Here is a 144,179-nt window from a genome sequence, read left to right as displayed (position 1 = left end):
AGCCTAGCCTGTAACACAAACCGAGCTCCTCTGCTTTTAAAACTGCTCTTCTTGGGAAGTATCTAGTCCGCATCTGGAAATCCTTGGGCTTCTCTTGAAGGCCTTGTCCTCTCAAAGACAGGATTCTGAAGCTTCATGCAATATTGGTTTATTTATTTTGTGGTCTTAGAACTATGATACCATAGATAGGGCATAAATGGGACCAAGTTCTTCTTCATTTTGTATAAGCAGGGTGACTTTTCTAAGACTCAACTTCCTAATCTATGAAATGGAAATAACAATGTACGTAGCATAGAAATGTTTTGATGGTTAAAATAGCACTTGAGAGTTCCATGCTTTACCTGTGTATGCTCCAGTTTATAACTTCAGTATCCTCTGAAGTCTCATATATCACAATTTTACAAACTGCATACTGTGTTCCATAAAGCTGGTTGAGTTGGGAACTTTCTAACATTATCTGAGAATATTGAGGATCCCCTTTGCACCTTTTCTACTCCAGGCTCTGAGTAGTTATTGGCACTTAACCTTGTCTTTTATTGATGAACATCTACCTGCATTTAGAAAATATCTCTTCTGGTTTGGGTTGGGAATATCCCCCCAAATCTCATGTGCTTGCTCAGAGGCAGGGCTTTGGGGAATTATCTGATCATGAGTGCTCTTACCTTATCAGTGGATTAATTCATTAATTGCTAGTTGTCTTCACCTGGACAGACATCTCTCTCTTTCTCCAATTTCCCTGTGTCTGACTCTGAGCTTATTGAAAACACAAGGATGAGTAAGACTATGACCCAGCCTTGCAAAATATACAAAAGGAGAAATACAACCAATGGTTCCATCAGGATCTTTGTCTATGATAAAAAGAAGTATATTAGGGGACCTCAATTCACCTCTACCAGGAAGGAAGGGAGTCCTTCCTGAGGAGAAGGCCCTGGGATGCCCACGTTGATGCACAAAAGATTTTCGGACACAGTGAGCTGGACTCAGGATGTAATGAACTTGACTCAGGAGCAAGACTGAAGTCTGTGAAGGGAGATAGAGGATTGAAGCAGTGAATGTCTACATGTCAAAACATCCTGTCCTGTCCTACCGACACGCACAGATTCAGTTGTTCGCCTGCCAGCTTGGAATAGAACTCATGTGCTACTTGTGTGCAGTTTCACAATTATTTACTTCTCCAAGTCTAGCTTCCTAGCTGTAAAAATGTTATAAAAAATACTTCCTGCCTCAAGCACTATGGCGAGGGTGAACTGCAAAATACCCAGTGTACTGGTAGGCACAGCATAAGCGCTCCACTAGCCATTATCATTTACAGTCATCACTAATCATTCACAACCATGCTAATAATAGCCAATAAAATAAAGTGCTTACTACGTGTCAGCTACTGTTCTGAGTGCTTTATACAGTTCATTTATTTAGTCCTCTCTAGAACAGTATGGAATTTGCCTTACAGTCATCCACACTGTTACAGATGAATAAGTTATTTTACAAGTCACACAAGTAATAACAGGAAAGCCATAATATGATCTGAGAAAGTTGGACTCCAGTATCTATATCTTTATACTCTAAGGTATAAAATGCAAAATAAGAAAGAAGTATTTCACTAAAAATTATGTAAGTAGTTTAGGAAGACACCGACATGGCCCTGATTCAGCCTCTTGCTTATAGAAGGGCCACAGGGGGAATAGGAGTGCTTGGAAGAGGGGTGAGGAGAAATCACTCTGCCAAGCACCCTCACACTATGTGGGGCCATACTCAAAAAATTAAAATTGTCAAAATGGCCATACCACCAAAAGCACTTTACAGATTTATTGCAATTCCTATGGAAATTCTAATGACATTCTTCACAGAAATAGAAAAAGCAGTCTTGAAATTCATTTGGAAAAATAAGAGACCTAGAATAGCCAAAGCAATCCTTCACAAGAAAAGTGATGCAGGGGGCCTCAAAATACCAGACCTCAAGTTATACTACAGAGCGATAGTAACAAAAATGGCATGGCATTGGCACAAAAACAAACATGAAGACCAGTGGAACAGAATAGAAAACACAGAGACATATCCACATAATTACAGTTATCTCTTACTAGACAAAGGTGCCATAAACATACATTGTAGAAAAGATAGCCTATTCAACAAATGGTGCTGGGAAAACTTGAAATCCATATGTATCAAAATGAAATTGAACCCCATCTCTCAGCTGCACAAAACTCAAAGTAGATCAATGATCTATGCATTAGACCAGATACCCTGCACCTACTGGAAGAAAATGTAGGCCCAATTTTCCATGATGTTATCTTAGGAACTTACTTTCTCAGCAAGATTCCTAAAGCACAAAACGAAAAATCAAGAATCAATAATTGGGATGGTATCAAACTAAAAAGCTTCTTCACAGCAAAGGAACAATCCAGAATGTAAAGAGCCTACAAAATTGGAGAAAATCTTTACCATCTGCATCTGAGATAGAGCATTAATCTCCGAAATTTAAAAAGCTAACACCCAACAACCCAAATAACACAGTCAGTACATGTGCAAAACTGAGCAGGCACTTCACAGAAGAATAAATATGAATGGTCGATAAATGTATAAAAAATGTTCAATACCTCTAGGAATTAGATAAATGCAAATTAAAAGTACACTGAGATTCCATCTCATTCCAGTCAGAATGGAAATTATAAAGAATATAAGAAAAAATAAATGTTGGTAAGGATATGGGGCAAAGGGTTCATTTATATATTGCTGGTGGGACTGCAAATTGGTGTAACCACTCTGGAAAACTGTATGGAGACTCCTCAGAAAACTCGGAATGTAACCACCATTTGACCCAGTTATCCCACTCCTCTGCTTATATCCAAAGGACTTAAAATCAGCATACTACAGTGACAAAACCTTATCAACATTTATAGCAGCTGAATTCACAATAGCCACACTATGTAACCAATCTAGGTGTCTTTCAACAGATGAATGGATAAAGAAAATGTGATATATATGCATAATGGAATATTGCTCAGATATAAAGAAAAATGAAATTATGGCACTTGCTGGTAAATAGAAGGAACTAGAGACTGTCAGCCTAAGTGAAATAAGTCAGTTCCAAGAAAATTAAAGGGTAAATATTCTCTTTGATATGTAGATGGTAACCCACAGCAAGGGAGGGTGGGGAGTGGAAAAATAGAACAGATTAGAATATTAGAATAGAATAGAACAGTGGAAGAATAGATTAAACAATCCTCCTTATATGAGACAAAGGGGAATAAAGGGAAGCCAGGGGGGACTGGAATAGGAAAGACAGTAGAATGAATTGGACATAACTTTTCTATCCTAATATATGAATACATGACCAGTAAAACTTCACATTATGTACAACCACAAGGATGGGATCCTAATTGGAATAAGTTATACTCCACGTGTGTATAATCTGTCAAAATACACTCAACTGTCATGCATATATAAAAAGAACAAAGAAAAAATACAGAAATACAGCAGTGGTTAGCTAGATAACAACTACTAAATAATACATCAGGGTTGTGTTTGTCAGTTTTCTGTTATTGTAACAATTTGCCTGAGATAATCAACTTATAAAGAGGAGAAGTTTATTGGCTCACAGTTTTGAAGGTTGTGTCCATGACTCTTTGGCCTCATTGTTTCTGGACCTGGGGTGAGGTAGTATAGTGTGGTAGCATTGCATATGGTACAAAGTTACCAACATCATTACAGGAAAGAAGAAAAAAAAAAAAAGAGAGAGAGAGAGAGAGGAAGGGAAAGAGACCAAGTTCCCATTATCTCTTTCACTAGGAACTCCTGAAGTTTCTATCACCTCGGTAGCACCAAGCTGGGAATTAACCTTTAATGCTTAGGCTTTTTGAGAACATTTAAGATCAGATCTATAGTTTGACTAAAGTTTAGAAGTTTTCAAAAATACTACTAAGGGTTATGATGAATACAACAGACACTAGTATGGCAATATGTAAATCAATGGATGTGCAACTGATGTGATTCTGCAATCTGTATACGGGGTAAAAATGGGAGTTCATATCCCACTTGAATCAAAGTGTGAAATATGATATATCAAGAACTATGTAATGTTTTGAACAACCAACAATATAAATTAATTAAAGAAAAAAAAAGAGAGACTCTACGTCAGCATGTTAGGATAAACATTCATGGCACCCACATATACCAGTACTCCTTATACTGTAGACACCCTCTTGACTTGTCATTCATTCTCTCCTGGATGGATTCTCTGAAAGAACGCACTTTGAGTAGATCCTTCCACGAGCAATCTCTTGTCTGACTACATTCAGCCCTAACTGTAAGTGCTATTCATTACACACACACACACACACACACACACACACACACACACACACATATTGTTGTCATTGTTGGTACTGGGGATTGAACACCAGAGTGCTTAAACACTGTGCCACACCCCTAGTCACTGAGCCACAGACCTAGCCCTATTTTTATAAGACAGGGTCTTGGTGAGTTGCTTAAGGTCTTACTAAATTGCTGAGGCTGGCTTTGAAATTGCAAACCTCCTGCCTCTGCCTCCCAAGCCACTGGGATTATAGGTGTGTGCCACCACACCGGGCCATGAAGTAAATTTTAAATTAAGTTATATTAAAAAAGAAACAAAGAAAAGTCTAAGTTTATAACTATGAAATGCTCATAATAACTGGCCATCAGATTCTATGGGGCCCTTATTTGCTCTCTTGAAAAGCTGTCATGGAATATTATTTGTAATTTGCTTCCAAAATAACCTTTGCAGTTTGGAAATGGCTTGAGTCAACTTGCAATGTATGAGCAGTTTGAAATTAATGTTCATCTTTCAGTCTTTTATTAAGTTGGCTTACAACCAATCCCCAAAATAAAATAATGCCTTCCTCCTTATAAAGCAGCGAGAAATGATGAAATCACTGGATCTCTTTGGAAGTGGAAAAAGCCAGTGCTGGCCCTTTCAGCTTAGAGACAAATGGAAGTAACATCTCTATTTTGGAAAGGATTTGGTGCCTAAACATCTTTGCTCCCGCTAAATTCCCTCTGATTTATGATGTGGTTTCGGCAAGGAAAACAATCTGGTGCAGGAAGGAGCTGTACCCTGCTGATGAATTTAGAATGTTACCTTCCTTTAGAATGTTACCTCAGCACTTTAAAGGAGGGTGACCTTGTACAGGTCAGCCAAGGAGAACTTCCCATGTTCCTACTGTGTGTAGCTACTATGTTCCGCATACTGTGAATATGGCTGTGTACAAAGCCAGGTGACCTGGATCCTGTCCTCATGGAATTCACAGTGTAGCAGAGTACAAGTAAGTCAGTGATCTCTCTAAAACTTGTCTTTCCCTTTATAGGGTAATGAGTGTGACTCAACTCTACCCAGCTTGTGTAAGGACCTAGCATACTCTACATTGCGCTATATGTGATCTCTGTTTCAGTCTTCCTTCCCCAGTCACATTCTTCCACTCATTCAGCATTGTGTTTGGAAGCTTGCTTTTTCTTTCAACAGTGCACTAGGTTCTGAATTATCTCCATAATTAAAGCATCTCAGACATAGAGACTGAATTTAAATCCATTCTTGGAGCTATGTTTCTCCTGAACTTGGTTTCTCCCTGGTGCCTGCCACCCCTCAGTGGCCCAGTCTGTTCATATTCCTTTGTTCTGATTCAACTTGGGCTTCTGACTTTAAAGACAAGAAAAGCCCCAGCAGCTATTTTCATCTTAGACTCATACTTTCCCTGGGTGCCTGTCCCCATCGACATCCTGCAACAAGACCTGTGAGCCTTTGCCTCCTCCTCTTGTTTGAAGCTGGAATCTCTTGAACCTTAGATATGCAATATTTTCGCTTTATTCTAAAGAGAACCTGATTCCTCAAGAAGCTTGACTCTGAAGTTTTCAGCTCATGGATATGAGAAGCACCTATAGATGTTAAGTATTCAGTCCTGAATCATGAATGATGGGAATCCTAGGAAGCAGTTAAACGGTTAGTTAGGAAAACCACTCTGAAGCTATTTGGAGCTGGGAAATTGCCCAGAAAATTTCAGAACATAAAGAATTCCAGACTAAATGAAATTCAGTGGTGCTTAATGGCATGTAACCAAGTCAGGCTCTCCAAGTCCAAAGCCCTCTTTGCAGGAAATGGGGAGCGCTTTGGTTTCTGCGTTCTAAGAGGGAGGTCACTTGCTTCCCCTCTCACTGTGTTTCCTTATTCATTCATATGTTGTCAGCAAATATTCATTCATTTTCTACTCTTGTTGCTGTGGCCTGTCATAAATTATAGATAGAACTGGTCAGTCAGGCCTAGTCCTGGCCCTCATGTAGCTTAAATCCCAAATAAATCATATCCACAAAAAAAAAGAGTCATGCACAAGCATGGAGCTATGGATTGGATCCAGGATTTGGATCAGAAAGTCCTGGGCTCCCCTGCTGACACTGCAGCTCACTTTCTAGTGGCCTCTGAGAGTCCCTCTCCCCCCAGGCCTTAGTGTCAGGAGAATGGAGATGCCGTTAAGGACTCAAATGTTCTGGACTTAGTAAAATGTAATAATCAATATATCAGGGCTGTTGGTATCTCTTCTATCTTCTTTAGGTGTTTTGGCTCCTGTTAAGACTAGTATAAAAGTGTTTCCTGAGCCAGGGCAGGAGCCGAAGGAAATGTTACAGAACACAGGAAACTGTGTGTTGAATTTTGATGACCTTAATTCCATTCTAAGAATTCAGTTGACTCCCCAGAAGGGCCCTTGCTGAGGAGAGGTAGCCCAGCTGGCAAGGAGAGTGTTCTGTGTTTGATAAACAGACAGAGCGCTCATGAATGGTCAACATTTCTAAGCTAGTCTTGGATGTTAAGTGCCTTTAGTACTCTTAGACATGATCTGATACTTTGCTTTACAAATGCTTTTAGCTATGGAGCCTTGCCTGCATGAACCATTACTTGGAAGAACCACATGTCCAAGACAGACTGAGACAAAGGGGTGGGGTGTGCCAATCAGATGGAGGAAGAAATAAAATCTAGCTAGTTTGTGGGTTAAGTCAAAGGCTAAGCATGGGCTACGAGCTTCTGTGTCAGGGAGAATTCTGATGCATCCATCCATGGCCTCCCACGGGCTTCCAATGTGTGATATTTTTATCTCAGAGGTGAGTAATCATCACTAAGACAGTTTTGCAAGTTGCAAACACTACCACCATCGTCTCCACAGAGGGTTGGTAGATCAGATCTGATCAACTTAATTTCATTCTAAGAATTCAGTTGACTCTCCAGAAGGGCTCTTGCTGAGGAGGATTCTTTTCACACATCTCACCCAATGTGAGATAGCCACTATACCTCAGTTTGGGTTAGTAGAAGCTCCTCTCCATCTCCTGAGGAGACCTCCAGGTCTACAAATACCGCTGCCATTCTTCAAAGCCCTTGAGCTTAGTGAAAAGGGGAAGAATAACCAACTGGATTTCTTCTACACACCCTACCTGTCCTCAGCCACTTTCCTCTCTTAGATATCCATCTGGTAGCCCAGAGGTATTCTCAGTAAAGCACTGAAACATTGCTAGAGCCCATCACCCACAAGTGTTTCCTCTCTCCTGAATTCTGAGTGCTGTTACAAAATGCTTGCTAAATAAGTGTGAATATGATAATTGCCTACTCCCATTTGTGAAAAGGTTTGATGGCAGGTGGAGTTAGTAAGGCAGAGCACTCAGGTTCAATAATAACTTTGTAAATATTGTTTTCTCCTGTTTGGATGGAATAACAAATACTTCCCAGTTTTCAGATAAATGCTATCAAGAGAATGTTAATTGGCATGAAAGTGTCTTATCATTTATTATCCTGATAGCAAATATTTAAAACAGCCTATTTGAGCAAGATTCTTTTCAAATTGATAGGAATTCATTCATATTGCTAAAAAATTTTAAAAGATCATACATATGTGCTTTTACACATGTATATATATATATATATACACACATAGATACACTTGTCTGTCTTTCATTGTTTAATCTACAGATATAACACCTCAGTGATGAAAATTCAAGCACATGTTCTTTTAGAGATAAAGTACTATAATTACATATAATCTGAACTCCTTCAGATTGGTTAACAGTAGGTTTTTTATTTGTCTCATTTCGTTTACAGTATATATGATTTTTACAAAATCTCTTAGCAATATGAATGGTATAAGATGCACTAATAGAAAGTCCATCTTAATTTTTCCAGAATATCTTCCTCAAACTTGTCTTCTACTAAATTCTAAAAAAAAAAAAACCTCACATCTCTGTATATACTCTCATAAGAGATTAGTCTTGATAAACAACAATTTTTACAGCGAAAATTCACTATTATTTCTTATTTTAATGATAAATTTTCTTTGATAAATTTAGCAGCTTATTTGCAATAAAAAAGACCTAATCATATCAAAGCTTGGTCAAGTGAGGATAAAAAACACCAATTCAGCCAACATGACCTAAGCACTTATCATAGTATGCCCTAGGCATTAGAGATAGATATTCCAACTAGCTCACCAGGTATAAAATGTTTAACTACATGAGTTATTGTACTTTCCAAGGGTTAAGAATTAGAATTCCTTTTTTCCCCTTGTATTCAGGAAATACAATTGCCAAAACTAATGTTTAGGGAAAAATTATTCTGTTTTACTTGACTTTCAAGACATTAAAAATTCTCACTACATATGTGCTCGTTCAATAAATTCACACTAAGCAGACACACACAAAAAGATAGAAATCCTGCCCAGGATGTCATTCTGAATTTGGAGGTTCCAGGGACAGAGATGTGGGCCAGACACAGATGAGGTAAGACATTGCTTTTCTGAAGATAAAGATGCTCTCTGATCCTTATCTAATGTGCCTCCTTCTCAGAGCACAATGGCATGTCCATGTCACCCTTCTAACTGTGCTTCAGCAGAGACTGTCAGCTGTAGGTAATTCAAAGATGTGCCAGAGGCGAGGGTGGGCTGCTGAACTGGTTATGCAATTGAAGAACTGTGCAATTTCTATCTTTTAAATTTTGGGTCTTTGTTAAAGTAGAAGCTTGGAATAATTTTCTGCATCCTTCTTTTAAGTCTTTCATCCTTGATCTCTGAGTTTCATCTATATTTCAGAGTCTCATAATGTCACAACTAAATTTAATTCATCTCCTATGAAACATGGGAAAAACTGAGGCCAATCTCAGGTCAGTGTCTGGTCCCTGGTTAAATATCAAGTTAATAGGGCTAGAATAAAAGCCCCTCTTTCTGGTGCTCTTTAGCAGGACTGCACCTCACCCTGACTCTAGGAAATGTGGCTTCCCTGCACTTTCTCTGCACTCTGCAGTGCCCATCAGTCCACTCCTTATTCTCTAGCTTAAATCAGAGAATTGAGTCTTGTGGTAAAGCTGGATTCCAGGTTCATTTCTCAGATATTCCAAAATAAAGACTAATGAGAAAGGAGAAGATCCTACAAACAGTTCATAGTAATTTCTTTAGAAAATTATTCTACTATTTTTTAGCATTACAGTTTTCAGAAACAAAATGTGTACATAGTTCCTTATCAAGTAAATTATTTAGAAACAATGGTAAGTTCCTCTTTCTAAAGTATTGAATGTCTCACATTACCCCTTTACTAAAAAGATATACTACTATTATTCTTACTCTTCCCCAGATTAGAAGTGCAGTCTTTCTTTTTTCTCCTGCATAGTTGATCTGTGGGTTAAATCTTTTCTTTTTCTGCTTGTTTTATTTTCTAGTCCCAGAAATATATAAGTGCCCAATTAATATGTGTGGAATCAATCAATGACACATGTGGAAACATTTGCAACGTGCATGAACGTGAAGTAGAAAAATAGTAGAAGAGGAGAGGAGAATTGATGGAGGTTGGAAGGGGGATAGGGGAATAGACATACTTTTGGTAGGAGGCAGAGTGGCTGGCAATCTCCCTTAGTTCCAAGTGCCAGAGGTGCCGGTGCTTCAGGAGCTCGGCCTCTCGTCTGGTGCACAATGTGATCCAAGGGAGAACTTTACAGAGGGCCCAGCACACATCCTGAAACCCTTGGTCCTTGTCAGATGAAAGACCTTTGCCAAAGTATGTGCTCTGTTCTTAGCCTGTTTTCCTTTTTGGTCTTGGGAAGTTGGAATAAAATAATTTTGGTGTCTGTTCATTGTTTTTTTCCTGAATTAATTTACTCAACAAATACCTACATAGTATCAACTATTTACAAGATGTTGTTGGTGTGCCATCTCTTTCGGCTGAAGCCAGCATAATGGGATGGATTCTTTTCTCACATTTCACAAGTTAGGCAATGAGTCCCGAGAGGGAATTGACATGGTGTCAAAACTGGCTTGACCCTGTGATAGGCCACCTGCCCCCTCCCCGGGGCCTGTGTCTTGTCTACTATGCAGAGATGATCAGCAATGGTCTGTTCCACCCGGCCTCCAGGAATTACAGGACCCGTGCAGACTGGTTCGAGTGAAATCATTCTTGGAAGCATGAGCCGCAGCACAGATTCTGTGGGATGACCGGGGCTAGACACACACTTTTGTGACTTTGCCCTCTTTAAGTTTTGTCTATTTGGAGCCCTTCTAGGCTCAGATCTGAGTCATTTACAACCCTGAGTAATTAATCAGTAATCGATTAATTACTATCCACTAAATTTGGCATTCATTTACCACTGCATGACTTCAGCCTTGCTGTGGCATGGGCTTTTGGGTGAGCTACACTATTAGGGCATCTGACTTTTATATAAACACAGTTTTACTTTCCTACTGAATCAAAAATACTACATGCTTAGGAAAGAAAGAGGCAAGTCTGAGAACAATGACCTCCTTTAATTCATCTTTTCTAAGTATATTATTATTTTTCTTTCCTGAGTTTAGAGCTACATTGGACATTGCTGTCACCTAATTTTGGTTACCTCAGGGATTACTTCATAAGAGATAATTTAGATTCATTTTCTTAAAATTTTTTTATTTGTTTTAATTAGTTATACATGACAATAGAATGCACTTTGATACATCAAATATAATGGAGCATAATTTCTTGTTCTTCTGTTTATACGTGATATAGAATCACTAGGGTGATGTAGTTATATATGTGCATAGGGTAATAATGTCTGCTGATTCATTCTACTATCCTTCCTACCCCCATTCTCTTCCCTTCCCTTCACTCCCCTCTACCTAATCTAAAGTAACTCTATTCTTCCCTAGCCCTCCACCATAGTGAATTAGCATCTTCATGTCAGATAAAACATTAAGCCTTTGGTTTTGGGGGATTGGTTTATTTTGCTTTGTAATATTCTCCAGCTCCATCCATTTAATGGCAAATGTCATCATTTCATTCATTTTAAGGCTGAAAAATATTCTATTGTGTATTTATAACACATTTTTTAACCCATTAATTTGTTAGAGGCCACCTAGGTTGGATCCATAGTTTAGCTATTGTGGGTTGAGCTGCTATAAACATTGATGTGGCTGTGTCTTCACTGTAGTATGCTGCTTTTAAGTCCTTTGGGTATAAACTGAGGAATGGGAGATAGCTGGTTCAAATGGTGGTTCCATTCCAAGTTTTCTGAGAAATCTCCAGGTGAGTGTGTGTGTCAGGGAGTGGGACACAAAGAAAGAAGAAGAGGCAGAGGGAGTAGAGGGAGAGGCGGACGGAGGGGCTCTGAGAGCCTCGCAGGGCCTCCTGCCTCTGACTGCTTCTATACTACTCTAAGCTTCTGAGTGCTTTTCTCTAAAAATGCAAAAGTGAGTAGTTCTATTGCTCCCTTGCTTTGCAGTTCTCCACTGCCTGCTGGTAAAAGTTTAAATGTCTGTATGTGACAAGTAGGAGCTTTGCAAACCTGACACCTCTAGGAGGTGCTCAGCCCTTGTGCCCCACCTCTGACCCTTCCCCTCTGACCCATCTCTGACCCTTCCTCTCACCATGCCAAATGAAAGGATTCCTTCAGAGGCCAGGACTAAGCACCTGGAGGGCTCCCTCATCCCTAGCCGCCTGGTGAGCCCTGACACGGCCTTCATGCTTCACTACCACTTCAGACTTCAGAGAGTCCTGTGGTTCCGATTTTAGCCTTCTTCCTGTACCAAATCTTTGCACCATAGGCTTTGTCATTCAGGCAAAAATCTTCCTGTGATGTCACCTTTGTCTGTCTTGCCTTCTGTTTCCCCCTTGAGACTGTGAACTACAGAAAGAGGGCCCATGTTTCTATCTATCTATGGAGCACATGCAGCCTTAGTGTCTTCTCAGCACCTCCTTTTTTGTTGTTGTTTTGTTTCTACAGTGCTGGCAACCAACCCCAGGCCCTGCATGTGCTAGGCAGGAGCTCTATCTCAGAGCCACATCCATAGCAGCCCTCATATCTAGAAAAGCTTCCAGTAATTATCCAAGAAGCACACAAGAGAGGGAGGAAACAAGAAAGGAAGGAAGGAAGGAGGCTGGAAGGAACGTAGACAAGCAGTGAGTGAGAACCAGGCTTTCTGTGTGTCAGGACTCTGGTAGGAGATTAGAGGTGCTCTTCTCCAGGGCTCACAGCAACCCTGCTAGGGGGCTGTTAATATTTCCCATCTCAGGTGAAGAAATGGGTGCTCATGGAAGTGCAGCATTTTGTCTGTAGCTGCCACTCAAAACTTCAGAGTTGGACCTGGGTGCACATCTGGGTGGGCCTAGGAGTTACCTGGTTCCCTCCACCCAGCTGGCCTCTCAGGTGCTGTCTCCCTTCCTGAGTCTTACCTTCCACCCCTGCTTGAACAGAGCTGTTCTCCTGAAACCCTCAAACCAACAAAATCACCCTCTCATAGGACTATCAACACCTCACTTGAATGGTTAGGAGTGAAATCATAGTATTAGAAAGAACAGGCTGCACTTCCTTCTTTATCTGCGGAATAAGGGCCACAATAAAAGCTAGTAATGACGGCACACTGTGATGCTTAATTTTACATGTCAACATGGCTGGGACATGATAACCAGATATTTGGTCAAACATCATCACAATTTTCTGTGAAGGTGTTTCTTACATGAGATTATCAATTAAATGAGTGAAATTTGAATAAAGCAGATGACCCTCTATAACACTGGTGGGGACCACCCAGGCACTTGAATGCCTAAATAGAACAAAGACTAGTATTTCCCAAGCAAGAAGCAATTCTGCCAGCAGACTGCCTTTGGACCTAGACCTCACATCACCCATGGCTCTCTAGTCTCCAGATAGCCAGGAAACCGGTAGATTTAGGGTTTGTCCTTCCATGATCTATACATTCATGGGAGTCGATTCTTTAAACTCTCTCTTTCTCCCTCTGTCTGCATATATATACAGGATCCAGGATGAATTGATTCCTGAACCCCCTATGGATATCATCTCTGCAGATGCTCAGATTCCATATAGAAAATGTCATAATATTTGCAAATAATCTATGTACGCTTCTATAGAACTGAGATGGGAAGAGTACCTACCCCATCATCGCTGGTCCTGGGGCTGTCATGAGGATAAAATGCTAGGGTATATTTAAAGGCCTCAGAATGATGCCTGACACATTGCACACACACAATCAATCAAACCTGTAGTTACTTTCTATTGTAGTTGTCCTTAAAGTAACCCTGTGGTTCTCAATAAGAATTGGAGTATAAGGGAGTATGATGTTGTTTCCCAGAGGATATCTGGCAATGTTTAGACATGTTTTTGTTGTTGTCACTACTGGAGAAGAAAAAATGCTAATGGCATCCAGTGGTAGATGTGAGGGATGTTGCCATGTATCCCATAATTCACAGAAGAATCCCCGCAGCCCAGATTTTTCTGACCCCAAATATCAATAGTGCCAATGCTAAAAACCCTGAAGTAATCCTACAAATTACGTATTATCATTCCTAGCTTCCGACGAAGGCACATAGACCAAGGAATATAGACAAGTGCACTCAGTAACACAAAATCATTGTATGTGAGAACATGGCTCCAAGGATATCATTTTTCCCTTAGAAGACTGTGAATGACAGCAGCACCCCGTGTCTTTGTGCAGTTGAACTACCTCTCTAACTTCTCAGGCTATAAATAAACCTTGGGTCAGTGTTTTGTTTTTTGTTTTGAATTTTAATTGAAGTGGAGTCCCAGATAATGCCATTCATTGGTGAACTATTTTTCCTAGAAACAGTAGAGTCACACTCCAGTCATGAAACTCAAATTTCTTCAGACGAAGCCAGGGAGATTGTCATTTCTGAGAAAATGAAAATCTATGTGGACTTCAAAGCACATTTCAAGCCTTGCACAAATGAACACTGGGGCTTATCATTATTTTTCCTAATCATAAGACACTACACATAACACCCTCTGCACCCCACTTCTCATTTTTCTGTTGATTCTATGGAGATTTCTAAACCATCAATATCCCTTTAGAAACTGCCACCTGGTTGGAAAATAGAGATAAAAACCAAAACTTTTGGTAGTATGACCATTTGACAATTCTGCCTATCCCAAGGACACGGGAGGTCTTTCCATATTCTAAAGATTTTGTATCCTGCTACTTTGCTGAATTCATTTATGAGTTTTATAAGTTTTCTGATGGAGTGTTTTGAGTCTTTTAAATATAGGATCATATCATCAGCAAGTAAAGATAGTTTGTGTTCTTCTTTTCCAATTCACAGCTCATTAATTTCTTTCCTTTGCCTGATTGCTCAGGCTAGACTTTGAGATTGAAGTTGAATACAAGTGGTGAACACGGGTATCCCTGTCTTGTTGCAATTTTTAGAGGGAATGCTTTCAGTTTTTCTCCATTTAGAATGATGTCGGCCTTAGGATTGATAGATATACAATGTGGAGGTATGTTCCTACTATTCTTATTTGTTTTACTGTTTTAAACATGAATGGAAGCTGTATTTTTTCATATGCTTTTTATGCATCTATTCAGATAATTATGTGATTCTTGTGTTTAAGTCTATTTATATGGTGAATTACATTTATTGATTTCCATAAGTTGAACCCATCTTAATGTTGTCAAAATGGCCATAATACAAAATGAATACCCACTAATCAATTGCGTTCCTATATACCAATGATAAATCAGCTGAAAGAGAGATTGGGAAATCTACCCCATTCACAACAGCCCCCCTCAAAAAATTTGGAATAAATTTAACAAAAGAGGGGAAAGACCTCTATGATGAAAGCTACAGAACACTAAAGAAAGAAATTGCAAAAAGCCTTAGAAGACAGAAAGATCTCCCATGATCTTGGACAGGCAGAATTAATATACTCAAAATGGCCATACCACCAAAAGCACTATAAAGACTTAATGTGATTCCTATTAAAATTCCAATGATGTTCACCATAGAAATAGAGCAGTCATGAAATTCAATGGGAAAAATAAGAGGCCCACAAGAGCTGAAGCAATCCTTAGCAAGAAATGTGAAGCAGGAGGCATCAATACCAGACCTTAGATTATATAACCTCAGATTATATAACCAAGGAATTTCAAATCAGCATACTACAATGACATAACCATATCAATGTTTATAGCATCACAATTAACAAAATCTAATCTATGGAATCAAGCTAGGTTCCCATCGAGAGATGAATTGATAAAAATGTTATTTATATACATGATGGAATATTACTCAGCCATAAAGAAGAATGACTTTATGAACTTTTGCTGGTAAATGAATGGATCTGGAGACTATCATGCTAAGTGAAATAAGCTGATCCCCCCAAAAAGACAGGTTGCATGTTCTCTCTGGTATGTAGACACTGACATATAACATGGGTTAGGGGAGGGAAAAAATGGAAGTTTAGTGAATTATAGACAAAGAGGAATAAAGGCAAGGGAGGAAATATAGGAATAGGAAAGGCAGTGGAATGAATCTGGCATTAATTTTCTATGTATATAAATGAATACACCAGAGTAAATAGCACCATCATGTATATTCACAAGACTAGGATGCTAATTAAAATAAGTATACTCCATGTTTGTATAAATATATCAAATAGACTCACTGTTGAGTATAACTAAAAATAAAAAATAGAAATCAAAAAAGAAAATGAAACTTTTCAGATTATGAATGTTGACTAGTCAATTCAAATTAAGTAGGCAACCAAGCAAGTAAATAAACCTAAAAATAAAAAAACAATCTTTAATAAAATAAAACTGAAAATTTGTTAGCATGATGATAGAAGTTTTATTATTATTATTATTATTATTATTATTAAGGCAGGGCTGTCTTACCACAAAGGGACCATGTGACTTCCTTTCCAAAACTAAGCATCACTTTATGTAAAATGTGCGTGCTGGAATTGCCATGGGAAACTGTTGGGGAAGGGATCAAAGGAGATACGGATGTGACAGTTGTTTTCTACCTAGACTGGAATACCTGACATCTAGATACATTCCCCTCGAGGGGCCAGGGGAGTTCCTGTGCATTACAGTGAAAGAAAAGTCTCCAGGCACAGGAAGCCAGCATTGCTGGTTTCTGAAGACTGGGTGTTTTAGTCACCTTTTTCACTGCTGTGACTAAAAGAACCCAACCAGAACAGCTGTAGAGGAGGGAAGGTTTAATTAAGGGCTCACGGTTTCAGAGGTCTTAATCCATTGAAGGCTGGCTCCAATCCTTGGGGCTCAAGGTAATGCTGAACATCATGGAAGAAGAGTGTGGCAGAGGGAAGCAGCTCACATCATGACCAGAAGGCCAAGAGAGAGTTCTGCACTTGCCAGATACAAATACGTCCCCCAAAGCCATACCACAATTACCACCTTCTCCAGTCACATCCTACCATTTTAGTTACCACACAATTAATCCCTACAGGGGATTAATCCACTGATTGGGTCAAGACTCTGATAATCCAATCATCTCTCCTCTGAACCTTCTTGTACTGTCTCACACATGAGCTTTCCTGGGACGTCTCTCATCCAAACCATAACACTGGGACTAAGGGGGATAGAGGCAGAACGGGATCGCCTAGTCAGAATGGGAAAAGGAAATCACAGAATAGCACAAGCCAGGTGGCAGCTTTGTACCTCCAGAAGCAAATGAGTCATTCCTCAAAGGGACCTAAGTCATTTATTAGGTAACTTTAAACTCAGAAAGATGATACCAGAAATCTTTTAAAGAATGCCGGATGCAAGTTCCAAGTCACAGCTGACATCTGGGGATTCCGTGAGCTATCATGGCTCCTCACAACAGCAGGGGCATCATTGGGTGAAGTAATAAGCGAATCCTCTGCAGGGTTATGTCACGGTGGGTCCACTATGTGGTGCAGTTGTTGATATGGTGCTTTCTAAATGCCAATGTAGTTAAAGGACCTAATCTAAATATTGCTTAATTGTCCTGTCAATGACTAAGAAAGGGGTGCTTAAAAACTCCCATAATGATGGTTGATTTGTTCATGTCCTCCTTTAGTTATAAGTTTTTATGTCATGCATTTTAAAGTTCTGTTATTATGTGCATTTATGTTTGATATTTTAAAACTACAGATTTTTATCATTTTATGTTTTCCTGGTATATTGACCTTTTTAACGTTAACATTATGCAGTGTTTCTTGTCTCTAATGAAAGCCTTTGACTTGCAGTCTGCTCTCCCTGATTGTGATCTGGGCACTGTGGCTCTCCTATGCTCACTGTTGGCACAATATATCTTTTTCTGCTCTTCCACTTCCAGTCTATTTTTGCCTTTGTATTTAAAGCCTGTCTGATATAGATATGGAATAGTTGGTTTTTGTTTTTTTTTTTTAAAAATACATTGGTTCTTTTTAGTTAAACATGACAGCAGAAGCCATTTTTTAATAATTACACAAGCATGGGACGTATCTTATTCTAGTTGGGATCCCATTCTTGTGGATGCACTGGATGGTGAGATTCACTGTGTTGTATTCGTATATGTACACAGGAAAGTGATGTCCAATTCACTCCATTGTCTTTCCTTTTCCTATCCCCACCCCTTCCCTCCATTTCCCATTGTCTTATCTACTGGACTGCTCTTCTTCCCCTCACCTCCACCCCCATATTGTCGGTAAGCTTCCACATATCAGAGAGAACATTTGGCCTTTGGTTTGGGGGGACTGACTTATTTCTCTTAGTATGATAGTCTCCAGATCCATTCATTTTCTGGCAAATGTTATGAAGTCATTCTTCTTTATGGGTGAATAATACTCCATTGTGTATATATATACCACATTTTCTTTATTCATTCATCTGTTGAAGGGCACCTAAATTGGTTCCATAGCTTAGCTGTTGTGAATTGAGCTGCTATAAACATTGATGTGGTTGCATCACTGTAATACACTAATTTTAAGTCCTTTGTGTATAGACCAAGGAATGGGATAACTGGGTAAAATGGTGGTTCCATTCCAAGTGTTCTGAGGAATCTCCATAATACTTTCCAGAGTGGTTGCAACAATTTGCAGTCCCATCAGCAATGTATAAGTGTACCTTTTGCCCCACAACCTTGCTTTTAAATCCCATCTGACTCTTTCTTTTAACTGGAGTGTTTAATTATTTTCTGACAATGCAATTTTAATATGTTGTATTTGGCTTGCCATTGCTCTTTTCTTTTTTCTATTTTTTGTCTTGTTTCTCTATTCTTTTAATATAAGTAAATATTTTAGTATTCCTCTAGCTGTTCTATGTCCCTTATGTCTCTATCTCTTTCATATTTTTACTGCTTACTCTAGGGATTATATAGGAATCTTAAGCCAATCTAATGAGTTTATATTTAATGTCCAGGTGAAATATAAGGACCTTTCATGAGTGTATTTCCTTTAACTTCTCCATTCTTAATGCTATTGTTATTTTTTAAAAAGTCATATACATGTTAAAGAAGTCACAGCAGTAAGATGGGTAGTGGCAGCAGCATGCGTTGCAAGCCCAGTCCTGGGCACAAGCTGAGAGTTGTGACCATAGCCCAGCGTATCCTCAGGCCAGCTTGGATTCTTCTACCCTGTGCTCTAGTAATACTTCATCATTAAAATATCTTTCTAGTCCTATTTCATGCTCATATTCACTCTCAAGAATGCTTCTAATGCTCAACCATATCACACCAAGAAACTACACTGGGTTAGTGTGTCACAGTGGACAACCCAGGGAACTGAGAGAGGTGAAGTGACTTACATAGTGTCCCAGATAGTATGCAGTGGAGCCAGAACTTAAACTTAGGACTGCTGCTCCAACCAGTGTCATTGAGGATGAGCCAGTAAGTGTCATGGTAATAAATGCAACACTACAAGATGTGTATAGATAGAAAATCTTCTATTTTTGGTTAATTCTGCTATTCCACAGAAGTAAAACTTATTAGTTATTCAGTAAATATTCACTGGATTTGAATTTGGATTATCTTCCATAGTATTGTATTAGAGCTATATCATGATATCCATTGCTGCATTTGGTAACTTCGGTAGGGGTCCATGATGAAATGATGTCACGTACACACTTGGCATAAGATCCAACTCTAACATCTTGTTTTATAGGACTCTAGAATTTTGCATTTTTAATATTCTTTAAGGTAGAAATAGTAAATCCTAAGATCCAGAGGGGTATGACACAAAAGTGTATAAGTGTGATAGGATGCCATTTAGCTTCCTTTCATTCTTTTCCAAACACTTTTCTAGCAGCACCTAACCATGCACAGAACGGCCACGTGCAGCTGTGTAGGTTGCACACACAGGACTCCAGCAGACGACATTTACAGGGTAGTTTCTATAAATACTGACCCTTGAAGTTGTTCAGGGAACACCATGGATGGCTTTATATGGCAGTCTGAATCTAGCACAGTAACTACAGCACAATGAGACCACGGTGACTAGCTTTCAAGTGAACCATTCCTCATTCAATGATCAACTCAAAACTGAACAAGATGTATCTATTTTACTCTAAAATCTGGCCTATTCCAGAAACCAATTTTAAATAAAACATCTTTTAATTAAGAGCCAATTCAACAAGTCCACAATCAGATACATGTCCTACCCTTCTCAAGGCTTCAGACAAAGAGGAAAAGATGGTTCACATTCACCACTTCATGGAAACTTCTTTTTGTGCTGCCCACCAGGGACTGCCAAGTCCCCACATCTATTAGCCACTTCTCTGTTCTGGTCTTACTCACTGAATAGCTTTTCTTTAGTGAAGCTGATATTTTTCTTTTGAATTCTATGTTTTCTCCTGTTCAAAGGTGCCTCTTTCTCTGTCCTCTTTGCTGGCTAATCCTTCTCTGATAGATTCAGAATCCTGGGAGTGGCCCATGGCTCAGTCCTGGAATCTTTGATATCTGCCCTTTCTTCCTAAATCAGTGGCTCACAATCCTGGTGGGATATTACAAAGATGCAAGAAGCTCTTAATACTACAGATGGTCAGGCTGCACCTGAGACCAATTATGAACAAATCTCCAAGGACAGGACAGAAACAGGATCTTTTAAAGGCTCCCCAGGTGGTTCCCTATGTGCATCCAAGACTGAGCTCCACTGCCTGGGTGATCCCATTTATTCCACAACTTGAAACACTCTCCATATGCTGTTGATGCCCAAATTTATGGTTGAAGCCCTAGAATCCCAAGCTCTGACTCCAGCCCTCTCCTTTATCCCTGATTCACCCCACACACCTTGGCTTTAGTCTTTACGGGCCCCCACAGGTAATCATCATCGATGAGCTGGAGTAACTTCTCATTGCCACCCACTGGCCACAAGTTCACCCTTGACTCACCAGAGGGACATCCAGATGGGCTGTTTAGCTGCAGGAGGGACTCTCTTATATGACATATCTGCCATGTGACAGGTGCTGTGCTTGGGATTCTGTATATTTTATCTCATCTAACCTTTATGACAATGCTTTGAGGAAAGTATTATACACAAACTTACCAGTGAGATAAACAAGCCCTAAAAGGGTGCCTGAAGTTATCCAACATTAAATGACCAGTAACTGGATGGACAAGGACAGAAAGGCCAGGAGAGTTTTTAAGTTCACACATCGTCATTAAACACACTGCTGCTGACCCCTTGACTTTCAGACAAACGAACCTCATGCCCCTTTGAGAATGTACTCTTGTTTTTAACCACAATGTGACATAAAAATCTTTGGAATTCCAGGAAGTTAGGTTGGGATGGGGACATAGAATTCTCAGAATTCAATTCTTTCATTTCACATTATTAGGGTGCCAAAGTCCTGAGAGGGAAAGTCATTCCCCTGAGGGTCAAGCAACTGACCTTGGCTGGGCAAAGATTTAAAACGAGGTCTCCTAGGAATCAAATGCTCTTCTCAGAACATAATGTCTCCTCCCATTAAAATGGAGTGTTTCTAATAATTTATTTTTCTCTTCAAATTGGTCAAGAGCCCTTCATAAAACAGACTATGTGTTGTTCAGCAGCATAAAATAATTATTCATTGTATTTGTCGCACTCTTTTTACCTTTAATTTCAGTCAATTCAAATAGCCACTGCTCGCCAAACTGCTTTAACGGGAGCCCTTATGAGGTTTATTTGTCACTGAAGTCTTATTTTCTGAGGTAAATTAATGATGTGTTATTCCCAGAGACTTTATGGTGCTTATCACTATATTAACTCACATCAAAAAAATCATGGGGAGCTATTTTTCAAATCCTGACAAAAACAGCCTAGAGAAATCCTAGTCAATTGGAGGCTTTGAAATATAAATGCACATGTGGATTGCACATTTCTCATAAAAATATTTTCATTTCACATTAGGTAAAAGCTCTCTTTTAAAAGTTGTCATTTAGCACAGGAAAAGAGTCATTCCTTTTCTGCCTGGGTTCTAAGACCAGAGGGAGGGGGCAGCTCCTTTGCAAACAAGAATCATGAATCGTAGGCCACACAAGGTGTGAAGTTCAGGGAGACCCTGGTTTGATTTTCTGTCCCCCCACCGATGACTAGCTGTGCACCCTTAAGTATATGACTTAAAGTTCCATGGCTCAGTTATACATCTGTAAAATGGGGGTGGAGATATGACATAAAGAGAATTAAGTGACATAACATAATTCAGTGCAGTGTTCCTGGACCATCATGGAAGTTAAATAAACGCCATTTCTCTTCCCCGAGAAGATTTCATTTGTTCCTATAATAGCTTAAAAGATCCTCAGTCATTTTCCAAGTTACTAGGGAGAAGTTCCACACCATTCATTTAATCTCTTCAAACACTTCATTGGGTGGCATCTACGCCAAGCACAGGACAGAAACCCAGTGTCCCACCTCCTTCTAGGAATCTGAGCCTTGGTGAAGGCAGAGGAGGAAACGGGATTGCATAGAGTTCACTGAGAGCTCTGATGGGTAAAGACCAGGCACTGGACAGCCCAAGGGCAGCTCTAACTTGGTCTTCTTACAAAGATTTCCTGGAGGAGGGAAGATTCAGGCTGAGCATCCACTAACACTTCTCTAGTCTGAGGCACTGACCTCCCTACCCCACTGGTTCCTCTGGGGCTAAAGAGGTGGACAGAGTATTCACATTGAAACCAAAGATAATGATTAAGTATTTTTTATATAAGACACCAAATTATATGTGTTTGAGAAAGGGTCATCTCTCTTCCTCATGGGGTAGCATGTGGGGAGGGGAATGAAGACTGAAGGCTTTTATTTGACAGCCACAGTGTTTGAGGTACTTGCCTGGCACTGCTCTCTCTCTCTCTCTCTCTCTCTCTCTCTCTCTCTCTCTCTCTCTCCAGTCATCATCATGAATTATGAGGCCTGTTTTATCTTCATATTTTTTTCCAAAGGGAAAACTAAGTCCCATAAAATTCATTTTATCTTGCCCAAGGCCACATCCTTATAAGTGGGTAGGGTGGGGACTTGGATTCACTCAGGTGTGTTCTATGCAGTTGTCCCTCTGGATCAGGGTCTCAGCTAAGCAGGCTGGGTTCAGAGCAGCAGGTCACAGAGCCCAGAACTGTGATGGGGAAGATTCTGTTGCACGAGGCAGGGGTACATAAAGTAATAATTTGAAAAGCATGCACCACAAATCATTTGAGTAGCAAGACTAACTCAGAACCCTGTTTTCAGCACTGTGGTAGGCTCTTCACAAGGGGTCAAGCAGGATATTACTGGCTCAAGAAATGGTGGGCCCCTGGGTAGGTGGACAGACTCTGTTCCTTGTGGGGATGCAGCAGAACCCCTGCAGGGCCTGCTCTCACATCCCAGAGTCCATTAGGCAATGGACCTTACTCAAATTGGCAGCAAATCATCAGTAGCAAAGGGGACTAAAAGGGTTGTACTTTATGTAAAAAGGGAGGATAAATTTGCTGAGATATGCTGTGGATAATGAGAACAGTGGCTAGAAAAGAAAAAAGTGGAGTTGGGATGGAGAAGGTGGTGAGCTGCTGAATCAGCTCTCTGGCAGAAAATAGAATGAAAGGGATTTCTTTCTCTTTCTGACAAAATGGATGTTGGGGCTTTCTTTCTTTATTCTTTTTTTTTTCTTATTCATCTAAAAGTTTCTATATAGAAGCACAATGAAGTAAAAATGCAAACCAGGAAAACCTGACAAAAACTCTTTGACAAGAGTTGAGAGGTTGCAGGGAGGGACGACCACTGATCCTGAACCAGGTCTGGAGAGATGAAAAGTGTCCTCATTCCACTAAGAAGAAGTGGGTATCTCCTATCTCCTGAGCCAAGTCTGAACCTAACATGTCTTCCTTCCTCCTGTAAAATGAAGAAGGAGAGGAAAAGGAAGAAACATTAATATTCACTGAGCAATAACCACTGGGCAGCCAGGCCGTTGATTATATACCACCTTATGTCATTAAATCCCTATAAAAACCCTGTTGGACGCTGGGCATTGTTCCCATGTCACAGAGAAGCCGTGTCAAGTGAAGAGAGGGTTGTCCAGGGTCACCCAGCTAATAGGTACTGGACCTGGGGTACAGAACCAGGACAGTCCAGCTGCGAAGTTAAGGTTTCTGTCACTGTCTCACCAGCAGGAGGATGCCCTCCCACTACCCTACCCAGAGCACTGCTGTCAGATGAACATTAGGAGTAGGCGGCCCTCAGGAGTCTATCTGCTTAGTTTCTCTCCTTAATTATAAAGAAGAAATTTGAGGGCTGGGGTTGTGGCTCAGCGGTAGAGCTCTCACCTAGCATGTGTGATGCCCTGGGTTCGATCCTCAGCACCACATAAAAATAAATAAATAAAATAAAGGTACTGTGTCCAACTACAACTAAGAAATAAATATTTTTTTTTAAAAAGAAGAAATTTGGTTCCTTTTAACAGTATATAGTGTCCTTCTTTATCCCTTTTGATTAACTTAGGTTTGAAGTTGATTTTATTCGATATGAGTATGGCCACTCCTGCTTGCTTCCGAGGACCATATGAATGGTATGATTTTTCCCAACCTTTCACCTTCAGCCTGTGTATGTCTTTTCCTGTCAGATGAGTCTCCTGAAGGCAGCATATTGTTGGGTCTGTTTTTTTTAATCCAAGTTACTAGCCTATGTCGCTTGATTGGTGAGTTTAAGCCATTAATGTTTAGGGTTACTATTGATATATGGTTTGTACTTCCAGTCATGTTTATTTATTTATTTATTTTATTTATTTTAATTTGGCTTGATTTTCCTCTTTGGTTATTTCCCACCGCTTTACTGAGATATCTCCCACTGTTAGTTTTCGGTGCTGTTTTTCATTTACTCTTCTTGTAGTGTTTTGCTCAAAATGCTTTGCAGTGCTGGTTTTCTGGCTGCGAATTCTTTTAACTTTTGTTTATCGTGAAATATTTTAATTTCATTGTCAAACCTGAAGCTTAATTTTGCTGGATACAATATTCTTGGTTGGAATCCATTATTTTTCAGTGTTTGAAATACGTTGTTCCAGGATCTTCTCACTTTCAACTTCTGTGATGAAAAATCAGCTGTCAACCTAATTGGTTTACCCCTGAATGTAATCTGCCTCCTTTCTCTTGTAGCTTTTAATATTCTCTCCTTGTTCTGTATGTTGGATATCTTCATAATAATGTGTCTTGGAGTTGGTCTATTACGGTTTTGTATGTTTGGGGTCCTGTAGGCTTCCAGGATTTGGCAGTCCATTCCATCTTTCATTTCTGCAAAGTTTTCTAAGATTATTTCATTCAATAGGTTGTTCATTCCTTTGGTTTGGACCTCTATACCTTCTTCTATCCCAATGACTCTTAAGTTTTTTTTTATGACATCAATTATCAATTTGTATGCACCAAATAATGGTGCTGCAACATTCATAAAACAAACTCTCCTCAAGATCAAGAACCAAATAGACCACAACACAATAATTATGGGTGACTTCAACACACTGCTCTCACCATTGGACAGATCCTCCAAACAAAAGCTGAATAAAGAAACTATAGAACTCAATAACACAATCCATAATCTAGACTTAACTGACATATAGAATATATCAACCATCATCAAGAGGGTATACGTTCTTCTCAGCAGCACATGGATCCTTCTCAAAGATAGACCATATATTATGCCATAGGGCAACTCTTAGTAAATATAAAGGTGTGGAGTTAATACCATGCATCTTATCTGATCATAATGGAATGAAACTGGAAATCAATGATAAAAGAAGGAAGGAAAAATCCTGCATCACCTGGAAAATGAACAATATGTTACTGAATGATCAATGGGTTACAGAAGACATAAAGGAGAAAATCAAAAAATTCTTAGAGATAAATGAAAATACAGACACAACATATCAGAATCTATGGGACACAATGAAAGCAGTTTTAAGAGGGAAAGTAATTGCCTGGAATTCATTCCTCAAAAAAAAGAAAAAAACCAACAAATAAATGAGCTCACACTTCATCTCAAAACCCTAGAAAAGGAAGAGCAAAACAGCAGCAAAGGTAGCAGAAGGCAAGAAATAATTAAAATTAGAGCAGAAATCAACAAAATTGAAACAAAAGACACCATGGAAAAAATTGACAAAACTAAAAATTGGTTCTTCAAAAAAATAAATAAGATCGAAAGACCCTTAGCCATGATAACTAAGAGAAGAAGAGAGAGAACTCAAATTACTAACATACAGGATGAAAAAGGCAATATCACAACAGACACTACAGAAATATAGAAGATAATTAGAAGTTATTTTGAAACCCTATATTCCAATAAAATAGAAGATAGTGAAGATATCGATAAATTTCTTAAGTCATATGATTTGCCCAGATTGAGTCAGGAAGATACACACAATTTAAACAGACCAATAACAAAGGAGGAAATAGAAGAAGCCATCAAAAGACTTCCAACCAAGAAAAGCCCGGGACCAGAGAGGTATACAGCGGAGTTTTACAAAACTTTTAAAGTAGAGTTAATACCAATATTTTTCAAGTTATTTCAGGAAATAGAAAAAGAAGAAGCTCTTCAAAATTCATTCTATGAGGCCAACATCACCCTGATCCTGAAACCAGTCAAAGACACTTCAAAGAAAGAAAACTACAGACCAATATCTCTAATGAACCTAGATGCAAAAATCTTCAATAAAATTCTGGCGAATCAGATACAAAAGCATATCAAAAAAACTGTACACCATGATCAAGTAGGATTCATCTCTGGGATGCAAGGCTGGTTCAATATACGGAAATCAATAAATGTTATTCACCACATCAATAGACTTAAAGATAAGAATCATATGATCATCTCCATAGATGCAGAAAAAGCATTTGACAAAGTACAGCATCCCTTTATGTTCAAAACACTAGAAAAACTAGGGATAACAGGAACTTACCTCAACATTGTAAAAGCTATCTATGCTAAGCCTCAGGCTAGCATCATTCTAAATGGAGAAAAACTGAAGGCATTCCCTCTAAAATCTGGAACAAGACAGAAATGCCCTCTCTCACCACTTCTATTCAATATAGTTCTCAAAATACTAGCCAGAGCAATTAGACAGACAAAAGAAATTAAAGGCATAAAGATAGGAAAAGAAGAACTTAAATTATCACTATTTGCGAATGACATGATTCTATACCTAGCAGACCCAAAAGGGTCTACAAAGAAACTACTAGAGCTAATAAATGAATTCAGCAAACTGGCAGGATATAAAATCAACATGCATAAATCAAAGGCATTCCTGTATATCAGCAACAAATCTTCTGAAATGGAAATGAGGAAAACCACCCCATTCACAATATCCTCAAAAAAAAAAATAAAATACTTGGGAATCAACCTAACAAAAGAGGTGAAAGAGTATACAAAGAACTCAAAAAATTAAACAATAAGAAAACAAATTACCCAATAAACAAATGGGCCAAGGACCTGAACAGACACTTCTCAGAGGAGGACATACAATCAACCAACAAGTACATGAAAAAATGCTCACCATCTCTAGCAGTCAGAGAAATGCAAATCAAAACCACCCTAAGATACCATCTCACTCCAGTAAGATTGGCAGCCATTATGAAGTCAAACAACAACAAGTGCTGGCGAGGATGTGGGGAAAAGTGTACACTTGTACATTGCTGGTGGGACTGCAAATTGGTGCAGCCAATTTGGAAAGCAGTATGAGATTCCTGGGAAAGCTGTGAATGGAACCACCATTTGACCCAGCTATTGCTCTTCTTGGACTATTCCCTGAAGACCTTAAAAGAGTGTACTATACGGATACTGCTACAACAATGTTCATAGCAGCACAATTCACAATAGCTAGACTGTGGAACCAACCTAAATGCCCTTCAATAGAAGAATGGATTAAAACAAATGTGACATTTATACACAATGGAGTATTACTCAGCACTAAAAAATGACAAAATCATGGCATTTGCAGGGAAATGAATGGCATTAGAGCAGATTATGCTAAGTGAAGCTAGCCAATCCCTAAAAAACAAATGCCAAATGTCTTCTTTGATATAAGGAGAGCAACTAAGAACAGAGCAGAGAGGAAGAGCATGAGAAAAAGATTAACATTGAACAGGGATGAGAGGTGGGAGGGAAAGGGAGAGAGAAGTGAAATTGCATGGAAATGGAAGGAGACCCTCATTGTTATACAAAATTATATACAAGAGGATGTGAGGTAAAAGGAAAAAAAACAAAACAAGGGAGAGAAATGAATTACAGTAGATGGGGTAGAGAGAGAAGATGGAAGGGGAGTGGAGGGGAGGGGGATAGTAGAGGATAGGAAAGATAGCAGAATACAACAGTCACTAGTATGGCAATATGTAAAAAGGTGGATGTGTAACTGATGTGATTCTGCAAACTGTATATAGGGTAAAAATGGGAGTTCATAATCTGCTTGAATCAAATGTATGAAATATGATATGTCAAGAGCTTTGTAATGTTTTGAAGAACCAATAAAAAATATTGACACCAAAAAAATAATAATACTATCAATAAGTGGGCCAAAGAACTGAACAGAAAAAAAAAAAAAGAAGAAATTTGAAGAATAGTCCTGAAATGGATTCCTGACTATTATTAACTAAGCTCCTTAGGTTTGAAAATGACTGTTTCTGGAATCAAAAATCTTTGTATTTCTCCCTCAACCCAGATCTGAAGATAATGGGTCCTTCCCCATCCATTCACTTATCCATTCAGCCCTCTATCTATCTGAGAAATATTAAGTACTTGCGACGTGACTGCCCTCATCCTAAGTAATAGGCAGATGCCCCTTCCTTTTCTTGGGGAACCTCCCTGTAAAGCAGAAGGAATAAAGCGGCATCCCACAGGGTAAAGGAGAGTAGAGTGATGACCTGTGTAATGGAAAATTATAAAGGAGCTGTCTGAATCCAAAGCATGAAGTGACCCACACACCCCGGCGTTGTGATGTGACACAGGGAAGCTTTCCCAGACTGACATTGGATTAAAGCCAAAAGGATGACATGGAGCTGACCAGGCAGAAAAACAGACCAGTGGAATTAGTGGAGACTGAAGCAAAGACAAAGAGATGTAGCCTGTTATGAGATCCATGAGTGGATGGTGTGGTGAGCCCCGAGGTTGAAAGGTAAGTATCAGTATGGACAAAAACAGGAGAGTTCAGGGTGGATATGTCAGGGAAGACCCCGCCTTGGTAAGGAAACTGAACTATTCTATTGCCAATAAGGGTCCACTGAGGAATCCTGTTTAGGGTATGACCTGATTAGATTTGTATTTTGAAATTCTTACCAGTACTATGTGAGATGAAAGACTCAAGAATGAGTAAAGTCCAGACTTTTAATAAAAATTCTAAGTGGCATTTCACATCTTCATTTCTTTATTTTATTCTTTATTTATTAGATATTTATGGTCAAATACTGAACTGGTTTTGGGAAATAGGTAGGTGAGTACCATAGACATGATTCTTGACTACATACAACACTGAGTCCAGTTGAAAAACCAAAACTTATGTGAATAATCACAAAAATAATACTGCAGCTATAAGAAGAGATTTGGATGAAGACAGACGATATCATAAGGGCCTGATTGAGATGTTTATTTGACCTGGTCAAGTGATACATGATCTGAGATTTGCAGAAACAGTGATTATGAGCTAGGAATTGTGAACAGAGAACTGTTTCAGACAGATTGATAGTTGTGCTAGGCTCTGTTTGGGTGGGAATGTAGAGATGGCAATAGTTTCTAGAAAGAAGGAAATAAATAAGTCAGGGAGTTACACAAGGAAGGAGGCCAGGAACAGATGCTGAGCTTTTATCTCTGGGCCTGGGCTTCAGAGGATGGTCCACATGGGGCAACACCCTCCGGCCATATGAGCCAAGGCCATTCTATATTATCTCACAGTCAGATAAATCCAAGATACGTGAGTGATTTTAGCTGAGATCAGATGAACTGTACAGTCAAACACATCCTTAGCTGAGATCAGATGAACTGTACAGTCAAACACATCCTTAAATCAACCATCTTCTGACTCAGGTAAAAATAATTGGTTTTCTTCTTAAGTCATTTGAGTTTTAGGGTTTGCAATGTGTTCGTGTATGATGGAGGTGGGAGAATAGAGAGGGGTCAAGAATGATTTGAAGCTCCTGGTTTGTACATCCCAACAAGTGTTGGATCCATGCTGAAATGAGTCAAGATTTAAATTGTTCAGTAAGATGTACCTGAAAGGAGTCTGAGAAGTTGTTTAATCATGGCTAGGCAAACTAGAAGGGCACTGTGTTATCAGGATAAACAACATATTCTAAAGCACCCATTCAACCAATTTAGATGATACATGCTTCTTGGATAACTCTTTTAATCTTGAGTGTAATGGATAAGTTAAAAAAATTAACTCTGTGTGTGTGTGTGTGTGTGTGTGTGTGTGTGTCTAGTAGCAAGTCAATTAGTTTTCCTCCATTTAATCTGGGAAATAAAAACAATAACCTTGATTCACAAAGTTTTAGTAAGGATTTCATGAATGAACTTTAAAAGCATGGACCACATTGCTTCTTCTTTATTGAATACCCAAGGCACAGTTGCTATTTTAATTATACAAATATTTGTTCAGGATGCTCTTCATTTGCTGAATAGTCTTTTTTCCTCTCAAAGTTCCTATTTATACTTTAAAGTTGGACCTATATTCACCAAATTCTTGAAGTCCTTTTAAACTACTATTATTCCATTGCCTCTCACTTTTCTCAATTTCTGGGACTTGATGTTTTTGTATACATTCACTGATCAGACATCTTTTGCTAATTACAAAGGAAACAATTTTTTTTCCTCACAGTGTTTATTCATAGGTGACAAATACCCCTTTGTCTCATATTTTCATATGTACTTTCCAGATTACAAAGAGTTTGATACACACAATTTCCTGTGATGTTCACAAAGCCCTGTGGAATGGCAGGCCAAGAGTTAGTAGCCAATTTGTCATCATGGGTGGCTCTAACTCTTTGTGTCATGCTCTTCACATCCTGGTCACTTGATAAGTCATTTCACTATAGACCTTAGCTGATTCTATTCATTCCATAATGTGTTTGTCTTTCCCAGTCATATGGTGCCATTTGAGCTTGAGAACGATGGTTTCCTTATACATCCAGCCCCCAGCTAAATGACTGACTGTGAATGGCTTGTGCACTTGTGAAGAGTTTGAGAGATGTGCTCCAAATCACATGATTAATCAACAGCAGATGAGGTTAGAATGAAGTTTTCCTTTCTCTCAATTTAGTGCTCTATTACAACAAGTTGTCTTCTCTTAATTTCATGTTTCTGTGGCTGAATTTATAAAGCAGATTAAAAATATCTTGGGATAGGGAGGGGGAGCATGGGAGGAATAGATGAACTCTAGATAGAGCAGACGGGTTGGAGGGGAAGAAAGGGGGCATGGGGTTATAAGTACATGTATGAAGACATGAATTGGTGTGACTATACTTTGTATACAACCAGAGATATGAAAAATTGTATTGTAATAAGAATTGTAATGCATTCTGCTGTCATATATAAATAAAAATTAAAAATTGATTTTCTCTCTCTCTCTCTCTCTCACACACACACACACACACACACATACACACACACTCAGACACACACACACACACAAAAAAAAGGCTTAAAGAGCTTTAAGATAGGACAATATACTAAGGTGATAGGAAGGGTGTTAAGATTCTCCAGAGAAACAGAACTAATAGGACATTCATGTATGTATGTGTGTATACACATGTAACACACACACATGCATGATAAGTATCATATGTATATATATATATAGAGAGAGAGAAAGGTTTATTTAAAGTAATTGGTTTTCCCAAGTGCAGAAGCTGAGGAGTTCCACAGTCAGCTGCCTGTACACTGGAGAACAGGAGAGCAGGTGGCATTACTCCACTTGAGTCTGAAGGCCTAAGAACTAGAGTTGGGAAATAGGGGAGGGGCAGTAGTATAGTCTCAGGTCAAAGGTCAGAGGATCACTGTCCTAGCTACAACAAAGGGGGCAGATTCGTCCTTCTCCTGTCTATTCTGGTCCTAAGCAGAAGGGACAATGCACAGCCACATCTTCTTTATTCATTCTACTGAGCCAAATGTTAGTCTTTTCCAGAAGGACCTTCACAGACACATCTAGAAATAAAGATTTACCAGCTATCTGGGAATCCCTTTGCCCAGTCAAGTTGGCATATAAAATTTATCATTACAGTGAGACTCTATTAAAAAAAATCTCCTAATGAATGAAAGGAGACAGGGGCCAATGAAGTAACAATTTTGAGCATTTACTGTTCATATAAAATATGTTTTCTTATTTAATATTTGCAGCAACTTTATTAGGTTAGGGATTACAATTGTTCATGGATAGAAAATCTAAAGTTCTCTGAGATAGAGTTACTTGCATAGGTAAGTTGTGGACCTGGCATTATTATTCAAATTGGTGTAAATTCAGTGCCTATTCAATTTTTGTTAAGTCCTACACAAAAGTAGAGACTTGGACAAACTGATGAACGTGTGAAAAGATGAACACTACATTTATTTGCCATTCAGTTGAAGAAATGAGGAGTGCAAATAGGGCAGCTTCTGAAATTTAGAGACAAAGCCCCCTAATGTTCAGACTGTAATGTTCACTCTTGTGGATTTGTAAACAATGTTTCGGGTTTTTTCTTTTCTTTTCCTTTTTTTTTTTTTTGGTCATTTCATAAATGAATCTGATTAGGAAGACATAGATCATTTCCTAAGACTGTTTTATAAGAAATGCCCAAAGCCAGTTAGCGTCCCCTGTTGGTGCTTATTTCCATGTTTTGATAAAATATAATTGTCCTAAGTCCCTCAGGAATGATTAGATGGAATGTTAAAAAGGAAAGCTGTCTTATTACTGACCCTGCATCCTTTAGCTAATAAGTTTTTTTTTTCTAATTTTACTTCAAAGATGAAAGTTTCTTAATTAACCATCAGAGGTTCTCTGAAGCAAAGTATATTAAAATCATATTATGCCTTCCTGAAGCGCTCCTAAGATTTTTTATTAAGTAAAGCTATTGGAAGTAAAGATATGAGGGTAATCACATCTATATATAATGCAGAAAGATATACTTATGAGTTTTCTACTCTAATCAACATCACTGCCACACTGAAAAGTCAATTATTTTGTAATATTTAAGAATGCTAATAAAAATGAATGTTATTTAGCCAAATCTTGTTAGCTCTGGAAATGAGAAGGAAGAATAACAAGGTAGAAAAAAAATCACAGCTTAATTCCTAATACAATTTAGCAAATGTGTGTCAAAGCAACTCAATTTATTTGCATAGTGAGAAACTGATCACCTGCAAGATACCAAATAATCTTCCTAGATTCTGATTGGTATAAAAATTAAGCCTTTGACTCTGCCCTCAGTAAGTTCACAATTTCATAGAGGAGATTAATTCTTGTAAAGCAGATGAACTAGGATATGTTCTCTCTCTCTCTCTCTCTCTCTCTCTCTCTCTCTCTATATATATATATATATATATATATATATATATATATATATATATATATATATACTGCAATGATGTGGTGGGAAACTGGATCTTCAGGGGAATAAAACCCTGATTTGTTAATTTCCATGGTGTGAATATCTGTGGTATGAATATCTGCAGCACCGTTAATTTCAAATTCCCAATTTAAAATCTCACAATAAACTCAACTTCCAAACTTCCTGACTATTTAACAATAGGCTCTTACAAGTGGGTATTAGCCAGTTTAAACACTCTGCTAGAACTGTGGTAAAAGAATAAGTGAAGGCCTAGAGAATTCTGCCTGGAATGGGGTTGGGAAAGGACTAAGAGATAAGGAAATTTGAGGTGAGCCCTAGGGTTGAGCAGGCTAGTGGGCCAAAGAAGAGAGAAGAAGAGTGTTCCATGGAGAGGGGATATTATATTCAAATCTAAGAAAACTGAGAATTCCTGGTATGTTGGCATGTGCATGATCACAGAATGCTGCAGGTGAGGTTCTAAAAGCTGAACCAGCTAGATCCGGATTGGTACAAATCTTGAATGTTGCATTAGGAATTATGATTCCTTTCTGCAGAAAATGAGAGTCTCTGAAAGGGGTCTCCAAAATCTATGTGAATAACAGCTACTGAAAAAGCCCAGCTAAGGTGCATCCTCCAAAACAAAAGGCATTCTATAAATATGATCATTTTTGAAACAAGCAATCTATTGGCTGAACAATACTATTTTCCAAAAAAATTTAGGCTTATTTAGAAGCATGGACATAGAAAGCAGAAGAAAGTGAACGGAAGAAAGATGGAGGTTAAAACATTGAAATACAACTGTATTATGACTGAAGGAGGGACATTTCATAGACAGGAAGCAGGACATGCAAAGGCAGGTAGACCTTGACATGTTATATACGCATTTATCATGAAAAGCATTGTGTATCATCCCAAAAGAAAATTCTAGCTCTACATTTGAACCTAAGCAATCTAAGGGTAGCAAGATGTATGCTATAGACAAAAACCTGGAGAGTACTGTGGAAGGTAGATTATCAAGTGAAAAGAACTGACAGGAAAACCAGAAATACTGTCAGAGAAAAAAATATGGTGAACAAGATAAAGGCAATGGTGATGAGGGTAGCAGATGAGATAGGCATGTGAGGCGTTTCAGAGGTACAAATGGAGAGAGTCTGGTGACTAGTTAGGTGTGAGGATGGTGAGGGGACTAGTGGAGGCCTGATTTCTGGATGGAATGGAGATATTCAAAAGAGACAAAAGAGAAACAAGTGACCCAAATTTTTGCATTGGATTAATGCTTTTGAGATGCTGTGAGATACCCAAGTGAGGATGTGCAGTAGCAATAGCTTCTGCTGCTATATATGGTAGAAGACTATTGGGAGAGTGTGGCTCATGAGACAGTAAAAGGTTAACATTTTTTAATGTCCCAGTTTTTTTTTTTTTTTTTTATCATGATCACAGCTTGTGTCTTCTACCATGTACAAACCAGAGGCTAAAGGACTTTGCAGCTTCACTGCTGGAATCCCTGGCTTTTCTTATCTGCAGCAGAGACCCGTAGAGTATCTGGAGTAACTGCTGAGAACTCAGTGTATGACATCTCCTAATTAAAGATCACTACCAAGTTAGGGATCACTGGAAGCAGGCAAGAGGTAAAGTGCATTTATTATCAAACAGAAATCCACACCAGTTCTAGTAGTGATTCTGATTGAAGTGGCAGCATTTGTCATGATTTGCTTTCATTTTCTTTTGGAGAACTGTATTTTGCAGGAAAATATCAGGAGTTGTCTGTTTAGTTTAAATGTTCAGATGAAAAAAAATTATATGTATATCCATTGGCTCATTCAACCAATTTTCATTGAATGTCCATTATTTAAGATTAATTTTTTTTTTTAATTTGGGAAACTGTAGATCAGATTTAGTGCCAAATAAGACACATTCCTGGCCTCTCCGGAAACACAATTATTGTCTTTGTTCATTTTAATTGCTGTAACTACCATGATTATCATTAATTAATAAAAATAATGATTATACTTTGTTTTGGGTTTTGGTGAGGAAAATCTTGGTCTCTTTAATTCCCAGGTGAAGGACATACATTTAGAGACTAAATTATCTTGTTTGGGGTTTTATTTAGCCAAGTGGAAGTGCAATGTGATACAAGTTATTCTTCTGACCATACTATGACCATGCATGGAGACTTCTCTCTATATACATAGTTCTAAATTTTTTTTATTCATTAGGTCTGGGGTGTTAAAATAGGAAACTTTTCATTTTTACAAGCATGGAAATTCTTAAATACATGGTTTATCAGGTGCACTTTAAGAAGCCTGGTGTGTTAGACACAACAAGGGCTATGATGTGTAGCTGATCAGAATGCCAATTCCAACAGTATCTGTGGCAAGTAGTGTGACCTTAGTGGGTTTTTCTAAAAACCACATGAGCTTCAGATTATCCACCTCAGAAAAACAAGTCTTTGGAACATTTTTGTAAGACTAAATGAAATTTTGTAAGTAAAATATTTAATATTTAATTGATTCTTAATTTTAGGTTTTCTTTCTCCTGTTCTCTTTTTATACCCCAATTAGTACTTCACTTTGTGTTCCGATCTATCACTTCTTTTAGAGCTAAGAGGTTTGGGCCCACTTTATTTCTTTATTCTCAAATCTTGCACATAGCAGGTATTATGGTTTGGATCTATGTATTCCTGAAAGCTCATGTGTGAGACAATGCAGGAATGTTCAGAGACAAAGCAATTAGATTATGACAGTTGTAACATAATGGGTGTATTAATCCATTTGATCTATTAATGATTTGAAAGAGTTACTGTATTGGGTGGTAACTGTAGCAGGTAGTGCGTGGTGGCTAGACACAGTAAGTCACTGGTAGCATGCCTTTGAGGTTTCTGTTTTGTCCCGGCAGCTTGCTCTATCTCTGCTTCCTGGCTTCCACGGGGTGAGCAGCATTCCTCTGAAGTGCCCCCTCTGCCATGATGGCCCTCTGGCCTCTTCTCTTGGGCCAAATCAATAAAGCCAGCTGACCATGGACTAAACCTCTGAAACCATGAGCCCAAGTAAACATTTCCTCCTCTAAGTTGTTCTTCTCAGTTATATTGATCACAAAATATTTTTAAAACTGATTAAAATAGCAGGTGTACACTAAAGTGCCTTCCTACAAAGGTATCCTTTTTCCTTGACATCTACCTTTATTTTATGCTTTTATACACTAACGGTCATTAATTTGTTGTCAAGATATACACTTCTAAAACTCACTATTTATTTTTTACTTTTTATAATGTAGTACATTTGGCAAGAAGTGGGATTACACTTTTTTCAATTCCATGATCGAGAGGAAATGCCTGATATAAATCAAAGAATGATAGAATTAAATTCTTGCTTTGAGCATTCACAGAGACTCATGCACATGTTGACCAAAGAATGACTCGGTGGCTTGGATGGCAGTCTACAAGTTGGCAGATTCTTTGTGTCTAAATCTGCTCCTCAGCTCAGTGAAGACAATTGGCCTCATGCTGTGTGCCAGGTACAGTGTCAGGAGTGGAGGGATGTGATGAACAAGTAGGCCTCGTTTTCAAGGGGCTCATGGGTTTGTAATGATGACAAATCCATAACTTCAACACAATGGGGTACATGCTGCAGTAGAGGAGAGCATGGGATGTTTGGGACTCGATCTATTATAAAAGGAAGAGAGAATCTTTCCTGAAGTTGATCCTACTCAATATGAAGATTGAAAGAGTAAACAGTGGTGCTATACTTATATGTTTTTGTTTCTCAAAATTCAAATGTTAAAATCCTAGCCCTCAGAGTGGTAGTATTAGAAGGCAGGCTTTGAGTGGTGATTACGGTGGATCCCTCTTCAGTGGAATTAGAGTCTTCTAAAAGAAGCTTCTAACCCCCTGCCATGTGGGGACACAATGGGAAGATATTATCTATAAGCCAGAAAAAAGTATAATTCTATACCTATAGGATCAAAAAAAGATCCACCAGAAAACTTCTGGAACTAATGAATTCAGCAAAGTAGCAGGATATAAAATCAACACCATAAATCAAAGGCATTTCTGTACATCAATGACAAATCCTCTGAAAGACAAACTAGGAAAACAACCCCATTTATAATAGCCTCAAAAAAAAAAAAAAAAACTTGGGAATTAGCGTAATAAAAGAGTGAAAGACCTCTATAATTAAAACTACAAAATGCTAAAGAAAGAAGTTAAAGACCTTAGAAGATGGAAAGATCTCCCTTGTTGTTGGATAGGCAGAATTAATATTGTCAAAATGACCCTACTATCAAAAGCACTATACAGATTTAATGAAATTCTAATGAAAATTCCAATGACATTCCTCATAGAAATAGAAAAAGCAATTGTGAAATTCATCTGGAAAAATAAGAGACTCAGAATAGCTAAAGCAATCATTAGCAAGAACAGGAAAGCAGGTGGCATCACAAAACCAGATCTTAAACTATACTACAGAGCAACAGTAACAAAAGCAGCATGGTATTGGCACCAAATTAGACTTGTAGACCAATGATACAGAATAGAAGACACAGAGACAAACCCACATAAATACAGTTATCTCATAATAGACAAAGGCACCAAAAACATATATTGGAGAAAAGATAGCCTCTTCAACAAATGTGGGGAAAATTGTAAATCCATATGCAACAAAATGAAATTAAGCCCCTATCTCTAACCATGAACAAAACTCAACTCAAAGTGGATCAAGGACCTAGGAATTAAACCAGAGACCTTGTGCCTAAAAAATAGAAGAAAAAGTAAGACCAAATCTTCATCATGTCTCATTAGGCCCCAACATCCTTAATAAGACTCCTGTAGCGCAAGAAATAAAATGAAAAATCAATAAATGTGATGGATTCAAACTAAAAAGCTTTTTCTCAGCAGAGAGAAACAATTAGTGAGGTGAATAGAGAGCCTATAAAATGGGAGCAATTTTTTTAACCACACATACACATCAGATAGAGCATTAATCTCTAGGATATGTAAAGAACTTAAAAAAAAAAAAAAAAAACTTCACACCAAAAAAACAACCAAATCAATAAATGAGCTAAAGAACTGAATGATGCTTCTCAGAATATGATATATAATCAATCAACTAGCATATGAAAAAATGGTCATCATCTCTAGCAATTAGAGAAATGCAAATCAAAAGTACTCTAAGGTTTCATCTCACTCCAGTCAGAATGGCAGCTATTATGCAAACAATAATAAGTGTTGGTGAGGATGTGGGGAAAAAGGTACACTCATACACCACTGGTGGGACTCCAAATTGGTGCAACCCATCTGGAAAGCAGTATAGAAATTCCTTGGAAAACTGGAAATGGAACCACCATTTGACCCAGCTGTCCCTCTTCTCAGTCTATAACCAAAAGACTTAAAAACAGCATACTACAGGGACACAGCCACATCAATGTTTATAGCAGCACAATTCACAATAGCTAAACTTTGGAACCAGCCTAGATGCCCTTCAGTAGATGAATGTATAATGAAACTGTGGTATATATGCACAATGGGATGTTACTCAGCATTAACAGAGAATAAAATCATGGCATTTGCAGGTAAATGGATGGAGTTGGGGAATATTACTCTAAGTGAAGTAAGCCCATCCCAAAAAAAACAAAGGCTGAATGTGTTCTTTGATATGTGGATGCTGATCCATAATGCGAATGGGGTGGGAAGCATGGAAGAAATAGAGGAACTTTAGATACAGCAAATAGTAGAGACATGAAAATGTGTTGTCTATATGTGTACTATGAATTGAAAGGCATTCTGCTGTCATGTATAACAAATTAGAATAAATAAATATATTTTTTTTAAAAATTGCCTTATGGACACCAAATTTGTTGGCACTACCATGAACACTGTGATTCAATGTGTACTCAAGGTTATAAACATTTGCTTGTGAACATGTCCTCACTTATTTACCATGTTGGCAATAAGCCTTCTTTTTCTGGTCTGCATATTTAAAAAGGCCTAAGGCAAGGGTCTGGAGGCTGGGAGCTGTTGCCACCTGTGAATAAAGCATGTCTACTATCCCAACTGTGCCTCACATCTTCTTGCGCATGCCAGGATCCCAAATCTGTTTCCTGGGTTCCAGCCCCACCCTAACAATTTGTGCAGTCAGCAGGATTTACACAGGTGAGAGGTGCCTCAACCACAGCAGTTAGGGGGATCTATAACCACTGAGCAGCAGCACTTGGTTGCCAAGGTTCTAGTAGCATGGACTCCTGTGGACAGATGGGATATAGTAGATGGGTTCCCTATGAGCATACATAGGACTATAAAAGTAGTGAGCCCCCATCTATGAGATGGTACCACTCAGAAGGCAACAGGACAAGTGGGTTGAATTTTTCTGATTGAGCTGCATTAAACATGGACCCAGTGAAGTTGAATGTGAATGGGCAGCAGAGCCCAGTTGGTGGACCATGCATGGCCAAGGAGAATGCTGTCAGCAGCAGTGAAGAATGGATGGAGGAACAGTCTAAGGATGCATGCACCTGGTTGCTAGGACCATGGAATGGGTGTTTCTTACAGGTCTGAGAGAAGGAACTGATGCAGCTTTATGAGAGCCTGCCAAGATGAGGGAGTTGCAAGATAAAGGAGCAGCCTTGGAAGCCAGAGTACCATCACTGGAGGAGGATCTTTCTGCCTTGAAAATACCCCTCAGTCTCCCCCAAAATGCTAATTGAATCAAAAGAAAAGAAGGTGTTTTAGTCAGGTTTTTCACTGCTGTGATAAAAGACCCAATTGGTATATTGTAGAGGAGGAAGAGTTTATTGGAGGACTCACAGTTTCAGAGATCTTAGTCCACAGACAGTCAGCTGTACTTCTTGGGGCTTGAGGTGAGGCAGAACATCATGGCAGAAAAGTGTTTTATAGGGAAGCAGCTCACATGATAATTGGGAAGCAGATAAACTCCACTTGCCAGATGCAAATACATATCATAAAGCCACACCCCTAATGCCCCACTTCCAATTCCCACTCAATTAATCCCATCAGGTGATTAATTCACTGATTGAGTTAAAGTTCTCATGACTCAATTATTTTTTTTTCTCTGTACCTTCTTGCATTGATTTTTGGGGAGACACCTCACATCCAAACCATAAAGGTATGGATTAATATCTGCAAGCCTGGCCAGTAGTAATGCAGAAAATGAAACAGCAGCAGCCAGTGGCTCCGCAAATAACTGGCAGGGCCACCCCAAATAATCAAGTTCACCACACTTCACCTGTCAAGCAGAGTTGGTGGACCTGGGAAAACAATTTAGACAGAGGCCAGGAGCCCCTGGCCACTTTGGTGTTATGCCTGAGTTTAGGGATGAATGCTTTTATATGTAGTGCTCTAAAAGTAGAAAGGTTAACACTTCACCTTACAGCACAGGTTGCAAAACAGTCAATGACATGAATGCATTTAGAGGGTCCAAGAGAGCCCAGATATGCCAGAAGCTCACAGGCACAAAAGAGCCCAGATATACCAGGAACCAGCAGGAATAAGAGACTTCAGGAGATTCTAGAGCCTGTTACATATGTAAGTGAAAGAAAAACATGTCCATATCTTAGAAGTGAAGCACCCATACTGCGCAGTGGCAGGTACATTGATGGCTCCAGTCATGAACAACCACCTGTTTGAATGGTGGTGGCCGTGGAGTCAGACACGAACAGTTTCTGGTTTGAGATGGGTATAAGACAAAATAGCCCATAAGCTGAGTTAAATGGAGGTAGCAAATGAAGTATCCCCCACGGTGATATGTAATGACAATTGTGCTGTATATCATGGACAAATTCAGCAGCAAGAGATCTGGGAGCTAGGCCATCAAGAACAGTTAACTTTCAGGCATGTTATTAGCCATGCACCCCTGACTAGCCCAGGGAGTTATGAAGCAGATGCTTTGGCTAGGGTTCAGTGGTTGGAATGGGTACCTCCCACTGGCCTGGCAGCTTGGTTACACTGTCACCTACAGCATGCATATGTGAAAAACTATGTGGAATGCCGTCAAAACACTGGGCCAGCCTTTAACATAGAGCACCATGGTAGGTCTTGCCAGGCATGTGGTTTGTGCTCAGGAGCATCCACACTCAATGCCTTGGAGCCACAGACGGCCAGGTAACATGTGAATATTTCCCCTTTAATTGATGGTAGGTTGACTACATCAGCCCTTTATCAAAGTCAGAGGAGGCCATGTTTTCCTTGATAGCAGTTGATACAACTATAGGCTTCTAGTTTGTCTGGCCCAGTGGTCAAGTGAATTGGCATAATACAACTTGTACCCTGACAGCATTAGTAGTCTTGTATAGCTGGATCCTCACATAGAAAGTGATCCAGGCACCCATTTCATGGATCAGAATGCAGCAATGGGCAACTGACTTAATTACAGATTCAATGGAAGCCACACATCCACATGCTGCAGGCAGGACAGAAAGACAGAAAGGCCTGCTGAAGCAAGGACTTAGAACTGCAGTCAACCCTCCTATGAGGGTAGGCACATTATCTGTGGATAGTTTTGTGAGCTCTGAATGAGTATCCCTGAAGAGGGAGACCAGCTCCTGTGGAGGAATTGCTGCACAAGACAGCAGACCCAATACTGATCCAGGTGACAATAAAGGATGCTAGACTTAAGACTGGGTTTGGAAAACAAAGGAATTTTTTTTTTTTTTTTTTTTTTTTTTTGCCTACTCCAACTGGATAGAATTTGAGGCAATTTGTGGATTGGACATGGCCCTGCACAATAAAAGCCCTCACCATCATTGGATAGCCCTGTTACCTACATAGGAAAACTATTTGGAGTTTGATCTCCTTATAATACCATGGGAGGTGAGTGAATGACCTCTCCATTGCCCCTGGGCACATGTGACTTGGCCAGGTCTGACCTGGATTTTAAAGGGCATGTTTGTTATTTCCCTTTGGTCAATTTTGAGTTCCCTGGTGCTGATATACATAGAACCAGCTGAAGTTCAGGACAAAACTCTATGAGTGTGTTATCACCACAGAGTGTGATGCCACAGGTGGCCACTATGCTTTCCTGAGAACTCAAAGCTGGCATGCATTTTCCCAGATGGACATGATTTACCTGTATTAGTAACGATAACTACTTTGTCCTTTGCTCTGTAGGTGTGTCCTCACTAAAACCTACCCCAAAATAGCAAACACCTCTGCCTACTAGGTAAGCACCTATGTGCCTGTGAATTCTGCTGCCAGACTACCTTAGCAAATCCAGCCTACGTCCCTTGACAATTGGACATGGCTGGGAAGAACTTTCATTGCCAGTTCAACATGGGATGAAACTGGCCATGGGTTTTAGTAATCCTAGGTGATGAGATTTGTATTTTGACTGTATGTTGTTGTAGCTTGTTTTGTTGTTGTGGTCTTTGGATTCAGGGCTCTACCCTACACATTAAGAGATCTTTGTGGAAGACTTCAAACATGAAGACTGTATAGCAAGGGATCTTAAAAGGTTGGATTGTAAGGCAGGCCCAAGGTAGATACAGATAGGTTCCCTCACCAAGGCTTCCAGTAGGCTCTGTTTTTAGTATGTAGTCAAATTTATGAAAACCCTGATTCCATATGCAGTGAAGGTGATAATTATTTGTTGTGAGCATTCACTCACGAAACCTGTTGGCCCTGAGCCTTCTTTGTCTGTTCTGCAAATAACAAAGGTTTATGTAAGAGGCTAAGGTCAGAAGGCTGGGGGCAGCTGTCACCTCTTAATAAAGCATGTCTACTATCCCAACTGTGCCTTGCATCTTCTTCCACCTGCTGGGATACCTAATCTGATGGCTCTGAACCCCATGGACAGCTATCTACCAAGTTTATGGTATTTTGTTACACCATTCCACATGGACTAAGCAAAACAAGAGAATGGAAATGTTCTCTTGTGCAAAAACTAGACAAGAGTGGACACTTTGTGGTCATGATAAATAAGCAGTTCATTTGTGAGAAGAGATAGGAGTGACAGGTATGGAAACATGTCATGATGATGCTTATTTTCCCAGGCTAAGTGGTTAAGCTTTCTCATGAATGTGAAGAAAAGTCATTACAAAGTTTTAAATATAAATGTAATGTCATCATAATTGTAATTCTAAATTCATGTTTGCTACCTACCATAAATTTCACTTTTAAGTAAATTTTTTTTAAAGATTCATTAAAGGCATTTATAAATTTCCAAAGAAACCCAAGTTTAATTTTCACCATCACTTGTGAGTTAACTCTCTTAGAGTTAGTAATATTCAATAACTGAATATAATACAACTGTGACCTCAGAGTTGAGGGATTTATTTATTTTTTTAAAAATAGCAAATTATTTTTAAGATCATTTTAGGAACTTCTAGTGTCAAATGGCTTCTATCTGGTATTTTCTCACTCATCCAATCCTAACTGCCCAATTTATTAGTTAGAATAGGCTAGGTTATGCTGCAGTAATAAACAATGGCAATTCTTAATGACTTTAAGAACTCCAATGGGAGTTCTATACATCTTTGGAGGGAAAAAAAAGCAAACTGGGTGGCTTTCAGTCTAAGGTTTATGAAACTGAGTAATCTCACCTACAGAAAGTCATATAAGATTTCTCCATCATCTCCAAACTGTCTTTCCTTTGACACATATCTGTAGGGACTAAAGCAAATTAAAACTCAGTGATCATCTGTCTATCTCAAGAGCACTTCTTGTTGAAGTGTCTAGAGTACTCTTCACTCCCACATTCCCAATTTTTCAATATATAATTAGAAGCTGCAATCACTACTAGGAAAGAACAGGGCAAAGGCTGTTTTGCTGAGTGAAGTAAAAATCTTTAATTCTTTTGACTTCAGTCTTTCTCTGACAAAATCAAATAACTAGTAGCATTCCCTGGACTCTTAACTCCTTTGTCATGTCCTGAAATGTAAAGGATAAAGACAAAGCTGTGGCCTTGTGGTTTCTGACCCTTCTCACACGGACAATTTATTCTAGCCAGTAAAACTGAAGAGGACCTTGAAGTAGAGTTACTAGAAGGCTGTAGGTACAAACAAGCTTTCATTTAAATGAAAATTCTACCAATCACTAGATGTGTGAACTTGGAAAAGTTAACGTCTAGTGAGTCTGTTCCTTATCTTCTCAAGTGCAAATAGCAACAGACCCATATAGTGAGGTTGCTATGATAAGATGATAAATGCAAAACATATAGAATATAGCTGTCTAGAATAATCAATAGTATTATTATAGTTCACAAACAGCCAGACAGTGGATTTCCAGATATGTGGCCAATTTATATACAAATTTTGGGTAAAAACCAAAACTCTTCCTCTATGACTTCTATGGAGGGCACATGTGCCAGCCCTGATGATTCTGCACAGATATTTGTTATTGCCCCTATTTCATTCCATTAAAAGTTATTTCCAGCTTCTGCTTCAATGATCAGCAGCTCAAAGTAGTAAAACAATAAAGTGTATATCATATATTTGTTTTGTTTCTTAAGACTCACCCACAGGCTCAGAAAAGTAATTGTCAATGAGCATACATTACATTCCATGTACATTTGAGACTTTTCCCCTGCTAGACTGCAAATTTCAGAAATGCAAATATCATATCCATCTTGTATAGTCAGGAATTAAAAGCAAGAAAGGCATGTAATAGGTGCATAATAAGTATATTTGAATAAATGTCTTATTGAGTCATCCAGTTCCATGCTGGGTACATGGTAGAAATAGGTACTGAAATAGGTGGGAATACTACATTTTCTGAACTTCAGATTCCTAAACTGTCAAGTGAAAGAGTCAGTTTTAGGATCTGCAAACTGAATTTCTTTGAGTGGCCTAGTAAGATTATAAAAGTATGTAAAGGCAGCTGACGTCATGCAGGAGGGAGTGATGGAAACTGGTTAATTTGAGAGGTGCCTCAAGAGATTTATATACAGTTTTTTTTTCTTTGTTCCTCACTATGCATAGCAAAGACTATCCACCACCTAAAGAATTAAACCAAACCAGCCTGCAGGCAACTTGTGTGTGACCCCTGGCAGTGATAACGTAAGTCTTTTCCTGCACAAACATTCTGTGGTTTTCTGAACCCAGGTGTTTTAGAGTATTGTTGCCTGTCCACAACTTGACTGCTGGCAGAATTAAAGCCTAATTTATCTATATATTTCAAAATGTTTGCACGTAATTAGAGATGACTTTGTTGCCTTATTTATCAAGGATGCCTGTCTCACTAGTAACTGAGTTTACAGTCCAGATAATGCCATTGATGTCCAATTCTGAACCTTAGGTCAAATGGCTCAACTGTTGCTCATTCACTTATGCCCCACACATGAGGTATCACTGGATCCAGAAATGAATTAGCTCTGGTGGAGTCTCCTTGACACATGGCTCCAGTAACTCATCATTGAGATGTCATTTATTCCGCGCCCTGACCCTGATGTCTCACAGATTTCCTGACGGCAATTAGGGGAACTACAATCCTCATAATCACAATCACACCTGCCTTCCTTATTGTCTCAATGCAATTTACTTCTCTCAGCTTTTCTGTCACATAGAAAATCTGGGTGTTGCTTTTCCAGACTTCAATTATAGACATTCAATCTGACAGCTTTCCTGAAGTCATTACTCCGTCTTCTATTTTCTGATAGTGACCCCAAATATTTTGATTAAAAAAAACAACAACAACCAAACAAACAAATATGAGATCAGTCATTCAGATATTTGGAAGCATCCAAATATGGTGTGTGCACAGACTTGTCTCCCAGTGATGACTGTGATTCTGTAAGGTTTGAGGTTACATTGTATCAAAATAGAAAATTTCTACTACTTGCCTTGCATCCTGCATCTCAAACTCATTAATGTCTGTGCTAACAGGTGTATCTTCACTCGAGACACACTTTAGCCACTTATAAGATATGGCAGGTTTGAAATTCCAGGCTTCTTTCTTTCTTCCCAACAATCTCTTGAAAGAGCACTTAATAGTTTTGATATTTATTTTCCTTTTCAAAGGTAAGAACAACAACCATCAATTTTATTTGAAACAATAATTTTCTTTCCCTATATAACAACATCTATTCCCACCAGCACTAATTTATGACTATCTAGAATGTCTTAAGCACATAGTTAGCAACTATAGATATCTAATCTTTAAGAAATAAATAAAATTAGCATGCTGATCTTGCAACTTGCAGTCCCACCAGCAATGTGTGAGGATACTTTTTCTCCCACATTCTTGCCAACATTTCTTGTTACTTGTATTCTTGATAATTGCCATTCTGACTGAAGTAAAATGAAATCTCAGTGCGGTTTTCATTTTCATTTTGCTAATTGCTAGAGATAGTGAACATTTTTCATAAATTTGTTGGTCATTTGTATTTTACCTTCTGTGAAGTGCTTGTTCAGTTCCTTTGTACATTTATGGATTGGGTTATTTGTTTTCTTGGTGTTAATATTTTTGAGTTATTTATATATTCTAGAGATTAATGATCTATCTGGGGTTCCAGTGGCAAAGGTTATCTCCCTTTCTGTAGGCTCTCTCTTCATGCTCTTGGTTGTTTCTTTTGCTGCAAAGAAGCTTTTTTAGTTTGATATCATCCCATTTATTAATTCTTGATTTTACTTCTTGTGCTTTAGGAATCTTGCTGAGGAAGCTGGTTCCTAAGCGAACATGACGAAAAGTTGGGCCTACATTTTCTTATAGTAGGTGCAGGGTATCTGATCTAATGCCTAGGTCATTGATCTATTTTGAGTTGAGTTTTGTGCAGAGTAAGAGATGGGGTTCAATCTCCTTTGATACATATGGATTTCCAGTTTTCCCAGCACCATTTGTTGAATAGGCTATTTTTTCCTCCAATGTATGTCTATGGCACCTTTGTCTCGTATGAGATAACTGTATTTATGTGGATATGTCTCTATGTTTTCTATTCTGTTCCATTGGTCTTCATGTCTGTTGCAAATTGGTGCAACCACTCTGCAAAGTAGTATGGAGATTCCTCAGAATTGGAATGGAACCACCATTTGATCCACTTATGTCACTCTGTGGTATAACCTAAAGGACTTAAAATCAGCCAACTATAGTGACACAGCTACATCAATGTTTCTAGCAGCTCAACTCACAATAGCTAGAGCTATAGAACCAACCTTGATGCCTTTCAACACATAAAATGTGGCATATATATACACAATGGAATAATACTCAACCATATAAAGAATGACTTTTGCCAGTAAATGGATGGATCTGGAGACTATTATGCTAAGTAAAATAAGTCACCCCCCATCCCACCAAAAAAAAAAAAAAAAGGCCAAATGTTCTCTCAGATATGTGGATGCTAACACACCAGAGAGTGGGAGAGAGGAATAGCAATTGATTAGACAAAGGAGAATGAAGGGAAAGGAGGGAAGATGGGAATAGGACAGTCAATAGTATGAAACAGACATAACTTTCCTATGTTCATATACGAATACACCACCAGTGAAACTCCACATCATGTACAACCACAAGAAAGAGATCCTAATTAGAATGAGCTATACTCTATATATGTATAATATGTCAAAATATACTTTATTATCATCTAAAAAGAACAAAAAAGATGCTGATCTTTTGTTCCCATTTTGTGCATTAAAAAGGACAACCTGTATCAAAGCTCATATGTGAATGGCATATGCAGATTTCAAATGAAGTTCTGTCAGATTCCAAATAAAAATATTAACAATAGTAGGTGTATGTTACTTTCTTACATGATATTTTACCTTTGGAAAAACCTGTGATTTATGCATCATTCTCCTTACTTTGTGGTTGAACTAGTTATTATTCACCTACTTTTAATTTGAGTTCCTTCTAAGTCTGTCTCTGAGTTTTGCTCAATTGCCATACTTCTTTCTTAAGAATAAGAAATGGCTGGCATTTAATTCATGTTTGTTCCTCTTTATTTCCCCTCTCTTCCTTTTTTCCTCTATTGCATTCCATACATGATGCTTGGGATACAGTAAGTGTTCCACAAAACTTGACTAAATAATTAAAATAAATAAATTTAGAAACTGTGGCCTCTCTGTTATTTAATACTTATAATAATTCTGTGACATGGGGGTTTTATTTCCATTTTATTAATGAAGAAACTATCGCTAGTTAATGAGAACCCCACCATGACACAGCTGACGATTTCCAGAGCTGAAGCTTTAGATTTGGGCCCCCTGTCTCATTTAAAACCCCCTGATATTTGCAACATCTAAATATGATTCTTCACTAATAACATACCCTCAATGGTTCTATTTTTATTTAGATTTGCTATTTTATCATAAACTTTAGTTTTCATTTAATTAAAATTATTATTTTAAAATAGAATTTGTCTTGATTACTGCATATTTTGTACCTCCTTAAGTTTGGTGTATGATGGTGGTCCTGGCCTCTTGCCTCATTTCTTTTGCTAATTGTCAAGTATCATATCTTCACACATGGTTTCATTTGTTTCTTCATGATTTGGAAACTGTACACAAATCCATGTTTCTGTGGGCTGATGGTCTCCTTGTAACCTGTTATAAATAAATCTTCAGTGTGATTGAGCCTGGGGCAGGTTCAGGAACCCACACTCGAATATTAATGAGTGAGAAATGGATGATTTTATGATTCCTGACCTTTCCGCTTTAATCCATTAGGGAGTATAGATTGGTTAGTAGTTAGCACAACTGGGCAAAAGCTGTCTAAGTGGAAAATTGATCCCAGTAAGTGCATGCCTGGTGGTTCCACCCGTTAATGCTTCCCATTTTAGCAGGTTGAACTTTTGCTAGAAGATATCTCAAGTTCATGCCCCAGTGTGCCAAGATGAAGGTGCAAGAGATTTGGCATGAGCTGACAGAGTTGTCAACTTTTTACATGTTAATTAAGAGGATGAGTTAAAAGAAACGAAACAAACCCCAACAGACCAGCAGTAGGCTCTAGAAAGGAGCTTCTGGGGCTTCCTCATCTCCAGATCAATTGGCCTCCTCACCTCAGAGGGTTTTGCAGATACTTTCAAGTATCAATGCAGGTTCCATTTTCTTTGACTCCACCCAGGCCTGGCTGCCTTCACTTCTCTGTGTAGTCTAATTCAGCCAAAGAACACAGTGCCCTGTGATGGAAATAAACTGAATTCTTGACTTAATTCTATCTCTTTCATTACCCTTTTCTGGGCTGTGTTTTCCCAAGTTGAAAACTGAAGAGGTTGAATTGGGCGATTTTTGACCTTATAACTCTGTGGTACCCTAAGTGCCCAGTCCAGCACGTATCTATCTTCAGGGCTGCTTTTTCACAAGATAAGGGTAACAGATAGGTTTCCTTTCAAGTACTATATTCAAGTAATTAGTAGTATATGATTTGAACTCTGTGTTAAGGGATGTCTAAACCTATATTTGGCCCCAGAAATGCCAGTTCCATGTAATATCTGAGGAGAGGAGTGGAATGGCAGACAGCAGATAATATTATGATGGTTCCTTGTATGGACTTTCAATCTCCTTCTTTGTACTAGATTGGGAATTCATTGAAGTGGATTCTGTACTTCCACATTTAAACCCCTGCCATCTATCTCAGACCCTTTAAAATAAAGATATTGGGTGAAGAAATGAAAGAATGCACTCATTTAACTCCAATACTTTGTGTGTCTTGAGGACATGGAGTCTCTATTTTGGGGCCTGCATTTCCTAGGTTACGGTTCTCAGTAACAGTAGGATGAATGTTTATTGAATGCATGGATTCAATAAGGAGTACAAAGAAGGTGTAATGTCCTTCTGTTTTTATCCAAACCCCATTGTTTGCTAAGTGTAATACTTGGGTGGGCTGCTTCACCTTACTAAGCTACAATTTCATCATCTGTAAGATGAGGATGCTAATGGTATCTAAATCACTGGTGGTTAAAAGGACTGACTGAGGTAGAAGTCCACAGTTAAGTGCCTTGCACATACCAAGTGCTCAGTATGTAATAGTTATTAGCATAATCATTAGTTAGCACTGGACTATGAAAATGTATTTATTACATACTATGCTGGATCCAAGGCCATTTCATGTTTTCATAGTACTTCTTAGAAAATCAAGGCCATTTTGAGGAAGAAGAGAAAAACATATTCTTATCCTTTGGGAGCTTATAAAATGTTAAGGGAGGTAGGGGCAGAGAAATGGGAGTTAAAACCCCATAGCCTTCTGATCATCTTCACATGTTTCCCAAAGCTCTTCATCCCCAAGCCTTAGAGATCTGTGCACAGCCCCTATTCACAACTCAGTGCAAGGTAAGAGACACTAAAGGATTCCTTAGCTTAGTCTTAGACCCAGGCTGGATCTCTCCTCAATGATCGATACCAATGTTCTTGTATAAATGATTGTTTCCTTAAATCTTTTGTCCAAATTTTTAAAAGACCCTGCAGAAGGAAATCACCAAAGACACTGGATAATGTGGCATTACTTTTTCCCTTATGTGATCGTTGTCCATGTGTATGAGGTGGCATACATGACAGATACACAGGGCACAGGAAGGGAGGTGTACAGAAGGGTGCACTCACGCATGGGAATGACTAACACCACAAGGAAAGGAAAAGATCATGATTTAGGTCCTAGACTTGATCAGCTGGTTCTCACAATGGCTAGTGGATTCTAAAACATCTCAGATGGTGGTATGTTGCTCATTTCCTTTAATCCTGTATCTTACAACTACTGTCAACACTCAAGAGTACCCTTGGTGGCTATACTTGATTCCAGAAATTATTCTTACAACTTCCTTTAGAACCTTCATTTTCAATCCCTTTAATTGCTAGGAATGAATTTTCTCTCTGCTTTGCTGACAAACGAAGCACAGTCAACACTGAGTCCATTTTGTGCTTCCCTAACACAGAACCACAGACTGTGTGATTGACAATGAGGAGAACCTTATTTTTCACACTTTGGGAGGACGCCAAGTCAAAACTCAAGATGTCTGTACGTAGAAAAGGTCTTGAAGAATGTGTCAGAAGTTACCACAAGGTGAAAGGGCGCAGAGAAGGTGAGAAAAAATTGCATGAATTCACTGCTTTAAAGGGAACCCTCTCCAGTGACAGCTGCATTAATCCATTTATGAGGACAGACCCCCCATGACCTAGTCACCTCCTAAAGGTCCTATCTCCCAATGCTGGCATGATGGCAAAGAAATTTCAACATGAATTTTGGAATGGAAAGCTTTCAATCCATAGTACACACATATCAATGGAATATATTCTACATGCCAGGTACTTAGTAAGGACAACAAAGCACACAGAATGAACCAGATATTGCTCCTATTTCCATGGATTTTAGAATTTAATTAGTCTAGTGTAGAAATAGGGGTTAAGATAAACCTGGATCTCTATAACTCAGACTTAGAAATTTGGACATGATAAGATGGATGAGGAAATGAGAAAAAAAGGAGAGAAAAAAAGAGAAAATGGGTATATTTAATAATAACTACATACCAGGCACTGTTGTAGATAGTTGTTGTGGACTAAACTATGCTTGTACCTATTTATAGGTCTAACTTATACATAGGACTACATCTGTATAAATTAAATATATATATATATATATATATATATATATATATATATATGTATATGTGTGTGTGTGTGCGTGTGTGTGTATGTGTGTATAAACTCTATATCATTAAATGCATATGCATCAGCAAGTCATTATTGTCACCATCTCTCAAATGAGAAAACAGATGGCCAAAGAAGTTAAGCAGCACATAAAAAGGTATTCTTAGGAAAGTGGGGGAAATGACAGTAAAATTGTTTCCATGACTCATCTCTTCTTTGCTTCCCTAGTCTTCATCTGTATCGCTTTCCAGAATAATAACTTTCATTTATTAAAAGTCAGGTCTCTGAGAAACTCTTTGTACATATTACTTAATGATAATCAGAACACAATAAAATGGTTGTGATTGTACTCCCACATAATGTAAATGAGAAAATGAAGAATCAGTGAATTACATAGGAGGAATTTCAAAGTAGGAGTTCAAATTGAGATAATCTCTGTCACATTGTGTTTCCATTACATAATCTAATATATATATATATATATATATATATATATAAAAATATATCAGCACATATATGTGTACATATGTAAGCATACATGTATACATACATAGTACACACATAAGAATAATAATATTAGTATCTAACATGGTTTGAGCTTTCATTATATATTAAGAAGTCAAGAACTTCCCATTTTTGATAAAATTTTATCTACTTGAAAACCCCATTTCTAAATTGTATTGTACCGATGAGAAAACAAACTTTAGAGAAGTTAGAAATTTTACTAATTGTCACATAGTAACCATATGCCTGAGAAGGGGGAATTCAGTCTTCACTTCAAAGTAGTTGAAAGCAAAGGTCATAAATGGAGTTAGGCATTGTAATCAGGAATGTTCTTCTGCAGAAGTAGAAGTTGGAACTGAAAATTTCATGAGAAACTTGACTTTGTTCTATTGTTAATCCCTTCAAGCTCTAGATATAATGGTAGGTATATGAGAAACTTACACTTATGTATAGGTCTAACTTTTATACATAGGACTATATCTGTATAAATTAAACATGTGTGTGTGTGTGTGTGTGTACATATATATGTATGCATATGTACATATATGTGTGCTAATTTGTATAATATATACATACATTATATATATTAGATTATGTAATGGAAACACAATGAAACAGAGGGTATCTCAATTTGAAGTCCTATTTTGAAATTCCTCCTATGTAAGTTCCCTGATTCTTGAGTTTGCTGTTAAGTGATATAATGCCTTCTTTGAATCTCTTACCAGATTTTGTTTTCTCAGGTTCATATTCATGTGAAGCCAGAAGGATATCCCAGTCTTCCACCAGCATGATTAGCCTTGCTGACAGATGAATAACACATGTCTGAGGGTGACAATGTCATTCTGTTTGTCTTGTGTAAAGCCCCATCACTTTTTTCTATTTAGAAAGGCTCTTCAAAGTATTGAGAGCCCTAATCAGGAAAATCGACTCTAGTGTGGATAAGGCCAGAGTATTTGGGAAAAAATAGTTTCTGCCTGGAAATAAGGTTGAAGTCTCCATTGATGAGTCTTGTGGGTGAGGAGAGAGAAAACTCTGGCTATAAACAGTAAGTATGAGGTTTGGAGCCATAGATTGAGTTTGGGTCAAATCTCTGTTCTGTATTTTATTAATAAAGTGCCCTTAAATTTTTGAGCCTTAGTTTTCTGAACTATAAAGTTATGATCTTATTATAAATCTTCAATTAGACAATTAATTCACAGAAAGTACCTAGCCCATCTCCTGAGTGAGAACAGGTGCTAAAATATGATGGATGTAGCAGTTCTCAGAGTCATAATCACTGTTATAGTTTAGATAGGAGGTGTCCCTCAAAAGCTCATGTATGAGATAATACAAGAATTTTCAGAGACAAAATGATTAGATTGTGAGGAGTGTAAACTAGGCAGTGGATTAATTGACTAAGATGGATTAACTGGGTAGTAACTATAGGCATTAGGGTGTGGCTGGTGGAAGTCAGTCACTGGGGATGTGCCCTTGGGGATTATATTTTGTCTCACTCTTTGTATTCAAGATCTCTGTGCTTCCTGGTTGTCATGAAATGAGCAATTTTCCTCTGCCACATCCATCTATTATGATGTTATGCCTCACCTTGGGCCCAGAGCTATGGAGTTGGTCAACTGTGGACCAATCTTCAGAAACTATGAGGCCAAATAAACTTTTCCTCATTTAAATTGTTCTAATAAGGTTTTTTGGTCACAGAGACAAAAAAGCTGATTAAATCAACCATCATCTTTATCCTCCTCCTCCTCCCAATTGGTAGCATAGGTTATAAACCAGTACTCTGATGTGCCCCTTCAGAATATCAGAATCCACCACTTGTGGATAATTTGTTCAAAGACTTGTGGGTTGCAAGTTTAAATATTTGCTTATCCTAGAGGAAAAAAGGAAAGCTTGCTTTAGAGATTAACATGAGATCCAATTTCAAAATTTCCATATTGGAAGTAGGGATTCTAAATAATGACCTGGAGATTTGAATATCAACATTCCCTAGAGAAGAAGTAGCCAAATGGCTTTCTCTCTTGCTTTCAGCAAATTCAATTAGGAGAAAGCTCAATTTACAATGAATCATGGGAGAGGTTCCCGAAAAGAACACTGACTGGGAGTAAAAGGAGCTATGATGCAGTTCAAATAACACTCAGAATTAATATTTGACTGTTGAGTGTATTTTAAAACATTTTTCATAATAATGACATTTACAACAACCCTATGGGTGTGTGCTATTATTTTTTTCACGGAATCTAATGCCTCACTCTCTTGTTGGCTACATGCTTTAATTACATCTAGATTCCAACTCTTCCTAGTCCTAGTACAGTCCTAGATCAGGCTCCATCACCTCTAAACTAAAGTGTTTCCAAACCAGCCTCCTCATTGGTCTTTCCTTAGGGTCCATGCACTGCATTCATCTTTTATCCTATGCCACAGGGATCTTCCTAACTCACAGCCATGATCATTTCACTCCTCTGTATAAAACCTTTCAAATTCTATGCTTCCACGTTAATATTGTGTGTCCTCCATCCATGCCCCTCTCCCTCCTTCTTCCTACTGTTGTTGGGCAAATTCTGTCTCAGGAGTTCAGAGCTTTGGCACAGAGCTGATCTGTTGCATTTGGCAAGCGCTGAGGGGAGGTTGAATGGAGAATGACCAACACACCTATTTTCTAACTTACCTTTTGTTCATATAGAACCTTTTGTAGTTACCTGAATAAAATATGCATGCTCACATGTCAAACCTTTGCACAAGTTGGATTGTTTTTTCAACACAGAATCACAAATATTATGTCCCTGTGTAATCTCTCTGACTTCCTGCCCTTCTATTAAGCTCTTTTATCTTGTACAAGGTTTTTGTGGACTTCTTTATGCTTGAATCTATAATACCACATATCACAACATACTGAAATCACATTTTAATGTCTGCTTCTCCTTTAGGTTTTAAGAGCAAGAGCATGTCTTATTCATCTCTTGACAATTTTCACAACTATCATCACACAGTAGGTATTTAATAAATATTTGTGGAACTGAATGTGAGGCTTTATTTTGCAAATAAACCTTCTAGTGGCACACAAACACTGAATAAATGGTATGGCCAAGGCTACAACATGTAGGGTGAGAGTCTTTGCTTTTCAAAGACCTTTGATAGATGAGAACTGAATTAACAAATGGCTTTTCTCAAGACACAGTGATTGCATTATGAGAAGTACACTATCACTCTACCAATAAAGTGGACTGACTAAATTTCAGGTTCCAAACTAATTTTGGAAGCTGAATGAAATGAGATGATATGTACGAGGGGAGGAAGAAAAGGAAGAGAAGGAACCTAAGTGTGGGACACAGGGCACTCTGGGTCTGTAAGCTGTTCCATCAGTAATATGAGCTTTTGACCAAGAAAATCAATGCATAAGAGCTGAGAGCAGATAGTGGGCAATCACCACAGAACAGCATGGTTTCCAGATTGGGTCAAGATGGAGTATAATCAATAAATCAGAATAGTATCATATTTAAAAAAAAAAAAGACAGAGAACCAAAATTAACCTAGATGTAATTATTTCCTTAATCATGGAAATATAAAGAAAAAAATGACAATCCCCAAGGGGAAAGCCACTGAAACCAGAAAGTGTGGCTATTCCAGAGAGTAGAAAAGCATTCCATCTTCAGGGAGACAAAAGCTCCATTGGAACTAATCTTAGATTGAATGAAAAAAAAATATTTATAATAATCTTCATTTCTTCCTTTAGTTTCTTTTCCCCTCTTTTTAAATTCATTTATGGAAAATATATGTGCAAATAGTCATTACAAACATATGCATGGGTGTCAGAAAGACCCAAGTTCATGTCCTAGTATTGTCCCTGACTAAAAATGGAATCCTGAGTGTGTAAGTGGCAGCTGCTGTCTCCTCGCATTGCCTTAGGCTTTCCTGTTGGAGCATACCACACCTGCCTTCCTGCAGCCTCGGGGCTTCTCCCATGGCTGGCACTGCCCACATGTGCACCATAGGCCAGAAGAGCTGGAGAGTAATGATCCTGAAACCCACCCTCAGAGACCCAAACTAATGGCTGATGGAGGTTTGAATAATGACCCCAACTCCCTTGTGCCTCTGATAGGATGGCTCTCAGGTGAGTGTTCTGTGCTGATGTGTGGGGAGTCAGAGACTTCCCAGTGGGATTAAGTTTCATTTGCCCACAGCAGTTGGTCTCTGGCCATATAATGCATTTATTGCCAGCTGTCCTTGTCCCACTTCTCCACTCCTCCATGAATGTTTCCTGAGATCCTCTTCCAAATAAACTACTTGCAGCTGAATCCTATCCTCAGGGTATGTTTCTCAGAAATCCAAATTTTTTGAAAAAAAAAAAACACAAAAACAACAACAACAACAACAACAAAAGACTTACTCAATCTGTGTGGTCATATTCCTTTCCTCAAAATGCTACAATAGTCCACAAGTGTCATTTTACTTGAAATAATAGGTGCAAAGCTTAGCACAATGCCTGGGCCATTTGAATGCCTAAAACATGTTAGATATAAATTGTGTTACTCTTGGTAAGAGACCAATAGGTGCAATGTAGTCCAGATTCTTTGTTAGGTGCTGTGGATAGGATGGTAAACAGCATGCTGCCTATCTCTACCCACATGGCATGTACAGTCTCATGGAAATGGAAGTTAACTGTAGTGCCACAGAATGTGGGATAGAGGGGAGTGATATGTGTGCTGTGGGAGCACACCACAGAACTTCGCCCCATTGGGGCCTCAGAGAATACTCCATTGGAAGCTGATATTTAAGATATAATAGGAGCTAGCCAGATAAAGTCTGTGTGTATGAGCATGTGTGTGTGTGCATGCCTCTATGTGTGTATGCAGGTATGCAAAAACTGTCCTAGAGGAGGAGAAAAGTGCATGTTGAAAAACCTTTAAATGGCTAAACGTTCTCTCTGTCATGCAGATGCTAATACACAACAAGAGATGGGGAGGGAAAATTAGAAGTTCAGTGGATTAGACAAAAGGGAATGAAGGGAAGGGAGTGGGGGATGAACATAGGAAAGGCAGTAGAATGAATCTGACATAACTTTCCTATGTTTATATATGAATGCAGACCATTGAAACTCCACATCACGCATAACCACAAGAATAAGATCCTAATTAGAATAAGTTATACTCCATGTGTGTACAATATGTCAAAATACATTCTATTGTCATGTATATCTAAAAAGAACACATTTAAAAAAGAAAGACTGTTAAATATGAGAAAGAAAAATCCAGATAGGAAGAAAGTAGGGAGGAAGAGAGAAAGAACCTATAATTGTCTGTAAAAAAAAAATGCCTTCAATCTGATTCCATGTTCATTACTTCTTCAGTTCCTACATTTTTTGGTGTTTGGTTTTATGGATACTGGGAAATTAAACAGATGTCTGTTGAGCAAATAGTGCCATTTAGTCATGGAAAAAAATATTCCCACTTTCAAAGTGCAATTGATAGATATTCTTGTTTTGTTCAAATTTGCATTGTAGGTTGAGGAAAACCGAGGTAGGTTACAATCAGGCAAGTCCCCAGTTATGCCAGCTCTGGACCACTAACCAGATGGGAGTTTATGGAGCAGCAAGGTTAAGAGTACCACCTAGAGGCCAGGCCTATTCACAGGACATGGCCTCCCAGGAATCCTCTTGGTGGGCTCTCTTCTGGGGACAGCACATCCTGATTCCATGCCAACACCCAACATCTACCGCTTCCCTTAATTTGATATTTCAACCCTTTCTCTTGTAATGCTATAACATATATATTCTCAGCAACTTACACAGCCAGGACCATGGCTGGAAGCCTGAGTAGTATTCCTTACTTGACTCTGGGGCCCTGGAGAAGTTATAAATCAGATGACTGTGGTAGAGGGGAGTTAATTATCACACGGAATTAATTATCACACTGCTGAAGAAAGACTCTTGAACCCTTAAAAGGTAAAGTACTCAATAAATACATGTGGTCATTATTGCTTCTGGCTGTAGACACTGGGGTAGCTGATACCTTTTCTTTTTTTGTGTTTTATCTGTTATTAATTATTTGTGTGTGTGTGTGTGTGTGTGTGTGTGTGTGTGTTTGTAATGGAACTTAGCTGCTTGCAGTTGTGCCCTGGTAGTCTATCTCAGCTTTAATGTTGAATAACTTCAAGAGCCAACCAGCATTGGAACTGCCACAGCCCAGACACCATCAAGAAGACATATGCTCTGCTCTTAATTGGGTGGTATGGATTAGTTTTCTTTTCAGTATTACGGGAAAGGGGCATGAGTTGATTTTCCAGAATGGTGCAATAAAAATAAAATCTGATTGATTAACTCAATAGCAAGGAAGCATATCTTGTGCCACAGCAGAGAGGAAATACATAAAGCCCTACAGGTACAGGCTACATAGCACACACTGCTGAAGAAGGACTCTTGAGCCAGATGCTAGAGAATAGCTTACTCCTGGATGTTCACGTCTGGCGGAAGGGCTTATTTTTCTCATAAGTTTCATTTAGTGATATAGAACTTTGGGATGCTAGGGAATAGATGGCAAGTCATTTTTGCAAAACTGTTTAATAGATTCTTGTTCATTTTTTCAATGTGCTGCTGTGTTTTTGATTTTCCCAGAAAACATGTTCTTGCCTGCGTTTTGGTAGAATTCAGAGGGTCCTAGTCCTCAAGAAGAGCCTTTTGAAGCTGTCTGTGGTCCATTTTGATTGGCAGGAAATTTTAATTTAGAAGTCATGGTATTGAAGTGGCATACAAATTCTGCATATGTACACTGTTCTATGGAAAAGAGCTATACCAGCTTCTGGAAGATGTTCCTGAGTTTCCAAGATCTAAGAAACTCTAAAGTGAGGAAAATGCACATGGATAGGTAACACTGAGGCATATATTATATTTTCAATATAATATGTGAGTCTAAAATAATTATTTAATCTTAGATGCCATTCCCCCACCTGAAAGATACATATGTTATGACCAGATTTCAAAAAGGTCATAAATTTACATATTTTAAAGGAAATCTACATGAACTAATTGAGGGTGGTATGAACTCTACTTATATTTCAGGTCTCATTTCAAATGCAATTTCTTTTTCTGGTCTCCTATAATACTATAAACACACACATATAAGGCCAGGTTTCTGATTAATGCTAGACCTGCTTGGAAGCAGAGAGTCTTTCAACATTACACACTCAGGCCATAGTTTTAGGTATACTCTTGACAAATGCATATGGATACATAAGCAGAAAGGGCTCCAGGGCTCCCTGGGTGATGAAAACTGCATCAGCAAGGATCTAGGGAGCCAAGTGCAGACTTCCATGCAACTTAGGCAGCTTTCAATGTCCAGTGGCAACAACCTTATTTGCTTAAGACAAACAGGGAAATTTACTATTTATATTCACAATAATAGAAAAGGAAGAATCAGGTCTGACTTCAGGAATGGTTGGACCAGGTACTTAAAAAGTATCAAAACCTTGTTATAATCTGTCTTCCCTGCTTCTCTCTCTCTGTATTGGTTCAACATGTGTTTACTACACAGGGATTTTCCTCCCTGTCCTGGTGACCATGGTGTACTGCCTTATTCGGTATTTCACTTTCTTTAAATACCTAACAACTTTTCTGAATAAACATAATAATGTGCTCATTTTTCATATTATAAATAAAGAAAAAAATTCAGAGGGTCAATTAATTGGAATAATGTCCATAGCTACAAAGCAGAGGAATAAAAAATGTAACTTTTTAAGTGTATATATGAATATGGGAAGGCCTGAGTTTTTGTATTACTTACAACTCTCATTTAAATAACACCTTTCTAAGCTTTAGTTTTCTTAGCTGATAAAGGAGCATAATCACCCCTTAAGATTTGATTTTACACACACGCACACACGCACACACACACACAAAATAACATGTACAATATAAACACACACACACATAAATACTTTGCATATATTCATGTACATTGAATGAATATGTGTAAAGTATTTGTATACATACAAAATTATGTATATGCATGTGTACACATACAAATACATATATATATACACATACAAAATGATGTGTTTGAGAATGTTTGGCACATAGTAGGCCATCAGTCAATACTAAAAAAGTTAAATATATAAGACATCTAACAAGTGTGCAAAACATGGTTATGAATGAACTTCATGGAAAATTCCTCTTATTGGCTCAAGTTTCATTTGCCAACATCTCTTTTGTATCCACCCTAACACTCTCATCTACTTATTTTGTTGTACTGCTTATTTTGCTTTGTGTTTGCTATTCTATTGCAATTACAAACATCCATCCTTAGATCTTCACATTTTTTGTTCATTCCAAAGTATTTGTTGAGCATCTGCTATGTTCCCAACATTGTTCCCATCCCTGGAGGATACGACAGTAAATAAGTAGATCAAGGGCCTGTCCTCATGGAGTTTGCATGGTATAGGAGAGCCAAGTTACACAATAACAAAATAAATAACCTATAGTAAAACTTCAGGATAAAAAAATATGCACCATGAAGGAGAGCAGCAAAGGCAATCAAAATGAGGAGAATGCAGAGTTTTGGATAGGGTCATCAGAACAATCTTAGCTCTAAGAAGTTTCTATTTGAGTAAAACCTGGAAGAAAAGAATGGTATGGGCCATGGGATGATGTTAGAAGAATATTCTGGGAGAGGACACAGTAAGTACAAAGTGTTTGGCGCAAGAGTTAGCGTGACTTTCTTTACGATCCACAGGAAACAAGAACATTAAGGGAAGGTGACAGGAAATGACCTTGAAAGGTAGCTAGGAACATGTCTTGGGGTGGCACTTTAGGTCACAATAAGGAGTACAGGAACTCTCTAAAGTGCACTGGTAAGCTGGGGGATTGAGGTCAACATCTTGACCTTATCATCTGGGCCATGGACATGTGATGGGAAAAAAGACGCCAGTGTTGGAAAGAGGATCACGACTTGACAAGGAGTTATGGAGGTAGTGAGAATTGGCCAAATTTAGAATATACCCTGAAGGTAAACCTAAAGCTTTTGGTGATAGAAAAGAGGAGTGTATAAGGGTTATTTAAGCTTTTAAGAAAAATAAATATTTTCAAGTATGTTCTTAACAGTAGCCAGCACTTACTGAGCACCGCAGGCCATGCCCACTACGGAGTGATTTAGACTTACTGTATCATTTAATTGCCTATCTCACTTACAATGTTTTGATTTTTTAAAAAATGCCAAATCTTTGTATATGTAGATATTTACCTCCTTGGTTTGACCCTCCTTTCTTTCCCTGGGTTCATTATTTAAACTGAAGGGCAAATGGAAAATTAAAAAATTTTAATCCCCTTTGTTCCCCCCACCCCCCCACCCCCCGGGATGAGGGGGCAGTGGCGGGGGCTTCCTGACACTGGTTCTGTACTCTCTCGTATCCTTCAGCTAATCACTCTGCCCTTCTGAGCCTTGGCTTGCCTTACTGTGCCAGCTCACACCCCTGGGACTGGAGATCAGCACCTCTATTCCTGGCATTCCTGTTCTTTAGCATTGTGAATGTAATTATTTTGTATATATTCGTTATGCATGAAGGAACAGGCAAAGTGATTTGCACTGCACAGAAAAAAAAAATGAAAAACAAAAGTTCTTTAATCAGGTCTCAAGTGGATGCTATGAAAATAATGGAAGTTTCATTAAATCCAGCTCTTGAAGCAAAGATCAGATGGACTCACTGAATGGTTTCCTAAACCTGGCCATTCATGTAGTAAAGGGTCTACCTTATTGTGTTTTTTTGAGACAGGCGAGGTTAGGAATCAGAAGGCACATTCACTTTGGCCATGAACTGGTACCACGGTTGGTCTATAGAATGGCAGGCATTGGACATCCACTACAACATAAAAGTCTCCTTCAAAACCTACCAGAGTGATCTTTACCTAGGTACAATGCCGCTCTCCTTAAAGTAAAGCACTACTGTTTGATGATTGATAATTTTCTTATGAACAATTAAATCAATAAGTAACACCCTCAACTGGGTTTCAAGGAAAGCTACATCACGCCTAAGAGCAGACACACATTGAGGGAAAAATTAAGGGTCACCCATTATGCTTGGGACTTGATCTTGATCTTCCTTCTATACTCTTCTTGAACCAAAGAAATGTATTGATTTGATGATATATCCCTGGAGACCAGAGCTGAAAGGCTGGCAGTCACATCCACTAAGCTGCTGGACCCTGTCATGGACTGTGCACCAAACCAGTGGGGCAAAATGGTTGGGAATCCAGGGAAGTTTTAAGTTCAGCAAGAAAGAGAAACACATATGTAATGCCACAGCTATGCTTATTTTGAAATGTCATTCCCTTATCTGGGTGTAGCTTCTTTTTGCTCCTGTTGGGGTAATTTACATAAACTATTTTACTAGGCCTTAGTTTCCCCAATTCTAGAAACCATACCAGGTGAATTCTCATGTTTTTTGAGGTGTGATTTTTCTGGAAATAAAAGAATACTTAAAAACATAATTTTAAAGATAGCTTGGTGAAAAAATACATTGATGAACATTTGGGTCCAAATTAAATGTCTTACAGTGAAGTCCTAAATTTAAAAAGAAAATATAATTAATAGAGCAAATATAAACCCTCATAAACTCAGTAATACAAAAACATATGCTTTCATAGCTGGGCAGGGAAAAATCATTTCCTCCTTCAACGTTTCATCTTCCCAATCTAATAAAAGATAATCAAGTTTCAAAAGTTATAGAAGAAATAGAAAACCAGAATAGACCAGTAATGGAGGAAGAACCATAGAAATGTTCTTAAAAGCTGCCTGCCAGAAAGATGTTAGCTCCTTAGAGATTTAGTTCAAACGTTTAAGAAATAATACATAAATACATTCATTATAATGTGTTCTGGAGAGAAGAGATGGAAAAACTATCCAATTCGTTCCACAAGGAAGGTTTGATTTAAATCCCCAAAGGTGGTAAAATATAATGCCAAAACAAACAAACAAACAAGAAAATAATTTAATGTATGAATCTATATTCAAAACCTTACATTAGCCACTTTGAAAAAGAGATTAACAGTCTAATATTACCGATTCAATAATCTGATAGGAAAACCCCCAGTTTCAAGATAACTAGGAAATTGAATAATGCAATAGAAGTTTTTCAATAGCCTAATAACAATAAAAAAGTAGACTATTATGTTCATATCCCCTAAATGCATTTGATAAAATTTAATAATGTTTTCATTTTGGAATAAAATAAGTCTTTCTTAATATAATGAATATTTTACTTTAAACTCCAAACCAAGCGATTGTTTATTACAGGGCACCAAACACAGATATCTAAATTAGAGATAAAGCAAGTTTGTCTACTTTGTGATCATTTCATATTATGTAAGTGAGTCTGGCTGGTTCAATAAGTCAGATAAAAAATAAAACTAATATGTATTAGAAATAAAAGGTATCATAAACCCATAAGCCTTGTTAGCAATTCTGAAATCCAAAATACTCTGAAAGCTGAATGTTGTACCTCATTCATTTGATATGAAAACTAATCTGAGCTGATGTAAAGCTACTTAGTCTGTTTATACTGCTGTGGAAATATTAATATGTTTGATTATAAGCTTTTTACCTAGACCCTGCTGAGAATGTTATGTAATATTTGGAATATGCACCATATTACTATTCAAAATTCTGCATTGCAAGAAATAGCCCCAGGATTTTAAACAAAATGTTGTGAATCTCCATTATGTGCAGATAGCGTGATTATACACTACAGGCATTTTATAAATCAGATAATATTTGTTAGAATTAATAAAAAATGTTTAATATAAACGACTGTAGTCAACAAAGTAAGTGTTAAAATTATCTGTGTATAAAATTGTATGTATCTTTGTACCCCCTACGTTGGTAAGGTACTTGAGGGTAAAGGTTTGTTTTGCTCATTTCTCTATCCTTTGTGCCTGGCACATTGCTTGGCATAGAAAAAGTAAACAGAAATACCATTTAAACACTGAGAGATGAACAAACAAAGGAGAAAATTATGATTATTAAATTTTCCAATTTTTTATTTGAATCCATACATTTTACACAATTTCAATCAATATCCCAACAGGAATTTTAAGTTTTGTTTTGCTTTGTCTTAGATTTAAAACTCAGGAAGAGGTTGCTGAAAAATGTATTTGGAAAAATACAACAAGAATAAATAACAATGAACAGTCTTTAAAAGACAAGGAACTAAAAGGGAAACAAGTTCATGCTGAGCTCTTCCACCCACTCTCAGTGGTTTTTGGCAAGTTACTTGCATCTTCTCCCACTAATGTCCTCCAAAATAAGATGATGATAATAATAATAGTAAAATGAAAATAGTTTTATATGCTTATTGACCTTATTTCTCCTCCTGTGAATTGCTTGTTTAAGGTCTCCTTTGGCCATTTTCTCAACATGGTCTGGATCTCTTTTGTCATTGATTGGCCTCTTTTAAAAGCCATGCATGTCATACATGCTGAGTCACTGGTCTGAGTAGATTTTAGGTTTACTGTGTGGTGCTCCCTTTTCTTTCATTCTTCTCAATTTATTTTTCCCCAGACCTACGACATTTTTGTCTGGGAACTTCATATATTAAGGTACGTTAGAGTTACCCTGAAACGGAACTGAGCAAGGAACAGGGGAAGTAAATTGATGTTTAATAATATCTAATGTGATATAATTCAGCATAGTTTTAGAAAAGGTAAAAGAGGAAAAGGAATAAAATGAATTTTCTGTAATACTTATAGCAACTTTCTCAAGTAGGTATTGATAGTATCATTTTGCCCCTAAGCAATCTGGGGACACAGAGAGGTCAAGTACTCAAGAGTCTCATGATATGTAAATTGCAAGGTTAAAATTTATTTCTAGAGTTCAATTGCTTACCAGTTGGTATAGGAGTGTTTTCCATCAATTGTTAATATGAATTGCTTAGACAAAATCATGCTAGCCAAACACCACGTATAGCGCCTTCCAACTCTGAACTCCAGTACAGAGAAACTGGGATTGCAAATTTGAAAAGCAGCAATGAAGAGTGACCCCAAATTGTGCAGGTGCTGCATACTTGGAAATTTATTCATTTAATTTTGGATGTGAGGCAGCCTTGCTCTCTCCTCATCTTTTTTTTTTTAAATGGGATTATTGTCTAATCTATAGATCTTATTTCCATGTGCAATATAACAAATTGTCCCACTAACATCATTCATAAATATATTTTTAAAAAATGTGTTTCCCAGGTTCTGTGTGCAAGCTTGTAATTCCAGCAATTTGAGAGGCTGGGGCAGGAGATCACAAGTTCCAGGCCATCCTCAGCAATTTAGTGAGGCTCTAAGCAACACAGCAAGACCTTGTCTCCAAAATAAAACAACAAATAAATTAAAAGGGCTGGAGAATGTAGCTCACTTATTGAGCATCCCTGGATTTAATCCCTAATATCAAACAAAAACCAACCAACCAAATAAATCCATTTTTTTTCCTGGTCTGATCCAATCAGGGTATACATTTACTCACTACTTTTTAGTCTCCTTGAGTCTGCAACAGTTCTTTGGGCTTTGTTTCATAACATTAATTTTTTGTTACCTTTCTTTTTCACATCAGATATCCCCACATCATAACAAGTCTGGCAGGAGGCACATTTTATGAGACAAGAAAACTCAATCATCATTTAATGTGGTGTTGCACACCTGTTAATTCCAGCTACTGTGGAGCCTTAGGTAGTGAGTATACCAAGCTGTGAGTATATGAGTTTTGATCAACACGCTAAGATAATTATCTGCAGACTTTTCAATAAATGGGCCAAGGAACTGAACAGGCACTTCACAGAAGAGGATATATAATTGATCAACAAACATATGAAAAAATGTTCATCATCTCTAGCAAATAGAGAAATGTAAATCAAAACTACTCTAAGATATCATCTTAGTCCAGTCAGAATGGCAGCTATTATGAATACAAACAATAAGTATTGGCGGGGATGTGGGGAAAAAGGCACACTCATACATTGCTGGTGGGACGGCAAATTGGTGCAGCCAATCTGGAAAGCAGTATGGAGATTCTCCCCATCTTTTTAATGCAAGTTCTCTATAACTTGATGGGGCTCAGGTTCACTTTTTTCCTGCTCCAAATGTTAAGATAATTAGAATAATTCCGTATTAGCCTTTGTTTCTCTAAATGCGGGTGAGACCAGGAAGAGGGAAGAAGGCCCTGTTTGTATGAAGAACCTGTTTCTTTGAAGTGAGCTCCATTCTTCACAGAGCACCACAGAGCACCATGCTTCTCTACTCAATGATAGGCTAATCCATGAGAGTGGTACCTCCCCTTGCCCAGGGTGCCTGGAAGCCCAGGCTGCACAGTCTGCAGGAACATCTGCTCTGCTTAGCTGCAGTCCCTCCTTCTGTTTATTTTCTGTTTATTTATCTTTTATGTTGACTTACAAAGATTATATAAATTCATGAGGTATGATGTGACGTTTCAATACATGTGTAGATCATATAGTGATCCAATTAGGGTAATTAGCATATGTCTCACCTCAAACCTTTATCAGTTCTTCGTGGTGAAACATTCAAAATCTCTTCTAGCTATTTTGAAACACACTTTGTTACTTTTTTGTTAACTTTAGACACCATACTGTGAAATAGACAACCAGAACTCATTCTTCCCATCTAACTGTAGCTTTGTACCCATTGAGTAACCTCTCCCTCCATCCCACTCTTCCTACCCTTTCCAGCCTCTGGTAACCACTATTCTACTCTGTATTTCTATGAGATCAAAACAATTCCCACTACTTGGTATATATCTAAAATAAATGCAACTGTATAATCGGATAGATATCTGTGCTGCCATGTTTAACACAGTATTCTCCATGGTAGCCAAGATGTGGCATCAACCCAAGTGTCCATTAACAGATGGATAAGAAAGACACATATATACAATGAAATACTACTCAGCCATTAAAAAGATGAAATCCTGCCATTTTGTACAACATAGATGAACCTGGAGGACATATGTTAAGTGAAATAAGTCAGATACAAAAATCAAACACTGCATGATCTCACTCATATGTGGAAATCAAAAACTTCATCTCATAGAAGCCCCTTCTAAGTAAAGGCCTTCCCTGGTCTATTCCCCAAACTTCTCATTTGAAGCCATTTATATTTGCAGGTTCTTTTCCAGAGCAGGCTGTAAACATCCCCCATTCTATTGTCTCCAACCATTCCTCAGTTCCATTTAACTACAATTTCCTGAGTGACGGCTATGGCCCAGCACTGTGCCAGGTAAGGAAGACAAGAGAAAATAACAAGCAAGGACCAAACTCTCAAGGGCCTCCCAGGTTCCAGAAAGAATGAAACACAGCAATGGATCCTTTTCATCCTCATAAATATGGCCAGGGAATTAAACACATGCAAGCTGAAAATGTGTAAGTTTCATAGGCTGAATTTGAAAAGAAATTTGAAGGATGAGCCAGGTTTGTCAGGCAGGCAAGGTAGCAGAAAGCAAAGAGCACCAGAGGCCTATGAAGCATCAGGGGAGCGTGTGAACAGAAGCTGAGGCAGGCCCAGGAGGGGCATGCGGGGTGGGCTGGGGAGTTTGGACTTGAGCCCGAGGGTAATCAGGAGTCATGGAACATGTATACACAAGGTGCTTACACAGTTCTGCTTCAAGGTTATCTCAAGCCTGGTATTATCCACAATGATGTCCCATAAATGAGACAGAAATGTGGGCCCTGCACACATGCCTCATCTGGATATAACCTTTGGACACTGCCCTTCTAACCACTCAGCTTCCCTTATGAGGTCATTTGCTCCAGCGTGGCCCACAGAATTACCCATCCCTGGTAAGCTTTTACTACTAAAATGTGGTCCAAGCATCAGCAAAATCCATATCACCAGGGAGCTAGGTAAAAATTCCAGAATCTCAGGCCCTCCTCAAGGCCTGCTAAGTAGGTATCTAAGTTTCAACAAAGTCCCCAGGGACTCAGGTGCACATTCACCTGTGCTTTTATGCGCTGTGGTAGGCTTTGATGCTGATCCTGCCTGCCCTGTGACAGGAATGCCATCTCTCACATGCCAGTGACATGGTGGGGAAGAAACCTGACATTCTTGAGGGTCAGGCCCTATGTTAATAACTGAGGCTGGGTTAGAGCAAGCCAAGTTGTTTCATTTTATCTTAAAAGAACCTCATAAGATGAGTAGAATTATTCCCATCTCACAGATGTAGAAACTGAAGCTCCAAGTGTTCAGAGTCACACAGCCAGGAGCATTTAACCTCACTGTGTGTCCTCTTCTGTAGAGCTCCTCAGGAACTCCAAGAAGAATCCACCATTTCTACCAATCCCCAAACAAAGCTCCATTCCAGAAGAAAAGATTCTTGCCAGTCCTTTAGGAACAGCTCTCCATTCTTACCTGCCTTGAATGGCACCTCTGAATCCAAGCCAACTCAGTCCCAGCTTAGATGCAAATGCTGTCTAGAGTTGGATCCCCTAGGGACCTCTTCAACCCACTCCTGCCTTTTCCTCCCTCACAAGATACTGCAGGTAGATTGAGCATTCTGTGCCTCATGCCTCAGTTCCAGATTCTCTGTCAGCACAGTCCTATCTCAGACAGAGAAATCAAACAGCTGAAAAGCAGCCTGCTCTCAGGGAGGGACGGAAAAGCAGGTGGATTCGACATAACTGCCTAACAAAGTGTATTTATGAATATCATTGGAACAAATGTCTCCCGTAACTGCAGCCATCACCTCCTAATGTCACATCACGGAGACACTGGAAAACAAATTGGGCTTATAACCCGATTTTCTATCAGCTGGGAATGGCCTCACCAACCTTCAGCCTCTGCAGCTAGGCAGTATCTGACTTGCATCTTCATTTGAACTCTGGAAGCAAAATTGCGGATTAAAAAAGAAAAGAAAGATACAACATTTTTTCTTAAATATCAATTTTGGGGTTGGGGGCATAGCTCAGTAGTAGAGCCCATGTGCTTAGCATGTATGGCCCTGGGTTCCATCCCCGGCACCAAAACAAGTAAACACAATAAATGAATAAATTAAACATCAATTTCATCAGTAGCATGTTTCTTAATGCATCAGACGATCCACCATCACAGGTGGCCTAAAAAGTACTGAAGTTACCAGACTCAAACTCCTTAGCCTTGGTCTGTAAGGATGGGGAATGCAACTGTTTTGCTTTGCAAGACTCAAAGCTACCTTTTTCTTAAAGCTCTGATTTTCTGACTTCCTTGGCAGTCCCCTGCACTACCTTCTCCCTGCAATGCTCTAAGTCACATCTTCCCCCGGCCTGTCTCTTTTCCTCCATTTCTTCTGCACCTCTTCTCTACTTCTCTCATTTGGCAGGTTGCAGAAGCTTTCTGCTGGTCTCCCTGACTCTGAGCTCTCTTCTCTCCAACCTGCCCTCTACTTTGGATGGATATTGTGTGCATTCTGTTTTCTCTCTGGACACTTTGGGATCAGGGAGCAGCCATGTATTTTATTTTATTTATTTATTTTTGCTTCTAGAACCCAGCATAGGGGCTGAGGGTGTGGCTCCGTAGTAGAGCGCTTGCCTAGCAAGCATGAGACCCTGGGTTTGATTCCCAGTGCTCAGAAAAAAACAATAGAAACAACAACAAAACTCTCTCAAAAAACCTAGTGCAGAATAGCACAATGCTATGGAATGGAACCAAAACTTCAAAAATCAGAAAGACCCTGAGTATTTAGAGGACCAATCACAGGGGACATAATAACTCCAGAATGCACTTGTTGCAACTAAATAAAACAAGTAGAGGAGCTTACTTTCTTCTGGGCAAGAGATATTCAATGAAACAGAATTTCCAATCCTCTCATTTTTAATTGGAGATATGTGAAATGTCATCAGCATTCTCTTTTTGGGTATGCCAATTTTATTGGTTTATTTTATTGACTATGAAACATTTAAAAGTGCTTTCCAAGGGTCATCACAACCTCAGTCATCTAAACATTATTATTATCATTTTTGTATTTATAAGATCTTTAACTTTCTTTTAATAGGAAGGCTAGAATGGCCACAGGCCTCCTTAGGAACCTAACCTGAGAACAAGCAGCTCAGGGCAGGCTGCAGCCCTCACACCAATTTTGACCAAGAAATACACACTAAAGCATCCTGAATGCTGTGCAGTCTCTGGAAACTTGTGGGGAGGCAAGAGCCTGCAGCTAGCTCTGGGGAAGTCAGACCACATCCCTGCCATGCCCTGTCAAGCCGCATCCATCCAATTAGGTTAGGAGTGAAGATGTTACGTGATGTGACCAATGGGATCAGAAGCAATAACACGACCTGTCAGCCTGTGCTTTCCTGACAATTCTGGGGTAAAGAGGTTGCCTTCTAGAGTGCTGGGAGTCAGAGAGATCTGGCATGGGAGAGTGGGGAAAGGGTTATTTCATTCCTTATTTACAAAAGTAAAGTAGTGCTTGTTGTGTGTAGGGGAGCAGTAAATTGGTCTTATTTCCCTAGTCTTATTTTAGAGTTTTGCTTGCAATCTGTGATATCTAAAGGCTTTATTTTCATTTTTATTTTTTCAATAGGGTAAGAGGTGTAAAACCCCACATTCAACATTTCAAGAGCTAGATGCTCTCTTGGAAATAGGGCCAGAGAGGAGAGAAAAAAAAAATTTTGAGGTCTTCTGTTTCACCAGGTTGAAAGAGTGTCACCTCACCCAATGCTGTGCAAAGACTCAGAAATATGACTGAAGGTTGAGGGTACCTGGTGCTAACCAGAAGGTGACTGAATCCTGGTTCAAGTGTGCTGGCATTAGAACCCCAAGGCAGGCAGCAACTTGGAGCAAATAAATTCCCTGATGTTGGCCTTTAGGAAACAGAAGCAGCTCAGCTCCCAGCTGAACCACGTGGTCTGAGTCAGTGCTAGCAGCCACTCTTGAGTCTGTGTGCTAGCATTGATTCACAGAAGCACCACCTACAGACATTCCTGTAGAAAATGCAATGGAGGTCACCCTTTTCAGAGGGAGCAGTCTTGGTCACTCAGAACTGTGATGAGCCCCACATTTGCAATAGATCATTGCTGAAGAATTCCTAACCAATAACCTCCTGGTGTTCTCTGCCCTATTTCCCTACCTGTAAGCCTGTCTGATGCACACTAATTACATACACAGGCCCATAGAAGCAAATTTAAGACCTGATTTTATTGGGATGTGTCATTTTGGATTTTCCTCATTTGATTAAGGCTGAATGAAAATCAGTTCCTTTGAAACTTCAGAGGCAATATCATGTGGCCATCAGGAAGATGGATTCAGGAGACAAGTCACCTGAGTTCAAATTCCAATATCATAGCTTTCTAATTTTACATACTTGAAACAATCAATTGAATTCTGTGCCTCAGTTTTCTCATCTTCAACATGGAGATGACATTAGCACCTATACCTATCCCATTTAATTGAGTAAATATATGTAAATGATGAACAATTCTTTGCAGGCGGTAAGGGTTCCACAGATGTTACACATTTTATTTCTGATGATTTTCTCTATCTCATCTTTTTGCCTTCTTAAGGGAAGTGTTGATTTAGGCCTTTGGATGTGGAGTTTATATTTGGTGTCTAGGTTGCTTGACACCTGGATAACTCTCAAGAACTATCCTTGGAGCACCATGGTTTAGATATGTTAAAATTTCTTCCTCCAGTGACCAGATATATTTACTCTAGCTTATGAAGTGTGCTGGGTCCTAATTTAGACATAGATGTTATCATCCAGATCTCTGTGGTGGAAACCTCCTAGCCAAGGGCATTGCTTTGTAAGTTTCTTGACCTGATTCACATCTTGACTCTACTCATATAAATTAGCTCTTGTGATTGGAAAGAACGGGTTAGCCTTTCCTCCTCATATTCCTGAAGCATACATAAGGTGCACAATAAATATTTTTGAGCAACTCTCCAGATCCTTTTCTAGACCTCGTGAAATTGTCATGATATTTTTAAGCCCCCTCATTTTATAAGGGCAGTATTAGGTCATCCATTTGTCCCTTTTCTGGGGACACTTTCCCCAGAAGGGAAAGTTTTGTGAATCTCCTGGAAAGTCATGAGGCTCACAGTGAGAGTTTACCACTCTTCTCATCAAGCTGTGTTGTCTATAGGTCATCACTCGGCCAACCTCATCTCCCTGCCTGGAAACCTGGGAAAAACACCCTTTTCATCAGAGAACTCATGGAAAGTGCTTTAGAAAGAGTTCCTGGGAAATAGAGTCAACAATCAAAAATACTGTACCGACGTGTTGAAATCGCATGTGGAAACTATGACCTTGAATGGTAGCTCTGCATGTCATCCAGGTGGCAGAACACTTGGAAACCACAGAACACCATGATCATGCACAGACCAGCACAAAAGACAGCTAATCCCAATAGCTGAACTAGGTGAGATTTTATGAACAGAAAATATGACTAGACTTCTGTCTATAAATGCAACAGAAAACCAGAACAAATATTCAAATCTGTATTAAACACACACACACACACACACACACACACACACACACACACGCACACACATCATGACCTAAGCATGGCTGGCTATTTATGAGTCTTTGAGTTTTTCCATTATCACCACTGGGCACTTTTCATTGATTTGGTCATTTGCAATACATTTGGAAGGCCAAAAAAACCTAAACAAACAAACAAACAAAAAACAAACAACAACAACCACAACAAAAAATAAACCTGGTCCCACACTCTCAATAGAAAATGAGAGGGGAGAAAGTGTTCAAATGAGAGAATTTCACACTCTAATTTTTTTTTCCTATGAAAGAAATATTCTTACATTATTTGATTTGCTGCCTTAGGTTAAGAAAGTGCTTCACAAGAAGGAAAATCAACACACTCAAGCCAAAGAGATTGGCGTGTTTAATGCCTGTCATCTCTCTTACTTTTGGTGGAGTCTACTAGCAGAGATCCGGCACCTTTTAATCCATGGGATTTTACTCAAGACAAAAGAAAAAAGGGAAAATAACTCCTTAGTAGTGCTCTTTCCCTCTCATCTTGTCCACCAACATATTACTGCAAACCACAAACACTTGAGCATAGAAAGTATGTAAGAAAAAAATAAATATTTTTTTTTTACCTTAATTAGACATGCCCATCAATGATCAAGACGAGCAGTGAGCTCAAGGTGTCTTCTGAGCAACAACACTGTTTATCCTGAAAATAAAAAATGCAGATGTGTGAACTCCAAGATTGCCTGCTTTCAAATCTGGTAATTTGTTGTTTATATAAGGGAACAGGGGATGGGAAAATGAATGAAATCTCTTTATAGTCATTTTCCTAAAACCCAGGAAAACCAGTAATAAGACAATTTTCTCTGACGTGCCTTCTAAAGATTTCTGGGTGTATAGGCTAGCTCTTTTGGAAATAGACTTGTGTCTAATGGGTTCCTATTGGACAGGAACTATATAGCATGGAAGAGAGAAGAAAGAGACTTTTGTGTCAAAAAAGTTTTGGTCAAATTATTTAATTGTTCAGTTTTCTTTTCCTCATCTATAAAATGAGGGCAATAATGTGTCCCCACTAGTCTATGACAAGGATTAAGTAGATGTGCAGAGATCCACATGCAGTGTCCTATACACAGCAGGCACTGCATATATATCAATGTTGGTGCTCCCACCCCATCCCACCCTACAGCCCTTTGCCTCTTTTATAATTACTTCCAATGCCTTGTCAGGATTAGCTGCATGGTGCTCAATTGAGAAAACATAAAATATATTAACATCTTCAAAATAACTACTTTAAAAGTAGAAAAAAAGAAGTGTTAGTCAACAGAGTATTTAATAAGAGTTTAAACAGTTAAATGCTCCCTATGTGCAGGGCCTGTGTACTAATGATCTCCTACATACCAATACTTGTATACCAATCATTTCTTTTCGCCCTCACAATACCCATTCAGAGAAGGCAATACTTGGAAACTGAGGCATGAAAAAGTTGAGTCTTTTTCTCAGATTGCACAGCCCCTGGGTGGCGGAGCTGGAAGTTGAGTTGGTGCTGTCTCATCCCGTGCTCTGCTCTGGCCATCATCCCAGCTCCCAGTGTCACCCGGGACCGTCCTGTGCTCTGGTGGGGCTTTACATTCTGTGTGAGTTTTCTGTTCCCTTTCCTCCATCCTTCTTTCCTTTCTTCCTTCCTTTCTTCCTTTCTTTTCCCTCTGTCCTTTTCTTCCTTTCCTTCAAACTTTCTTTTTAATCCAAACTTACTCCTTTATTTTTGTTCTTCTGTTTGGCTTTGGCAGGTTAGAACAGAATAATAATTGCTACAGGATACCGGGGTTCTCGGCTTGGGCTTGGGCTTGTTCTAGCTGTGTCATATCAAATGAGTCCTTCAATTTATTAGAAACGTGTTCTTCTTCCCTTTTTCCCTCTGTAAAATGAATGCATTAGGGAAAATACACTGAGAGCGCTTTTCCCATTCATTGGTCCTATGACTGGCTACTTTGGAAGCAGTTTCAGATCAAATTAATGTTGATATCTTCATGGTCACATTATAGTGTGGATTCTAACAGCAACTTCTTTTGCTTCGGCTTAAGGCTAAATTTTAAAATTTCTTGGGAGGAGACATTCATATTTATGAACATTTTCACAGAGTTCACAATGAGGAAACTGAAGTTCAAAGAGGAAGAATAATCTACCCAAGGTCAAGCAGAAATGGTTGAGCCAAAATTTCATTCCAACTTATATGGTCAGTATTCTTTTTTGTTTGTTTGCTACCAGGTATTGAACCCAGTGGCCTTTGCTTAACCACAAAGCTACATTCCCAGCATGTTTTATTATTTTTTATTTTCAAACGGGGTCTCCTTACGTGACTGAGGTCCTCACTAAATTTCTAAGGCTGGCTTTGGAGTTGCAATCCTCCTGCCTAAGTCACCAGAGCTATTGGAAATACAGGTATGTGCCACCATACCTAATTAAAGCCCATATTCTTTATATGGTCCCAAGATTTCCAGAACATATTGTACAAAAATTGATTGACCTAAATTATTCTCGTTTATGATATTTTCCTACTGATAATTAATTGATGATAATTATGGAAACTAATATGTAGCTCCAGGAACAGGGTGCACAGTTGTTATCTCAGCAATTTAGGAGGCTGAGACAGAAAGATCATAGGTTTGAGGCTAGACTCTGCAACTTTTTGAGACCCTAAGCAATTTAGTGAGACTCTGTCTTAAAAAAAATAGTAATTAGGAATAAAAATATAGCTCAGTGGTAAAGAAAACTTGGATTCAATCTCCAGTACCAAACAAACAAATATATATTGTGAGCTTATTGTATATGAGCCAATAAAGTGAGAAATTTACATATATTTTAGTCTTCCTCCTCCTATCAAGCCAAATATCCAGCACAATAATCATCATCTTGCAATTGATAAGAAAATTGAGACACATGGACTAGCATTACCTACCCAAGTCACAGAGCTCATAAGCAGGAGATCTACAATCTGAGCTAAGAGCAACTAAACTTTGACTGATGTTACAGTTTATTAAAGCTCACTGGCATATGGCAGTTATGATGCATTTTAAATTTAATAAGCCACAGTGGGGAATACTAGAAGAGAATGGTGGAGAAAGCTCATATATGTGACGGTGACCCACAAGGATGGCCTGGTCATTAGCAATTCACAGACATTCATATAGGAGAAGAGAAGGGGTTTTGAAAAAGACATGCCAGGGACTGTTGAGAACCTGCCTCCTGAGCCGTTTCCCTATTAAAATTGTCAGCTATTGTCATTCGGTCTGACAATGAGCAAAGAAATGACAAAGTGAATTTCAAGAGATGGTGTCTGTCAGTGAGGTGTGCAGCGTCCTTCACAGTCAGGGAGTCAGGCCTCGTGCTGAGCTGCAAGGAGAAAGCAGGAAAAACAAACAGCAGTGAGGGAAGAGCACCCTGTTTATTTAGCTGGGTCCAGATTCAGGGAGAAAAATGCCTTGCAGAGGCACTCCAAACAGGGCCCCGTGATTAGGATGGAAAAGGCAGTCAAGTCTATTTGGCTTCTGCAGGGGATTTGTTTGTATATTCTAATTGCATCATCGTTCAGCTTTATTTCATCTGGAACCTGGCTGCCAAATGAGCGTATTGATTACCTGTCATGGATGCATATTTCTCAATTAAAAGCCATCAAGGCTTGTAAAATCTCAACCACGTCAAGATCAACTAGTGGATTTTAGTATTACTGTGAGTGGTTACATCAGCTGCCTTCCACCGAACATTGGCAACAAGCTGGGCACCCTACATGTGCTGGCTTTTTTCAATGTCACTAGCTTCAAACTAGATACCATTGCTTTCACCTCCTTTACAGGAGGTAACAGAGGCTCAGAAATACTAAAACCCTTGCCCATGGCCACACAACTGGTACACGGTGGAGTAGGGATTGGAACTGGTGTTTATGACAGGCTCTCTGCCACAAAGAGGCAGTATGATGTGTGGGTTGGGAGCAGGGATCTTGATGTCACATTGCTTGGCTTGAAGAGTCAGTCCTGTCTCTTTCCAGCTTTTTTTCCATTTTTATACCATCTTTGTGCCTCAGTTTCCTCTACTGTGAAACTGGGGAACTAGTGGTTCATAGAGTTGTCAGAATTAAATGAGGTACTATTTTTACAGCATTGGGGCCAGTGCCTGATGTAAGGAAGAGCCATTATTTTTACATCCTCAGGATATTGTACAAAGAAACTGTAAATCTTTGACCTTCAAAAACTTACTGTGGGCACTTTGTACTTTTAAAGACTTTGCAACAATTCAATTTTCCTCCCAGCAGCCCAGTGTTTCAGGTCAGACTACTGTCTTTCACTCTCAGAATGAGACATGCATGAGAAGCCACTGTGCTAAAATAGCTCCAGAGCACCTGATTCACTAGTTTCCTTCCTATATTTGGATAGACCCATGGTGCTGTTTTCTTTTATTTATCCACATTTTGGATATCTTGGATCTACTCTTCACAATAACCCCATAATGAGGTGTTCTTACCTCCATGTCACAAATGAAGATATGTGACCCGTAAAATTCAGAGGATTTGCACTCAGGTACAGATAGCTGTAAGTAGCCAGATTGGGGTTTGAGTTTAAATCTCCAAATTTCTATGCTGTGTTCAAATGGGAATACTTAACCACTAATTTCTCCTTGTCCTTCTGGTGAACTCTGACTCATCTGTTGAGATGCCACCCAGATATTTATCATTTTTATGTATTGACATTTTTTTTTTTAAATGAAGGTTTTCTATATTCCAAACTCTCAGAATGTTGTGTGAACAATGATGAACACAAGACCTGGTTTCTGCTTCCACAGGGCTCACAGCTTCAAGAGGGCCTGTAAAAACACACACTGGGTATGTCCAGGAGGAAAACAATGATGGTGCTCTGACAGAGGAAATTGAGGGCAACAGTCCAGTGGATGGCCTGGACTCACTGAGAAAGTGACATTCAAGCTGCAATGATGAGTGCAAAGGTGGCCACATGTGAATAGCAGGGGAGGGTTAGAGGCAGAAAGAAGAGCCCATGCCCAGAGCCTGAGTCAGAACAGGAGCAAGGAAACGAGAAGAAAGGCAACCAGGGGGAAGTACCACCTGCAACCAGGGGAGAATGAAAGAGTAGAGGGAGTTTAGGGATTAGTGGAAGAGGTCAGAGGAATGGGTTGGGGCCAGATAACTCAGGGTCTGCTAGGATGAATGCAGATGTTGGGGTTCTCACTTGTCAAGTGAGAGTCATGATCATACCTTTTTGCTGTCTTATGCTTATTTGTCTGTTATCCCTTCCTGATCATATGCTTCTCAGGTGCCTAAGATAGTGCTCAGGATAAAAGAGGCATCAGCAAATTATACAAATAAATGGGTAAATTGCAACTAATAACTGTAATTCTGTAAGAATCTCATTGAAAACTAATATGGCTGGAGTAAAGAAAGAAATTGTCATTTTTGTTCCTGGCTGAGAATAAAATCAATCAAATATGTTTACATTTATATAAAAATAGACAGCGACTGTATTAGGAACAATGCCAACTGTTAGTAGCTTGCAGTGGGCTCAGTGTTCTATGTACAACTTTTAGATTTAATTTTCATGACAATAAAAATGAAGTAGTTGCTCTTAATCCCCATTTATTCGGGAAAAACAAAAACAAACTTTAAGAGTTTAATTATAGACTATGCAGTGTGTAGTGGCGCACGCCTGAAATCCCAGCAGCTCAGGGGCTGAGGAAGGAGTATAGTGAATTCAAAGCCAGCCTCAGCAAAAGGGAGGAACTAAGCAACTCAGTGAGACTCTTGTCTCTAAATAAAAATACAAAAAAGGGCTGGGGATGTGGCTTAGTGGTTGAGTGCCCCTGAGTTGAATCTCCAGTACCAAAAAAAAAAAAAAAAAAAATTATGGACTGTGACAAACACAGTATTTGCAGCAGCAGAATTCAATTTCAGATGTATCACCTAAAGTCATTGTACTTGGAAATTTTACAAAATGTCTCACAAGACAATGATCCTTGAAAATTTTCAAAGTTAAAAAAAAATTCAACAAAACTTTAAACTAATAATGATTGAAGGGAGATAAATAGTATTAAAAACAAATAGAAACTAATTGAATTTTTAACAATAGTGAATGTATAATAAAAATGGTTTGATAGAATCTCATCAATAGTAATTAGAAAACAATAAAGAAAAACAAAAGCACTCAATGCATTAGGGTGATTTTTGCAGATGCATTTGTTTGGATTTCTTTTGTTTTCATCGTGTTGCTAGGGTATTACAAAAAAGTTAGGGTGAGGGGAAGGAAGCTCTGAGAAGTATAATTTCCTGGGAGTGGCAGACCAGGAAGCTGAGTAAACAAGCCAACATTTGTATTCTTCACACTTTTTCTATTACTCTTCCTAAAGGCCTTCTTCCTCTCCCTGCTGTCTGAATAACTCCTATTCACTCTTCAACACCCATAAAATTCCTCTGAAACCTGGCCTGGATTTCTGGGATCTCACCATACCTCCTCCATTTCCTTCTTGCACTTTATAAAATGTTATTGCAAACATCTAATTTTTTATTCCTCTAAATGTAGAATCAGCCCTTCATTTCATAGGCAGTTAATAAGTGGTAGCTAAGTAAATGAACAAATTAATGACCCTGCCCATTCCCTCTCTTTCAATACACATGCTACTGGACAATGAAGGAAAGGAGCAGCAACTTGATAATTCAGATGTGCAGATGCCCCTGGAACACTGTTGATCACCACATTCTGTTCTGACAGCAGCCTTGTTGAATATGTTTCTCTATTCTCAGTCTATACTTGGGGAAAGGGACTCAAAGAAAACAATTTGTTTACTTTAGTGGAAATTAGCATTCCTGAGAGAGACAGGACACATCTTGAAACACACAAAGCACTGGGGATTTGTAGAGACATTTGAAAAATAATAAGAGGAAACAGTGCTGAGCAGGACTTAGAATCAAAGCCTGAGATGAATATTATCATGGTCCTGGCAAAGGCCATGCAGCAGAGGGGCTAAGGGTGAGATTGCCGGGCCATCCTGCCTGGGTTCAAACCTACACCTCCCCGTGGCCTTGAGATGTTACAATGCCCTTTGGAGATGCAGTTTTCCCATCTGTAAAATGGAGATGGTGATAACAGTCTTTATCAATAGGAATATAATGAGCATGAAATGGGGAATGAATGTACTGAGTTTAAAGTGACCCAGGCTCTTAGACAGCAGGAACCTGTGGGCTGTGATTATACAGAGCTTTCAAAGGTAAAGAAAGCTCCATGTGAAACCATGAGTACTGCAGACAGTTGGGGCTTTATCAGAGTAGGGTGAAGAGAAATGGGGGACCTTGCTGTCAGAAGAGTACCTGAAAACATTATCACTGTGGCAAAGAGAAGACTGAGGAAGGATAAGATGGCTTCCAGGTGGCAGCAGTACTTTCCACAGGGCACCTGGCCAAATTCTCATCAGCATCTCCTTATTGATTCTCATAGGGATACCAGCTAGGAGGAAAGGACTCTTTTCACTGTTTATTTATTTATTTATTTATTATTATTTTTTTGAGTGCTGTGGATAGAACCCAGAGTTGTGTGCATGCTAGACAAGTGCTGTATCACTGAGCCATATCCCCAGTCTTTTTGTTTATGCTGCTTGTTTAACCTCAGGAAAATAAGGATTAGAGAAGTGCTATAACTTGACCAAGGTTACAGTATAAGCACAAGAGCTGGAATTCAAATCCAGTTTTATCTGGTGCCAAAATTTGTATGCACAGCCCCACGCTGTACTTCTTCAACAAAGTTTGTCAGCTTGTAAATGATAACTGACTGTGAATAACGCCCTGCACCAGCGGAGAACAGGGGAAGAGGGAGTCAATTCATTCTGTGTTGTTACTGAGGACAGAATGGACATGACATTTCACCAGAGAACTTTGGTTCAACATTTGCAAAGATCTTTTGCTATAAGGAGGCACCTGTGGAATCAGGGAAATAGCACTGGACTTACAAATCAGAGTGGCAAAAAAATTAACTTCACTTCTCAGCAGCTAGGGAAATGGATGTATTAACATTCTCAAGCCTTCTTTTTTTTTTTTTTTCCATTTTGCAAAGTTAATAGAAGAATCTGTACTAGTCTTAGTTTTTTAAAGAATAAGATTATATCCACTAATTTCTGATACTTGGTGAACATATGTTTGTTCCTTTAATTTATCTAAGTATTTTCAGCAATAAGAGCTGTTCAATGATGCAGTGGGAATATTGATTTCCACCCCATTCCAAATCACTGGGACTGTGCAAGCAGATGGTGGATGGTCAACCAGAGGGCTCTCTAGTGCCAGTTCAAACATTAATGAACAGAAAATCTTCATGGGCCCTCCAGCCCGAAGATTCCATGAAAGTAGGAATAGCATATAATGTCATGGATGATAATATCAGGATTCAAGATGACTTCAAGAGTCTGATCAGATCTTTTAAATTAAGGCAATGAAACTAAACAGAAGCAAGTGTAATCTTTTTGCCTTTGGATTAAAAATAAACAACAGCCATAACAACAATGCAATCTTGCTCATACAGAATGTGAGGGAAGATTTGGTCATTGTGAGGGTGAAAATATGATTGAGTATTTTCTCAATCAATAGCTTTACTTTTGACTCAATTTCTAAAACAGATAAACAACAACCCAAACAAACTTTGATTAAAGTGAGTTGCATGGCATTTTTAGATATCCAGGATCTAGGCCAGGGAACTTCTTGTCCCACTATCCAATGAACACCAGGGGGGATATTTCCTTTTAAAGTCAGCATATTGGTAAACATTTAATGTAGCCTAAACTAACTTGGAAATATCCTTGCATTGCACACAAAGTACACTATACATGATTTGGAGTACATGATCCTTTTTAGTAACTCCTATGCACAATAGAATTTGAGCATTACAGGACTAAATTATGCTTCAATAAAAGTCTAGCCATTTTACCTTTAGAATACTTAAAATATCCCTAATGGCAAGTGAACAATGTATGGGGGAGTTATAAAATGTTCTTGCTAGTCTTCAGTGTTTTCTAAATTAAAAAGAAATCATTAGTTCTTTATAATTTACAAGTAAGTTGCTGAGCAGATTCAATGAGATTATATATTATATATAATTATCTATATGTTTTACACACACACACACACACACACACACACATATTGATCTTTTTTTTGGGGGGGGGATTCCAGAGATTAAATTCAGGGGCACTCAACCACGGAGCCATCCCCAGCCATATTTTATATTTTTTATTTAGAGACAGGGTCTCATTGACTTGCTTAGTGCCTCACTTTTGCTGAGGCTTGCTTTGAACTCGTGATCTTCCTGTCTCAGCCTCCTGAGCTACTGAGATTACAGGCATGCATCACCATGCCAGGCTATATTGATCTTAACTAAGCAAATTTAAGAGAAAATTGAGACATCGAAGATTGGTGATCAAAATAGTGATAAATTAGTGATTAGGCCATAAAATTGGATTTAGCAAACTATATATGTGATATTATAGTTCGAAGGCCAAATATCACCTGCACTCTGTTTTTGTATACCTATCAGTTATTAATGCTCATAGAAAATTTAAAAACAACAACAACAAGATAAAGAGTGCATGTGCATGATAGATACCTCTTTGGAGTACAAAATCTATTATATTTCCTCTCTGGACCTGAAGAGAAAAGTTTTGCCATTGAGAGAATGTCAGGAATTCGTCTCCTGCAAGTAGTTAACTTCTCTTTCCCATATCTGTGCTTATGTGAACTACCATATGCTCACAATTCTGCCCTGCAGTGTGCTATTTCAGTACTTTGGGTCTTTGCTTGTGCTGTTCTCCCATAAAATGCTTCAGTCCTGGACTTTCAGTGTTCCCCAAACATTCTCGTGGAATCTTCTTTCTCTGTGGTACTTAAGACTGCACATGCAGACTTGTTTGTTTTTAACTGGCTGGATCTAACTGAATGCATTGTTTTCCTCATGGTCTCACCGTCTAGAATCTGCAGTCTGGATAAAGTTCCTTTAATACAGCAAAACCAAGTTATTCATTTTTCTCTTTAGAGCTTAATATGTGCCTGTCACCTGGCAGGCTCTTACTAAATGTTTCCTAAACTGAAAGAAGTATGTATAAACACTAGCACGGAGAGAGTGGATTACTTTGGAAAACATTGTAACAACAAAAAAATGAGAACATTTAGGAAAAGATATAGTTGGGAAGGAAATGACTAGCCCAAATTCACCAGAAATAAAGGAACAGATTTTATCACCAAGAAGACCTGAGTTGGAATGCTAGCAATTCATCTTAATTTCACTCTGAGAATTTAAAGAAATTTTCCCATAGAGCCAGTTTTCATGTCTGTAATGTGGAGGTAGAAACATCTGCCACATAGGGTGGTTGGGAAGATTAAGACCAGGGGTCTTAGAAAGGCTAACAGAACACAATGTCTTGCATGTAGTAGGTGGTCAGTACTTTTTTGCTCCTGTCTAATTATGCATGGTCCCCAAGTTCCTCACCAATGCCATATTTCTTACCACTGCACCAGAAAAAAAAATTTTTTAAAGTGAATTCCACCAAACTACTCCAAACATGTCATCAGTTTCTTCTGACTTGATATACCACCCCAGGAAAATAAACACTAGGGTTCTGTCAACAAAGGCAGAGAAGACAATTTTGTCAGCAAAATTGTAACAATAAAGGCCCAAATAACACTTCATCTCCCTGTCAGTTGTCTTGAAAGGGCAGATTACTTTTTCCTCAATCTTGGCACATCCAATTAAGGTAGACTTACAAGCCAGGCAGGTGTAAAGTGCAAGCCAGCACTTGTTCACATTAGCAATTATCAATGGAAAAGTATGTGAATGCAAAGTCTTGGCACCACTGTTGCCCTGGCAACCATTATCCTGCAGAGGCAGGGCAGACACTAACATGACAGCTCAACATCAGTAACCAGAAGAAAGATGGCTTCTCTTTCCCATTTTCCCCAGTTACTTTTTGTGTTTGTCATTGTAAGCTCACAAAGAAAATACTTCATATTAACTGTTTGGAATTTGAGAACCTACACTAGTCTCAGTAATTACATTTCTTTGGTGAATATGTATCAAACACCTACTATGTGCCAGGTACATAGTGAAAGATGAGTCATTTTCAATCTATAAAAGTAAAGATATTTTCATGACCTTTCCTCCCTCCCTCATTCCCTCCCTCCTTTCCATCCACCCTATACCCATTCATTCAATAACCATTATTGAGAGGATCCTATGCATGATGCAGTGTGTTTGACACAGCTGGTTCAGAAAAGAGTAAGAAGACATAATAACAATAGGTAAAGGAAAATTTACCCACAAAAAAGTTAAAAATAATAGAAGATATTTTAAAAGGTAGAAATAGGATGCTAAAAGTAGAAAGAATTATCTTTATAACTCATATTACTAGTTCATTGTTTTATCCTTTCATTTATGCATATAGAAGAATACACAGTATATTGTGTATTTGAGGAGGTAGAGTAAATAAAACTCAATAAAGAATGATTTGGGAAAGAAAGAGCGAAGATAAATAAATTTAAAATGGTGGCTAAGGATAGGCTGAGGGAGGATGAACATTTCCTAAACCCCAACCACAAACCAAACACATTGATCTCATTTGACCTTCAACAACCTTAGGAAGAGAGTTCTTCCTCTTGCCCTCTTCTTCCCTCCTCCTCCTGCCTCTCTCCTTCTCTTCTTTCTCCTTCTTATCTTTCTTACTTACACTTCATAGACTATTAAATAAAAAGATTTTTGTCTCAGGGAAGTTAAATCACATGGCGTCAATAAACCCTACCAAGCACCTCACTTCAAAGTCTGTGCTCTTATTACCTCATCATGAGGGGGAGACAAAATAAAAATGTCAGAAACACGGACAAAAAGAAATGGACCCGAGGCATGGCCCTTGAGGAAGAGATAGCAATGATCAGTGGCCCTCATGACACACCTCCTCTGGAAGGCTTCGATTCTTAGAGTTAACCTTTAATTCAGCAGAGATTCTGAGGACAAAGAAACACCAATTACTTCTTGATTGATTTTGATCACTAATAATCCCCATAGAAAGAACTTTCAAAAAGACTTACAAAGAAGAGGAAAGGTAAAACCAGTGAAATGAAAAGAGTTATTTCAAAACAGAGCCACCCAGCCCAGTGAGACATGCAGTGTGCTGAAGTGGCTCATAGTGACACAGGGAGGGAAACAACACAGAAGGGACACCCCTTGTGTTCTACAGACCAGAAAACTAGACTCAGGGAGCACACGGAGCTCCCTTAAGTACACGTGTCTCTTACTCAACTGAAACCACCAGGCATTTCTTTCTTCATGTGTTAGCAGACCGGAATTCCCCAGGAAACTGACGTTTAAGGGTTTGTGGTTGTGCATCATTGGCAATGAAGTTTAGGTCCAGAATTGGTATTCAAAGACCTTGCAGCTTAGAGTATGGTACACAAACTGGCAGGATCAGCATAGCCCAGAAGCTTCTTAGCCTGAAGATGCTCAGAATCTGCATTTTCACAAGATTCCCAGGTGATTTGAATGCATAATGAAACCTGAGAAGCCCTAACTAGATGTGCCATATATTAGAAAAGGAAGATAGGCCTTGCGGTGAGGTCCACCTGAGTTTAAATCTCAATGCAAATATCTGAGCTATGAGCATGGTTTGGACATTAGTAAAGAAAGAGAAAAGCATTTAAGGAGAAAAAAGGGCATGGCCAGACAGTCCAGAGGAGTGACCAGGCATGTTCATGGAATAGTGAGTGGTCTAATGTGACTGAAATGTGATGATAAGTTGAAATAGGATTCAGTGGCAGGATTAATTCTAGGTTATTACTCTGTGGTCAGTAGCAGACCTTGGATGGCTAATATCACAATCACAACAAAAACAGGAATTACTTTTCTTTACTATTTTAGAGTTTGATTGTATCTGACACATAGGTACTCAAATATTTGCTGACTGCCTAACTCAACCTAAAAACCTTTTAATCTGTATAACAACCTGGAGTGTTTCCAAAAAGTCTGAGATAAAAAACCAAATAAACAAACAAACAATAGTTTGTTTATACATTTTTATTATGTTATTTTCTACATTTTTATTATGACTCCATTTTTCTTCTATGTTAAAGAAAATGAACGATTGGATGGGGAAATCATTTGCATAAAATTCTACTGCTAGTAATTGTTGATCCAGAAGTCAAATATAAGTCTTTTTCCTTCCAAACTAACCTCATTTTAGTTCTCAATTCTTCATTCTTTGGCTTCATACTTTAGTTAGTTCACAACTGAAATCTTACAAGGAGAAGTGAGTGTGCAGAGAATGAGTGAATAAAAAGATTCCTATCTTGTCCTGATGATCAGTCCTTTCCTCCACAGAAGTCTACTGTGTAGTAGTTTTAAGGGCCATCAGTCCTATTTCCTCTGCTGATCCGAACTGAAAAGCTTCCTTCACACCCCTAGCTCTGCCATCATCATGGGTACTGTTCTTCCATGACCCAAGAGCCAGTCTCCTTTCCTCAGTTCCAATCGGAGTTATGGTACTGCTTTTCCACTCAGAGAGGATGTCATAAACTACATTTGCACAAGGTAAACAATTCAAACCATAGAGACTTATCAAGAGAGGGGAAGGATCAATAAGGCTAACAACACAGTAACTAAAGATTTAATAGATTAAATGGGAAGTCACATTTCATCTTTCTAAGCCTATTTCAGATTCCTGATGCCGAGTTGTCTCTGTTATGTTCATAACTAGTACATGTAAAAACAAAGATTTTTCAGGATGATAGAGAGAGAGAGAGAGAGAGAGAGAGAGAGAGAGAGAGAGAGAGAGAGAGATCATTTTTGAAGATTGTGTGGTATAATGAAAGTCTTGGACTTGGGAATCAAACCAAAATAAATCCCGATTTTGCCATTGATGTCTACACAGTAGTGTTGGTTCACTTCCGGTGAACCAAGTAGTACACATTTTCCAAACACAAGATGCTTCCCTAGCTTTGTTCTATTTAATCCTCACAACATCCATGTTATTATCCTCACTCTGGTCACTGGTTTGAGAAACACTATCATTTCCCATCTTTCCTGTCCATCTCTAGAGCAGCCTCCAGAGACCACTCACTTGACTATTACATTATGTGAATCTTTGGTGAATTCAGTGACTTCCCACCAGTTATTGAGACTCTCAGAAACATGGTCTCCCTAATTTGAAAAACAGGAATACATGCAGAGTAATGGGTGCATAAAAAAGCATGAAAAGAGTACACCACACAGAGCAGGGGACTCAATGAATATCAGTGTTTTTAAATTCTTTTCTGTTCTTAAAAATTCTAGAAGGAAAAAAAAATAGCTGTCTTCAAATCATCACCTCTGTAAGACTTGGAATACTTTTTACTACAAACAACATCATTTTTATGGAGTTAATCAGTAGCATCTTGAGTTTCCAGACTAGCTTTGATGGCAACCCTGATGATTTCATGGCATCTATTATAGAACACAGGTATGCACAAGCTCTCTTGCTTGCTCTCTCAATATCTCGCTTCCTAACTCCCCCTCTTCTTTTTTCTCCCCAGAATGGGAATTAATAGCAGTTCCCTGCATGAAAGGCTTTGTGTTGCCATGTGCTTCTTGAGTTGCACCAAAAATACTACCAACTTGGCAAAGCAACTTTAATTTGGAGTTCTTCTGTTTAGTTTTGCCTATAAATTTGAGTAATTTGTGGCAAGGTTTCAGCTTCTTCAAAACCCTTTACCCTTCAGTTTACTTCACTTTAGGTGAGAGAAGTAACCCAAATGAGCCCTTATCTAAGCCTCTTCATTTTCAGCAGTAAAATGGAAGACACACCATCTATTTTCCAAGATGGCTGGGGGAAGCAAATGAGATAAATGTTCTTCATTGTTGGTGAAAAAGCAGTTCCAGTTTCTATTTTCAAAGGTTTTATGTCACAAGAGTTCTGTGAACTAGCTCTTCCTTTACCTCCAGAAAAGTTGAGCAAATGATCACTCTAATAAAACATGTGTGGAAATGATTTTCCTAGGAATGTCTTTTCGGCAGTGCGAAAGAGGAGTTCAAAGATAGCTTTCTTGTTTGAAGATAGGATGCGATGATGGCCAGCTCATTTTCAGAAAGTGTATGACAGAGTCTCATAAGGACTAGAGTTGATAAATGGAATTCAATAAGGAGAAGTTCATGCAGCAAGAAGCATTAAGTCCAGCGAAAAGTCTCAGGGTTTTGTGTGCAATCATTAAATAAAGGGACAGCCAATCCACTAAGCAGCCTAAATTCAGAAGGCAGTAGGTGGAGGTAGACAGGGTTGAGTCAAAAGAAGAGTGTCCGAGGGATGGGGCAAGGTGAAAAGATGTTCTGAGAAATATGATTATATAGTTTAATCAGAAAGGTCAAATACTATGTGCTTCTGAAATACAACCACGAACCACTAGGAAACAGTCATCTTTGGCAAATTTAAAACTTTTGGTTAAATACCAGTTCTGGTATTGCAGAACAATATGAACTATTAACCACTATGAGCCTCAGTTCATTTCTCATTTTTTAAATGGTAACTATGCCTCACGTGACCTTTTATTTGGCATTTGTTGTGGTGACTTTTCAGGAATTTTTAGATGCAATTTCACTAAGCTCTTCATATCAAATTTCTCAGATAGCTCTATCTATTTCATGATTTTATATGAGCAAACTGAGGCTCAACTCAGGCAACTTGTAAAGCACCACAGATGGCAGGTGCTTTAGAAACTCAGATTTGTTTGTTTCTAAAACCTGTCCTCTTTCCACTGTGGACACTAACCCCTCAGAGAAGTGGGATAACAAACCTGAAAGTAAGTGACTTCATCTAGCACATACTGACACTCAATAAATGATTTCAAACCTGAGGTACTAAATGACCAAGAATGACAAAGAATCACCAATTTGTGTTACATATAAGTGACAGATGGCTTGGCAATCACAATATATCCTATGAATGAATGGCTGTCTCCCAGTTTTCATTCATATTGCATATCATGTTTGGACTGGACTCTTTCTCTAAAGGCCTCACCCTTGTTCAGGGCATTGCTAATTTCTTCTTGGTGAATCCAACTTTAAAGACAGGCCACCATAGACTTACATTGGAGCGAATTATTATTTGAAAGGAAGCTTGAAAGTTCAAAACAGACATTTTGGCAATGAAGACAAGGAACTCATGGAATGGGTGGGAGAGAGAGACGGGGATGAATGAGCCCAAACAAAAGTGCTGTAGGACCCTGCTCCCCAGTCAGCAGAGAAGCTGTTTTTTTTTCCTAAAACTTTGACATAAGAAAGGTTCTATTTAGAAGGAGACATGTACTGGTCATTTGTACAGCAGAAGACGCCTTGGGCTTGTATATTAGGAAGCTCTGGAGGAGACACCAGTCTCTACCTCCATTCTGAATTGTGTGAGCTTGGTTCCTCTGTGAACCAATTACTGTAAAAGGAAGTGCCAGCTTCTTCTTTATGGGACTTTGTGAATGTTAAATGATGGGATGGATGTACATGAAATCACCCCTAACACAATGTCTGTGTGGTAGCAATTCAAATAGTATCTGTGCCCTGACTTTTTTCTTGGGTTTCCTGATTCTTGCTTTTAAAAAACAGTGACTCTGAGGTTCTGGCAGACATTATGACCTCCCTGCCACCCTGCATCTTTGTATGATATGATCCACTCATCATTTTGGAACATAATTTAATTTCAAAAGTATGATATTACAAGCACTTGAGACCTAGTTGAAGTCATTCAATCAGAAAAAGGTCATGTTAGCACATAAATATTGAAAAGAATGATAATTAGGCAGGGAAAACAGCAAAACACATTAAAAAGGCAAGGAACAATTTTTAAATGCTAATATCCCAATTTAGTAGTGTTTACACTGAATTTAATATCCTTATTTCAAATTATACTTCTGGATGAATGAAAAGGAAAAGAATTACTTAGAACCAACTCCAGAACACCCCCCCCCCCACCACCACACACACACACACATACCCACAACATGTATATATGTACACAAAATCAGTGACTCTATTACTTTGGGATATGGTAAATACTAATGATTCTCACCACATTCATCTGAAGCATTTACATAATAAGTGTCTAACAAGTAAAAAAGATACCAACCACACCAAACACAACCTAGCACTGGGAGGATTGATTGGTCCATCTCAGAGGGTCAGCAACCCAATCTAGATGTGTGCATAAAGACCTTCAGCCACAGAAAGAAATCTCTGGTAAACTGGTTCAAAGCACAGGTTTTGAGATTGACAGAGTAGGCTTTTAGTCTATCATTTGTTGATTATGCAAGTGATTTAACCCCTCTCATCCTTTGTTTCCATATCTATAAAATGGAAATAAAATTATTGTGTGTTGCAAAGTTGTTCCAAAAAACATAGCTTCAAACAACATATAACATATAGTGACTGATTCCAAATGTCATCCCTTGGCTCCTGTCTCCTTTCTTGAAGTACCATTAATATGCATTTTAGTCTGCACCCTGACTACTCCTTTAAGCAGCTGTGCTTAATGAAAAAAAAAGTTCATGTTCCATGTCATATGATTTCTATATACCGTGCTTAAGTTGAAAAATACTTCCACAACCGCTATCTAAATTGGTTGTCACCAAGACCCCATGAGTAAATTAAATGAAGATGCTAATATCTACCAGGCAAATAAACAAAGTAAGGTACAAGGTACACTGAAGCAGATCTCTAGCTAGATCTTACATCTCCCAGCAGCGTTCCTCTGCTTCTAGTCATGGCAGCCCAACTGGCAATGAACTTGCCCTCCCACTGGAAAAAGGAAATAAACAAAAACAAATTGTGAAATCCTAGAAGATTTGACAAAAAAATATGATGAATCTTTTGAGACACTGAACAACAGGCAGCACAGGGCAGTGGTACTTGATGGGTAATCACATTGCCATGAGCCCTGGCTTTCTGTTTAGGAACACTTTCTGGACTGTAGCACAGCAAAGGAGAGTCCCAAACAGGACATTGCTCAGGAGGCAAAGACCAGATTTGTGGTTACTGCACGGAATGGTATTTGAGCAACAGGGCACTGGAGAAAAAAGGAAGTGCCTGGTGAGCCACAGAAGTGTAAATGAGAGTTCCTGGTGGAGGTAGCATCAAGTGTTGGGCCATTCATAATGAGACTAAGGAATAGCAAGCCTCAGAGACTAGCTGCAGTGGTGCTCACATAAGCAACAGTGACAGCAATTGTGCAGAAGGGGTTTGATCCCATCCAGAGTGTAAGGACCCTTCAGAGCACCTCAAGCATTCAAGGAGAGGGCACATATGTAGAAACAAGAAAAAAAAAAGAATAAAAATCAATGAAATAAAAAATAGATTAAGCCAAAACTCAGCTCCTTACCAACACTTATATATTAATAACCCCTAAGCAAGATGAATCAAGAATAATCATTTTAAAAGGAAGTCAGTATGTCAGTTTTACACTCCCTGCTCTTTTCAGTGACAGTGCTCTGTCATAAGCAGGGATGGAAATCTGGGGGCAGGCCCTTCCTTTATATATGTATGGAGAAGCCATACTTTTCCCCAAATTACGAAAAGGACTAATAGGACCACATATTTCTGTGGCACTGTACATCTCGTAAAGCACATTCTTCTACGCCTTCGTGGATCTCACTTTGCTAACAAGGAGAAAGCAGAGCAGGCTTTCATGTGATAAAGCTGGAGTATCTCAGAGATGCCAAGTCTCACAGCCAAGTTCACACAGCTAGTAAGTAAGCGACTGAGATGGAACAAGGGCCAACATTTTAGCCTAGTCTTATTTTCATATTGGAAAAAACAATCAGGAAGGAATTTAGTTCTGAGGACTTTTCCCACCATCTATCAGTGATCATGCTTGGCCAAGAATGATTCTGTTTCTTTGATGATAATTTGTTTATTATTAGGGGAAGGAAATTTCCATTAATTTAAACAGTCAACACGCACCAACAAACAAGGCCCTGTGGCTCAGCCAGATTATAAGTTATTTTCTTCCCTTTGTCTTTTTAGCTTCAAATTAAATAGAACATTGTAGTAAACTTTGTGGGTTGCTTAATAACTGAAAAGAAATATAAACACATACAGAACCCTAAAGAAAATTAAAATTCAATCTAAATCCATCTCTTTATTTCCATGAGCTCATTAGTCCAAAAGAAATGAATGAAACTGTAACAAGGTAACATGAGTCACTAACAAAATAACATATCAATCATTTTTAATTAGCATACTTTTTGTAATCCAAAATAGTTTCCTTTTCATTTCAAAGGCGTCCTTTCAGCTGCTTTTTAATTTTTGTTTTGAATTCAAGAGATAAGGATCCTAATTACAGTTTGTGTTTTAGTTTGGTCTGTGTTTCCTGTCTTAAGAACAGGGAAATAAGGAAGAGAGGGTCATAGTTCTGACCCAAGACGGACCAGCAGTACAAGGGAGGTTAGAACTCTTGGCTGCTGGTCGGTGGTTACTGTTCCTGGCTCCCCTAGCAGATACCAATCCCTCATCATCTCTAATTCCTCCTCTCTCTAACTTTATTTTCAAAACTGGAACTGGCAGCAGATTGCTTGTGTTCAAATTCTTACCAGCTGTGTGACCTTGGACAAATTACTCAATCTCTGCAGGCTTCTTTCTTTGCTTGAAAAACAGGGCTTTTGTGAAGCTTGAATGAATTAATATGTATAAAGTCTTTGCTCATAAGGATGTATGGCTGTGTAAGTATTTGGTATAGGTGTTTTGATTATTACTCAATTTCTTCCCAGTCAGCCCCTCCTCTCCATTCCCTCACACCATCTTAACTCAGTGAGGTCACTGATGAAGTTAAGACATTGGGCTTTGGCATTAGGAAATTTAGGTTTGCATTCCAGCCACATCATTCACTTGCTGTGTGATTTTTAGCAATTTACTTCACCTCCCTGTCCCTGCTTGATTATCTTTAAACTGTGGATGACATTTGCTTTGTCTCTGGGGATGTTCTTCCACTCTGTCCAGTTTCATCTCTCCCCTACTACACTCTCATCCATCTACTGTTGCAACTGTTTCAACTTCTGCCTTTATTGAATACTTATTGCTCATATCTGTGCTTCCTCTCTTTTTATCTTAGGCTACAGCTGGGTGTGCAGGTAATACTTCTTTCCTGCAAGCTGCTTCAGAGAATGGCTCATGTCATATCAACCTCACTCAAGTCGCTTTTGCTGATCAAACTGATTTGTTCCATAAAGAGGGGTTGCATCAGAGAAGCGATGAGTGCTGTCATATAAATAAAGTGACTGCAAGCTATTCTAAAACTGAAGGGCTACACCATAGCTCCTTGTGACAGGGTCACACACCATCACTTCCCAATCTTCTTGTTGGGATATGAACTATATCCAATGGCAAGAATGGACTCTTCAAATGTTCCACCCTAGTCACTGACTTTCAAAATTCTTTCCCACCTTGAGTATCTTCTTTGTTTTTCACTGCATACCCCCTCTTTCACTTTCAAGTTCAGTGGAAATTAGCACACTGCTAATTTCTTCCTTGAAACTTCTTATCCATCCATCCATGTATCTAACCATCCAATTGAAAAATGGATAATGATACAGATTTTTTTATTAATTGCCAATGATTGTAATTATGATTCCTGAAACATTTGAGAGATATTTGGTGGCTGTTATGGTTTAGATATGAGGTGGTCCCAAAAGCTTGTGTGTAAGACAATGCAAGAACATTTAGAGGTGAGATGATCTGATTATGAGAGTCTTAACCTAATCAGTGGACTAATCCACTGACAGGGATAAACTGGGTGGTAATTGTAGGAAGGTAGGGTGTGACTGGAGGAGGTGCATCACTAGGGGTATGACTTTGAAGTTTATATTTCTGTCCCTCACAAGCACAGCTCTCTCTGCTTCCTGATCGCTGTGTCCTGAGGTGCTATCCTTCTTCATTCCCTTCACCATGATGTTCTGCCTCACCTTGGCCCCAGAGCATTGGAGTTGACTATGTGTGGATTGAGATCTCTGAAACCATGAGTGCCAAATAAACTTCCTCTTCTCTAATTGTTCTTGTTGGGTTTTTGGTTACAGCGATGAAAAAGCAAACTGAAACAGTGACACACTGGAGCAATTCTGCTCAGGATGAGCTTTACATGTATGGTGAGTCCCACGCTGAGTGAGCCAGGTGTTTTCCACATTACTTGAATCTGGAGTTAGACTCTAAGGATTTTCATCTCCTTACGGAATCATGCTGCCCAGAACTCATGTCTACATGTAATTCCCTACCTTTAAATTTCAGCTCACCCTATGACTTGTCTCGGACCAACAGACACCAGAAGGATGCTCTGTGAATTTGAAAGCCAGAGTGTACAAAGTCTTAGCTTCTGTCCCATTTTCTTGGACTTCTTGTTCACTTGTCCACTCTCTATCCAACCTCCAATCAATCTTTGCCACATTTCTAGAAATTAGTGTGAAAAAGACAATGTCCTAGAAGTCATGTATGCAATGAGGATAAAAACAAGATTGCTGCTCTCAGAGAGTCTGCAACTGATGCCCTGCATACCATCTTTCCTAGGTGTCCCTTTTCACTTCCCTTTTTAGTGGCCCTTCGAGGCTTACAGATGGCCTCACCAGACTTCAGTCTGTGCACAGCCCGTCAGTATTCTCCCTAACACTACCTTCCTTGCCTTTCCCAATCCCGACCTTTCATTCCACTCAGCATGTTCCCACTCACTACCCAATTCTCCTCTTTAAAATGCCATTTCTTCTTGTCACTTTCTTTGTCATAATATCTAAGTTACGAATCAGATGTGTTGATTGAAATTGTAAGAAATGCTGGAATGACTAGAGGCCATCAGTGAAGTTAGAATAGTGGGAATTCCTCAGTATCTTCAGTAGAAAAGCTGAAATACAATGTCTGGATTTGTTCTAACAGAATAGAAACATCCCAGCAAAGATCAGGTCCAAAGGGAAGTCAGGTAATACATGCCTAAAGTTGAGCTGGTTAAAAGTCATTGAAATTTGGAAGGCTTGGGAAATGAGATAACAGGATCCTGTGTGGGTCATCCCCAAAGACATAAATAAGACTTATTTTAAAAAATAATCCCATATGACTTAAGACTTGACAGGTAGAGTTGGATTGTGATTTAAGTACCAGACATCTCTGATGAATGTGGGAAAATGTTCAGGAAAGCAGTGGATGATTCCAAAAGATATCCAAGATGGTAGGATATAAGGGTCATTGAAGGAGCTCTGCAGAAACCAAAGAATTTGAACCTCCTTAGCTCCTAGCGTATGCTTAGTGAGATGTTCATTCATTTGGTTCACATTTTTTTAATGAGCTCACAATGTACAAAATAAATTTACTGAAATATGGGAAGAAAAAAGCAGTCTTCACTTCACCGTTCCCTTAGAAGGGTATAGAGAACTTCCTCAGAACGAGACCTTACAGAGACTGCTTACAAAACACAATATTTATTTATTTTTTGCATACAAAACAGTTTTTCAGTGCCACTTCCTTGATCATATCTATGGGAATTCAATTTCATAATCACTGTTTACATTGAAAAAATCAAGAGCCACTTAAGGAAAATAAAATATTGTTATTAATGCCAAGCCATTGACTATAGGTATTTTTAGTAGCTAGTCATTATGATGGCCACTTTGTTCTATCTCCGGTTCATTTTGTTGACATATTTCTCCTTAATATTTTCATACCCAGAGGGAAAGTAACAGAAAAGATACAGTGAAGAAAGAAGGCTAGTATGCTTTGTCTATCCCTTGGTATAATCCATTCAGATCCGTGGTCTCATTTGTTCTTCATAACATTCCTGAAAGTTCTATAGCATCACAGTCACTGATGATGTTATTGCAACATAGACTGCTGGGTCCCAGCATCAAATATCCTGCCTCAATATATCCAAAGTGAATGCAAAGAATATTCCTTTCTAAGAACACCCCAGATTATATTGAATCTGTTGGCCCAGGATCACCACTTTGAGAACCATCTACCAGTGATTTATAGAATTCAGGAGGTAATGGTTTGATTCCTGGAACAAATCTAATTATTTAGCTTCTTAGAATGTACTTCAAGTCCTTGCCTTAATTTTCTTATCACTAGAAGAGAAATAAAAGCAAAATTTTCAATCCTATCTGTTCGAGAAACTGAGAGAGGAGAATTGGGAGTTCAAAGCCAGCCTGAGCGATTTAGAGAGTCCCTAAGCAACTCAGTGAGATCCTGTCTCTAAATAAAACATAAAAAGAGCTGGGGATGTGGCTAGGTGGTTAAGCACCTCTGGGTTCAATCCCTCATACCAAAACAAAACAAAAACAAAACAAAACAAAACAAAACAAAACAACAAACAAAAAAAAAAACCCCAAACTTTCTTTTGTAAGTGATTATAAAAATTAAGGAAAATAATGCACATGAATTGGTTTATTAAGTCCAAAAGCCTATATTATTTTTAAGTACCCCCATTTTAAGGTGGGAAATCTAGAACAAAAATTCAATTAATTTATAAACATGAATTATTATAAAAATTGAGAAAAGTTTGTACTGGACACTGAAATTAGATTCTAATTTTCTGACTCTTTGTTGAATGATTTTTTTTCCCCATAATCCCTCAACAGACCCACACAGACTGAACACAGACACAGACAGACTGAAAGAGCAGCTCATGAGAAAAGATGGAATTCCATTTCTATGCTACCTTTATTTACTCCCTACGATTCACCCCTTGGCTGAATATTTCAAGTGTTTCGTTACTTGCCTCTTTTTACACTGGCTTAAGGTTCATATAACCAACTGCCTTGCTTCATTTGACTATCAGTTCTTAAGTATTTCCCACACCCCTTAAATAATTTGAAAAATTTAAAGTCTTGATTCCCATAGACTTCCCATCACAGTAACACCACCCTTTTCTTAATGTCTCAAGCCAGATAACTTCTTCCCTCATCTCTGACATTTATCCATTCATCAGCAAGTGCCTGCAACCATCAATTTTCCCCGGAAATATTGTAATACACTCCCACACGGGGTCCTACTTTGGCATGCCATCCATAGAGCAGCCAGAGTAATGATCTGAACCTATATGTTGAGTAACAGCCTCTCTTAAACTTCCTTCAAATTCCCAGTGAAGTTAGAATACAACCAAACTCACTCCCGTGGCCACAGCTCAGCCTGTTCACCAGAACCTCGCTTACTAGTCTTCTTGATCACAGTAATCTAGTAACACCCCCCCATTCCCAACCCTCATAATTTATGGACTCAAAAGACAAAAATAAGACATTTATGTAAGTTATAAAAGAATAAAATAAGTATCAATGAACCCCAAAGTCATTAAACAAACAGAACCTTTGTTCTGTGTATATGCCCCTTCCCTTCCAACACTGACCCCAATAACACTACTCTTGAGATAAATATTTTGCAATTTTTTTCTAGAATCATTTCTTTAAAAGTACTTTTAATTAATGTTTTATAAAAATGGGATATAGTAAAACATCTTCAGTGATTTGCTTTTTGTTTTCAATGTGTTCCTTAGGTCTATATTCATTTTGTTGCCGTAGCTATAAATCTCTCATTGCCTCTGTTTATACTATCCCACTATAAGAATATAGCACAATTAATCATGTAACTTGTATTCTTGTTTATCATCACTTATTTTTGTCTCTACTTTGTTGTTATTATCAATAATGCTACTATAAAAAACTTGGGGGGGATGTGTCTCTTGGTGCATATGGCAAGAATATATGCCCAGAATTAGAACTGCTGAATTTTAGGGAATGCAAATGTTTTCACACAGTTCTGTCAAATTGTTTTGCAAATGGTTGTACCAATGTACTCTTTCTAGCAGCATATGAGTCCCCTTTGAGTCCCGTGTACTTCAATTCCTGGTATATAAGATTTCTTAATTTTTGCCAATTTTGTAGTTATAAATTAGTATATAAATAGTTTGTAGTTATAAAATAGTATATAAATTAGTTATAAATCAGTAGTCTTAACTGATATTTCCCTGACGACTGACAGAATTGAGTATCATTTTCTTTTACTATGGTAGAAAACACATGGGTTCTACCCTCTTAACTTTTTCAATGTACAGAATAGTATTGTTAAATATATGCACAGTTCTTTAAAATAGATCTCTATAACTTTATATTACTAAACTCCATAATCATTGAAGAGCAGCTATTCATTTCTCTCTCCCCCAAGACTCTGGCAACTACACTCTGCTTTCTACTTCTATGAGTTGAACTATTTTAGATACATCACATATGGAGGAACAGGCAGCATTTGTTCTGTGACTGCTTATTTCATTTTGAATAATGTTAGGTTTCAATATGGGGTGTCTCCTGAAAGCTAATGTTAGACAATTCAGTAATGTTCAGATGTGAAGAGATTTGATTATGAGAGTTTTAACCTCATCTGTATATTAATCTATTTGATCAAATAATAATTTGAAAAACTTGATGTATGATAACTATAGGCAGTAATGGCATGAATGGAAGAAGAAGGTCAACAGGGGTGTGCCCTTAGGGAATTATGTCTTCTCCCGGGCTTCTCTGTCTCTCTCTTTCCTCCCTGGCACCTATGGGCAGAACAGCTGTCCTCCATCATTCCCTTCTGCCTTGATGTTCTGAATATGTTGAAGACAAGAGTCTGCCTCACCTCAGGTCCAAAGCAATGAAGCCAGCGATTATGAACTGACCATGGAGTGACCATGTTCCAAAATAAACTTTTCTTCCTCTCAATTGTTCTTGACAGGTATTTTGGTCACAAGCAACAAAAACCTAAGAGACAATATTTTCAAGATGTACCCATGTTACCACATATTTTGTAGGATTTCCTTTTTGAAGACTGAATTACATTCTGCTGTACATATTACATTCTACTGTACTATGAATTCCTTTCCCACTCATTTATTGATAGAATTTATTGATAGAATTTTGTTTCCACATTCTGATTATTGTTGTGAACATGAGAGTACTAATACATCTTTGAGATCCTGATTTCAATACTTTTGGATAAATATTCAGAACTGGAATTTTTGGATCAAATTGTAGTTATATTTTTAATTTTATAAAGGAGCATCCATGTTGTTTCCCACAGTGTCTGTATTAATTTGCATTCTCACAAACAATGTATAAGGATTCAAATTTCTCTATATCCTAAATAAAATTTGTTCTTTTTTTTTTTTTTTTTTTTTTTTTTTTGGTACTGGGTTTTAAATCCCAAGGCAGTCAACCACTGAGTCACATCCCCAGCCATTTTTATATTTTATTTTGTGACAGGGACTCACTAAGTTGTTTAGGGCCTTGCTAAATTGCTGAGGCTGGCTTTGAACTCATGATCCTCCTACTTCAGCTTCCTGAGCCACTGAGATTAAAGGTGTGTGCTACTGAGCCTGGATGATATCATTTATTTTTTCTTTTTACAATAAAGAGCATAGCTGGGTGAAGTGATATCTTTTTTGTGGTTTTGATTTGCATTTCTCTGATAGATACTGACATTGAATATATTTTTATATATCTGTGGACCATTTGCATATCATCTTTGGAGAAAGATTTATTCAAGTCCTTAATCCATTGTAGTCATATTATTGGGATTGTTTTGTTACTGAATAATAGGAGTTCCTGATATATTTTCAAAATTAACCTCTTATCATATATATGGTTTGAAACATTTAGTTCCATTATGTAGGTTTTATTTCACTCTGTTAATTGGTTGTTTTTCTCTATATAAGATTATATCCCTTGTCTACAGAGATAATTTTACTTCCTTTCTGATTTGGATGGCTTTTATTGCTTATTCTTTACTAATTTTTCTCATTAGGATTTTCAATGCTGAATAAAAGTGGGTGAAGGTAGACATATGTGTCTTTCTCCTGATCACAGAGGGAAAGTTTCCAGTTTTTAATGGCTGAATATGGTGTTGGCTATGGACTTTTCATACATGACCTTTGTTATTTTATTATCTCTGCTCTGATCTTTATTATTTCCTCTTTATATAAACTTCTGCCTTATTTTGTTTTTCAGTTTACTCAAAGCTCAAAGTTATGTTGTATATTGGAGATTTTTCTCATCTTTTAATGTAAGCATTCGTCATCATAAACGTCCCTATCCGTCCTGCTTGTGCCATACTGCATTGGCATTTTGTGTTTATATTGCATTTCCAAAGATATTTTCTAATTTCCTTTTTCTTTCTTCTTTGACACATTGGTTGTTCAAAAGTGTACTATTCAAATTTTCTAAAAGTCTTTTTATAAGCTCATTTAGTGACCTAACTTGTAATTTCTCCAGGAGAATGTTCTGTATATGCCTAATATGAATATGCATTGTGCAACTGTTGAGTGCAATGTTCTGGATATGGCTGTTAACCCCACTGAGTCTAGAGCATTAAGTTTTATTTTCTTTTACAGATTTTCTGTCTGCATGTTCAACTCATTATTGAAAATGGGGTATTGCTATTGTGTTGCTATTTCTCTCCTCTATGCTGTCAATGGTGGCTTCATACATTCAAGTGATCCAATGTCAGTGCATATTTCTGTAGGTTGATATATCTTCCTGGTAAATTGGTTCTTTTGGCATTGTGTAGCCTCTTGGGACCATTTCTGACTTAAAGTTGATTTTTGTCTCCTATAAGTGTGGCCACCACTGCTCTGTTTTGGTTAGTATTTATAAAGAATATATTTATCATCTCTTTTCACTTTTAACATATGTATGTCCTTTAAGTAAGTCTCTTATAATCAGCATACAGAGTGATCCTGCTGTTTTAATTTATTAAGTAACCCATTAATGCTTAAACTAATTACTAATAAGAAAGGTCTTAATATTTCCATTTTAAAAATTGTTTTGTCAGTCTTGTAGTTTTTTGGCCTTATTTTTCCTCTATTGCTATCTTCCTTTTGTATTCCACGTGTTGTTTATTTTTGCAAGGTAGGATTCCTTTCTCTTTTTTTTTTTTGTGTGTGACTTATTTATGTAGCTTACAGCTGAACAGTCTACTTTTAGCTTAATTGCATACAAAAACTCAAACTTATTCTTTTACCTCTGATACATACTTTATGTTAATAATCCCACAAATCTTATCTTTTTTATATTGTGCATCCATTAACACATTTTGTTATAGTTATTTTTATATTTTCCTTCTATGTCACTATTAAAAGTATTTACTTCTATGTCAATATTAAGTTATGCCACCATTATGATATTACTCTGTATCCATTTACATGTTCACCTTTATCACTGAGAATTTTCTTTCATATACTTTTGTGTTATTGTTAGGGTCTTAATATTTTTGTTTGAAGGATTCCCAGTATTCTTATAGACTTAGTAACCTAGCAAGCCTAGCGGTGATGAACTCCCATAATTTTTGCTTATCTAAAAGTCTTTATTTCATTTTAATTTTTAAGATATAGATTTTCTGGAAACAGTATTCTTGGTTGGCACTTTTTTTTCTTTTTTCTTTTAGAACTTTGAATCTATCTTCCCACTACTTTATGGATTGAAATATTTCTGCTGAGAAAATTGTGTTTGTCTTCTGGGGAATCCCTATACATGATAAGTTGTTTTACTATTGTTGCTTACAAACTTTTCTTTGGTTTGAATTTGACAGTTCAGTTTATGGTATCTCTCTACACAATCTTCTTTTAGTTCAGTTCGAAGTCCTTTGGACTTCATGAGTCTGTAGCTTTGAAATGTTTTGAATACATTTCTTCACATGAAACTTTCTACTACTTACTCTGTCTTCCTTCTAATAATTTCAATATAACTATGTAGATCTGCTTGGTGTTGCTTTCTAAGGCCCTTAGACTTTCTTCAACCATTCCCATTCATTCATTTTTCTCTAGTTAATTTCAAGTTATCTGTCTTTGAGTTGGCTTTATTTTTCTCTTGATCCAGTCTGTGGTTGAACTCCAAACTGAAATGTTCAATTTACTTATAATATTTTGCTCAATAATTTGATTTCTAAAATATTTCTATCTCTTCATTAATATATTTTGTTTATGCATCATTTTCCTGAACTTATTGAACTTCTTAATAATGGTGATTCTAAATGTTTTTGTAAAACAATTCATGTATCTCTATTTCTTTAGGGCCAGTTGTGGGAGATACATTTTGTTCCTTTGATTGTATTATGTTTCTCTGTTTCTTAGTGTGCCTTATAACTTTGGGTTAGGATGTGTGCATTTTAAAAACAGTTACCTCTCCCAGTCTATTTGCTGTAATAGCAAAGGAAAAAAACCTTCAATAATCTGGTGGCCTAGGAGTTCTTGGGTCATCTCAAATTTTTTTGGTAGATGCAGCTTCTCTGGTCTAGTATGAATACAATCTTAATTAGAAAGATTTGCTGGCTTATTGTTCTCTCTGTTGTCTATCTGCTGTACTAAAGTTCTTTTATTCTCAGAAGCCCCCATATTTCTAGAATACCCATGATGAGACACAGTCCTGTCCCTCAGGCAGCTTTCTGAAAAACACAAATATTAGATGATAGTTCAATGCTTTTCCTCCCTAGGGAAAAGTTGGAGTTGTGGGATTTTTTCCATTATTCAATGCTGAACCTGGGGGGAAGAACTATTAGCAAGTTAGAGCATGCTAGTCCAAACTTATGCCTCTGTTCTCAGAAGCTCCTTACCTGCAATCCTTTCTTTATTTAGTTATTAACATTAACACATTAGTGTTTAGATTGAGATAGACAAAACAAGTTTCTTGGTCAGCTCTCCAAAATTCCAAATATTGGATGTATGTTTCAGATTTCTTTTTCCCTCTGGGGAGCAACTGGAAGTTTGAAGTATTCTCACAAGTGTGCTGTGTTGAATCAGGTGAAAGAACTACAGTTACGAAGCCCCACACATTTTTCTGCTGGATTTGATAAGGCTGGTTTTGTGCTCAGCAAGAAATTTTTTTTGTTTTCTAGATTTCTCACAAAGGAAATTAGTATGCACAGTATTATTGAGTCAATGTTTCCAAGGAGTAAGGAAGGCCTGAAGCTTCCTCTTCCTATGTCTACTGACATTCAGGATTAAATTTTTAAATATGTTTATTAAGTTATAATACTCTAACTTTGGCAAAATGCTTATATAATTATTTTCCAATTAACTAAAGATTTTGGAACCTCCATTTCCTCACCTATTAAATGCAAGAAACCTTTTCTTCTCACTTCTAAAATTTCTATATGACTAAAATGTATTTTAAAACAATGGTTCCTGACCACTAATTGTTGGACAAAGGTCTATTTAGCAAAGCCATTATGGAGTGAAGTTAACATGAGAGAAGGACGTAAAATTCAAATTAGCTAGTACTTTCAACCTAAATGCCAATCCAATAGACTGGGGATGAATGTGAGGGACTAATATGATAATATTTGTTTCTATTTTAAGCTCCTTGTGTGATTTTTCTTAAAGCTAGCAAAAGGTGAGCCTCACAGCTCTACATGGGTATGAATTGTACTTTAATTGATGCCACTATAAATACTATTAAAATGAATAACTGCAGGACTTATAGAAATCACTGTGGAAGAAAATAAAAGATTTTTTTCCTAAGGATCCCATATATTTCTGTGTAGGCTATGTTAAAAACTCAAATAAAAATAACTATTTTATGAATTTATAGGATGAATTAATATGTTTTTATCTTCAGATTATTTATGGCACTGAAGTAATTAATATCAAGCACAATCAGTGGCACATAGGAGGTCCCCTAGAAATGTTATCTGAATTAATATGATATTGAAATATGGACACAATTGTCTTAGTTTATCTAAGTGATACCATTGAAATTTAACCACCTGTTCTTACAATTAAGAGAGAGTTTCTGGTGTGGGGGTGGTGGGGAAAAAGAGTTCCTGAATGTCTCACAAGTATAAGCCTTCTATTGGGTTCTTGTTGGGAAGCAAATCTTGAAGTCATGCATCTAGCTATCTAATTAACTGGAAGTCATGCATCCAGTTAATTAAGGAAGATAAGATATGTGTCAAACAAAAAGCAATACAACATAGAAATAAGTGTCATGATAAAGGTTAAATAAAGAACTGTGGGAGTCTAGAGGAAGCAGATTACTTCTGGCTGGTAGGCTGGCAGTGTTTCTTATAGGAAGTATTATCGAAGGAAAGATTTGAATAATGAAGAATTTAGAGAGAGATGGAGGCTCAGAGGGTCTTCTAGGCTGAATAGTGAACATTAGCAAAGATGCATAAGTAGCAACGAAAAAGAAAGCAGATCTGACTACAGACATACCTGACTTGGGATGAGCAGAATAAATGCCATTATTAGATATTTCAAGGTGAATATGAATTTGTCTGTTTGTATAGTATACTAGTAGTAAATAGATTGTCTTCTAAATTTGGAAATAATTTTGTAAAGCCACTATTGCAAAGGTTTGGGCAGAGGAAGGTATAATACTGTGTGGCTCATAAATCTGGGAACCACCTCTGGGCCTAACATTTCTGTATAGATGAGTGAAACTACAAAATATCTTTTGGGAATAAGAAGAGAGAGTCATCCTAGGTTCCCTTCATATGTCGAATCAACTAGAATGCTAATGATTTCTGTGGGGGTAGGAGGTTGACTCTGCTTTTGCTTACAAACTGCTTTTTGGGGGGCAGTGGATCTTCTAGTAGTTATATATGTAGGGTTCTTAGCTGCCTTTACCTCCTTCAATGACAGATTTTGCTAATCAGATCACAGAAATAGGTGCACAACTCAGGCTGAGCCAATTATATTATATTACATTCTGTGGCCACTGGGACCTTTCTGCTATAACCTGTGTGCTATAAACTATAACCTATCCAAGAACAGGCAGGGAGAAACATATCTGCTGCCCTCCTTTGTGAGTAAAGTTATAAGAAGATGACTGCAGAACTCCCCAGTACTGCCTTCTTGCTTTTCGTCTTCAGATTCTATAAACCACCTAAACCCCCTTTGTGTAAATATCTTTCACTTAACCTGATTCAAGTTGAGTTTTTATTACTTTTAATTGAAAAAAAATTCCTCCTAATGCTGAGTGGACACTGCCAGGCTCATGCTAGCCTTTGGCCTTGCACTTAATCTCTCTGCTAAGAACATTCTTCTTCTTAGAAACTTCATGACTCCCTCTGTCTCCCTTCAAGTCTAGACTCAAATGTTACTTTCTCAGAAGGTCTCACCAAACTACTTTCAGCACTACCATTTCCTTATAAATATCTAATACACCATAAATCTCACTTAATGGTTGTTTTAATTATCTCTCTTCTCACAATAGATTAAAGGCAGGGATTTTGGACTATACTGTGCACTTCATATCCCCAGCACCTAACTAACATATATATATATATATATATATATATATATATATATATATATATATATATATATACACACATACACACACACACACACACACACATATATATATATACATATGTATATATATGTATACACACACATATAGATAGATTGATAGATAGATATAGACATACATATCATAGACAAAAACTATTAAATGAGTGAACAAATAAATATTAAACACTTCCTATTTTCCAAGTACTCTGTTCAGACTTGTTGTATGCAATTTAATTTAGTGCATAGATTATTTGAAAGTTTTTGTTAATGGTGAATTCATGAAAATGATACATCCTACTGACGTGTCCTCCTCATTAAGATGGTCACCTCCATGAGGCCAGAGACCTTGACTGCCTCTTCAACATTGATCTGCATTACCTAGTGCAGTACCTACAACCTGAACATATACAAGTATAACTTATATATTAGACATAGAAATGTGAAATACATCCTGTATCTTAAACATAGTCACACTCCCCTTTTAGTCATGGGTCTGTTATAATCTCATGAATATGGCATGCACTATAGCTGCCAAGCTTTCCCGTTTGGGCTTGGCTACTGGACAGCTTTGAGAAAAACAGGTCACCTATTCTTAGCCATTGCATTGGACTGACTCCCCTTTCTGCCTGTCTTGTTCTTATTTCTTTTCTCCTCTATTCTTTAAATTATATTATCGTGTCCTTGTAAGCCACCTTGAATCCTTTCTGGAACAAGGCGGAGAATAAGTTAATTAATTCACAGATTCATTTAATTCTCATAGCAACTCAGTGAGGTAGGTATTAGTTCTCTCATTACATGGGAGAGGAAACTGAGCCTCACAGATATGGAGCAATTTGTCCAAGGTCACACAGCCAGCAAGATTCAGAGTCAGGATTGAGAGTCAAGACAATCTGCCTCCATAGCAGGTGCTTCCATGCCTTACCTTGCTTAAGCTCTGTGATATCTGAGGATCCTCTGAGCAAAGGACTTGTAGAAATGATATTGGACAAGGAGACAGAAATCTAGGGGTCAATTTCAGGCTTTTCTGATTAAGTAAGCATGACCTTGGGGTACAACATTTTCTGAATCTCAGTTTCCCTACTCTTTAATTACAGCAGTAACACATCTCCATTTGGTACTATCAAGGTTCCATCTAGGGGTCCTCTCCTGAAGCACAGGCCTACCCTGAGACTCAGTGGTCGGAAGTCTATAAGAAGGACTTAATTCAGAACCAGCAAGCCACTTTCAAAAGACAGGGCTTTCAGACTCATAACAAACAAGTTGAATGTTATCCTGAGCCTTGTCTGACATGATGCTAATTCCTCTCTCTACCAGAGGCATAGAAAGACAAGTATCCCATAATGATGGAGGCTTCAGGCATAGCACACAGATGATGAATTTTGGAACTAGACATCATTTGGATAAAATCCTAACCTGTGTGCTGTGCTCTGTGATACTGAACTATTTAATCTGTTTAAAATTTAACTCTTCTATAACTCAAGAAATACAGCAAAGCCAGTCACAATATTTACTGTCACTATACATATTTACATATTAAATGCAGTTGAAAATGATACCTTTAAAAATAGCCTGGTGCACAGAGTTGCCAGCCTTTTTGACCATGTGAGTTTACTTATCAGATTTGTCTTACAAAAGTTGTCTTCATCTTACTCTTAAGACCCTCTTGGGACTTGGCCAGGCTCTTGTAGAAGCAAAAATTCTTGAAGTTATTTAGTTCAAGAATGTTATTCAAAATATACTCACCCAAAATATATAATTATCTGAGAGAGCTTACATGGAAATTGGGCCCAAACTTAGATCTTTTATTTCCTTCCTTCATTTATTAATTAATTCATTTCATAAATATTTGTCATACTTGGTATGAATGAAATACATTTTTTGCTCAAGAGCAGCTCACATTCTAATGGAAGACAGAGTCAGACTGGAGAAAAGCCATTGGCATATCATAGAGATACACAGTCTTACAAAAGTATAGAGCAGACTTAGCTGAAGGTATATGATTGGAGGCATATTTTGCCATCTCTGTACCTTCACACATGGGTCTGGTTCTGGTTTTCTGGCTACAGAGAACACTGGTGTCTGGGTGGGAGGTCTCTGGAACTCAATCAAGAGCTTGGCTGCTGAGTGCCTGTTTTCCTGTGGATTTGCCACAGGTTTCCCCCTTTCCTTGTCATAGCTTCAGAACTGAGCCTTGTAGTTTGTCTGGGCTTGGTGCTTTCTCATTTTGAATGCATCTAATTATCTTGTTATCTGCTTCTTTGCAATGGCAAAGCCTTCCAATATTTCATTTTGACTCCAGAGTAAAAAAAAATATTTTTTTATAGAACCATTTACTGTTTCTTTACTTTGTATTAACAATAAAAGAAGACACAGAAATTGCTCCATTCCATAAAGGCCACAGATTTACTTACAATATGCTGGGTGTAGTAACGAGATGCTAAAACCTTAGGGTTGCTCAACTCAACACCCTCATTTTTGACAGGTGCAACCTGAGATCCAGAGAAGGGGAGTCACTTTATTGGAGGCTGCAACTTCTACCCCACGATCTCAATTTCTTTGTATCCTATCACTTTATGTCATATCACCCCCACCCCACCATTTCATTTTCTCTAAAATTTAAGGTCTCCATGATGCTCTCTCTAGTCATTGCCTGCTGTAATCAGTGGTCCCCTTCTTGCCCAATTCACTGTCTTGTTAATTCTGAGTATCCATGGGATATTAGGCATTGCGGTAACTACTTTATATCATTTACCTTTAGATTACAAAAGTAGCTTTGAGACTTGCTGGAAAAATCCAATTGTAATGGAATAATTTAAGGAAACCACATTGACAAGCCCAGTGAAACCTCTGTAGACTCATGAATAGATATGGTCACTCAGGAGAAGGCAGCATTTCACTTGCAGAATAGAGACACCAAAGAGTTTACTCATTCTTTCACAGCCTCTCTGCTAAGCCTGAGATTCACAAGACCATTGTTATTGGACAACTCCATCTTTCCTTCCCTACTGAAAAGAGTATTATTTACCATTTGTCAAAGCAGAAGCCAAATGGTCAACCGCTTGACTTGCCCCAATAGTAATTTTGTTTCCTAATGTGGAGATTATAACTTTTAATTACTTCTTTTCTAATTAGCTGATAAAAGTATAGGTTTATAAAGAAGCTTAGAAGGACAGAACGGATTTTACTGGAGGCATTAGCTTTAGTTTTTAAAAATGGAGGATAGTATATTCCTTATTTGCACTTAAAATCAGAGATTAAAATGGGAAATGTGTCCTATAAATTTGTAAATTAACTTTTTATTAATTCTGTCTGAAATCCATAATTCATTTTTTACTGGATAGAAGGGTAGAAAATAATATTTTAAATTGAACATGGAGCCTCCCAATGCTGACAACTGGCACTTTGGAAACAAATTAGAGCCCAGAATAAAATATAAATAGAAAGCGTTTACAAGCTACATGATCTGGAAAATGGGGAGAGAAATTATTTTTAAAAATAGGAGAAGAAACAATTGACTGAATAATTAGGAAACAGAAATGACAGGTTCAGAGTCAGTTCTTCACAGAGAGTGAGGATGCTGGTCGACTCATGGGAGGATTATTTTTCTTCTAACACAGCTTCAGTGGACAGATGTGAAGGGGAAGGGTCAGGCTGTTAAGAAAGGCAGCAGAGCTGATAAATAGGAAAAACACAAACTATAACAAAATTACATTATTTTGCATTGCAAATTCAGAGCCATAGGATTCCAGATGCAGGATCAAACTGATGGTGCAGAATGGACTTGTTGGGAAAGACAAAGACTAATGCTTCAGCAGAGATTGACAGAACAAATCTAACAGGAAATCCAGAGCACCTCTCCATTTGGGCATGTTGCAGACTGCATTCCCAAACAAACTTCTTCATGGCTTTCACTATAAATGTTTTTTTTTTTTTTTTTTTCCTGAGTTGCCTTTCCTGATTCAGCTAGTCTGGAGTCAGGAGACCTGGGTTTATGGGACCTCAGGAAAATCATATCCAAATGGTCCCTGATTTATGATAGCTTGACTTACATTTTTTGACCTTAGGATGGAGTAAAAGTGATGCATATTGAGTAGAAATTGTACTTCAATTTCTGAGTTCTGATCTATTCCCAGGCTAGTGATCTGAGGATGGGAAACTCTCTGGAGATGTTGGACAGTAGCAGTTAGCCGCAGCACCCACACAGCCAAAACTACTTCTGTTTTACAGTGTACTGAGTTGTTAGGACACGATTCTTGGTAGGCTAGGTGCAGCAAATGCATTATCAAATTGTAATATTTTTATTAAAATTGATTCATTGGGATGTAACCCATCATAAGTTGGATAATATGTGTATTGTGAACCATTTAATTTATTTGCAAAGTGATGGATCTAGCATATCCCTACTGATCTCTCAATACTGCTTTGAAATTCAACAGAGAAGCAATAAGTACAAAGGTAAAATCATGGATTCTGTTGAGAGACTGCCTGAGTCTCAATCTCAGCTTTACCACCTATGTGACCTTCAGCAGGTATCAGTTCTCTGGCCTTAGTTTCTTTAGTAAATAACTACAGAAACTTTCTCATTGAGGTTTTTTGGTGTTGTTTTATTTTGGTACCAGGAGATTGAACCCAGGGGCACTTAACTACTAAGCTAGAACACAAGCTCTTTTTATTTTTTATTTTAAGACAGGGTCTCTCCAGGTTACTTAGGGTCTTGCTAAGTTGCTTAGGATCTCACTACATTGCTGAGGCTGGCTTTGAATTTGCAATTTTCCTCCCTATGCCTCCTGAGAGACTGAGATTACAGGCATGGGTCACCATGCTCTGCTCTCATTGAGCTTTTAAGACTAACAGTCAATTCAAGTAAATTGCTTAGAATAGTGCCTAGTATCTTCATTGTTGTTGATTTAGTGTTGGGATGAAATTCAGGGCTACATGCATGGTAGGTAAGTACTCTACCACTGAGCTGCACTCTTAGCTTCTCACCTGGCATCTCATAGACACATACATGTATTATTACTGTCCACATGTGAAAGACATTGAAAGCTATTAGAAGCCTTGCCAGATGAGCTGGGGAGGAGGAAAAACTTCATCAGTTCAATCACCTTTGAAGCATGTCAGCATCACTAATGTAGACACATAGAGCTCCTGAGTACTACCAGGTGATCAAGGAAAAGAAAAGGAAAAAAAAGTGAAAAGAAAAGAAAAGTGAAAAAGAAAGGGGGAAATATGAGACAAAAAAAATCAAAAGCATTACTCAAGGATATTAAATAAGAGTTGGCACCTGATAGACAAGAATAAGCAATACATAGGCATCATCTCAGAAGGAAGCACTGTAAATCAGGAAAAAAAAGTAAGAAAGAAAGAAAATGATGATTAGGCTCTGATAGCAAACTGATTGGATTTATAGCTTCAGCTTGCCATTTACAGATTTGTGACTTTTATGTAAGTTACTTAACCTCCCTGAGATTATTTGCTCTTCTAAAAAATGGGATTGATAACAAATATTTAGCTCATAAGATTTTGTGAGGAATAAATGAAATAACTACTTAAGGCATTTAGAATATTGCCAAGAACTTACTAATGATAAAGTCTCCATCAATAGATAACATTCCTGATGCCTGAAATAAACTAGCATTCATGGCATTGCACATGTAAATGGTTAAACATATTAGAAAAACCAGCTAAAGAGAGTAAAGCTCAGGGGTATTAAGCGATTTGCTTGGAACCTGTCAGTTAATGAGCAGCAGAGCTGGGAATCTCTTCCAGTCCTTTCTAATACTGAAGTCCCATGCGCCACTGTCTCCCAAATGAATCGCCAAGTGTAAATCACTTACGTTCCACTGCACAGCACGTCACTTACTCCAAAATAGAACTTGTGCATACATTAAAGAAATGTAGCTTTTTGCATAAACCCAAGTTGTTATTTTAAAGCTGACTTTGAACAGCAAATAAAAATTATTACAATATGGCTTATTGAGCATGAGGTACATTATATATATATCACATCTTCATCATCGTCATTTTATGAATTGCCTTTCATGTAGCTGGTGCCATGCTTTAATGCCTCCTTCTTAAATGTTAAACTGAATAAGAATCACTTGGAGATCTTGTTGAAATTCTGATCTGATTCAGTATTTCAGTGGCCTGAGATTCTGCATTTTTTAACTAGCTTGCAAAGTGGTACCAATGCTGATGTTTTTGTAAACCTTATTTAAAGAAGCAAGATTTTACAGACTTTTTCTCCTCACATTAATGCCACTACAAGAAATTTACAGAATCCATTATGCCTATTCTAACGAAGAAACAAAGTTCAAGGAAGTGCTGTGCCTATTCTAACGAAGAAACAAAGTTCAAGGAAGTGCTGTGCCTTGTCTCAGGATATAGTGAGTAGGTGATAGAACTCAATTCAAGCTGCCACCTCTCTAGGTATAATGTCCCTCCACAGTTCCTCAAATATATTTAGAGCACCTATAATCTGATTCATAATTTAGCACTTTAAAATATTCATATTTATTTCAGAAACAGCACAGTTTACATTAACCAAGTGCTTATATTTATTAAAAAAGCTAATTGGATATCAAAAGATGATAAATATACAGCCTTGCCTTCTATAAAACTAATCTAGTAGGGAAGTTAGAGAAATAAACAAGCACTTAAAATATATTATGAAGATAACCAGTGCTGGCAAAGGCACAGGAAATCAAGGACTTAGATACAATCTTATTGGAATTTTACTTGATAAAGCCTTTCTGGTGGGCAATGTGGTTTTATGTGAAAATGCAAAATATGTGGATATGTGTACTGATTCACACAACAATTTTATTTCCATAGATTTGTCCTAGAAAAAATAGGTGAAGACAGTGTTTGTATATAATAACATACAATGTCTATAAAGTACTGCAATGAACATCTTTATTTATGTGTATATATATATACACATATATATCTATATCTATATAGATAAAGATATAGATAAATGTTCATTGCAGTATAATTTAAAATACGTAAATAATGAAATACAACTGAACTCAGTATCCATTGAAGAACAATTAAGTCACTATGTTCCCAGAGACAGGACTACTATAGATCCATTTAGAAAAATTAACTAAATCAATATATCTTGACAAGGTTAATTATGTACTTTGTGTGTGGGGGAAAGTAAGCATATTATTGAACAGTATGTTTGGTAAGCCCCTTTGTGCAATGAATGTTTCATAACTAGTAAAATCAAGGTATGTAAAGTATGGTTTAAATGCATAGTGCTTGTCAGGGAATGGAATAAGTAAGACTTTCTTTTCCACCATTCTAGTCAAGATTTATCAAATGGATATACTGTTTTTATAATTGTTGATAACTACATTGTTTCATCGTACAATGAAACGCCCACTGTCAGAAATACAACAAGAGTGTTCAAAGTGTTAGTCAGTGAGAGGTAGGATTCCTTTTTCTGTATTACCAGTTTGGAAAATTGCAGAGAGGTGACATTCCAACTGAAGCTTGATATGGAGTTGAATTTCCTTAGATTGGGAACAGAGAAGGCAATCAAGATTTGAGGGGCCATTCAGGTAAGTCACCTGCTTAGTTACCCGAGAATGAACAGAACAGTTTTCTCTCTGCCCTTGAGGAATGCCCACCCAGTATTAGAAGACAATGCCCAGAAAACACAATTCAGGATTCAAAGCAAGATGCTGTAAACATTTAGAGGGGAGATTCAGATTTAGACAAGTACTTTCCTGAGTAGGAAGATTCATACTTTCACGGGGATTCTGGATTTTTCACTATGCCCCAAATACCTGAATGATAGGGTACATTTCATCACAATGGTAACACAAAAGGGTAGTGATTAGGAAATTGCAGGTGAGGGATGTCAATTTCCTGTTGATAACTCCTGGCACAGAAAGGCACTCTGGGAAGGAATGATTGAGAGAAAATGAATAAGTAGGGCTTATAGGAAAGACTGTGGACACAAGTTGGTTTGTAGAAGTTTAGGACACCTCAGCTCGGTAAGAGACTACCATTAGATCCTGCTCCAAAATAAAATCCCTCTTGAAGAATAGAGTGGCATAATAATTCATACAACAGCATCTTTTTTTAATTCCCAAATTGTCTACCAATTCCTTTCTAGTATACAAATAATATAACAGAAAATGTTCTTTACATTAAAATATTGAAAACACCACATCTTTCACTAATTTAGGTTCATACTTTCTATACTAGGTCTTTGACTATAAGCATATATTATCTTTAGTATTATTAGTAATACAGATTTCCTGGAGCATTGGTGGGGATTTGGTTCCACAACCCCTGGGCATACCAATATCCACAGTGCTTAAGTTACTTATCTATAATGTTATAGTATTTGCATATAAACTATGTTCATTCTCCCTTAAAATCATCTCTGGGTTATAATACCTAATGCAATTAAATGCAGATTGCTGGGTTGGGAGAGCATTTCCCAAGCCAGACTGCTCTACACTATTCCCCTTATTCATAGTGAGGGGAAAGGGTAAAAGGTACACTCACACATTGTTGGTGGGAGTGAATATTAGGGCAACCACTCTAGAAAGCAGTATGGAGATTTCTCAAAATACTAGGAATTGCATCATCATATTACCCAACTATTCCACTCCTCAGCATAAATCCAAAAGACATAAAATCATCCTACTATAGATTCACTGTCATATCAATGTTTATAGCAGCACAATTCACAATACCCAAGATGTGGAACCAACCTTGGTGCCCATCAACAGATGAATGGATAAATAAAATATAGTATAAATATGCAATAGAGTATTACTCAGCCTTATATAAGAATGAAATTATGCCATTTGCTGGTAAATGGATGGAACTGGAGATATCATACTAAATGAAATAATCCAGATTCAGAAAGTCAAAGGTCTAATGTTTTCTCTGATATGTGGAAGTTAGTCCAAAATAAGGAAGAAAAAAAAGAGAGAGGGTTTGGGTGGAGAGAGAGAGAAGGGTCAGGGGATTCCATCAAAGGAGAAGAAAGACCAGAGGAGTAGATGAAGGGGACTGGGTGGGATGGAGAAGAGACAGGATGAGAGAACAGTGGAATGAATCTGAACTAACTTTCCTATGTACCTAAATAAATATACCACAGTGAATCTCACCATCATGTATATCCACAGACACTAACCAAGAACATAAATAGTAATCTAAAAGTAAATAGCAAAAAGATCACTAGAGTAGAAGGAAGGAAACAGGGAGAGGGAGGGGCAGAGAGAAAGGGGAAATAAGGGAAATGAATTATAGAAAATTATAATACGTGCTTTGTTAATTATGAAAATGAATCTCAATGTCATGTATAGCTAAAAAGAAATCATAAAATAAGTTTAAAAGCTGGTAAAATATTTTTGATCTATAATTTGTTGAATCTGTGGATGAAGAACCCAGAGATATGGAATACCGACTGTACTCTATTCATTGAGTTTTATTCAGATACATAGTTTTCCATGTAACTAATTAGTCCTTAAATGAAATGTTAACCACTACAGTATATTACATTGAATTGGCATACCATAATTTCTTTACTCAGGTATTAGGCATTTAAGCTGCAATGCACAATACTGGCTACATCTACTTTTTGTATTTTAAAAAAAGAATGTCTTCACAATAAATTCTTTGGAGATAGAATAAGTTAAATATTTAAAGATTTTTGTTTGTATATGTGTATCTCTAAAGGGCCAGATTTCCACAAGCACTCACTACATAAGTGTACACAGCTGTAAAATCATGGTATTAGTACTTAGTATTATTTTTTTAAATAAATTATTTACTCATTTTAAGAAAAGTGAAACTGAGAATTATTCTGGTTTCAGATTTTTAGATTTTTCAATTGCAAGTGCCTCGTGAGTCTTTCATTCTGTGTTAATGTAGAGAGTATAAGAATTAACTGGGTTTTCAGGTCTCTGCAAGCTTAGGTGCTGCAGTAAATTATTTACTATTTTTATTTGCATTGTTTATCATTTATAGAGTGGAAATTATAATGATATTGATCTGACTGAAATGTTGTAGGGATTAAATAAGTGAATATATAGGCATCACATTGAATGTATCCAGTATATGATTATCACTCAATTTATGTTCAATGCTACAATTATTATTGTTGCTCTTATTTGTAGGGTAAGTAGTGGATTGCATTGCTAGAAATCAAGGATGACAATTTTTCCAATTATTAAACCTGATTGTGTAAATCATTTGGAATGTAAATATCATAAAGCTACATATTGGTGTATACTTTAGGAATAGGACTTTATCACTGTGTCTCTATTTTTCCCTGACTAAATATGAGAATGGATACCTCTTGCAAGACTATTATGAGGATTTGAAATAATATACATAATTAGACAAACAAGATTTAATCCTCTCAGAGGTTAATAGAAGAATCACCTTAGGAAGAGGGACTCCTTTGTTCAAAACTTGCTATAATTAACCCACTAGAGATGGTTTCAAGGCCACAGAGAATGAAGGAAGATGTTTCTCTTCAGACAGGGAAGCTTTTGCTGAGATGAGGCAGGACAGGGCTGAGGTTGAGGAGGTGGTGTGGTGACAAGAGCTTCACAGTGACATGCTCTGCCACCACATGATCCCTTGAAGTTTGCCCTGTTATGAGCAAGTTCCTGTACTCCTAATTTACATAGAATAAGATTATTTTAGAAGAAAGGACTTAGGTTGATGTGGAACAGCACCAAAAAAAAAAAAAAAAAAAAAAAAAAGAAAACTCAGGTGCCAGAGATTGGCAAGGATGTTTGTGGTGAGATGACCCAAGACTAATGGAACTTCCATTAAAACTTTGGTTTTGCTGGCCTGGTGATGCACACCGTTAGTCCCAGCAATGCAGGAAGATCCCAGGTTCCAAGGCGTTCTGAACAAACTTAGAGAGGCCCTCAGCAACTTAATGAGACTCTGTCTCAAAATCACAAATAAAAAGGCTGGGGATTGAACTCAGTGGTAAAGTGCCTCTGGGTTCAAGTCCTACTACCAAAAAGAAACAAATAACAACCACAAAAATTTGGTTATCTCAAAGCCATGGGATCAGAGGTATCTAAAGGTACAGGGAAGCTCAAATTGCCATCAAAATTCTATTGAGGTAAAACCCAGGACAGTATTTGGTGCATACGAATCACTCACTCAATAAACGGTAGTATAATTTTAACAACACATACATCCCTATTATGATTTATTTATTTATTTAAATCAGGTATATAGGGCAGCAGAATTCATTTTGGTTCATTGTACACAATTGCAGCACAACTTTTCATTTCTCTGGTTGTACACGATGTAGCATCATACCATATGTGCATTCATACATGTATCTAGGATAAGGATGTCCATCTTATTCCACCATCTTTCTTGTCCCCACGCTCCCTCCTCACCTCTCCATCCCCTTCGCTCAAAGTTCCTCCATTTTTCCTCCCCCTTTCCCCCTCCCATTATGGATCAGCATCCATGTATCAGAAAGAACATGCCTTTGGTTTTGGGGGATTGGCTTACTTTGCTTAGTGTAATATTCTCCAACTCCATCCAGTTACCTGCAGATGCCATAATTTTATTCTCTTTTGATGCTGAGTAATATTCCATGGTTTATATGTACCACAGTTTCTTTATCCATTCATCTATTGTAGAGCATCTGTGTTGGTTCCACAGTTTAGCTAGCTATTGTAAATTGAGCTTCTATAAACACTGATGTGGCTGCGTTACTATAGTATGCTGATTTTAAGACCTTTATGTCCTATTATGTTTTACAGGTGACCACACATTTTTACATAGATTATTTAACTTGATTTTATTTAATTTCCACAACAATTTCCTATGGCATATTTGAAGTAAATGTTCTTCATTATTTGCCGCCTTATTTTTTGTTTTAGTTATTTTATTGCATATACAGTTTTAAATTGTATGAAATTGAATATGCAATGTGTTTTTGAGTTCTTCCATCGCTTCAAATCTAACTGCAATTTCTCCAAGAAACTGGACAACAATATCTTCCACCAGTCATCTGATGGTTTTATATTTTTTAGCTATTTTTTGAAAAAGTTTAACTTTACAAGCTGCATTCATAACAGCAAATGTGTGTAGAAGAGAGATTATTTTTAATGAAATTCTAAAAAATGTTCTTATCAGTTGACTTACATGTTGTGTGTGTGTGTGTGTGTGTGTGTGTGTCTATATGAGATATAATGATCTTGGGAGGTTAATATATATATTTCATATATATATTTATATATTTATATATAATATGTTTTATATATTTATAATAATATATATTTATAATATATATATTAATATATATATTAATATATATATTTTCCATTTCACAGAAGTACTGCCAGCATTTACTGAACCTTTACCTTCTATAAGGTTTTCCCTTAAGCTCTTGGCAGTCTATCTTTACAACAGCCCTAACAGAGGTGTGATCATTATCTTCATCTCACATAGGAGAAACTAAGACATAGAACAGTTGACTCACTTATCCAACAGCACTGTGCTGGAAGGGGACGATATGTAGATGCAAATCCTGCCAGTCTCATTCCAGAGATCCTTTTGTAATTATCATCAAACATAGATGCCCCTGCAACTCAAAGTAGGGAGCCAGCCACTTGTTAGGCGGGTCTGATTTGAAAGTCTATGTTAAATTTTCCACTTATACTCTGCCTCTGCCTCTTCACCCGATGAGGTCAGAGTCAAGATGGCATGGCCATTAGCACACAGACATCCTGCTAATTGCTCTCAACTCTGAGATACATATATAAGCCAATCTATAAGGCAAGAGTGAGCAATATACTCAGAAAGGCAGGAGCTACAGTGAGTGCAAATGTGCTTCTCAGAGCTATTTTCACTGAGGGGTTTATGTGCCTGGTAAAAATTAAATAGCTATGTGATAAATTGACCATGAGATAAAGCAATTTTCAAGGGAATAGTGAGAGGAGGAACAAAAATGATTAAGAAAATGGGACTAACTGGGTGAGAAAAGATTAAAGGAGTTAACTGTGTATAGCTGAGCTTTGGTGGAGGCAGGAGGAGAACTGAAACACCAGCCCATACCAAGGCAGGGTAGGTTGGAGGTTAATTTCTAGGGGTAGAAGGTCCAGAATTGTTTCTGTATAGTCCTGTCATTACTCATATTAAAGAAAAAAAAATGAATGAGAAAGAAAATCAGTAAACAAGATACAGTTTACAAAGGATTAACATTATAACCCTGTTATATAATCAAAAGCAGGGGTCACCTAGAGTGGGGTGGAAGAAATAGGAGTTGCTGGTTACGAGGTGGTCATTTTTTAGTGGTATGCAGCTAAAAGGATCCAGTGTTCTCACAGAGGCCAAAATGGCCCTCTTCCACTCTCCCACCTGAACCTTGTTCTTTGCACATTTCGGTCAAAGAGTTCTTCCTTCAGCTTCTGCACAGGCCTGGAGGACTCCTTCCTGGGAGCTTTTCCAGCTCGATACCTCCTTCCTCCTCACTAACCATCACCACTGTCTTCATCATCCTCTTGTCATAGAAGGTACTCCTGCAATATCTTTCTCATTTTTTCCACAAAACTCTGATAGTTTTGCTCACTCCATTTTTCCTGCATTCTTTTTCAAATCTTACACATTCTTGCAGCCTCAACTTTGAGGTAGGCAACTTTTTTGAGGAAAACTTCTCCTCCCACTACATTCAAATTGTCTCATAATCCCAAAGTAGCCTTTGCATAATTTTCGCTATGTGTACATTTCTCTCTGGTATCTGTCTCCCCTTGGGTTATGAGCTCCATAGGAGGAAGGGCTCTTGTCTGTTTGGTGATATGTGTGGTGCATAGTAGACATGGATCAAACTTTGTTGAGTGAACGACTGTGAATAAACAAATAATAACTAGAATAATGAAGGTGGTGTCCCTTTTCTGTGAACAATCAACTTCTGAAATTTGGAAATCAGACCTGATTTCCATACACTGAAAAGGACACATTTAGAAAAAGTACCAATAAGATTGTGTTCAGAGGAAAGGAATGGGTATCCAATGATGGCCTGAGGGTTCTACCTCAAGACTATGTGTTATAAGGAATCGCTGGTTATTGAAAGCTGTTAACCCTGGGGGAAATAGGCTATGGGAAAATGTGTCGTTATTTCAAACTTATAAAGGATTCTATGTGTTGTAGAAAAAAAATGATGATCTGCCCTGGTGCATCAAATCTGCTTATTAATACCTAATGTCTATTTATCTCTTTTAATAAGTAAACAGAATTGAGAAGAAAAAAAAATTCCATAAATGGATCAACCTTTCTAGACCAAATGTATGGAATAATACAAAGTAAAGTAGTCTCTAGACAAATATGATCATGATTTTACCTTGACTTTGAGGGACACCCACCTGGGCACAACACACACTGACATCCCATTAAAACAAGAAGAATTTTAGTAACTGGATGTAGCTCAGAGATAGAGGAATTTCCTGGAATATATAAGGCCCTAGGTTCAATCCCAACACTGAAAAAGAAAAAAAAAAAAGAAAAAGAATATTTTCAAATGGTCGATATTTAACTAAATTGGGATTCATCAAAAGGCAAATTCAAAACAGCTTCCCAGAGTTTTGCTGTAAATGTCTCCTGCACACTGATCATCTATGATTACCTGGGCTTTCAATTATTTAGGAAGCCCAAGGAGCAGCCCAGGGGTATTTAAGAATCAGCAATTAGTTCAGTAGGTATTTGCTCTACCTAGAGGGCCATCAATTATGAGGAGCTTCCCAATTTAGCTTGAATTTTACACAACAGTTACATGTGTATAATGAGTAGTAATTTTTTAGCCTTGCACTTCAACCTTCAGACTCTTTTAATGCCCAAACCACACAATAAACCCTTTTCTAAAGGGAGATTAATAGCTGTTCCCAAGGTATCAAGTAGGTTCTCACCTTGCTTCCCACCACACCTTTACCTTACTGCTTATCTAATTTCTCCTGACCTTGAAATCACATGTACACCTTTCCAGATCTCTCCAGCCCAAGAAACTCTGAATCTTTAGTGCTATCCTCAGCCTAGTATGAAATTGTGATAAGCTCACATTTGCACTACATTAGACAATACCAGGCAAAATGATTTACTAATATATATCTCATTTTACCCTTCTGACAACATTAAGTTCCAGTCGAATCCTATGTTTATCTTTTGTTTTCAATACCTTGTAGGGTATTATACAAAAAGTTAAAAAAATTCTTGAATGAATTCATAGTGCCTTTAACTGGGTTGACAAATCAAGAGCATTTTCAATACATTTCAAATATTTTGTCACATCTTATTTATTACTACTCTTTCACAAATGACTTTGAGGTAGACCAAAGTGTGTGTGGCGGGGAGCCCAACGTAGATTTCAGTTTCTGAGAAAGAAACAGACTCAGGCCATGAAAAATGGGTAGCATCTGTATATCCTACCATGAGGGTTAATATTCAGATGAACATTAAAATTGTTTCTGAGTCTCATGATAGACAAGAATATATGGTATGCCACATAATCTCTTACAAGTTTTTTTAAATAATTTTCTTTACATAAATTATCATGGAAATTTAACTCTTTAGATGTTATGTAAGGGTCACTAGGCAATATAATAAATATTGTTCCAAATATTTTTCACCACAGATATATAAGTGATCTTTATGTGGATTTTCTTCTGATATTTGCTAATGACCAAGAGTATATCTAAACTGGAGACTATTTAGAGATACAAACACATAATCTTATACTTACATAATAAGCTCCCGTAGCCATCTTATTTTTTTTCTTCCTTACTTGGACTTTTGAGGTAGACCAAAACCTCCTTTTGTGTTGGTCTCTCTCTCTCTCTCTCTCTCTCTCTCTCTTTTTTTTTTTTTTTAAATGACTGAATTAGGAAGCTTAAATGTTGGAATCATTAACAGCTACTCTTTCCATTCTTATAATTTCATACTCATTTGATTTACATTTATTCATAGGGATTAGACAAATTAATATATATATTCAATGCTTTAGAACCTATAGCTTACTGTCTACTATTGAATATGAGCTTCACAAAAAACCAAAAAAACAAATAAGTGCCATTATTTTCCCCATATTTTTATATGAGAAAACTGATAGATGTGAGATGAAGAACAGCTATGGGTGTCCAGTCTGCCTGCATAATGAATACATTGACAAGGCAGGAGTGGAGATGTGCTGATGGTGCTTCCATTCCTTCCCCAGATAATCCATTTTGAAATCGCACCGCCATCTAGCGGTTATTTCAGACACAAAGGAATGAGGCTGTTTCAAGATGGCCCCTGGACTGTGCAATCAACATTTTATGCTATCCTGACATGCATTATTTGAGCTTAGTGCATTTCCTGCTAGTTGACAGATTCTGACCTTTCAATATGGAAAGTGCACTGCATCTACCCAGAGTCAGTCAGAGCTATTGATCTTGATAAATCATTTGACCTCAACCAGTGGTTCTCCTCCAGTTATTTAATGCTTAAGAAAACCAGCAATGTAATCTGAAGAGGTCAAGTGTGCTTTAGGAAGGACCGTTGACACAAAATCAGAAAGAGGCTGACTGGTATGTCTGCGTGTCAGACAAAGACGAAATGTGTTTTTCTGTATGTTTCCCAAGAAAAGAGACCCTGAAATATTTTTGCACAAGCAAGATGAAGGCTTCGAAAACAATAACAACTAATTCAGTATCTCATATTTTAAAGATTTCAAGACTGTCCACAAGTTATTTCATGTCATTCCTGTCAATGTCTTCAGCTAGTGTCTGTTTTACTTCCATGGTCTGGGCCATTAGCTGTGTTTGGAATACTTTCTTCTCTCTACCTGTACACTCTCTACCTGTATAATACATTTTAAATATTTTATCACATCTTATATATTACTACTCTTTCACAAATGACTTTGAGGTAGACCAAAGTTGGGGGGAAAAAAGCCCAACATAGATACTATCTTCTCCTTTAATTTTTTTCTGATCTCTGCTATAGATTGGACCTGGAGTATCCCCCAAAGGCCTAAGTGTTAAAAGCCAGTATTTTACTATTGGGATTCAGTTGAATCTTTAAGAGGAAGCGTCTAATGGGAGGTCTTCTGGACATTGGGGGTGTGCCCTTGATGGAAACAGGGGACTTCAGTACTCCCTGTCTTTTGTTCCAGACCATGAGATGAAGCTTTGTTCTACCATGCTTTCCTACCATGCTATACCACCACAGGTCCAAGACAACAGGGCCAATGGATCTCCCACCACTGTGAGACAAAATAAAACTTTTCTTTTTATAAGGTGATTCAACATAGGTATTTGTTCCAGTAACAGAAAGTAATTAACATCATTCCCCATTAGCTTATCATTGTAATGTGCTACTTTTCTTTTTTGCCCACTTCTCATCCTACCTTACTATCATCTTAGGACATTTTATCATTTTATAATCTTGCTTACATCATTTTTTGCAAGTTCTGATTTCTCTCCTGCATAAAATCACATCCCTAATGGTGACATTTGAATGAAATATAAAACTTAAGTACATCAGCAGTGTAATGCAACCCATCTAGTGTGGGACTATACTCTCAGCTTTGAAAATAGTTTGCATATATCACCCTCAGTCTTTTCAGGCTCAACATTGATTTAAACATGTTCCTAAACTTTGAACTACAGAACTGAAACAAGGATCTGACATTCAGGAGTCTCTGCAGGTCCAGTTACCTGATCCTAGGTCAGTAGTAAGAGATATCTTTGAGAGAGTAACCAATAAGACTTAAGATATTTAAAGACATTTTGATGTACACTGCACAAAGTAGTATTTGATAAAGTAAATCTGGCTGATGACCCCAGCACAGACTAGACCTCTGCTATAGACTTATGTATGTAAAACTAAATTTAGGAAATAGCTGAGACAGAATTGATTTTTCTATAGCTTTGATACGATCTGCACTTGCTCAGACATTGTTATTTGTAACTCTGCATCTTCCAAGTGAAGATTTTGAAGTCCCAAAACTTGTACCTCTTCCCTTCTCAGGTGATGCTGCAGATTCCTGAACCATCTTTAATGCACTGTCTTCTTTATACTATAGCTAATTCAAGCTTAATTGATTCACTCAGAGGATGTCTAGAGTTGTCATAACAATAACCTCAAGTTTTTATTGTTATTAGTGGCTGTGTCTTCAGAAGAATATTTGGTCCAGAGTATAAAATTCAAAAATTACTGTTGAATAAATGAAAGAACAAGTGAGCAAACAAACGTATGAATTATGGAATGAATTGAGGAAAGACTGTATGAAAGCACTGTAGGAGATGATACTGTATTTTTATTTTTATTTACTCATTTACTCAATAGACATTTATGAAGCACCAAGTTTTATAAAAGAGTTAGGAGGTTATATTTGGACACAGTGTCTAGTGCAATGAAGTGGCATAAAGAAAGCTAAGGCAGTATGTTTCTCCTCTCACTCCATAGGACACAACATAACAATCTAGAAAATATAATATCTGCCAATATCTATACCAGAAGGTAGTTGGAAGGTGGCCTGGGGCAATAGACAACTGTGAAATTGAAAGCACAGAAAAATACAGAAAGAAAGCAAGCAGCCAAGGTCCCACTCGCAAGTTAAACATTGCTGACATTTTAGTGTATGTAATTCCAAGCAAATTAATAAACCAGGGGCATATACATGGTAATGTTTATGGAGCTATCAATATGTCCCAGTACTAGACATTATTTCCCTCTGCAAATGTCATATTATTTAGCTCCTGTCACAGATGCAGAGCTGCACTTTCTGGAGTGACCCTTTTGGACTGAAGGACATATTTCTAGCTGGGAAGGCTGTCTTGCAGATAGAGCTCAGCTGTCACTCTCTCCAAGAAATGTCTCACAGATGCTTGCTTGCTCCTGTCCAAGGCTGGTCTACCCCCTGCTTCACCCACTCAGAAAGGCATCCCGGGTTCAGAGATCCTCATAGGGAGGGTTTTGCTGTGGGCTGTATTGCAGCCTGATCTCCCTAGGCTCAAAGCAGCTGCCTTCTTTCCACCACAGGTGCCATTCTGAGAATATGCCTGCAGGAAAGTTACCATGTAGTAGCCTCAGTCTCACTCTGCTTGCTAGGGAAGCTCCAACCCAAGTCAGCTACTTGAGAAGTAGATAACACTAGTAGATCACATTTTAAATTCTCACTTTATAGATATGAAACTGAAGCAGAAAGATAAAGCAAATTGTTCTAGGTACTGCTAAAAAGAAGACTGAGCAAGATTCAAGATCTTCTGACTGTGGAGATTGAGGGTATTACAAGCAGATTAAAGAGTCAGGTTTTAGGAACAGCTGATTTGGCATCTATTTTCCATATCCAAAGAACAGAAAAGAAGTATTGTGTTTTAGGGTACACATTTTTCTGAGTAATGTTTTTCATTCCACAATTCCCCCCCAAAAAAACTGGGATTTTATTTTGCAGCTTTGGGATTTCAGTCTCAGCAACAAAGACAATATTGGGCATTCTCAGACCTGAGGTCACAGATGCCTGTGCCTGGAGTTGAGAATGTGCGTGAGAACCTAGCCTGAGGGAACCAAGTGAGGTGCCCTGAAGTTGAGGGGATTTGGGGCCCTCAAATCCCAATGACTGCCAAGCCTGGTGGTGCATACCTGCCATCCCAGCAGCTTGGGAGGCTGAGGGAGGATGATCGCAAGTTCAAAGCCAGCCTCAGCAATGGCAAGTTGCTAAGCAACTCAGTGAGACCCTGTCTCGAAATAAAACACAAAAAAACGGATGAAGATGTGGCTCAGTGGTTTGAATGCCCCTGAGTTTAATCACTGGTACTTCTCCCTATCCCCCTGAAAAAAAATTCCAAAGATTTGGATCCCGTATCCATAGAGCTGGGAGCACTGGCAAGGACTCTGAGACAGTGGTGCAGAGGTGTAGGATAGAGTTCACCCTAGGAGTCATGCTATTAGGAGTTGCAGCAAAATACAATCCTGTTTGCTATGTGGAGTCACAGACTTTGAAAAGAAGAGGGCTTGGGTGGTTAACATCACTAAAATGATACAGTAAACCTGTATCTTTCCCAGATGGTGGAAGCATGTAAGCCTGGGGTTCCTGTAGTATCCTGTAGTATCCACCCAGTTATGTCAGTTTAGCACCCTTCATGTGGGTGGATGCTGGAGCAGGGTTAATTTTATTTAGAGACATACAGGACTGTAATGTGTCTGGTCTTAAGGCAGGTTCATGGGTCATAAAGGTGTAGAGAAGAGCGGTGGAGTAGAAGGAGATCAAGAGGGAAGGAGGAGGGATGGGAAGGGGAAGAAGTGAGGAATGAATTTGACAAAGTAATGCTATGTGCCTATAAAAACATATCAGAGAGAATTCACCTTTATGTATATCTACAAAGCACCAATCAAAATAAATAAATAAATAAATGAAAGGAAGACCAGTGAGATACAGGAAGGAGAACAAAAGGAGGAAAGGATGGGGTGCCAGGGATTGAAATGGAGTAGATTAACTCCATGTATATATGATTTTATCAAAATGAACCCAAATATTATATGTAAGTATAACAAAGGGAAAAAGCACTAAGAAAAAAGAATACTAGAATAAATTAAATTTCTTTAAAGACAGAGTTAGATATAGCTAAAATAAATAACCTTATAATTTTAAAGCCAGTAACTTTTAGTGATACCATTTTTGATGTATTCACCAAATCCCATGTGTTTTAATAATTAATCTAACAGCTGATCTGATTGGTTATGTAATATCTACTCTTAACCATTCAAATTGATTTCATCTTTTTTTAATGAACAACATTGTGATAAACATCCTTCACAAAATTTTTGTGTGCATTCAATTTTATTGTTTTATGCTGGGAATTGAACCTGGGTACTCTAACACTTAGACACATTTTTAGCCCTTTTTATTTTATTTTATTATTTTTAAGACAGGGTCTCTCTAAGGGCTGGCCTTGAAGTTGTGATCCTCCTACCTCAGGCTCCCCGGTCATTGGGATTATAGGTGTCTACCACATGCTCAGTTCAATACTATTTCTTTAGGATCAACTGTATAAAATAGAATTGCTGAGTATTATAGAATGTATTCATTCTTGTGGTTTGAAAAACATTCCCTATTTCTGCTATGGAAAATTTGATACAATTTAAGCCCCCTCCATACCAAGTTCCCTAAATTTCACCAATATTTAGGAATTATTCTTTAGTCACTGCCAATTTTATGTGCAAAATGTGGTTTCTGATTGTTCTTAGGTTTCAACATTCAATGCTTTCTTCAAACACTTCAGGATTTAGATAGTAACCAGCATCGACCTTAAAGTAGATGTATTTAAAGGAGCCACACTGAAGAAATTCAATGTTTTTTGCAAATGTTTTATTCCCCCTGTCTACTGAGAGTGTCTTACCTAGGATTCCTCCAATGAAACAAACAAGTGGATGAAAATGATAAACACAACCAGGTTACATGATAGTTCAGCCTCTCATGTTTCCTAACGCAAAGCTTGCATAATATCCTTAAAATATAAAGGTAACAGAACACAACATCACAAGCATTGATTTTGGAGAGTGGATACTTCAGAGGAGTGCACAGAAACATACTAAACCCTCTTCACTCCTATGGATAGACTCTGATCTTTAAGATAGTTGCTATGTTATGTAGCAACAAATCCCACTATTACAAATAAACCCAATGCACCGATGGAGAGAAGAAAACAACAAATTTAAGAATAAATAAAAAATAAAAATAGTTGTCATGTCTGTCTCTAAGGTCAACATCTCTATTTCCCCAGTACATGTGGGGCACAACAGAAATATATTTTTATTCATCTATTCATTTGTATTTTTATTCAAGATATTTATAATTAGTATTTTGTGTCAGAATGCATACTAAGTACTTTTTTTTCATAATTTTTTCTTTTAAAACTTATTTAAAAAGTAAGCCTATCAACTTTGATATGATTATCTGTACTAGTTTGCTAGGAAAACTAACAAAATGGCACAAAAGAGATTTTGTTGGGGGAGGGTACTGAGGATTAAAATCAAGGGCACTCAGCTACTGAGCCACATCCCCAGCCCTATTTTGTATTTTATATAGAGACAGGGTCTCACTGAGTCACTTAGTGCCTCACTGTTGCTGAGGCTGGCTTTGAACTTGCGATCCTCTTGTCTCAGCCTCCCAAGCTGCTGGGATTACAGGTCTGCACCATAGTGGGCTCAAAAGAGTTGTTTTAATAATAGAAACATATTTTCTTTCAGTTTGGTGGCCAAAAGCCCAAGTTCAGAATGGAGACAGGGCTACTTTCTTCTGAGGCTGTGAGGTAACATATGATGGAGGGCTTTCCCTTAGCTTTTGAGATTTGCTGATGACCCGACACTCCCTTACATATGGAGCCATCACCCAAAACTCTGCCTTCATTATCACCTAACATTCTACCTGTGAATCCAAACTCTCACTTTGCTAAGGACTCCAGTCATGTAAGGTACACCCTCCTCCATCATGACCCCATCTTGACATGGCTACATCTGAGTGACCAATTTTCAAATCAGGTCACTTTCTGAAGTAACAGGTGTTAGGATTTCAATATATGATACACTCAGTGTATGAAGTGTACATAGGCCTCTCTTTCATACGTGAGGATATGAAGCTATCACATTTCCCACCATGCCAGGAAAGCCGGTGATTGCACAATCACAGATAACAGAACTAAGCATGAGGCTAAAACGGCGGCATGTAAAAGCTGAAACAGCTGTGGACTTTCAGGACCAAATTGAGTGTTTGGCATCAATTCTGAAGGTAGCCGTGAAAGTTTTAAGAACAAATGAGTGGAATCATCAAAGTTATGTAACTCTGGTAGTTAAGCTGAATACGGTGGAGGTAAATAAAATTTGTATTTCCCAGAAAATAAATAGTTTTACAAAAAGCACCATATCTCTCTAATACTAATTATCATTATGTTTTAACTTACATTAGAGTATAACTTCTTCAGTTGCAAGGGTCACAACTAAGGTTAATGGCAAAGCTAGGGAAAGAATCTAAGATTTCTGACTTATAAGACTTTTTTTTCTCTTCCACTTCAGTACAGCTCTCTATTCTCCAACACTAACAAGGTGCCTAACAATTCAATTCTATTTTGACACTCTTGGAAGTTAGCATCGGACTTCAGGCTTACGGATTTAGTCTGTAAAACTTTTTTGAGACAGCACCAGCAAATTCCATACTCTCCATCCACCTGAACATCTCTCCAGTGTGGCTACAAATTCTGGGGCTTCCTCAGATCCCCCCAGTCTCAGGATATGGCTAGAATGATTAGCAGATTTATAGAAAACACTATACAGATGCTTTTGGACTTACGATAGGTGACAGCCTGAAAAGCTGATCATAAACTGAAAATACCATAAATTGAAAACATATTTAATACACCAAACCTACCAAACATCATAGCTTAGGAGTACAGTACACTGTCGTTTTGGTTGTGTATTCTCATGACTATAAGACTGACTGGGAGCTGTAGCTCCCTGTTACTACTCAGCATCATGAGCCAGCATTGCCATCGGGGGAAAAAATCAAAATTCAAGATATGGTTTTCACTGAACATGTATCATTTTTGTACCATCATAAAGTAGTCACATAGTAAGTCAAAACATTGCAAATCAAGACTGTCAATACTTTGTATCCATTATACGTTTAATTATAAACAATGCAACTCAGGAGTTTGGGTCTGTGCAGAATTCCCATACCACCTTCCCAGCACTATGATGCACTTGCCACACCAGAATCTCTGGGTCTCTTCATTCAAGAGTCCTCAGCTCCTCTTTCTTCCTTGGGGTGTAACAGAGGAAGAGATGAAGAGTTTGTATGCTGTAATCATGTGTTTGAGTGTCTAGTGATCAAGAATTTTTATCTCACGGTTATTCTTTGACTATTCCTGATCAAGTCTGTCTACACACTAAGAATAAAGGTCTAGGGATTTTTTAAAAATGATATATATTATTTATTAAGTAGCTATGGTGTACCAAGAAATATGCAAAGTGTTAGGAATATTTAATAACACATTCTGAGATGGTCATTTGTAATTCCATGTCTTTAGGTTCCTCAGGTACATTTTCTAGGCTTAAGTCTTCAAATCGTCTTATATTCATAAATTCAACACATTTCCATGTGGCAGCCTTTATCCCATTTGAATACTTAACCTAACTGATCTTTCTGGCAGGTGGATCTTATCTCTGTGGCTCCGTACCCTCAATTGGCTTGGTGGAACCTAGACATTAGTCTTTAGTGGTCCCAACATTGCAAATTCTAACCAAAATGAATAATGAGAAAGACCGAAAACCTCTTTCTCTTCTCCAAAATATGGATGACTACCATGGATCTAGCCTCTGCCTTACCAATTTTACTCAAGGTCATCCTTCTCACTCCAGCCCCAGCATCTAGCCATCCTCCCAGTCCAGCTCCTTTCTGACTAACCTTGGTAGTGTTATGTGTGTGATGAAGGGTGACAGAATTCTGCAATAGTCCTTACTAAAATTAGAAGCAAGAAAATCATCCTCATCATATGATCTAGAGCCTATGGCTACCACAATCCAAAGGAACAAACTAACAAAAGCTCCTGGGAATAAATGGATGCTCTAACTGAATCTCAGAAACTCTTGGCATAAAACACACTGATTCTAATGGTTATTACCTGGCTCTCAATAAAATAAATAACAGCAGTGAGATATCAGAACACTTTGTGATGTTAGAAAGTTTGATCTTCAGGATCAACTAGGATATCTTGAGAGACGTTGAAACCAAAACCACATCATGTAAGAAATATTTGCTTTATGGCAAAGACAGATCTCTGCCTTCACTTATCAGAAGATAAGGTGGGTATAACAGGAAGAGAAAGAAACAGATCGAGCTTCCTGCTGGCCGTAGATTGTAGTCAGCTTTGTGTTGCTATGACCAAAAGAACTGATAAGAACAATATAGAGAAGAAAAAAACCTTTTTGGGGTTCAGAGTTTCAGAGGTTCAGTCTGTGGTTGGCTGACTCCATGCTCTGGGCTCAAGATGAGGCAGAACATCATGGAGTTGGCCATGGCAGAGGTAAGCAACTCAGGGCATGACAACCAGGAAGCAGAGAACTCTGTTCACCAGGGACGAAATATAAGCCTCTAAGTCACACTCTCCTGTGATTTACTTCCTGTCTACAGTCACTACCCAGTTAACCCATCAGGGAATTGACCCACTGGCCACACTTATGCCTCTCATTATCCGATCACTTCACCTCTGAAGATCCTCTCATTGTCTCTGACATGAGCTCTGAGTGACACATCATGTCCAAACCACAACAGTGATCTTGCATCTCCTTTTGAAAGTTGAGAGTTGGTGTGCAGAGTATCTTCTTACCTACTTCCAATCCCAACTATATATGAACACCAAGCACTAAACAATAAAATAATAAAGTCACCCAGAGAATAGCATGTCTGAATCACATATGACCTAGACAGGCTCTATTTTGAAAAAAAAAACTTCTGAGCCCTAAGTTTCTAGGACAGAAGGTCCAAACACTCCTGAGTGCGGTTTCCTGGAACAAGCCCAACTCCTAACAACTCCCACTCTACTGATGTACAGGACTCCTGCCTCCTCGTTCCATCTACCAACAGCTTCTCCATTATGGAGAAACAGAGTAGAAAAACAAAAGAAAAGTGAAAACAGGAGCATGCATTGTCCCTGGCTGTAACCTTGCAGCCTCTCTGGAAGGCAAGATAAAAGCTGGCAGAGAGGACTCTTCCTAGGAGGAGCAGGAGTTATTTCACTAAGCTGAATTCTGAAGAAGAGATGCATCCATATCTGAAAGAATATGGTAGTCACCCAAACCACTATTTCATTAAAAAGGAATCAGCAACTTGAAATTCTCCAGAGTCAATGGCAATACACTTGGGATAATTCTGGGTTATCTCTGACATGCTAAAACCCTGTAGGTAAAAATATGACAAACAAAAGGAGCCCTCCTGTGTGATTAATGACCTGTTCCTACAGATCCTGGTCTCACTTGGTACCTCAGTAAGAAACAAAGTACAGGCCTCTCTAGTCTCTGTTATTTGAATGCCAGTTCTGGGGTAAGTATTGAATGGGCTAGTCTTTTATCACCTTCTCACTTCTGCTCTGAGTTGTCATAGAATTTTTTTTTTATTAGCTTATGGTTCAATAGAATTCAAAACCAAATGACCAGGTGTTAATTCTCAGCCTTGTGCTAGTCAGGGGATTGTAGAGAAAACTAGACAAAATCCGTTCTCTCAAGAAGATCAATGCAATCAAAGAGAAAGACATAGAAACAGACTTTTCTAATATAAAGCAGTGGACTCTAAGCTTCAGCAGGGTCATATGGAAGCTTGGGGAAAGCTCCTAGTATGGAACTTCAAAAGAAATGTTCTGGAGATGGTCCCAGATGGGAATGAAATGATCAAGTCAGGTAACTGACAGACTCTCATTCACGGGAACTTACACAGTTACCTGTCTGTTGCCATCACTTTTCCATGTCATTCTCATTGCTAATGTTAACATTATGTGTGTGTATGTGTGCTCTATTGACAGATTTGATTGATGAGGAAACTCAGACTCAGTGACCTTCAATGACTTGCTCATAAGAAAATGGGGGCCGAGACTTGAGTCCAGAACATCAGAAACTACATATGGGAGTCTACAACTAAACCTTCTACAGGCTGCATACTTGTTTGCATGTCATTTCCATTCAAGAAATTATTGTTGTACCCTCTTCAATCTGAAGGTCATTTTTCTTAACTGCATAGAAGGAAGGAGCGCTTTTGTAAAAATGTCACAGGAAATGTGTTAAAGGGCTGATTCGAGGAACCTCACATGACTTGAAAACAAATAAACCAGCTATCAGCCCCACTTCTTCTGCTCTTATTTCTCCATTTGTGAAATGGAAATTCTTAACTGGCCTCAGATCTCACCATGACCCAAATTCCATGCTTCACAACAGAGATCTTCAGACCCTCAGTGCTGTCGTGCCTCCTCCATTCCTGACAGCATCAACCATCTTCCATGAGTTTTCTTTGTTTCCTTCAGGAAGAATTAGTCATTGCTCTAGAGACACAGACTGTTCCCCATCAATACTTAAAATAATTTTTAGATTATCCAATAAAAGTGACATAGCTGTTATATTCTATGTTCCTAGAGGATAGCCCTATGTATAGGTGTCAATAATTCATTGGTAGTCTATGTTGAGAAACACACACACAAACACACATACACATACATACACATACATGTATATAAAAGTAAAATTTCAGCATAAATGTAAACTTTTAAATTTAATATTAGCATATTTTGTCCAAATGGGTACCACAATGTTAGGATTAAAGTTTTCTGTGCTTTTGGACTTAGATCCAATAGTTATTTTTTTTTCATCTTCTATCCTGGCTTGTATTTTCTACCACTTCTGCTTTTATTCTCTAAGCAGTCCTTTCCTATTTCCTCTTCTGATTTTGAGATGTGCCATTTCTGTTAAATTCTGCCAACTACAAATAGTTTTTCTATGACTTTCAGAGCTTAACAGGTATTTTGGATGGAGATGTCAAATGTACTCACATAACAGAGGCCAGTCTTCCTTTCTTTTCCAAACCAGGGCTCTGCGTGATAACTCTCACATAAAAGAAGCAGCTTGGGAAAGACAGACATCCTGGATTCTAACTTTACTTCTTCTTCTTCTTTTTTTTTGTTGTTGGAGACAGGGTGTGTATCGGGGATTGAACTCAGGATACTCAGCTACTGAGCCACATCCCCAGTCCTATTTTGTATTTTATTTACAGCAGGGTCTCACTGAGTTTCTTAGCACCTCTTGTTGCTGAGGCTGGATTTTTTTTTTTTTTTGAGTTTAGAACTTAATGTTTTATGTTTATTGATGCACAAAGGAGAGCTATTGTGTAATAACACAGTTAACTACAGAAGATTAGTGAGAGTCTTTTGAGGCTGTCTTTGAACTCACAATTCTCCAGAGCTGCTGGGATTACAGATACTGCTGGGATTACAGGTGTGTGCCACTGTGCTGGGCCACATTTTAACTGTTTGATTGGATTAGTACAGCACCACAAAATCTCCCCTTAGGGATAAGAGCTGCAGCGTCACAACTGAGTAGACCTGGGGTCTAATCCTGGCTCTACCACACACTGAGTTCTATAATTTACTAAAAGGTTAAAATATGAATATGTATATATGTTATACATAATAAATATTGTATCATACATAATTTATAGTATACATATATATTATATGTGATATAGTATATATATATATATATAAATCTTATATATTAAGATTAATATATTAATATAATATTTGTGATTGATGTTAACATAATGTGTTAAACAATTAACATATTTAAGGCATATTACATATTAATGTATTAAGCTTAGAAGCATATATATGTATGTTATATACTTAACACATATAAGCTATTCATACATTTGTTTAAAATTTTCTCTGTTGTTTCATACAGAAATTTCCTGAGATAAGTGGAAGTTTCATATATATATGCTCCCTTATTAATTATAAATAATTCCATATATGAGGTGTAATTAGGCATAACAATCCTTATCTCTTCGAAGTTCTTATCTTTCCTATTTGCCCCAAGCTGGGGTCCAACAAGCAACAAATTCTTTCAGAGCAATAGTATGGAACCATGTCTTGTGGTACATGATGACCAGAATACATCATCCAGTCCTCTAGAGACTTGGAATCTGCTTGTGGAAAACAGCCACTCACAGAATCCTCAGAGTTCCATGAGCTAGAAATGGAATATTGGATAGGGGAGAATACGGAGTCCAGGGAGAAGAGTAAGTGGGCTCTATCTAGTGGAAAGTGGGCTAAGAGAGGAGATAGTCTGAGAAAAAATATTTCTACGGGAAAAGAGATTGTGGGTCCCAGAGTGGTTCTTTGGTGGGATCTGGAAATGAGGAAGGTAGTTACATGTTGTCCTGGATGCTGGCTCAGCTCACATGTGGGTGGTGACAAGATCAACCAAGGCTGGCATCATGAGAGGGGAGAATGGTGGGACAAGCAGGCTGGGGAAGATGTAGCCAGGCTTGGACCCATAGAGCTGAAAGCTCTGAAAGTTGAGCGGGTCTGTCTAACCGCAAGTGGGAAATGTTAGTTTTCAACTCCAGGAAGTTCAGTGTCTATGGTAGTGTGGAACTTCATAGAGTTTATGATGAATTAGTGATTAAAGTTTTTTCCTTCCTTCCATTCTGCTCCATCCCATACTCATTCCTGAAAGACACAAACATTCCTATTCCTATGTGACTTCATACTTGGCATGGGCTTAGAACCAGATAGAACCCACACTTGCTATATTTTAGTTACATAAACTTGGCAAGACACTTTAACTCTCTGAGCAATAATATTAAACAATAAAAAACCAGGGCTGGATTTGTGGCTCAGTATTAGAGCACTCACTTTGCATGTGTGAGGCACTTGTTTAATCCTTGGCACCACATAAAAATAAAATAAAGGTACTGTGTCAACCTACGACTAAAAAATAAATATTAAAACAGAATAAAAAACCATATACATGATTCCTACTAGTTATTAAATACAGCCCAAATGGATAAATTTGCTTTCATAAGGACACCACAAGGAGTAGAGAGAGCACTCAGACAGTCCCTGACAGAAGTCAGGAACTCAGTGACAGACACAGAGAATTATAGCAGAGGTGTCCATTATGACCCATTCTGTTATAAGTTTTGCTTTATTTGGTCTCACTCTGCAATGACCTTCTTGTGGACAGTCCCCTGTATTCTCCTCTGTATTCACAGTGCGTGGCAAACAGGAGATGTTAGCAACTATTAGCTGAACTGGGCCAGGAAGGAAAAGCCTGAAATCTTTACATTGAAGATCCACAGCGCTGAGGAAAGGGAATGAGTCCAAATGAGACAAGCAGAAGGAGTAAGGGAGAGTGAGAATGGGGAAGAGCCTCTCTACACCAATAATGGAACTCATTAAAAAAGAGAGACTGTTGTAAGGGTAAGGCCACACAGGAACTCTGGCTCCCACATCCTCCGTCCTTCCCCTACCCAGCCGTGGAGCAGAGCTGGCTTATTCCACAGCACGATGTGTGTCCTAATTCTACAATTTAATGATCCATCCCCGTGGCCCGGCCTTTCTTCTCCTGATGCTCCCCTGCTCTTGCCACCTTCTCCTTTATGTTCATGGTCACACTTTATATAACATAATTGCAGATCGGGTTGACTCCTCTATTCCCAGAATGCAGAGGTTATTCTTTTAATTGCAGGGAGTTCTTTTAAGTTTCTGCTTATTTTTCATTATGAATGCCTGAAGCTGGCCTGTCACAGTATAACTTTCAGCTCTGAAGAAAGAACTAAGCCTAAGAAGCAGAGGAGTAATCTGGAATCCCATTTTCATGCAAATTGCCCAATGTCAAAGAAATGTGGAGAAAAGAGACTCATTCCTACATTTCTGAGAGGTGACACTGGCCTTTGAAAATGTCCAGCTCCACATTTTGAAGAGATTTAGATAAAACTGGCTCATTATACAGTAGTTGCAGGCCCTATAAACATATCAGTAACTCAAATCCCTTGTCTGTGTTTATGGCCTATTTTTAATATTTTGATTGACAGGACAGGCCTTAAGCAACACTTTTATTTTTAAAACCATTCTGCCTCAGGAAACCAAACTCCTCGACCGAGCACCTAAGACAAGGTCCTTTCTATGAAGAGCTCTAGTAGTTACTCTGCATGTGTGCAAATTTTCTCTTCCCACATTGTCTCTGTGGTTACTGCAGGTAGACATTGATTCTTTTACTTCCTATGTTCCTCGTGTAGCAATAAGCACCACAAATATGACTTTTAAATAGTTATTAGATAATAATAATGAAAATTTAAAAATAATATTACAGTATGATTGAATTAAACTGTTCATTCATTATTATAAAGCAAACTTAATTACTATAAGCTTGCCAAATACCTAAATACTTTGTATCCCTAAAAAATCGTACATTACTGACATCAAGAATTTTCCAAGACAGGCAAAGTCATCTCCTCAGTTCCTGTGGACTAGGGGCCCTACCCTTTCTCTGTCACTGCCTCTCTTTGCTGCCAGGTATCCTGAGGGTTGGGAAGGAAGGAAAGGGGGGGCATATTTCACACTGACCTGGCATTTACCTGTTCCAGGGAGTGTGCTAAGAGCTTTATTTGTGGTGTTTCATTTAAATTTGAAGAGAGTTGTGAATCAAAAAAATTACTAGTCTAAGTTTACAGAAGAGAAAAATTCGTTTCCAAGAATTTAAGCAACTTTTAAGTGGTTTTGCTGCTGTGACTAAGACTCAACCAGAACAATATAGTAGTAAAGAAGTTTATTTGGAGGCTCACATCCAAACCATGCCTCCAATGCCCACCTCCTACAGCCACCCCCACCTGCCTTCAGTTACCACTCAGTCAATCTCATGAGGTGATTAATTCACTGATTATTATTATTATTATTATTAATTCATAACCCAAACATTTCTTCTCTGAACCTTCTTGTATTGTCTCATATGTGAGCTTTTGTGGGACACCTCACATCCAAACTATAACATCTACTATCATAGCTCAGTTCCTGCAAAAGCAGACAAGTTTATCACAAATAGATTATTTGGACAAACACACCTGTAAAAGTCAGGCAGGAGGTAAGTACAAGAAGTATCTGATAGGAATGTTTAACAAGCCAGCCATCATCATGATCCACCAGGACCCCCAAGAGCTGCAGCCAACAGTGCAACTGCTTTCACGGGGCTACCCCACTGAGAGAGAAGGGAGCTGCAGCGTCACTCACAGACTCTCCTTCAGTTATGGCTTAATGACTACTCTCCAGGATGTTGGTGCCCTGCCCTTTCCAGTCTTCCCACATGGCTGGTCAGAGTATTCCCTTCCCTGCTTCAGAGAAAACACACATTCAAAGAAATGCAGAAATAGGCATTTGAAGTCAGCGATTACCCACTCAAGTGACAGGACATAAGAGATATAAGGGAAAGAGGGGCTGATAAATCCTGTTACAGTAACCAGCTCATACAAACCAGAAGGGGAATTCAAAGTCAGGACTGTTTGGCTTCAAATCCTACCATGATTTTGCCACAGTGTAGTATATCACTATCAATCATATATATCATATTTCTATGGAAAAGACAAGGTTAAGAATAACTGGAAGAGTGTTTTTGACTGTATTAAGAATCTATATAATACATACAGAACATAGTAATAGAACTGTCAAATATGATATACATAATCTGATATCATAGCCTGGTAAAGATGTGTGTGTTTTCCCATCTTATACCACCTCTTACTGCATCAGAGAACGTGCATCCTGAATATGCTATTCAGTACAGATACATTGCCCTATGCCAAATTCCAACCCTATCCTTTGCAAAGATATCACATACCTTTATGTAGATTAGGAATGAAGAAATCTTAAAAGTGACTAATGTTCCCTGTTTCCTAAGAAAGTACTGACCCAGAAGAGATCTTCTCTCATCCTTTGGGCCATTACACCTCCAAGATCTTCTGAAAGAAAGGTTTGTCTTGTACCATCCATATTAAATAATATCTAGCTTCTAGGAGCCTACAGGGCTCAATGGTATACATACCTATGAACCTTACTAACATCTACTATTGCCAGAGTCCTCCTAGCAATTTACCATTCTCCACATCTTTGATTGTGCATTGTAGGACTCACAGTTGCCCATCAGATCACCCCTTGTCAATTCTTAGATTGCTCTCTCCAAGTTCCTATCTTTCACCTCTTCTTCTACCTGCCTGGCACCTATAACTGTTTCTCTAAAATGATGTGGCTACTTTTACTTTTATTCCTTATCCAGGATTGGGGGTAAGGTAGCTGCCCTTCTCTCTCTCTGTTCTTCCAAACATTCACTTTTCTCTTCCATCAAAAACACAACTACTTTGAAACTGATACTATTAGACTTTATCACCAATCACCTTCCTTACTGCTGCCAACCACCTTTCTCCTCATCAATCCCTTCATTCACTGATAGTTTTATCACTTGGTTTGATATTTCTCCCCCAACTCTATCCATGCCCACAGCTTAGCAATTTCAGGATTCATTTGGATGATGCATTGAACACTTGGCTCTCTCTGTTCTTTAAGGTAGTTACATTGAATTTTTCTCCATCCCATCTGTCATGGACTGAATGTCTGACCCCCACCCCTTGACTGCTGCTCTGCATGTTATTGCCCTCCTATTAATGTGTTGAAACTTCAACCCCCAACGGGATAATACTTGGAAATGGGGCCTTTGGAAGATAATTTTAGGGTGAGATGAGATCATGAGGTTTGAGCCCTCAAAATGCAATTAGTGGTCTTAGAAGAGGAAGAACACTGTGCTATCTCCCCTCCCAAACCAGCACCACCATGCACAAATTGAGGAAAGGCCACGTGAGAAAGTGGCCGCCTGCACTTTGGAAAGAGGATCCTCACCAGAATCCAATCATGTTACCACCTTGACTTCAAATTTCCAGGTTCTGGAACCATGAAAAATTAATTTCTTGTTGAGAGCCACAGCTTTATGGTATTTTGGTATGTAAGCATGAGCTGATTTATGCATTACCCGAGGCACTCACTCCTGTGCTAATACCAGTAATCTTGTCAACACCAAAAACTGGACATTGTCCACATGCAGCTCACTTCCATTTTACATTCCAATCTGAGCCTCCTCAATCTCAGCCTAAATCTTTATCCTACCGTGTGTCAGTCATGCCATTCCTTCTCTTTTTTATTTTCCTCCCTATTGGGATAGGTGCCATGGCTCAGTACTAGAACCATTTCTTTGCAAACATGCTTTCTTTCCCTTTCATCTCTCTGGTGACCCCCAAACCCCATTTAAAATATCTACCCCACCAATTTTACTTCTGCACCAGAACAACTAAAGATCCCTGGAGACACATGTAGCCTTGTTGATGGGTCTCACTTCAACAGTAGGACCACAAATCCCAATGGATATTCCAGAATCCTCCCTTGCAAACCTTCTACCTTTCTTTATTATAGCTTATGGCTGTATTCTTCCATATACTTCCATATATATGTATATAGCATATATATATATGTCAGTCCATGACAACTTAATATATAATTTATTTATATGTGATGCTGAGAATTGAACCCAGTGCCTCACACATGCAGTAGGCAAGAGCTCTACCACCGAGCCAAACCTCAGCCTTGTCTTCCTCGTTTTGAGATCAAAGTTTTACATTTTCGCCTTTTTCTCCCTTCACTTTTATCATCTACAACCTGAACTAGAAAACTGAGACAATTAGAATTTTGTGAATTAAACCATCATGACACATACATTCCACAAATAACCTACTATTTGTCAACATTGTTTTATATAATCGGGACACTGCGATGAACACTAAGACTTCTATCTTGGTTTTATTCTGCCACAACCTCACTCTATATTAGTCCTCAAACTCTCCATTTTCCTCTTCTTAGAATGGATGGTCCCTTCTCTCTTCTATGGCTGAACCTCCTCTGAGGCCTGTGTTCAGTCCTCTCTCATTTTCTCAGGGCTTTTTCTCCTGCCATTATGCACTGTGTTCCCCAGCACAGGTTTCCACTTTTTCACTTTGTCATTTCTAACACTTTTCGCCGACATGCTCTAGATTCCGCAATCTAAAATATGAAACAAATCACCAAAAAGAGCAGCTGAATCTTGTGGTCATTCCCCCATCTCCACATATCTTATAGGACAGAGGTGAAGGAGGAGAGCTCTGGAAATTAGCCTCCAGAGCTCATGACTCACTTTTGCTAACTCAAAAGCTATGTGGCTTTCGCCAAATTACTTAATATTTTGGGTCTTTTTTTCCACATTGGAAAAGTATATACAACAGCAATTTTACTTACCTCTCAGATTTGTTATGAGAATTAAATGTGTAAAAGTACACAGCATTTGAACTGTGTGCTGGATAAAGACTAAGTGTTCAGTTAACGTAAACTATTATGATAATTTCTGCTGCTAATACAATAGCAATCTAATATTAGAGTACTCATCTTCCATGATCATCAACCACTCTTTCAGAGAGTTTGTCTCTCTCTCTCTCCTTGCATTTTCTAACCCTTCCCATCCTTTGTTTAACCTTCAAATACAGAGCTCCTGTGATCAGTCCTAGAAATCAAAGATTTCTCTGTCCACATTCTCTCCTTAAGTAATCTCATATAAGCCTATGACTTTAGATAATCCCCATGTGCTAATGGCTTCTAGATGTGCTCTTTTCTTAGTGCCAGATATACACTGGATGCCTACTTGACATCCCTGCCAGAATGTCTAAGTTGCATCTCAGATGCGACATTTTTCATGAACCACTCTTGCCTGTTCACCCAGATGCTCCCAAATCCTTAGTAAGTGAAATATCCAGCCATTTGCTGATTAAATCAAGTTGTTCTTGACATCACACATTTTTTAACCTCTTTTCCCATTAATTCATTTCTTCAACCAACTGAGCATCTCCTATATGCCACTTGTTGTTCTAAGTATTATATGGTAACAAATCAAATAAGATTTCTTACTCTCCTGGAGTTTACTGATATGTATAGAATATAAATTCCAAGTCTGTTCGCTGGCCTCCACTGCAACTCTAAACCCTCTCACTGGAGTAGCTACACCATCTTCCTTCCACTTCCTTTCACTTCCATACTTGTTCCTTTATAATTCAGTTTCTGCAGAGCAGCAGAATAATCTTGGGCAAACTGTGTTTAGATTGCCTCAAGGAATTGCCACTGTGTTTGCCTGAAAGTCTAACATCTGACCCTCCCCCACCTTTCTAACTTGCAGCCCCATGTGTCTCCCTGGCTCAGGCAGCTCCAGGCAGGTCTGCCTCCTTTCCATCTGCTTTAAAACGAGTATATCAGCTCTCTGCCCTGGCATTTAGGATCCGGTTGAAATATCACCTTCTCAGGCAGCCTTTCCTGACTATCTAACATTATTCAACTACTAGTCACTTTCTTAAAGTCATACTGTTTTCATTGGTTTCTCTACTGAAACCATTTGCACCTTTCCCAGGGCCCTTGGTGCTTGCCATCTTTTATTTTTCTCATTTATATTACTGATGTGCTCATCTGTTCCCCCAGACTTCAGGTGTGTCTAAATCTCTCATCAGGGTTCCTATTAGTTTTCACTATCATTTTTGTCTCTGTGGCTTGAACATGGTGGAGACAAAGTAATATTCTGAAAATGTGTCACTTTGAAATTGGTATCATGCCTTCAGTTGAATGTTAAGATTGTCACCAGTTACTGGATATCGCTTTGGGTATATTATTGTCTCAGAACTTGGTTTATTCATTTATAAAATTAGTTTAGAGATAAAAGACTGGGGACGTGACTCAGTGGTAGAATACTTGCCTAGTATGTGCAAGGCTCTGAGTTACATCCCAGCACTGGGAATAAACAACAACAACAAAAAAGTAAAAGAAAAAAGGTAAATCTTCATAGTGATTATCAATATCACATGAATGCATGAATGCTGGAATTAATTATAAAGACCAGGCTTTATCCAGGTGCAGAGATACACACCTGTAATCCCAGTGACTAGGAAGGCTGAAGCATGAGGATTGCAAGTTCAATACAGCCTCAGCAAATTAGCAAGGGCCTAAGCCACTTAGTGAGATCTTGTCTCAAAATAAAACATAAAAAGGGCTGGGGATGTGGCTCAGTGGGTAAGCACTGATTCAATCCCTAGTAACCCCCCCCCCCCCAAAAAAAAAAAAGAAAGATAAAAAAGAAAGACAAGGCTGTAAAAATTTGTCTATCTCCTACCAATCATATGACTTTGTAAATGATACCCAAAGTTACCCGATCTATCCAGAAAATTAAATAAAATTACAAACTATGGAATATTCTAGGAAAGTGCACGTGAACATCTCAGAAACTCATGTTCTTTACTCTTTTCTTCTCTGAGCTATTAGAAGCAATATTTCTTGAACCCAGCAGCCCCTAGCTAAGGATATATAGAACGAGCATGATGTATGAAACACACTCAGAGTGTAGAGATTCATTATTTTGTCATCATTTCAAGACAGTTAGGTATAAAAGGATATCCTCAGGTTTGTTTAGTCCAAAGCTTAAATGTATTAAGCAAATTAAAATACAGAATAAAAAGAACCTTGCTAAGTTTGCAAAGAACAGGTCTATAATATTTGCCTTCAGAAGAAAGAGATTTACACTAACTCTACTGAGCAAAAGACAGGTTTTCGAGTGAATGGAGTCCATGCAGGGAGGAAGACCTGCCAGAACCCCAGAGGCCTTCCACTTGGCTTGTGCAGTCCCAGGCAGCACAGTGTCTGGGTGACACCTGGGAACTCTGGGAGGCACTGGATGCTCCAAGGCACAGATGCTCTGAGAGCCCCTACCTACCTCCTTGACAATGTCTTCTTAAAGGACAAAGGGAGCCTGCATTTAGTGAGTCCCAACAGCTGTCAGCCACACTTCTGGATGATATATAAGCTTCACAAAAAAACCTTAGAGTAGGGAGCATTTTTGACATTTTACATTTGTTGAGTTTCTACTATGTGCCAAGTCCTCTGACAGGCATGTCTCCTACTTCACCTCAATTTTTACAGTAATCCTGGAAGAAGACATAATTGTGCATGGATGAAGGGTGGAAAGGAGACTAAAGCTTGGTCTCTCTGACTCCAGGACCCAAAATATGAAAGCTGATTATTTAAGCCTATTATTTAGAGACTACGGCCTAGAGTCTATGCCTGTGCTTACATACATAGCCCTGCCTGACTCGCTTTCAAATTATCCTAAGAAAAGCTTCTGTGGTTTCCTAATGTGTCACAAGCCTTGTCTCCTTAGAGTCTTATTTCCCATTGTCCAACTCATTGAAATTAGCTTTTGTTTTATTCCCAAGTGTGCATATTATGCTTTATCCTTTCAAAACCCAGAAGGATAGTGACAGGCTGCATGATTTAAAGGTGAAGAGACACAACCTTTGGGTGAGATAACCAGAGAAAGGTTGGTGCATTAAAGATGATACATGTAAAGTGCTATATATAGCACGGTCTGCAAAGATGGTCCCTGGTTGTTAGCATTATTATTCATTCAATCCATCTCCCCCTAAAAATAGCCTTTCTACTTTCTGTGTGGAAGTGGACTCTCACATCTCTGGTATTCCGAAGAACATAGATGACCATTTCCTCCAAGGCTCAGAGTCTTCTACCTGGTATATAATCTATTTTTTTCTCTCTCTCATTTCCTCTAAAAACTCTGTTTTACTTAAGGATGAAATCTGGTTCATCCACTTCATCATTCATTTATCTAGAGCATGGCTATATACATAATATAATAAGATCATATTTGTGGAAAGAAGGAAGGAAAAGAGAAAGAAAGTAAGGGAGAAAAGATGGGAGAGAAAGGAAGAAGATAAAGAAAAGGAGAGAGAAGTTGAAGAAAAAAGGAAAAACTAACACAAGAGGAAGTAAGTCCAGAAGCAGGCAGAGCACAGAGGCTGAAAACATTGCCCACTGGCTAGTGTGGGCTGGGGTTTAGCTCCTGGGTAGAGCACTTGTCTAGTATACACAAGGTCCAGGGTTGGTCACCAACACAGACAAAGAAAGAAGAAAAGAAAATCATTTCACACTGGATAGTTATGCCTGAATCATGAAGGCTTTGGTAAAAAAATTATAATTTTAATTAGTATTTGTGATACAAATACAAAAATGAACATTTGTGAATGGCCACCTTAGGTCAGATAAGTGCTTTATCCCTATGATCTCAGGCAGCCATTATTGATGATCTAGAAAATAAATGGAACTGTGGTATAGGGGCTTCAGTATCATCTCTGGACTTTCATAATTAGTATTAGCTTCCAGAACACAGCTCTGCATCATTCTACTATGTATGAAATAGCTCTTCTTTTTTAAAAAATATATTACAATCTGTTTCAATGTATCATTTCTCTGAATAGTCGTGACCATCTTATGAGTTTCCTATCACTACCCCACTTCATTGGTCCTCAGAGAGCTTAGTGGACACCATGGAAGCATGATTCACATTCAGATCCCACTGGACTTTCTCTACTCTCCACACATAGAATATGCTCAGTTCCCAGAATCAGCATCACAAAGGTGCTGCCAAGCAATTAGTCTTTGGGTAATCAGGGCATTTAATTTCTACATGTATCATAATACCAACTGTAGAGACTTG

The sequence above is a fragment of the Callospermophilus lateralis genome, chromosome 2 (genome assembly GCF_048772815.1).
Source record: "Callospermophilus lateralis isolate mCalLat2 chromosome 2, mCalLat2.hap1, whole genome shotgun sequence".
Taxonomy (NCBI): domain Eukaryota; kingdom Metazoa; phylum Chordata; class Mammalia; order Rodentia; family Sciuridae; genus Callospermophilus; species Callospermophilus lateralis.
This window is presented reverse-complemented; position numbering follows the sequence as displayed.